The 144,179-nt window shown below is 40.6% G+C and overlaps 4 protein-coding genes across 15 annotated transcripts; 2 read left to right on the top strand and 2 right to left on the bottom strand.

The window, feature by feature from the left end:
* Positions 1-5,472: 5,472 nt before the first annotated feature.
* On the bottom strand, positions 5,473-23,670 carry ARMC1 (armadillo repeat containing 1). Of its 2 annotated transcripts, none has more exons than XM_081874732.1 (7): positions 23,395-23,670; positions 20,517-20,716; positions 18,553-18,644; positions 13,112-13,301; positions 8,735-8,851; positions 8,560-8,634; positions 5,473-7,803 (listed from the first exon to the last, which is right to left on the bottom strand). In XM_081874732.1, exons 2-7 carry the CDS (start codon positions 20,688-20,690, stop codon positions 7,612-7,614), a joined length of 840 nt encoding a protein of 279 aa, XP_081730858.1. In that variant the 5' UTR covers positions 20,691-20,716; positions 23,395-23,670; the 3' UTR covers positions 5,473-7,611. The 2 variants fall into 2 exon arrangements, with proteins under 2 accessions (XP_081730858.1, XP_081730857.1); XM_081874731.1 differs by having other exon boundaries at positions 20,517-20,713; positions 23,395-23,669.
* Positions 23,671-25,909: 2,239 nt separating this feature from the next.
* On the top strand, positions 25,910-47,588 carry MTFR1 (mitochondrial fission regulator 1). Of its 2 annotated transcripts, none has more exons than XM_081874633.1 (8): positions 25,910-26,125; positions 32,650-32,793; positions 34,061-34,159; positions 41,074-41,192; positions 42,078-42,316; positions 43,364-43,616; positions 44,007-44,157; positions 46,088-47,588. In XM_081874633.1, the coding sequence occupies exons 2-8, from the start codon at positions 32,728-32,730 to the stop codon at positions 46,145-46,147; spliced, it is 987 nt and encodes a 328-aa protein (XP_081730759.1). In that variant the 5' UTR covers positions 25,910-26,125; positions 32,650-32,727; the 3' UTR covers positions 46,148-47,588. The 2 variants fall into 2 exon arrangements, with proteins under 2 accessions (XP_081730759.1, XP_081730760.1); XM_081874634.1 differs by lacking the exon at positions 25,910-26,125 and adding an exon at positions 26,191-26,211.
* Positions 47,589-52,441: 4,853 nt separating this feature from the next.
* PDE7A (phosphodiesterase 7A) lies at positions 52,442-102,393 on the bottom strand. Of its 4 annotated transcripts, XM_081874461.1 has the most exons (13): positions 102,110-102,393; positions 91,480-91,540; positions 78,418-78,501; positions 67,383-67,534; positions 65,030-65,093; positions 63,403-63,498; positions 61,176-61,276; positions 60,712-60,843; positions 59,535-59,626; positions 58,979-59,123; positions 56,959-57,055; positions 55,615-55,695; positions 52,442-54,312 (listed from the first exon to the last, which is right to left on the bottom strand). In XM_081874461.1, the coding sequence occupies exons 1-13, from the start codon at positions 102,245-102,247 to the stop codon at positions 54,101-54,103; spliced, it is 1,455 nt and encodes a 484-aa protein (XP_081730587.1). In that variant the 5' UTR covers positions 102,248-102,393; the 3' UTR covers positions 52,442-54,100. The 4 variants fall into 4 exon arrangements, with proteins under 4 accessions (XP_081730587.1, XP_081730588.1, XP_081730589.1 ...); XM_081874462.1 differs by lacking the exon at positions 78,418-78,501; XM_081874463.1 differs by lacking the exons at positions 78,418-78,501; positions 91,480-91,540; positions 102,110-102,393 and adding an exon at positions 72,972-73,005.
* Positions 102,394-120,356: 17,963 nt separating this feature from the next.
* DNAJC5B (DnaJ heat shock protein family (Hsp40) member C5 beta) lies at positions 120,357-136,160 on the top strand. 7 transcript variants are annotated; one of them, XM_081873222.1, is made up of 5 exons: positions 120,357-120,548; positions 122,191-122,321; positions 127,462-127,675; positions 129,840-130,011; positions 133,867-136,160. In XM_081873222.1, the coding sequence occupies exons 1-5, from the start codon at positions 120,372-120,374 to the stop codon at positions 133,959-133,961; spliced, it is 789 nt and encodes a 262-aa protein (XP_081729348.1). In that variant the 5' UTR covers positions 120,357-120,371; the 3' UTR covers positions 133,962-136,160. The 7 variants fall into 7 exon arrangements, with proteins under 7 accessions (XP_081729348.1, XP_081729352.1, XP_081729351.1 ...); XM_081873226.1 differs by lacking the exon at positions 120,357-120,548 and adding an exon at positions 120,620-120,780; XM_081873225.1 differs by lacking the exon at positions 120,357-120,548 and adding an exon at positions 120,824-121,084.
* Positions 136,161-144,179: the final 8,019 nt, after the last annotated feature.

Genomic DNA, 144,179 nt, shown 5'->3' with positions numbered 1-144,179 from the left:
GTATAATGGGGATAGCAATGATGTGAAGATCTGCAGGTGCCTGGAGGGCAGTTGCTCAGCTTTGCACCACCCATTGGGTGATTGGAGATAGGAGGACATCAAGGGGAGGATGGCGGCATGGTAGTGATAATCACAAGGGATGGGTGAATATGTCAATCTCGGTTTCTCATTTTTCCAATCTTAAATTCTATTCTCCACATTTCCACATCAGTTTACATTTTTTTAAAAAACCAAAAAACCCACAATTCATTGTGAAAATTCCATGGCAGTCTGTGGTTCCCCAATTTTTGCTGGGGTAGAAATTCCTATCATCCCTGACAAAGTGTCTTGCCAAATGCAAGGTGGCTCATTTAAAATGAGAATCAGAGGCAATACAAACACAAGTGAGTGAGAAATTAAGTATTTTATTCTAAACAGCAAGCATTATATACATTACCAAACAAGCACTTCAATCTGCCACTTGGAAGCCCTCAAGAAGTGGTGAAGCGACTCCTACAAGTAGCCTCAGTTTGCAGGGCCCTGTGATTGATCAGTCTGTGCATGAGCTTCTAAAAACTGTACCCGATTTATAGATAGCTAACCTGTTAGCCTGCATGGCTTGCCTGACAGCCTACATGCTACTAGCTACATGCAGATTATTCATTAACCACATCTCCCAATGCCTTACTTTCTTCAAACAACGTCTAACATCAAAGAAGTTGAAGGTATTCAGCACTATCACTTTCTTCCAACAGATTAGGACTAGGAAATTAAAGGCTGTTCTTCACCCATCAAAGAGCTTAGAGAGGAAGAAAAGGAAGGAACAGGGGCAGGAAGAGGGCAACCAAGTTAGATCACTAAACTCCTCTAAACACAAATATATTTGGGATAGATTGCCCATACACAAAGCTATCTTGGACTGATGGGAGCTAGATTCGAACATCTGGAGGGCCACCCATTTCCTCGTGCCCTGCATTATAAGGAACAGAGCAAGACAGTAGCAGATCTTCAGAATATTTTTGTTTTAATCATTCATTCCTACTCCTCCACATGCAAGACATAAGCCACAACCATCTACATAAAATGCAGTGTTGTGCCTGGCCTCTCTGATTCATATTCTGCTATACATAAGCGTCTGCTGTTATACATCTGTTGTGGTGCAAGCGATTTTCTGCACTTTTATGATCTGACTCAGTATTTGTACTTCTGTCTCATAACTGTGCTGAAAACATCCCTAGCTGCACCGCTCTGTAATTGGTATCAAAATATTTGGTAGCAGAATCAACAACACCCACAACTTTCCACTTTGCCTTATGCCAGTATGGAACATTAGGGCTTCCTTGTACGTTTTCGGCAGGGTGTGGGAGTGCCGCTGGCTTGATTTATTTTGGAGAACCGTCAGCACTGCATTGTCCCTGTGCAGTTTTGTGAAACTTATATATGTTTGCAGCTTTCCTAGGATCGAGTTTTGTAGATCTGTCGTGGACCACTGATCTCCGGAAAAGCTGGTGGCTATAGACTGAGCCCAACAAGAAGTCCAGCATTAGATCTATCCATGACAAATAAAGACACATCATGAGGCTCCCATTATAAGGGATGAAATATATGTATGCACGCCTGAATAGTTCAGTTGGTTAAAGCATGGTGCTGATAACAGCAAGGTCGCAGGTTCAATCCATGTATGGGACAGCTGCATATTCCTGCATTGCAGGGAATTTGACTAAATCATCCTCAGGGATCTGTAATTCTAAGATTCTATTTCCTTACAGCAACTTCATAAAATGAAAGTCAGGATGTGGAGCTGCGTGATGAGTTTAAAAAGCTAATCTCTGACATATATTCCCCAACTATTATTATTATTATTATTAACCATTATAATATATTTATACCCCACCTTTTCCCCTGATGGGACTCAAGACTTAGCTTCACCTAGAGAATACAACTACATTACTCAGAGGAGGGATGGGGAAGCTGTGGTCTTTAAGAAGTTGTTGAACTCCAACTCTAATCAGTCCCAACCACTGGCCAAGCTAGGTTTTAACTGATGGGAGTTGGAGACCAACATCAGGAGAGCCACAGCTTCCCTGTCCCTTTTTAAACACTGATCTGTATTATGCGGTCATTGCATCTGCTCTGTCCTCTCCAAGTAGTCCCAACAGTTCCACAGAACACTTAGGTAAAGAAGCAAGAAGCCTAAATTATCTCACCTTGAGAGGAGGACCAGAACACCAAATACAGTGTTTAGTTTCCTCACCGGAGATGGTGACTACCCCTTTAAAATGCTCCGTCACCAAGGGAGACATCTTCCAGGCTTTCCTACCTGCTAGTCTATAGGACTCTCATTTCACTCCCCAAAACACACACAAATATATCTAGCAGCTGAGGGAGGAAGAGAGGGGAATGCAAGTGTCTATAGTGCCTCCCTCAATACACCCAAGTATTTAAATATGTAGGCAGTTTCAGGGGAGGTTTACCACACAGAGATATGTCCACGCCTTCTTAATTTGAAAAAAGTGCTGCTGCAAAGCCTCAGAAGAAAATTATGAGGACCACCTAATGTGGGACCTACTGTGGTTTTCTGTGGGTCCCACGGTGTATGAAAGCCTTCACATAATACAACTGCATATGAGAATGCTCTCTTCCCACAGACATTTGTGCTGCATGTGCAGATGTCACTGGCAGGGCTAGCTAGGGTGCAAGTTGGGGCACAGTTAGCCAGCACAGCCCTGCTTTCTTCCAATGCAATGAGATGAACTTCCAAACAAGGCTGACATTGCCACCTTATCAGTTGCTTCTGCAAACCAGGCCTCTTACCGATGCGTTTTTTACCGTCTTATACAAGCATTGATTTCTACAGGAGGTGAAACAGTCAACTCTTGAAACCCCTTTACAATCCCTTCTACAGAACCTGTCTGGTCAGTCACTTGAGTACTTCATGTACCATTCAACTCTGCTTTTTGGGGAACTGCCAGCGCTCATTAAAACATCTTACCAAGTACCAACTCAGAGTCTGGGGAAGAAAATAAGATTTTTGGCTACCTCTCCATTCAGGAGCCCCCTTTCCTAGTGTGCCAGGAAAAAAGCTGTTTGGTTTTTTCTCCTCTCAGTTTTTGATCACTAAGCACCCAACCGGTATAAAATTCTAACCTTTGCAAAATCCTAAGCACAGATCTTGGAAGCCTTGAAAATATAAAGGAAACGGGGAACGAGACCCTAGGTTTATTAGATTCTTTCTAATTATACATACAATTATATCTCAAATGTGTATATGGTACCAATTCCCTTTCCAGATTTTTTTTTCATAAAATGGTCGCATTCTACACCACTGGCCTATAAATAACCCCAGCATTGTACCCAAGCAAGGATAGCATGGTCAGAATATACTTTGATGTGAGAAAACGGTCCCAAATACCTGCACACAATTACCTGCTGTAAACAGAAAATAAAAGATCTTGGAAGTCAGTTGACTGATTCACTTTGATGGGGGTAAAAGAGGCTACCTCATCCCAAAGCAGGGTCCAAAAGTGATTAGACCATTCAGTTCATCACTGAGCAAAATCTGGACATACATCATCTGCAGTTCAAGTTCAATAGCCCATCCCCAACACTCCACAGGCTCTCTAACATCTAAGGATGCAATCCTAACCCGACTTACCTGGGAGTAAACCCCAATGAGTCCAATAAGATTTAACTTCTAAGCAGACATGGTTAGGACTGTGCTGTAATATTGGTACGGAACAAAAGAGGATGCTTTAGTAGCAAAAGCAACTAGAATATATAGACACACACAAGACAATATCTACCTACCAGGTTGCTCTTGCACAACTTTGGTTCATTAAAAAAAAATACATTTGTTTGTTTAAAGGAAAATTGTGCAGGAAAAAATATGATAGATTGCACCCACGATAGCCTTTTTTATGTAGACTTACTGTTGTATGATTTACAAAATGATATAGACAGCCCAATACCAAAACTTTTGAATATTCAAATATTTTGCAGGTTACTTGGATAGGTGGATTGGCATTATGTTTTGAAATTATATATCTTGTCATTCCAATGTGCAGTTTTTCCAACTCTTCCCCCATCTTAGCCATATACACTATTCATGTCAAAAAAGAAAGAACATATGAAAACCACACATTTCCTGTGTTGGCTCTCCACCTCAGCATAAAAAAAATTAAAATTCTATTAGAACTCTAAAAAAAACCCTGAGGAATCTACTACCAGATACTGAGAGAGGGACGGAGAGAAAGAGAGAGAGAGAGAGAGAGAGAGACAGACAGACAGACAGACAGAAGTAGTCCATCAGTTCATAGGCCTATCCTGCTGCTAATCTACATATTGCAAAATGCCAGGATAAATCATCATGCATCCAAAAATCAAAACTAAGTGAAATTCAAAAGCTTGCAGTCCAGTCTCTTTCTCAGATACTGAGTTTCTACAATAATATTTCTATGCTGCCATCTAGTGCAGCATTGGCAGAACATGTATGAAATTTCAAGATGAATTTAAAAGAAAAAGAGTGAACCCCAATATGGAGACTTTTTATTTTAAAATATGATGCCTCCCAGAAAGCAGCTTTGGAAGGAAAACTTCAATTTGTGGGATGACATACAAGAATAGAAGATGAGAGTGCAGACCGTTGCAGTAATCCAGGTGAGAGAGGACTAGTGTGAAGGTTGGCTTTTGCTGAGAGGGGTGGAAAGGTTGCATTTCTGCAATATTGGAAAAACAAGAGTTGGTTACAGGCTAAATATGGGGGAGGGGCAAAGTAAAGAGGGAGCCAAAAATAAAACCAAGACTTTGTGCTTGTCAGTTGATAAGAATACATAAGAATAGGGCTTAAGAGGAATGCTGAGAAATTTCAACTCTGACACACAGAGATTTGGAGCTATTAAAAATAGGACATTGCATCTAATCAGAATACACATTCCCTAGCAAATTAAATGGAGTAATCTGACTTTTGGAAGAATAAAGAAAACCCGATAGCGTTTTGATACCAATCATGACATCATAATAGGGGGCCAAGGGCAAGGGGACAAGGCCTTCAACAATGGAATAGTAAGCAGTAGAGCTGAATCAAGTCTCATATACCATATACTAGAATCCATACCTTGTTTCTGCTAACAAGCAGCGTTCTGTAGCTTGCATCCACGGACATGGCAACCTGAACTCTACTTCCATGGATAATAAGAGTTTCTCGTTATCAATACACAGGCACCCCCAATACAAGGTGCAGTCCTGCTCCCTCAATTGTGACCATGAGCACATTTTGATCCTTATGAATTCTGAAAGCAAAAAGCACCAGCTTTAAAGAAAGGGATGGAGACTCTGTGGCCACCCAGATATTCTCCCTGTAGTCCCAAAAAGTGTCGCTAACGGGGAGGATGACTGGAGCTGTGATCCAGCAATATCTGGATGGCCACAGGTTCCCCATTCCTGCTCTAGAGACAAAAACCCTTAAAAACTCTTATAAAACTAGAGGAATGCCAGTTCATTATATTACACTTTTATTTTACAGTATTTCCAAAGCTCTTTTATAGATGCTTTAACTGGGAGAGCTGCAATACTGACCAAAGGAAAAAAATATATACCTACAGATTGATTACACAAGTTTTAATATCTACTTGTACTGAACCATTAATATCCAAAGGGGTGTGTCAGGTAGTGCAATTGGTGTGCGGCAATGCAAATTGCACAGAGAGAGAGATGTTAAAACAAAAAGTAAACATTGTATCCATGGCTACACAACAGAGGGCTTTGCAAACACGTTTGGTACTGTAACATTCTAGACAGCAATATGCTCCGAAATACATATTTAATACAATACATGCCTTAGAAAGCTTGTATTCTGTGCGTGTAAACTTCAACCAAATAAACTAGGTACGTTAAAAAATAGAAATAATAAAATCTGAAAGTAAGCTCTTTATCTCAAAAGTAGGCTAAATTTATGAGAACTTTGATTTGTCATTGGAACTTTACACTTCCCCCTGCAATTTTGTTTTTACTAATAAGCGTCTTGATGCTACTTAATTACTGCTACTGTGCAAGACACAGAGATAAGACCTCCAAAGGGGCAAAAGCACTGCCTTGATACGTGTACGTCACTGATTTAAGTAAAAAATCGTATGGATCACACCACAAAAAGAAGCACTGCAGAGTCAACTTTAGGGTAGCATTGCAGTGTCACAGCTGTATTCCTGTGGTGCGTACAAGTTGTGTACAAGGTTTTCTAATGCACTGAGAAAAATCCCAGACAATATTTCAGTAACCTAATTGCTATGCTTAATATTTTGCCTACTGAATATTTACTTGCATGATCCTTTCTGGAAGCTAGGCAGAGACAAGATGTGATGGTCCAAGCACCTTAATTGTCTGCGAGATCGCCAAGTGAAGCCAATTCTTCAGGCGCAGGTTTCCTTGTTGTCTAGACTAGGTGAGTGCACTTACAAGGACTTTTTTCCAGGATGCCCACCCCCCTCTGGGCATCAGGCACATGCTGGCTTTTGCCCTGCTCCAGGCTTCACAAACAATTTTTGGATTGCTCCATATTTCATAATGGTTGTCCAAAGGGTATAAAGGTGGAATTGAGAAGCATAAAAGGCAACTGGGATTATACATGAAATTTCCACCAAGCGACAAAAGTCTAGATTGTAGGGCAGTGGCACAATGGCATATTAGGCATTTTATTCCCTCCCACCCACCCACTGGCCACTATGTTACATTTTTAGCTCTCATTAAACCAATTGAAAACAATATCAGAGTAAGGCCAACATCACACTTTCTACCACAGACAAATTCTGCAACCAAGATGTCACTGGAGCAGGTTGCAACTTTTGAAACCAGAGCTTCTTTATCCAACCAAAATTGCAATCAGTGGTTTCTGATCATATTTACAAAGTCATAGGCATCATTACAAGCATTATTATTTTTTACAGATCATTTACTTACACGTTCACATTTCCACCTTCATTTATTTACTAATGTTCAAATTGCGAGGGGTCAAGGGCTGACAGTTTAGAACAAAAACAAAAATCCCAGCACATCAAGGACTGTAAAGTTCAAGTTTGAATCATTCTTGTTGCAATGCACCAAGTGGAATAATGACATACCAGCTCTGAACCTAGTGTGCAGGGGAAGGGAATCAATGGTAAACAATTCGGGTTTCCCCCCCATTAGAATGACCTTCCAGGGGAAATATATAATTTGAAATAAGGCAAAAAGAAAAAGAAAAAAAGGCATTTCAATCTATGCAAAATTAAGGGCTAATAATTTCCTTGTACAGATGTCCTGAGATTTGTACTGAATGGGTTCTGTATGTGTTTATCACTAATATTAACTTAAAGCTCTATACACTCAACGAAGTTTGGTTAATCATGGACCCATATTAAAAAGTGAGGCAATAAAACATAAGAGAACAGAGGTGAGGGCAAGGGCATTAACAAATGCCTCCATCTTTCTCACCGGCCTGAAAGACCAAATGTCCAACAAAATGTAAAAGACAGCATATGTTTTGTGTAGTCTAAAAATTTGTTGTGATAACTTATTGCAAATTGCACTTGGCAGTTCACCACACCAATGGAAAACTGGCCCCCTGTTGGTTCACACAGTCCTGTAAGCCTTGACTCAAAGTCACCAGTAGAAGGATCTGGAGAGAAAGTTTGCAGCTGAGCTCAGCCAGCTGGCTGCACCTTCTGGGTGTGATCCAACCCGGGACACTGCTTTGTCTTGCTCCTTTGAAGGGCTTTCATCTTCTGGCAGATACTCAGGGAGGTCAGTATTCTGTTCCACTTCTACAGGAGTATCTTGGAATGGAACCAGCATCTGTTTAATGGGATTCAGAAAGTCGTTTTACCCAATCTGACCTTGCTGCGAAGCTCAGCATCACTCATTCATGCAACTGCTGTTTTAGACGTAGTTCACAGTTTTAGCAAAACCAGGAACTGTGACATGCAAGATAACTTTATAGGTCTGAAAAAAATAACCCCTCCATTCACTTCCTGATAAGCATGCCCCTCAACCAATGGGAAGAGTTTACCTACACTATAGCAGGCTTTAGACCAAGTTCTTGGAGACGTGTGTAATTAATTAGATTTTTCGAAACTTTTGTGCTTAATATAATCACTGTAATTCAGAAGATTGCAAACGCTCTTAGCAACATGACATTAATGCCTTCATTACATAAGGCTATTTTGCACCTCTTGCTAACTGAAATCAATATTCTACAATGCTAAACCTATGACACACTTTCAACTTCTACCAGATTTTCCATGTACAGTTGGCATGAAAGCTCCACAAAAGCAGAAGCTTTCTCTTGTTTCAGAAAGTGAGGTGCCCTGTATGAACACACTGCTGCTTACATTGCATAGATATAACATGCCTTGTATTCAAAGTAGAAATTAAAGGAGACGACACACACACATCCCAAAAAAACGCCACATCTGCATACAATTTCATGTATGTTCAGCCAGTAGGATTATTGCTGCACCCAAAGAATAGACCAATTGCATTTAATTCCTTTTCTTTAATTGCCAGCGCCACCAACAGGCTTGCTTTCTAAATTACGAAGCTTTCTCTCACCTCTTCTCCACTTTCACTTTTCACAACTTGCTGGGCTTTCATAACTTTGGTTGATGCTATTGCTGTTGCCAGTGCCTATACAACAAGAAAATGGAAAAATAAAAAAGAAGAGCAGGTGAGTAAGTCTTTACTCAGCGTCAGAAGAATGTAAAAGGCAAACCGCTGCAAACCTTACCTCTGCTTTCAAATCTGATCTGATTCGGACTACACATCTTTGAACTGCCATTTGAAATGTGAAGCTGATGACCCCTTTAATCTTCAGCAAGGCCTCTTCGCAAAGGTTTCTCCGAGACTAAAAATTAACGGCACCAGTTATTTGCAAACACCTAATAAATAATTGCATACGTTAAACACAGATCAGTTAAGAAACAAGACACATGAATTGAAGCAGAATGATGCATATATATATATATATATATATATATATATATTTGCTTTCGTAGATTTTCACGGGTACAGGAATGCAGGTTTTGGTGTCCTCGGGTAACAAGAAGTAACAAGAAGCCGAAAGCACCAGCCTGAAGATGACGAGTGAGACCTCGTCGAAACGTCGCCTAGACACCCCAACTTTTACACGGGAAGACACCCGAGGACACCAAAACCTGCATATATATATATATATATATATATATATTAATTAAAAGAGGAGAGGGTATGGCTTTGAATTTAGCCATAAGAGAATTTAAAAACATCATTCCTGCCTACATTTTGACGACAAACCAGAATGGAATCAACTGTGAATAATGAGGGGAAAGTGCTGAAAAGCAAAGCAAGCTTTTCTCCGTATGATCAGCTAAACAGTCCCCTGTGGTTAAGTTCTGACTGACTGCAATGCTCATTGATGAGCAGTTAGTGTTTAAGTTGCTATTTATCAGACACCTTGTATCCATACTGACTGAATGCATCAAAGCAGCTGTTGTATCCTTCAGCTACCTCATCTGTGGCAGCTCATGGACATCACTGCACTGCACAAACTGAACTCTGATTGCAAAGGAAAATGTCCGCTCACAAAACACACAAGTGAACGGTTACGTTTAAAGCAAGTGACAGGGCCTACTGTGCAACAACACGACACTGACCTGTGCTAGTTGCACCTGCTCTACGTTAGCTCAGCGTCCTTCCGTGCATTTACTGAGTGTCTCAAAGACATCAGCATACAAATAAGTGGCCTCTTAGAACTACCACAAGTGCAATATGAAACACAGCCTGGCCTACATAATCATGTATATGAGCTGCTTGCTTGGTGTCTTACGACACGAACACATTCTTCTCAACCAGCACTGCATTCTTAACTCCCTCCTCAAGCCTAGCTCCCAGGTTTATGGCTAAGGCAGCAGGTTGGCTCAGATGTTACAGGAAGCCATGGTTTTTGCCATATTAACAAGCCTACACAAGCCTCAGGCTCACACACTTCCCTCCTCCTCTTATTTTACATAGCCACCAGTTTCCCATTGCATCCAAATTTGGGGATGCAGGTTCCTTTAAGAGCAAGAAAGGATCAAACCATGGTTTCAGAGCCTAGTCTGTTTATAAAACTAAGTTTAGCCAAAGTACAAATCCAAGTCCATACCTTATGGGGAACTCCCAGTCTCCTCGCAAACAACACAAGACGTGGGGAGCACACAAACATGAGACTCATTCATAAGTAGTATCAAACTATGGTCTGACATTGCATGAGAACTGAAAACCACAGTGGAACATAGGAAGATGCCTCAAACCGAGTCATACCATTGGTGCATCTGCTAGCTCAGTATTATCTACACTGAGTGTCAGTGGCTCGCCAGGGTTTCAGGCAAGACGCATTCCCAGCCCTACCTGGACATGCCAGAGGCTGCAGCTGAGATCTTCTACATGGGAAGCAGGTGTTCTACCACTGAACCAGAGAATACACCCATTGAAACAATATGTAAAACTTCAGCATGTACATCAGGCCAACACAGGTGAAATAAGATTAGTCAAATGTGCTCCGATTTTCAAGTTGTGTTTTTTGCTTCCAAGCAGCCCCATACAGAGAGCATCATTACAGTGACCTAGCCGGGGTGTAACAGGGGCATAGATAACCAACACCAAGTCCATCCTCTATACGGAGGCTGGAAGAAAAATGAACTAAAATCCAACAAGTTCATGTTTGGCAAGATTAAGTCAAACTGCTGAATTTTATCAGGGTTTCTGCCTCAAGAGTAACATGCAGATACACCTGACTATCCATTGGAAGTCTGTATTTATGAGAAAGAACAGTCCTACACACACACACACACACACACACACACACACACCAGTATTGTTTAGGGGTTGTTGTGACTGTTATTGATATTATATTAATTTTTACATTTTATAATGATTTATGTGGAAATGGTTCAATTATGGCTGTGCACTTTTTGATGCGTTTAATTTATTGTTTGATTATTTTTGTTATGCTTGTAATTATGCAAATCTTTTCACGTTGCGAGCTGCCTTGACCATGGTTTGAACTATGGAAAAGCAGCATACAAAACAAATTATGGTGGTGATTATGAGATGACAGGGCAAGCAGGAGTGGTGACAAAATGTTCGTGATGCCCACTAAAGTATATTGCTGGGATATACATAGAGCTTTAGACAGTAATTACATAAGATTTCACAAGAGAGACCAATTAGTATCATTTCTGTGAAAAACGAAGTACAGCTGTTCAGTTATTATTGTCCTTTAGGTTTTGCATTTGCTTGCTTGCTTGTTCTTCCGGGTTTTTTTAACTGCCTAAAATCTTAAGAAAAAGAGGCAAAAAGAACATGATTATCCCAGTTGTTGTTGTTGTTGCTGTTGTTATTATTTCTACACTTGAAGATAGCTTACATTTCACGGATGAATGTAGGTGCCCATGTTAGAAGCACCTACCTGAAACTCAGAACTGCTGCAAGTGCTGACTATAGTTTAAGATAGCACTTGGAGGTCAAAATGATTTACAAACAGTGTTTTTCATTGCCCTTTGTAGACTGAAATGGCATGCTGTGCACAAACTAAAAATCAAGTAAAAATCTCCCTAAGAGCAGAGAAGGTTTTGAGGACAGCTTAAAAAAACAAATAAACTTTAATACACATTTGCCCCTTTTTGCTCTTGAAGGAATATGCTGCCAGGCCATCAGCAGTTAAGGAAGCCCTCCAAATTAAGTATGTCTACATTTCTTACTGCATGCTGGCTACTAGAAACAAGCAGCTTTACCTAAACAGAGAGGAGTAAAACTGCAAGGATCTGCATTAGCATTGTTTTAGGAGAGCAATACAGGCAGCTTTGAGATATGCTGACCACAGACCATTTACAGTGGTAACGCGTATTTAAATTGGCAGGCAAAACAGAAACAGGCAGCATTTTTCTGGCTTTTAGAGAAGCTTTAGAGACAGTGATGGGCAAACAAATGAGCTACCAAGTCAGTAAACATAATAAGGACAAGACTACTGGAACTGATTAAACCTGGCTTAAAGAAGCGGGTCGGGCAGAGGAGGGGAGAGAGAAATATAAGGAGAGAGCAAAATGGTGGTGGCAAGAAGAGGAGGAAGGTAACTCTGGGAAAGCAAGGGTATACATATGCTCATTATTCATCCGATTAACAGCCACTGACTTTATTAAAGAAGATGGGATCTATATACAGACCTGGTTCTCTTAAAAGGCTTACTTAGGCCCCCCCACCCCCGAACAAATGTAAGCCAGTGCAGCAGAAGATCAGGTTAGATAATTTAAAAGGCTACAAAACTGTAACAGAGACCTGAGGGCACTTGTGGATAACATGCTCAAACAGCCTTGCATGCTGCTTGGCAGCCATAAAAAGGCAAACATGACCCTGGGGTGTTATCTACAGGGGAATGGAGGATAAATTTATAGAAGTTATTCTGACATTGCATGGAGAATCCACTGAGACCTCATTATTACAACAGTTATCCAATAGCCAAGAGAAATCTCAGGCAATGAGAAAAGATGTTAGGAAGAGCAGGCTAAGAAAATTCAACATTTCCTTAGGCCTGAACAATGGGAAGTTGATAAATTGTTATGAATGTCTCATGATGTGAAGAAGAAAAAACACGGGGGGGGGGGGAATTACCATTCATCTGATGGCTAGGCTGATCAACCTTTTCCAGTATAAAGTATCACTTGTTGGGTAGCGGTAGGGATGACTGCTACTGGGAGACCCTGGAGAGATGCTGCCCGTCAGTGCAAACAGTACTAAACTAGAGGGACCAATGATCTGACTCAGAAGAAGGCAGCTTGTGATGTTCTGATGTCCAAACTTAATGCAGTCAATTATTTAATGTGACCTTTCTACTGTCAGCTTCTTGGGGGTATTTAACGTTTTGCATCAGTAAATTCTGATGCACAGTAAATTCTACTAAGATCAACTCCTACAAGTTACCGACATCTAAGAGATTGGTACAGACTTCATAAATGTTATTATGTTTATGGCATTTAGTACAGAGCAGTCTAAGCTGTAAACTCAAGGAATGCTTACAGAAAACAAGGTGCCCTTCACACACCTTGATACATAAGTGTGCATTGTATGCCCCAAAACACCCTTTTCTTACCGAATCATCAAGGCCATCTATGTGTAACACGACTGTTTTAGCACGTTTATTTGTACTTCCCAGAAAAAACTGAGCTTTCCGGCGCCGTGAATTCATCTCGTTCACATTGTCAACGTCGGACATTGTGGAAGACTGAAGAATATCATAGATTTCAGAAGCCAACAATTTTGTCTCTCCTGGTGTGGTGGTCCTAAGGCAAAGCAAACTGAGGTTTGTATGGATTTTGCTTTACAATCCTTTGTATTTTAGTTTTGTTAAATATATTTCTTAACAGCTTAATACAGTCTCTAAGCAATTTACAAATAACATGATATATATATAACTCAGAAATTAGGGTACAATGCAATGCAATGCAATAAAATAATAAAATCTGAAAGAACAAAAACATGGCACCGTATCTGAAACACCTTTAGAATCATGGTTCCCTTCCCGCTTCAGCCTTCCTCTTACCCAAGGCACATCCTGACTCACCAAATACTACACATCACACTCAAGTGTTGCCTTAAAGGTAAAGGTAAAGGACCCCTGACAGTTAAGTCCAGTTGCAGACGACTCTGGGGTTGCAGCGTTCATCTCGCTTTACAGGCCCAGGGAGCCAGCGTTTGTCTGCAGACAGTTTCTCCAGGTCATGTGGCCAGCATGATTAAGCCATTTCTGGCGCAACAGAACACCAAAACCAGAGGAGTGCACAGAAACACTGTTTACCTTCCCGCCGGAGCAGTACCTATTTATCTACATGCACTTTTTGGGGTGCTTTCAAACTGCTAGGTTGACAGGAGCTGTGTTGCCTTACATCGACACAAATCAATGATACCTACTACTTATTCAGTATCACTTTCCCAACCTACACCCACACCTCATTCATACCCACCAATATGCACAAACGCGCCATCCACTCAGTGATTCCTTTATATATATATATATAATTTTTATTAACCGGCCAATCAAATCAAATTAAATCACATAAATTCCGAATTACAAAGCCGAATTTTAAATTTTGTTGGGGGGACCCATATTTCAAGATCCGAAGGGGGATTCTGATCATCTTCTTGCTACTGCGTTAATGTCCAAATCAGTCCAAATCAATCCAAACAGAGTTCATAATTCTATCCAGTCTTGCTGTTTCCACATCACATCTTGTTCATATATTTTCTCTTTTTTCTTTATGATCTCTTCTGATAGTCTCCTTAAGCCAATAAACACCAATAATAATCCTGTGTGAATTTTTCCGTTCTTCCAATCCTCAAATCGAGATGGTTTCCATATATCATCGCCTTCATAGATAACATTGCTCTTTCCATCACTAATCTCGCAAAACTGTCGCTCTTAAGTCCCACTGAGGAGTTTCACCCACAATATAAAAACAACTCTATTTCTCCTCTCAGACTTAAGTCCTCCGACAGAACTTCCCAATATGGTGACGGCATTTTTAACTGCGTCATTCCAAAGCTCTTATACATTCCACGCTCTTCTTAAAACATGCTTTGGTTCGAAAATTTATCTCCACACAGCCTTAAATCCACAGCTTAAGTCCTTAAACCGACATTTCTGACTCGTGAGGGGAGGGGATTCTTGTTTAATCACATAAGGAAAGAAAGGAAAGGTTTTTTTTTCCCCTCCCCCATCAGTCATTTGCCATACCGAGTCTTGGCGTATCTTCTCATGATTTCTCTTGTTCCTCCGACTCGTCTTATTTTATCAGAGATCTCTTCTGTTAGCAGTCTTTACTCCCCCTTCTTCCTTGAGATATGTGCATTCCTTCATCCAAATTGTTTATTTTGAAGTTCTTGCAGCTAGTGGCGTGGATCAGGGACGGCGTCCAGGAGCACCGGAATCCCACAGGAGGGCTTTGTGCCTAGTGCCCCCATCCCCACAAATTCGGGGGTGGTATAGGGCACAGCAGGCAAGGCAGTCCCCCCCACCATCCTGGGGGGGGGGGGTAGGGAGGCTAATTACTCCCATCATAGCCTCCAAATTACCTCGTGTGGGTCGGAGAGATGTTATTGTCAGCCATCTTCCAATGCGCCCCCTAGTGGCCCCTCCACTCAGTGATTCCAATACTCACACTCAAATCACCAACCACTTTCACCAGTCGAGTCCTTCCACTGCACAAAAGTGTACTGCAAAAACTAGGGAGACAATGAAACCATTCACTGACAGAGCAGTATAAATAACAAGGCAGGCGGCCACTCATCAGTCACACAGATGAACTGCACCCCCTGCACCTGGTACTCCTTCCTCTCACCAAGACTTGCCCACAGACAATTCAAACCACACAGGAGGAATTAAAAGAAAAAGAAAAACTTTGAAGGAAGGCACCCACATCACAATCCCAACACCCTTTGCATCAGCAGTACAGTCCTGGTTTTATAAATTTCCCAAATGCAGCTTCTCAATATGAAGCTAAGCGATGCATTAACTTCCCCTTATGCTGTCTGGTTATCTTTAGCTGAATTAGGAACCATACATACATACCTAATTTTATTTGGATGCCGCCTTTCCACAGTTCAAACCCCCCTCAAGGTGGTTTACAACATTACAAAACCCATAACTACAACGTAACTAAAGTATTTATAAACAATAAATAAAACATTAAATACACAACCAAACTGAACAATTTCCACATAAATCACAACAAAATATAAAGATCCAAAAAAAACCAACAGCCGCCACAGAAACACACACCCCCCAACACAACCCTCCCTCCAAACAACATGAAAACCAGGCAGACATCCATGGTTTCCATACCTTGTCTTCATGACCCTTCTAATGCCCCAATATGAAAAGTTTTCATCTGACTATCAAAACTGTATGCACCGACTTAATTCCCATTGAGGTTTCTTGCCCACACTATGCAGAGAGCCCTAGCTGACTAGGAGTTCTATTGAACTGGGCTTCTTCACCTCAGCACTACTCCCTGCAAAGTTTTCTCTGGAACTCTCCTCTCTCCAATATTCCTCTTGCTCTCCCTCTTCTGCCTATAACATCCATCCAGCATTCTCGTCCTCCTGTCTCAAACCATGGATCTCCTTGTTGTCTTCTCCCCACAGATACTCTGCATTTCACAATAAGAGTGAACAGCAGCCACTTACTTTTGACAGAATGCCATCCAACAACAGCATTAGACCAACAGAAAACCAACTGAACTTATCTGCATTGCCCCAACTAGGGTTTTATTTCTTGCTCAGAGAAGTGGGGTGGTTCTTTATTTGATCAGAAAGCAATGGGTATTGCATTTTAATGTACTGAAAATATGATGAGTAGGGGGGGAAGTATTTAGTAACACAAGCAACTTTTCTGCATCAGCTGACAAAAGAGGGACCAAGGGACCAAGCAACATTGCTCTCCTTTGGGTAACTGCAAAAACCCAAAGGAGTCAAAGGAGTAAGAGGAAAAGGAGAAGGCCACTGCCAGTCTGGCTATTTCCCTTCCATAGGTACTGACCTCAGCTTGGAATACTGTCAGTCTGGCATCTTTCACATACACTAACGTCAAATTAAAATATGCTGCCCCTTTTAAAAATAGCAGCTTGAGCAATCTTTGCTTTTTATTCCAGCAAGCTGTCAAGAACGGACGGCATATCAGACAAGAGCCTGTTTCAGCATTTTCCCTTCATAGCTTTTCGATTTGCACGGAAGACTACAGCATTTCTAACATCTCAGAATTCAGACAATGCCCAGCTATCAAGTTTAATGGATGCTTTAAAATACTGCTTGTTCCATCATCATCACCTATTTCCAATTCTATGCAATGAAGCCCAAAATTATTATTTGAAGGTACTTGGGGGGGGGGGGGGAATAATGGTTTCCACTAAAAAAAAAGAATAGAGTGACATGACTGCTTAAAGCAAAGAGTGAATTTCAGCACATACCCTCCCCTCTGGAAAGTGGAGAAATGGCACCCAAATTTGCAGGTTGTGAATGGGACAATGATATTCAGGGAGTGTTTTGGTACAACTATAGATGAACCCCTAACCAGTTTTGAAGATTTTATGTTTAGCATGATTGCAGAACATAATATTTGTATGAGATCACAAAACAAAAGTTGGTGTTTAAGTTGTTTTGCAAAATGCTTACTGAACTCCGAATTCCTGAAATATTTTCAATTCTGAAAATTTGTAGTATGTATGTATTTCCTTCCGACCAACAATTATAATTCTGACAAAACATATAACAAAACAAGGTGTATCTTCAGATCAAGTAGAATTATTTTGGTCTGTTCTAATTTGACACACTAGATGGCGGTATTACCTTTTATTACGATGTCTTGCAATTCATCCAACACTGCATTCCCAAACTGCACAATACTCTTAGTGTGCATGAATAATTTATCTTTTGGCTAAGTGTATAAAATGTTCACAACCCATTTAAAAGTATACCATATAATCCTGTTTGTAGTGTCAGAGAGGGCATCTTTTTCTTCAAATATCCCTTTATGGGGAAGGTGTCATAACAAAGGGTCCAATTTTAGAAGGCTATTTGTGACCTTCTAACCATGGTTAATTATTTGTGAGAAGTACAAGCAAGTAAAATTGTGTTAAATCAAAACTGAGGCAGTGGCTTGGTTTACAGGATTGTGTGCATCTTATCATACCTGAAAGGGACTCCTGTGCAATTAAATACATAGTTACTGAGCTAATCGTTTTAGGCAAATAATAAATTTGGGGGGGGGAATAGATCGGTTTAGTTCAAGTAGTTCAGTATGAGACTCTGGAAGAGGCATACTATCTTGGAATAGAATGCTTCGAGCCAAGTAATTGGATTTTTGCTTTCATTAACTAGCCACTTAGTATCAAGAACTACTGAACATACCAGTATCCTCACAGTGTTTTCAATGTTACATGCAAAGCCAGGAATTCATGTACAGTGGTACTTCGGGTTAAGTATTTAATTCGTACTTAACCTGAAACTGTTCTTAACCTGAAGCTAATGGGGCCTCCTGCTGCTGCCGTGCCGCCGGAGCCCGATTTCTGTTCTTATCCTGAAGCAAAGTTCTTAACCTGAAGCACTATTTCTGGCTTAGTGGAGTGTGTAACCTGAAGCGTATGTAACCTGAAGCGTATGTAACCCGAGGTACCACTGTATTGGAGATTATGAAAGGAATCTGCTTGAACAAGGAGGCCACCTTTGCAATCTAATTCCCAGGTCCCTTATTCTTAAAACAATTTTAAGACAGAAACGCACTATATACCGCAATAATCTGATAGTTTGTAAGGGGGTACAGACTCCCTCGTAAGGTGGTGGTAGGAAGGAAATACGTACATACTCCAACCTTCATTGGAAGATTTTAAAGCAAAGGTTGGATGTCATGGATGCTCCAGCTGAGATATCTGTACTGCAGGGGGTTAGACCAGATGATTCTTCGGGTCCCTTCCAACTCTAGAGTTCTAGGATTCTATGATAAATTATGTACGTTTACTATAGATAGCACACTATACTTACTTTTGCACGACGGTTTGTAAGCTCAGCATCATACCTAGTTCACTTTTCATCTTTTCTCTGTTGGCACGACATTCCGCCAAATAGCGGAGAGCCTGTAAGAAAGGGCAAGTTAAAGTAATCTAATAGAATAATGCTATTGTTTCTAATTTTTCTTTTATACATCTCTCAAAAATAAACAATATCAATTTTGAAGATATTTTATGTAATGGTTAGAACATAAGCAATTTCAGTTTAATAAGCTGCACCCCAAAATATTTTTGGTGTATTCTTGTCTAGAAAAATCCCAGTAATTATATAAATATGATTTTGACTAAATATTGAATTAAGAGAACTGATTCTTTCAGTTGTGTATCAGCAAATATAGTATCATATAAAACTAAGTTAACATTTCCAGCAAGTTGCGTATAATGGGATAACTCAAAATATGAATGTTAAATGTGCAGCTGTTCAAAGCATTGTATTTGCATTGTTGCTGCTGAAGGAGTGTTTTTGCATTATATATGTATAAAACTAGGGGCTGCACTCCTGCTTGCTCCTCTCATCAACCCACCTACCAGTTTCCCCATCCCAACTATGCAACTACTAAGCTCGTTTTCACCTTCATGTCATTTCTGAAGCCACTTCTCTCTCATTCTGCAGTCCTGCTTTACACCCATTTTCACCTTCACCCCATGTCCTTGCCTCCTCCCCCTCCTTTTGCGCAATTCCCCCTTGCACACCTTCATGGTAACTTCCTGCACCTTCCTCCTCCCACACATTGCACCTACAAAGCACCCTTTTCACCATCCCCTCCTATTCTTTAGACCTTCCATCCCCTTTCGTCTTCAGCTCCATTCCCATGCCTCTTACCCCTCCATTTTTCAATCACCTTTACACTCCCATTTTCACCTTCACTCCTTTTTCCTCCACCCTCCTCCTTTTCTCAACTCTTCCTTGACCCAGATCACTTCCTCCTCCTCTCTCCTATTCTGCAACCCTTTTCCCACATACATCCCATGCTGATCGATATTACTGAATCTTTAAGATGAATAGATTTTAAGAGTAAGCCTGTCAACTTGTTCAGTTGGAGAAGGATAAGTTTAGTTGACAGATGTTGTATGTATATGGGTGCTTGCTTTTGGGAGGTAAATTGTTATAATACAAACAATTTGGGTTTTTCATTGTTCTACTTAGCATCATATTTTCTCTGAGCTCTAAGACTGCATGTGTCACGATTAAGTGACATTCAGAAACAAGAGGACCTTCATCCAGTTGTCATTGTGTTGTGTAATTGGTCTTGTGCCAACGTTAATGTTTGCTTAGTTCCTAACTGCTCTGATACAGCATGTCCATTGCCCTAATACCTGCTGAAGAGTATTTCTGTTATGTTTCATTATTAATTTAGACTGCCAACTTACACTTTATACATTTACCTGGGAGTAAGGCCCATTTATTTCAGTAGGACTAGATTCTGATTTGGAGAGTGGGAAGATGAGAACTATGACTACTTTTACCTTGGGGTGGGGGCGGGACCTGGCATCAAACAGAATTAACACTGCTCCTGAACTCTCATATTTGATATACATTGCTAAATTTTGGTATCATTCAAAGTTGCATCAATAAATTTCTTTATTTCTTTTTAAAGAAATCCTCCACTTCAATGCCATAATTTCTCAGAATGTACCAGAGTGACAAGAGCATAAACTGCATTTCAGTTTTGCTGCATCTGGGATTGTCATTTTTAGGTGATCCTCTCTGGCTAAGAATCTGTGCTATTACAATACATCTTTTCTTCTTCAGTAAAATTTTCTAAAATGTTTTGTTTTAAGATATTTTATGGAAACACACTGGTGTAAAATATGGTTGCAACAGCCAATGAGTGCTTATTTAATATTAAATCCTGAAATTTAGAGTGCCAATCACATAGTCATGCTACAGAATGCATAGGAAAAAAGTTGCACAGTTAGGAAACAGATGATACTTACCAGCAGGGCTGAATGGACAACTGGGGGATTGGGATGATCCAAAAATAAAATAAGGCCTGGTAGACATCCCTGATCCTGGACAATTGCTCTTCTGTTTAGGGGATCAGCTGCAAGGTCCCTCAGCTGATTAACTACAGATAACGCATCAGGCTCTTCACTCATGCTGCTGTTCATTTTTGCTTGTCATACATAAAATTCTGCTGGGAAAGAAATGTTATTAGAAATATTGTGGAGTTAATGGCCACTGTCATTAGCTTGGTGTGGTTCAAATTATATTTCCTTAAGTAACTCTTTAGGAGTCTTTAAAAGACTACATGTAGACACTAGTCAGCACATGCTGCTCAGATCACTATTCAAAATTCAACAAAAAGGCAAACCTAAGACACAGTACGTATTGTTTTAAATTTTAATGCACTCAAAGTTCCCATTTCCTTCCACCAAAATTAGACAGCAAGTCAAAGAATCTAATACATAGCACATCTTATCGCTATTTCAGCTATCAACAAGAATTATTCCTAATCCACAGTTATCACCATCTTATACATGTAAAGCTTGACAATGCTCAACCCTTTGGCCCATCCCACTATGCAAGGACTCCCAGCTTTACCCCAAAAGCAAGTAAATGGGATAGGTGGGTGAAATAATCACTAAAGTATTTGCATTTCACCTTCACATACACACAAAGCACAAAAACATAGTGAAAATTGGCTCCAAGTTTTTAACATTGTGAAGGCTTCAGTCAGAATCCAAAATGCTATTTTAGATATAACAAGGGCTTCCATGCATTGTGAACATAACATTTCATATACAGCTTTCAAAAGTGCCTAAAGGGACTATTATACAGTAAACAGAACAGAATTCTCTTGGGTAAGCAAATGAAGGCATGTGTTTGTTCAGGTCTTGACCAGTGCCCAAAGAGCTTCACGCAGCATATGTATTTATCAGTTGCAATGCTGGATGGAATATGAAGGTATACAATCTCCATAAGGATCTAATTTCCAAAATTGTGCATTGGAATTATCATCTGAATAAAGGAAGCATGGCATGAGTAGTGGAAAGGCAACCTTCTAAACTGCTGCATGCCACCCCTGGCAAAACAAAACACAACGCACCGCCGGAACCTAAATTCAATAACTAGATTATTAGAATAGCAACTTTCAAACTTTGCTCCAGAGAATCCTCATATGCTTATCACAGGTTCCTCAATTGAAAGAGCCATGATGACAGTCAAGGGATTGAATCCAACCAAGTCATACTCAGAGTAAACCCACTGAAACAGACTTGTTAATGATATCCAATGATTTGAATGAGTCTATTTAAGTATGGCTAATGTTGACAACAACCCAAGCTTCCTAGATAGACAGCTTGCCTATTTCTCCCTGCAAAGTATGAGGACATTGTTGAGTATAATCCAGCGTGCACTCACAGCTCACATGCAGCAACAATGAGGACCAATATGGCCGGTGTTCTCTATGAAATGTCTGTTCACCTTAGTAAACATGGTCCAGAATATTCTGAATGCACAAGGTTCTTGTGTGTAGACACCCTCAAGTTCTGCAGCAGACAAAGCAATGCAGAAAGGGCTCCTTGAAGGTGGAATCTGAAAACCACTGAGCTAAAAATATGAGCTAACTCCACCATGAATAAAGTATTGAGAAATTAAACTGGTCTGGAAATCAGGATATTTGTTTCCATGAAGCTAACTTCAAAAGCTGTGCTTAGGATCAACCCTAAATACTGTATGTGGCTTTTACTGAAATTGATGGTCCTTAGGGCCACAGACAAATATTTGTGCTATTTACTGCTTCAGAATTACACAAATCTCACCAAAGAAACTTGATACAGCTTCTGACCACAACCTGAGCCAGCAACTGACAACATTCTCATATTAAGAATTATATGTAATTCATTAAAACAAATATGCCTCATCTATTTCACTGTTGTTGTTTTTTACTTACTTCAGTGCGCAGCACAATCCTATATGCATGTTTATTCATAAATCCCACTCTGCCAGTAGGGCTTGCTCCCTGGTAAGCATGCACAGGTTCATACTCAAACACTGCCAGGTGTACGCATGCCTTCTTAGAAGTCCTACTTGTTTAAATAGGACTAACTTGCAAGCATATACACAGTCTGATAAAAAAAATCAAGACCCAAAGAAATCACTTTTGTTTCTCTTTTGAAAAACAAAAGCAACTCACCATATAGCACTGTGGCTATATTTAAACACCAAGTCTTAGATGCTGCAGCAAGCCTTTTCTAAAATGAAACAACGGTTAACCAAAAGTCAGCCAAAAGTAAATCTAGCTCACTGCGACAGAACTTCGTCCCAGATGTGGACATCCAAGATGCTATGTTGGTCATTTGTACTATTTCTCGTACTGGTTTGTATCGCAAAAATATCAGAAGTTCAGTACACAAGGGATTGCTACCTTACATGCCAGCGCTTAAACCTCCTCCCCATTCCCCAAGGCCAGATAACTGAAATCAGCTTCTGCTGCAATCATATCCCCAATTACCTGGCCCATTGAACCCAATGGAATTTCCATCTGAGTAGACCCACATAGTACCACACTTTAGGCTAGCAGGGACTAAGCCCCACTAAACGAAATTGGGCTTAACTCAGGGTAAACATACATAAGCTGATACTATGGAGAGAAAGGCAGCCATTAGAAACTCCTGATGTTTTGATGATTTAAAGTAAGAGCTTGTGATTGGGGTGGGAAGAGGTCAGGGGACTCTTAGGTTAACCTGCCCGGGGTCACTCTCCTTGGTCTGGCTTCCCCTGCCTTCGGTGACCCAATACCCCTTTACCCTCACCAGGCTCCTTCTCCCCACCGACTCCCCACTCCGAAGGTCCCCCATTCCCCGCCCTCACTTTCATAGGATGCGAAAGGGGAGGCGCTTTCTTGCTCCCGCCCCGCCAGAAGAAGGAACGGTCCAGGTCACGTATCAGCTGCCGCGGAGGCCGCCCTCGTGCGAAAGGAGGCCGGGCGGGGAGAAGGCGCTTTGCACCCCGGGGCGCCCGGCCAGAGGTCAGCAGGATTGGAACCTTCTACCCCCGGAGACAACATTCACCCAGCCAGGCGGGCGCTCACAGGTCTCCGGCACCTCGGCGCTCCGGGGGACCCCATTGGCTGCAGCCGAAAGCACCTCCTGGCCAGTCGCGGCTCGCCTTGTTACGCGCGTCTCTAATTGGTTAAATGCAGCTGGCTGGACTTCCGCGGCATTGTGGGTTGGAGCCGGTGAAGCTTTTTTTTTAAAAAAAAGTGGACCTAAGAAACTACAAGTCCCAGGGAGACCTTTCTCGGCGTCGTGAGCTTTCGCTGTCACGCGAGAGTATGGCGCGAGGGGGGGGCTTGTAGGCGAAAAGGGTAAACAGAGCGATTCTGTGCGCGCTTATGGGAAGCGAGTCCCGCTCCTGTTCAGCGGGATTTATTTGTGGGCGCGTGTGTGTTTCCACGGGGGTTTGCTACCGCAGGTTGAAAAGGAAGTGTTCCAGCGCAGTCCCGTGAATGTATATTCGGAAGTAAGCCCCGCTGCGTTGAATGGCTCTTCCATCTCTAGTTTAGGAATGCAGGCAGCCTTATTAGCCAGTTCTACTCAGGAGTAAGTCGTATTGAATTGAATGGGGCTTACTTCTGGGCATGTGGGGCTTGGATAGCAGCCTTAATTTCCTCTTTCACCAGCATGCCGTGAGTCTGGAAAATATACGAATTTTGGAGTACTTTATGAATAAAAACGTTTTTTTCACTCGTAGAAACCAAAAACCAAAATAAAAAAATGGAGCGTGGGGTGACCCTGTTCGCTACCCTTAGGTCCCTGGAGCAACGGCAGGATAAAACTTCAACAGATAAACAATTACAAATGGGATCTGCTCCACAGGAGTGCTCTTAGGTTAGAGCAGGAAGAATTGAGGAGTGGGAGGAGAAGGCTCTGAAGTTTCCCCCTGCTGTACTATACAGTACATATAGCAATAGAGGGCTCCTAGCTCCTAACGTGGGTCCCTATATGAAATAAGAGGGGCAGCATCCAGTTCTGGAGTGGGAAAGAAAAATGGTATTGTCTTGAAACACCCCTTAAATTATTCCGGGGAGGGGGGGAGAGCAAGTCAATTCCCTCTCTTTCCCTGCTTTCCATCTTCCTTATTTTCAAACTGACAACATAAACAGCATTCCATGCTTAACTGATAGAAATCAGGCAGACTTCCTAAGTCTTGAGTTTTTTTGCCATAAGACTTTAACAAATCAGTCAGGACCAGGGGGTGTTGTGGCAAAGCTGTTGCCACCTGTTGGACTCCATCTAAAGTTGGACCACATCAAAGGAAGACTATGTGGTGTCTTGACTAGGATACATTCTTCTGTAGCAACATGCATTTTATCAATTTCCGTACTTATAAGACGTTTTATCAGTGGTATTTAACTCCCCATAAATTTATTGAGAAATGGGCTTTTTCTTGATGTATTGAAACAGGAAGTATAATGACAACACAGCCATATGTTGTTTTCAGTTTACTGTAAAGTTTTTAGTTGGGAATTTTCGTTACTGTATTGCAAAGTTATTGTTTATTGCAAACACACTGCAATCTTTAAAAATTACAAATAATAGTAATAAAATACATTTTAAAAAGGAGGTAGATACCTGGATAGCTCACTTGGTTACATCATGGTGCTGATAATGCCAAGGTTGCAGGTTTGATCCCCATATGGGACAGTTTCATATTCCTGCATTGCAGTGGGTTGGACTTGATGATCCTCTGGCTTTCTTCCAACTCAATAATTCTACGATCAAACTCAACAACTTTGACCTGTACCCATAAAATACGGGGTAGATCACTGCCAGTTTTTAACTCTGTAAGTAGAGTGCAGTCTTTTGGGAGTTGGCCACCCCTGGTATAAGAATCCAAGCCTAAACATACTTGGGAGGTAAGCCTCAGTACAGTAGTAGGAACTTAGGCTTAGGGCATGTTTAGGCTGCTCACAAGGCAGCTTACAAGACATAAAATACAATACAAATACATAATATAAAATCTAAACAACTACGTAATTAAAACAAATGCTTGACAGCGTATCAAGCCATATTATTGCACAGGGCTACTGCAGTCCTAAAATAATTTTTAATTTGCATATTGCAGCCCTTTTTATAACGACAGTACCGATAAAAGCGAGTTGAGAAATGCTACCTTCGTAGCGGACAGAGACCTAGTCCGGACGAGAAAAGAAACAACAGCTTTACTACGCTCTGCTAAGTAATCATTGGCTGTTGTACCGAGCGCTCCGTATCGGCAGATGGCGCTCTCGCGCGATCCTTCAGTACTGTTCACGCGAAGAGCAAGAATTTCCCAGCATGTCCGCAAACCAAGTCACCCGTCTTCTTTTCCGCTCGATGGTAAACTAACGTCTTGTGACCCGGATAAGGCGGGAGCTGAAGCCTCACCTCCCGCAACGGCAAACGATGATTGGCCAAGAGCTGTAGCCGGTGCAGCTGGCGGATTGGTTGTTGAAGGAGACGGGCGGGGGAGAGATGAGGAGCGTGTGTGGGAATGAACTGCCGGGACTTGGCGGCTGCTGAGGTGACTGAGAAAGGAGTATTACCGGCAGGGCGAGGCGGTGAGTCTGAGCGGCGGCGGCCCTCTCCGTTCGTGCTGCGGTCCCGGGGTCCGCTGCTGCGGTTTTAGCACTTCGCGCGGCCCTTGGTACGGGAGGGCTTTTGAACCGGCTTCGGAGGGGGCTGAGGGAGAAGTTGGCCGTCCGGACTTGAGGATGCCGACACACGCGCCTGAGGGGACCCGCCAATCCCGCCCCGGTGCGGCTGGGGGTGGGAGCGAGGGGCTTGGCGGGGGCCGCTGCCCAGAGCTCCTCGCGCCGAGGGCCGCTTACTCCCAACAGTTCGTTGAGAGCACTGTTGCTTTCCCTCCGCTTTTCCTAAAAGCGGGCCTTGATCCGAGGCACACTCCAACCTGGGAGCATGTAGCACTGTAGCGCTAACAGTAAAAAAAAAGGGGGGGCGAGGGTGCCTCTGAGCATGTGCAGTGCCCTCCCCCCCTCCCCTTGAGTAATCGCAACCCGCCGTCGCGTTGTCGAGGAATAAGGGCACAGAGTAGGCAGAAAAGCCTGATTTCCAGGGTTAGGCCTAAATCTGGCCGCTCCTTGGGTTGCAAAATAGGCACTGCTTTTTTTTTTTTTTTTTTTTTTTTTTTTGAAGGAGTCAAGTGAAAGGTCTAAATGCTCCGCCGTCTGAGTTCTCTCTTTGTCTCCGGTGCGAGGACACTGGTTAGACAGCGGCTAACCTTGAGAAGCTCCGTTCTTTTCTCCTACTGCGTCCTAGTAAACAACACTGTGGGCCATCGTCGCTAGCACTTTGAAACTTGCCTGCCTGTGCCAGCTCAGTGGTGACTTCTGTAAACAAAAAGCAGAGGCGGGGAAGCAAGGCATTTTGATTTTTTTGTCGGTACTGAGATCAAGATTTGTTTTTGCCATATTTGAATACATTGACACACACACACACACACACACACACACACACACACACATCAAAAACTTGTATCTAACATAGCTGGACCTAGTTCATTCTGCTTCTTACATTGATAGTTATATAAAAACAAGTTGTGCAGAGAATAATAGTGTGTAGAAAACATAGTTGCATTTAGGTGGAAGTCATTTAGAAATTGCAAGTTACTGTCTTCTAATGCCGATGGGGAAACCCAGTTACATGGGTGGGGTATAAATAATAATAATAATAATAATAATAATAACAACAACAACAACAACAACAATAATATTGAGACAAGTATTTTTAAGGTGACATAAAAATGAGGACTCTTTGTTCTTCAGGACTGTGTGTTCTGTTAAAGCTAAGACAGCATTTTGGCAAAGGAGCCATAGACCAATGGTGGAACACATGTTTTGCATGCAGAAAGGATCAGGTAGCAAGTTATGAGAATGCCTGAGGCCCCAGAGAGCTGCTGTGAGTCAAGGGAGATAATACGGGGATAGATGGAAGTATTCTGATCTCTGATACAAAGCAGCTTCCAGTATACTGTGCTTATTGTGGCAACCAGTGTTTGTACTGCAAATGAAAATTATCTGCATAATTTTCATTATGCAGATAATTTTCATTAGGCAAATGTTTTAAAAGGAATATAAAAGCCTTGCATTTCTGTTTCATTATCATAGGAATTTGTAGGACTTTAAAATATGAACATTATCGTTTCAGACTATCTAGCTTAAAATGGGGCTTGCCAAAATGTGGCAGTTCAAGAAAACATATCTTTGTACTGCATACAGAATAGTTGCAACTGAGCAACATGTGCAAAACTGGTAATTTTGAGTAGCAAACCCTCACCTGTAGCCAGATCATTAGGTTGATTCATCCTCATTTAGTGACCACAAAGTCAAATGGAAAGTGAATAGGGATTGCTTATGTACTCTGAGATACAATGCATATATTATGTTCTTGGTATCTTATGTATTACTGGGTATACTTAGAAAACACTAAATAATATTCTAAAGCACATCATGGATCTAGGTGCTGCAGGCTTTAAACCTACTTATAAAAAGAAGAAGTGGGGGAAGGAATGAAGAAAGACAGGAGTGTAGATATTTAAATCCAAACTGCACTAGCTGGCTGCTGTATGCAATGAATGTTAACTTTCTGTGTCCCCTGTTGCCAAATCAGCCATTTGCTGGTATATAAATTGATTTTTCCATTAGTTTGGGAGTTTCATTACACTGGCCTAGTTTGCATGTCACAATAAGTCAGAATTCATCTTAAACAGTGTTTTAATTGTGAATGCCTGCCACGTGGGTCCCTATGTCATTCCCCCTGTACAGCACCCACACAGCTCAAATAAGCAATAACATGAATTGCTGTGTAGCTTGATTTTGGACCATGCTCTATTTCAGTGTTTCCCAACCGGTGTTCCGCGGCACACTAGTGTGCCGCGAGACGTTGCCTGGTGTGCTGTGGGAGGGCACACTCATTGAAATTAGAATTAGACTTTTGCCCCCCGCCCGCCTTCAGAAGAGGTCCAGGGCCTCTTCTGAAGGCGGGCGGGGGGCAAAGGTCTTTGCTCCCCCGTGCCTGCCTTCCCGGGAGAGCGGAAAGTCTTTGCTCCCCCCCTTCAAAAGCCGTCCGGGACAGAGGAGAAACGTGCTGCGTTTCTACGCTCTCCCAGGAAGGCAAGCAGGGGGGAGCAAAGACTTTTGCCCCCCGCCAGCCTTCAGAAGAGGTCCTGGACCTCTTCTGAAGGCGGGCGGGGGGCGAAAGTCTTTGCTCCCCCCGCCTGCCTTCAAAAGCCATCCAGGACAGCGGAGAAACACGCTGCTTTTCTCCGCTCTCCCGGGAAGGCAGGCGGGGGGGGAGCAAGGACTTTTGCCCCCCGCCCGCCTTCAGAAGAGGTCCTGGACCTCTTCTGAATGCGGGCGGGGGGCGAAAGTCTTTGCTCCCCTCTGCCTGCCTTCAAAAGCTGTCCGGGGCAGCGGAGAAACACGCTGCGTTTCTCCGCTCTCCCGGGAAGGCAGGCAGGGGGGAGCAAAGACTTTCACCCCCCGCCAGCCTTCAGAAGAGGTCCTGGACCTCTTCTGAAGGCGGGCGGGGGAACAAAAGTCTTTGCTCCCCCCGCCTGCCTTCAAAAGCCGTCCAGGATAGCGGGAAGCGCTTCCCTGCTATCCTGGACTGCTTTTAAAATGCTGGCGGTGGGGAGCAAAGCCTTTCGGCCCCCGCCGGCCTTCCTGGACCTCTTCTGAAGGCCGGAGGGGGGGGAAGGCTTTGCTCCCCACCGCCAGCATTTAAAAGAGGTCCCTGGAGATTTCCCTATAGGCTTTCTTCTTGCGAAGCAAGCCCATAGGGAAATTCATCTTGCGAAGTGCCTCAAAAAACGGAAAACCCTTTTGTCTTGCGGGTTTTCAGTCTTGCGAGGCATTCGTTTTGCGGGGCACTACTGTATATATAGTCAATATAGGCATAGAGTTAATTTTTTAAACATTTTCTAATGGTGGTGTGCCTCGAGATTTTTTTCATGAAACAAGTGTGCCTTTGCCCAAAAAAGGTTGGGAAACACTGCTCTATTTGTTTCAAATAAACCAAATGTGGTAAGCATATAGCTCAGTTGGAAGAGCATGAGACTCTTAATCTCAAGGTCATGGGTTTGATCCCCATATTGGCCAAAGATTCCTGCATTGCAGGGGGTTAGACTAGATTATCCTTGTGGTCCCTTCCAACTCTGATACCAATATTTGTTCCTGTGCCAACTCAAGGTGACTATGAGTTGTATTTCATGAATTTGTATTTATACTCAGAGTAGACCAATTGAAATTAATTACCCCAAGTAGGTCTGTCATTGACTACCATCCTATATGTTTCCTCCTCCTGGACAGACCATTTTAAAGGTCAGGATAAAAAAATTACTTTAAAATATTGCTTTTCTTGACAATGTAACCTGGCTCTGTAAGCTGCTTTTCTTAGATTCAAAGAGCTGAGGAAGCACAGTTAGGATAGGGTTGATGAGTAGAGGCCAAGGAGGGGGTTTGTTGCTCAGTGGTAAAAGAGCACATACTTTGCATGTATGAAGTCCCCATTTTGATCTTTGGCATCTTCAGTTGGAAGAATAATGTAGTGGAAGAAAATCTGTCTAAGACTCTAGAGAGCCAATTCCAGTCAGAAAGGCTCACCTGGAAGACTGTTTCATCTTTTCCTGTACAGATAGGTACAAAAAATTAGCCATGTTAGTCTGTAGCAGCAAAAGCAGAAAATGTCGTATTATGGCATGAATATAAGTCTTGCATCTGATGAGTCTAATCCCTGAAAGTTTATGTCATATTACATTTGCTAGTCTTTAAATGTAAATGTGGGTAGGTGGCATTGGTGGGGGGTTTTTTGGGGGGTAGGATAGGGGTAGGGGGATAATCACAAATAAGTGGCTGTAGAAAGCCATGCAGATACCCATAATAATTTCAGATTGCTTTGTTGAGAAGCCAAGGGGAAGTCAAAGTTTGCAAAGAGGGCTCCTAATAGTTTCCCCTTCTACGGCTTCCAGAATGGAAACATGGAATTACAGTACATATTGTCATGTTTAGGTTTGAGAATGGGGTGATACATTATTTCCCAGATGGGTCAGAGAAGAACTTGCTGCTAGCAGATATTTGTGCTTTCTTAAGAAAGTATGCTTTAGTCTTCTGGAATGATCCATCTAAGTCAAAGAAAATGATTCCAAGTTCAAAGGGATACAAAATAAATGGCAGCCTTGAAGTGCATACCATGTACTGCATGTGAGAAACTGTCAACTGAACAGCTGCACCAGCATCTCAAACAACCCATAAACGGTAAACCTCAAGGCAGTGCAACTGAGGTTGCCTGTGCCAAGTTTCCACATGAAGATATTATTACCTAGGAGTGGTAAACTGTTGACTAAAACAAGCTTGTAATGAAAGCACTGGCAATGAATTAACTACAACAGTTCTTGCTAGAACTGTCCCAAGTGTATTGTAGTCTGCTGACTTGTCATTTTTTTAAAATTCCATTCAGTTTTTCCATTATGTAGCAGACTAAGAAGTTTAACAAGTTTCCAAAATGATCATAATTATGTTCACATTATCAAATTCGTCTTTCTTAGAGGAACTAAACTGAGAGCAGTAGGTATTTATAGGCTTTTTGATGATGTATGCATTTGATTCAAAAATCCTGAAATACACCATTTTCAGGCCAAGGGCATATTGACCCTTAGTCAAGTTGCCATGTATATGTGGGCATGCAAGACCAAAGTGTAAATGGAGACATGGTGAGAACTGCAGCTCTCAAGGCTATTTTCTGAAAAACTTTCTCACCAACTATTTCATGCTATCTTAAATCAAGCTTTATCATTTATTATTTGTTTCTGTTATAAAAAAAATTAAAGGACAAATTTTGTGCATTTGTCACAGGACTGGAAGCAGTATAAGATTTAAAAATTGAAACATTGTGGGGTAAGGCTTAGATGTGCACAAGATATAACCAACGTTCCTTGTGAGAGGTGTTTGAATGAAATATAAGCTTCTTGAAAACATAAGCTCTTAAGAATCTTGTCTTTTAATTATCACTAATACTTTCTTGTCAGTTATGTTCCATAGATACACAGATACACACATTCAGAGTGGAATCCTGGCAGCTACATTCTGAACCACCTGAAGTTTCCAAAGGCAGCCCCACATAGAACATATTGCAGTAGTCTGGTTGGAATATGACCAAAATGTGGATGACTGTGGCAGAGTCATCCTATTCATGTTAGGGGGGCAGTTGGCATACGAGCCAGTGCTGATAAAACAAAAACCAAAAACACTCCTGGTCACTGATACTTACTGGGTTTCCCCAGTCAGTGCCAAATTCATGAGCACGCCCAAACTGCACACTTCTTCTATCAGGGAGAGTACCAGTCCATCCAAAACCAGTTGTAAACTTTCTTCTGCAACTGGGGAACTCCCCACCCACAGCATCATCTTGCTCTGATTCAGTTTTAGCTTGTTTGCTGCATCCATCCCAGAATTGCCACTAGGTACGGTCATACCTCATGTTATGGATGCTTATTGATTGTAATTTGTAAACTCACTTTTAGGCTCTGTCAAAACTGTCAAGTAGGATTTCCGGGAAACCCGGAAGTACTGCAATGGGTTACTTCCAGGTTTCGCCGCTCGCGCATGCGCAGAAGTGCTAAATCTTGCTTCGCACATGCGCAGAAGCACCAAATTGCGCCTGCACAACCCAGCGCTTCAGGATGTGTACGCTGCGGATTGCGGACGTGCCTCCGTCGTGGATTATGTCCACAACCCAAGGTTCCACTGTACTGGTTTAGGATTTCAACAGCCTCCTTGGGAACTGAACATAGAAAGAAAAGGTAGAGCCAAGCGACATCAATATACAGATGACCAAACCTGCTTGCACCCTAGAACTTTATTTTCAATTTATGGAAATCCTACTTGACAGTTTTGACAGAGCCTAAAAGTGAGTTTACAAATTACAATCAATAAATACTGATTGTGTACTTGCAGTGAAAATTGTGGACTTAGCTTTTTTGATATGTTTTCTTCTAGATCATTTCTCATAGTTTGAAAGAGTTGCATACAGATACTCATGGTTTCACACTTGTGTTTTTTCTCCCCAGAGTGACTATGGAACATTTGCATTCCATCAAACTGAGGTGGTTAGCTAACAAGATTGTGGAAACCCTGCATTGTTCCAGATGATTTACTGGATTAAGCACCTACTTAGAGTGATATTTGAGCAAGCAGCATTAACTATGGAATCGGTAAGTGCTACAGTGAAGTACAGACCTGCCTGGCTATTAGGATCAGTGTGAAATACCCTATTGACAGTGCCACCCTTTTGAGGATCATGTGGCAGTAGTGTTTGAGAGCATCTTTTTGTGCCTGTGGCCCCCAGGTTATAGAAATCCCTCTCCTCCAAAGTGCATTTGGCCTTGCCATCATACACTTTTTGTCAGCACATCACAGTATGCTTTTTTGCCCGGGAGTTAAATGAATGTTACATTAGAAGGGGTAGTCAAATCTCTGTACAGTGGTACCTCTAGTTACGAACTTAATTTGTTCCGGAGGTCTGTTCTTAACCTGAAACTGTTCTTAGCTAGAGGCATGCTTTCGCTAATGGGGCTTCTTGCTGCTGGTGCACCACCGGCACACAATTTCAATTCTCATCCTGGGGCAAAGTTCTCAAATTGAGGTAACTCTTCCAGGTTAGCGGAGTTTGTAACCTGAAGCGTTTGTATCCTGAGGTGTTTGTAACTCGAGGTACCACTGTATAAACACTTAAAATTTTTTATTTATTCAGGCTTTGATCACATCCTTCACCCAAGGTTCCAAGGAGGATTACTTAAAATTGGGAGAATAGATTAAAACAATAAAACATCAATTAAAATATAATTTAAAAGAAAGTGGAGCTTGAAGTCACTACTGATCATCAGTAATTTCAAGCCCTGCTTAATTGGTCTTGTATTTCTATTTTTAGCATGGCTTGTCATGCTACGAAAGAGAAATGACTCACCTTAAGTCAAGGAATTGACAAGTGAGTGGGCTTGTTTGTCTGCATCCATTTCAAAACTGTCAAAATGGTGGTGGAGGAACTCAAGGTCTGGCCCACTGGCCAGATTCATTTCCTTATCCTTGCTCTAGTCTTCTGTCCACATGAGAATTCCAGTGTAGATCATCCTTGTTAAAACATAATGCATGAAATCTCATGGTAGCTGTTCTGACAGCCAAACAGATTTCCTTCCCCCCTGCACATCCCCAAACCTGCCCTTTTTTGGGGGGGGGGGGGAGAGAGAATGAAAAAGTTCCATTGCACAAGTATTTGTGTGTTGATGGATGCTGCTGCACAATGTACTTTTCTTGATATAGAGGCATTGCAGTGCACATCTGCATATTTATTCAAAAGTGCATTAACTGGAGCTTACTCCCAGGTGATCTGGATTTGCAGTGAAACTTAAAGAAACAACTTATTTCCATGATAGGCAGATCATGTTAGGCAGTAATAAATTTGTTTTTCTTTTATCCTTCCAGTTGCTTTGGTCTAGTAAGCCTTATGGTCGCGATAGAAGTATTGTAAGGAAAATTGGCACCAACCTCTCGCTGATACAATGTCCAAGAGTTCAGTTTCAGGTAAGATTTTAAATATTTGTTTCACTTTCTAGAGGGAAATTAAATTACCGTATTTTTTGCACCATAACACTCACTTTTTTCTTCCTAAAAAGTAAGGGGAAATGTCTGTGCGTGTTATGGAGGGAATGCCTACGGGTGGCATGCCTACGGATTTTCCTCCTCTAAAAACTACGTGCGTGTTATGGTCGGGTGCGTGTTATAGAGCGAAAAATACGGTAATCTTAGTGGTCAGAGCAAACTAATGGGATCTGGGTCTAGGCTGTTGGTACGTTTTTTCATCTATGAATTTGAAAGCTGTGTCAAATATCTCATAACCAGCATACTTTTCTCTAATAGGAAACCACTACAACTGTCTAACAGTTTTAAACAAAACAGTAACCATAAAAAATTAAGCAGAGATCGATCATTCATTCATTCATTCATTGCATTCATATATACTGCCTTTCTGCCAATGCAGTTTACAATTTGTAAGTATGAAAAGAAACAATATAACATGGCGAGTAGAGCAGGCCATGTAGTTTGTCTATACATGCCTCCCTTGATCTCTTCCTCACAGGACAGATGGTGTCCATCAGCTCAGGGGTGGGCAGGGAGAAGGGACAGTGTTTCTGAAGCAGGCCTTGATGTTTTACATAGGGAGGAGGCTTCTCCAGGGAGGGAGACAGTATAAATATTGTTAAATAAAGAGAAAAAATATTCTTGAAAAAAGCTTGAAAGGACCAATTTTCAGGATGTACTAATGTGTCAGGTGAGGTGTTTGGAGCCGGAGAGAGAGAATGGATCTGTTAAAGCACCTAAAACTTATAGCAAATGTGTTTGTGAGCTTACAATAATCACCTCTTTGTGCTATACGCCACTTAGAAGGTCTGAAGAGACCTCAAAGGATCCGCCTCTTAGGAGCTGGAGACACACTATAGCATTTTGTTGAAGGTTCTATATAATTATTAAAATTTACCTTTGTCATTATGATTTAATAGTTTACATTCTCTATCTTCTGAGCAGCCTGCTAACCCAACAGACAGGTTTTGCACATTGTATAACTTCCTTTAAAACTGTACCTCTGTTAGTTGTTTTTATAATTGTTGAATGTCATGGGGAAACGTCTTAAAATACATCTTATGGAAACATTTATTCAGCAAGATATTGTGAGTTGGAAGCTTAATAATATTGACTCTGGGGAATAGTAGAGATAGCTGTCATTAAACATCTGCCTACAAGTTCAGCGAACTCTTCCAATGAATATTCTGGTGCACTTCCTAGTGTAGATCTATGCTTTGAAAAGTTTGCTTTCATGAAAATAAAGTTAAGCAGTTTTAAAGCTTAGAAGAGGGATTTGTCCCAGTCTTCTTCCTATTGTAGAGAGGTTATGCATGTTGTATTAACTTGCTGTAGAGTAACTTTGTGGAGCAGCAGAGCCTATTACTGCAAATGTTGAGTGAGTGATTGTCTCTAATGCAGCTAGAAATTGGCTCTGAACTTGGGAATTTTTTTATTGAAACAGAGCTCCTTTTGTCTACAGCCCCAGGAGTCACATCTATGACTCTTTTTAAATCTTGGCATGTTGACAGAGTAAATGGTAATTATCTTCTCAGATGTTTCCTTCACTGCATACCCGTATTCCCATTCTATGTTATTGTTATGAAGCTTTGGAAATGGGGTTCAGCAATGGCTTGTTAAGGTGTCACTGTAAGTTGAAAAAAGACTTTCTATATGCTTAGAAGGGAAAGCTCCAGTTGCATTTACTCAACCCACACTTTGCCATGTAAAAGCTGCTTGTGATTCAGCTGTGTTAAGAAAGGTCAGACAAAGGATAAAAAGTATCAAGAAGCTTTTTGTCAGCATCGCCCTTGAGTCAGTGTACCAACTGGACTCATGCACTACAGCCCCGACTCGGCTAGGCGAGCTGGGTAGCACTGCCAGAGACCTCCTTTCCCACAGGAACAGGTCACAGTGCTGTGGACTCACAGCTTGGAGCTGAGAGCACCGGATTCACTGTCACAATAATACAGTCGTTGCGCAGCAGCGTTTTGCAGAGTATAAACCACTCGGAGAGCAGCTCTGTAGAATATCCTCCTTTTATTCTATAACTACAGCTATAATACAAAACTATATACAGAGCTAAATATTCTGAGCATAAATCAATGCTATACTCTGAGTGCCTGCAGCTGCTCTAAGCAGCAATCTTATCTCTAAACACGATCTCTTGCACTCACTCTCTCTCCCCGACACACTGACTGACTCTCTCTCTCACACAGAGACTGACTCACTCACTTGACTAATTAAGTAGAGAGCAGTACATTGCTCCTCCTCTCTGTAGAGTCAGCAGAGACCTCAGGAGATCATCAGGAGATTCTTGGGTATGGGAGGGGTGTTGTTTTCTGTTGTGTTTTCATATATTCTGTTGGAAGCCACTCAAAGTGGCTGGGGCAACCCAGTCAGATGAGTGGGGTACAAAAAAAAATTATATTATTATAACTACTAGAGAGTTGATAGGGACACAACTCCCTTGTTACAAGAGCTTCATTGGCTACCAGTCTGTTTTCAGGCACAGTTCAAAGTGCTGGTTGTGTTATCTAGCCCTATACAACTTTGGTCCAGGCCATCTGAAGGACCATATTCTCCTATACAAACATGTCCAAGCTCAGGTCTTTGGGGAATGTTTTACTTTTAGTCTGGCCACCTTCACAGGCATGCCTCATGGGGATGCAGTAGAGGGCCTTCTTGGTGGCTGCTCTGAGACTTCGGAACTCCCTAAAGAAGCTGCACTAGCTTCCTCCTTGTCCTTTTGCCAGCAAGTGAAGTCTTTTTTCCCCAGGCTTCTGGAAACTGGCTGTTCTTAAGGAAAGGCCTCTTAATAGTGTGCTGTACAGTTTTTTACTATCTGCATTTTAGTAGTTTTTTACATTGTTTTAATTCAGAATACAATTTAATTACTTTTTAACAATAACCATTTATATGTTTTTAGCTATTTGTGTTTTATTGGTATTTGTTTTAATTTTTGTGAGCAGCTGTGAGTCCTAGTTCTGGGGGAAAGGCACAGCATAATTACAATTAAATAGAATAAATAAATAAATAACAGCTTTGTGGCACCTAAAAGACTAACAAATTTCTTATGGCATAAGCTTTCATGGACTACACTCCACTAAATCAGATTAGCTTACAAAAGTATATATTAGAATGTTTTACTTTTTAGGGTGCCCCAAAATTCTTCATTTTTGCTGTAAGATACAGTACTAACATTGCTTCCCAGTTGGAGGATTAATATATACAGGTATACACTTTCATAATTATTTCTTCTCAGTGTTAGCCTGGAGTTGTATAAGTGCATTTTTGAGTTGCGGAAACACAGTTAAATGGGATGGAATTGGATGAAGAGTCCTAATGATACATAGAATAGTAGACACTTTTATTTATAATTAAGTGAAAATCAGATGGAACAAAATGGTGAAACAGGGCTGGGGAAGAAGTGTTGACACTTCATATAAAGGTGGAGAGAAATAGATACATAGAATCTTTGAAGGGCAAACAAATGTAATACATGTAAAACAAATGTAAAACATGTTTCAAATATAAAGAGCATTTTTTTGACTTTTAGAATAATATGTGTTCCTTCAATATAAACAAGTGCAACCTTTTTGGAATCTTAGTTCTGTAATAATACAAGTCATATTGTGATTATATGCCAAATGCCAGATAAGTGTTTGTAGACTGAGGGTGCCACTGCCACCCAGGATTCTGGTTTTGCATATGCTTGTTCTTCTGTGACTTTTCTGACAATAGTTCCACAGATTTTAAATAAAACTGTGTCCTTGTGATGCATGCAGTTCTGAAGTTACTGTTTTAATTAAACGTGATTTACAATAGCATTCATTCTTCAAATTTGAAAGTGGGAGGAAAGAAATCTTTCAGGGAATTTTACATTAGTTGTGAATTCTGTGTTTTTATTGTAGTCGTATGACAGTAGCATTTAATTTTACTGAAATCTTATGGGTTCTAAATTGTTCTTGAAGAGAAAATATATTCAAGTATAGTAATGATTTTAAATTTATGACTACATTGAAGTTAGCTGTTTCAAAATACACTTGTATGATACATTAAAATCGGTATAGTTTCTAGCCTTTTTATAAAAGGTAAAAAGAACAGATGTTTCCTTCCTTTGTTGGTCCACCTGCATTCAACCTCTTTGTTACACACTTACCTGTTTCCAGTTATAATGGGCTTTGAGGTTTAGATGTTACCTCTTAACATGAAAATGGATTGTGTCAACAAGGTTTATTTGGGAAAGAAAGGAATAGGAAGCAAGGAATAATATTTCATCTCTATCTGCAAAATTTTCTCACTGGCCTTCATCCATAAAATTATTCACCAGGAATAAGAGCTTTGGCCCTCTGGTAAGCCAGGATTCCTGATAATGGAGAGGATCCTCACTCACTGAAGTCTGTTATTTGACACTGAGCTTTTGAGCCTGCTTCTATTGCTTGAAAGCTCGGTAGGACATGATACCTTTCCTCTCACTTGCAGAAGTGGGGAGAGGTTGGTTCTTTCTGTGCTGCTGACCATGCAAAAGCAGCACAAGGGATTGGCTTCAGCCTGCTCCAGACGCCCAGCACCACAGAGACAAACACCCCTCTGTAAATCCTTTGGCATGTGTGCCAGGGAGGATCGATGGTGAGCACAAATGATGGCTTTCTCTGGAACTGAGCCAAGAATGTGTGAACCTTACAGATATTTCCAACAAAAGTGGGAAGCGGCTAGAGGAGAGAGTATGCAAACATATTCTTTAGGTACAGTTAATGTGGTTTCCAAGCTGAAAAGGTTATTATATCCATTCCCTAAATTGAACAGCCTTATATTACTCAGTTGTGAGGATTTGATATGTGTCACAGCAGCAGAATCAGTGCCAAGGTTGAACTCTTGCTTTTTTCTAGATTGTTGCTACACTGAAACTTTTCTATAGTGTTCTCTCTTTCCCTCTTTTTTCTTTCTTTCTTGCTTTAGCTATTATATCACAGGATCGTGCACTGAACCTGCAGTAAGTCAGTTTTGTCCTTTCTCATTAAACTTGATTAAGCTATTAGTGCATGCTTGTAATCATAATGAACTGCTATTAAGAACCATAAATCAAATTAACTTTTAGAGCCTTAATTTTCTGCTTGATCTTACATAGGGGGCTTTAACTGCTGCAAGTTTTTGTTCTGCAACTGTGGGAGAGAAACTGTTGAGGCAGTCCTGTGCACACTTACTCAGAAGCAAGACCCGCTATATTCAATGGGACTTATTCTGCTCAAGTGGGCATACGATTGCGGCTTGAATAAGACGTTGTGACTTTAAAGTTGTAGTATAGTTGGACAAAGAAATGTGTGGTGGGTGATTTGGATGCTTGCCACAGACGGGGATATGGGACTCTTGTACTCCCATCAGCCCTAGCCAACACAGCCAGTGGAAAGAGATAATTGGAGTTGTCATCTAACATCTAGAGGTTTCCATGTCAGCTGCCCATAACCTTGAGACTGAAGCACTAAGAAAATGTAAACCTCTAAACCAGCACTTCTCAGGTTATCTGATGTGATATATCAGCTATTCCCTCCCCTAATGTGCTAATAACTAGTAACATATTTGGTCCCTGAAATGCCCCACCCAACCTGGGCTGTGTGGAGTTGCCAGGAGCCAGCAACTGATGACTCACAGAACAGCATTGGTCCATGGACCACCACGTTACAATAATAATAATACAGTAATAAATTTATTATTTATACCCCATCCACCTGTCTGGGTTGCCTCAGCCACTTTGAGTAGCATTGCTCTAAACCACTATGGGAGCTCAAATGTGGTTTACATTAAACTACTGTTAGTGTGAGTCACAGTTGAGTGGCATGTCTTAATTGAGCTTCAAATGTAGAGTTTAAAGCTATACTACAACTTGCTATTTTAGTCACCTTGGAAGTCATGTCAGAATAACCCAGTGATAGCTAAGGGATAGGTGCACTTGATAATCTCTGTCTTTCTTTCTTTCTGTCTGTCTGTCTGTCTGTCTGTCTGTCTGTCTGTCTCAACAACTAGATCCACACAGAATATGTAATAGCAAACCTCTGCTTAGGCCTGTAAATTTGGCTCCAAGTCTTTAAGGCTGGAAAAATATTTCATATATTTGGAGTTGGCCTAGGGGGAAAAATCCACAGTTGCTAGACAGCAGTATCAACCCTTTATGTATTGATCATGGTGCTTTCTTAGCTTTGTTGGCAAATCTGGAAACAGATACTATTTGACATTAGAACTGCACCCACATCCTCTGGCCATATAGTGCATATTCCCAGTGTACATTTTGCACTTTCTATCTTTACTCCTATTTCTCACCAAAGTATTACTAACTGGAAGGGCACATTGAATGCAGACCAGGTTTCTTGCTAGCTCTGCCATGTAGAATATTATTCCCTGGTTTACTTTAATCTTTAATCTGAACCTTCTTTTGCATGAAAACATGAATGGCACTGCTAGATGCTTGGTGAGATTAGAGAATTGTCCATGGACTGTAGTCAGTAACTATTAGCTTAGGTAACTTTCCAAATTGCAACTAGTGACTTATGGTGCAGGTTAAAGAGAAACTTGCCTGGCGTTGTACACATTGGAAAACATAGGTTTATTTGCAATTTGTTGTACTGTATTAGTTCATGTTTTGTATTTCATAGATTAATTGTGCTAATACTAAAATTTCTGTGTTTGGTTCACATGCAGTATTCTTTGTGGGATTTATCCCTGGTGTAAAATCTTTCTCCTTTTCCATCTGTTTCTCTCTGACATAATAGGAGGATGTTTCATCCTTCCACTACCCTCAAGTAAGCAAGACTATGTGTGAAATCATTGTCGACTTAGTGTTATTTGAATTCTAATATGTAATCTTGTCCACTCAAATCTAGCTTCCATCTCAGTCTGCAGAAGGCAGTCATTCTAATCCACTGAGAGATGATGGAGTGGTCTCCCTTGCAGATGTGGGGTGGGTTGCTGAAGAAGAAAGTGAAGTCTTTACACGGCTCAGGTATGTTTTTTGAAGCTGCCCCTCTGTGGTTGATTCTTTAAGTCAACCTGTGTCAAGCGAAGCAGCAGTGTGTTGAACTGAACTAGATATCCTGCTCATTTGAATGCTGTCAAGTGTTGTTTTCATGGGTAGAGAAACAGCAGTCACCTAGGCAGTCACAAGTTTCAGCACCCCTGGCACTTGGAAGATAGGGAATGAACAATGTAAAGGCAGGTGCTTCCAATGTTTAGATTATTGGGTGTAGGCTAGGACTCTGTAATGTGATGTAAACCCAAAGAACTGCCTCTGGGATGCACCAGTTTCATTTTGACAATATGAGAAGCAGAGAGTTGACATATTGGTGAAGTGGGGTTGGGAGGACATTGGTCCCATTTTGCATTACTGAATGATGATCCTACAGTCCATAAAGCAAGAGATGACTGCAGAGAAAGCCACAGTTTTGCCAGTGCTCTCTTCCATTCATTCCTGCAGAAATTGATATGCTGTTATGAGGTGTTTCACATTAAGTGTGACTATAGGTTGATGTGTATTCCTTTGTGGCACATGAAAATATTTTGGCTGCCATTATACATTACTGTAAATTTACAGAAAGATGAGAAAAGGGTAGATTTGGGGAATTCAATTTGAAGTGAGAACTAACTAGTTGTGGCAGTCTTAATAGCCTATGCAGCCATTCCCTGTACAAAGAAGTAGTAAAAAAAACCACACCTCATGCCTATAGAAGGTTTAGGCTACATAAGATGCTGTGCACATGGAGTTCCAATCACACAACAGAACTTCCCCTTCCTCTCCCCCTCTTCTCCTCACCATTGCTCCCTTTAGCTTGTTTGATAATGGGGTTTTTTAAAAAGTAAGTACTACTGTATATTGTTTTGTTGATTACAGATCAGACGTTTGGTCAAAATCCCAAACATATCCTAGAGGTGAAGGCTGCTCAGGAAGAGATCCAAATATTCAAGTACCTTTGCCAAAGCCATTGCAAGAAAAAGAAGACTCCAAGATTGCTGTGGCCACAAATGATGAAGCTCTGCAGAAAATCAGTGTGCTAGAAAATGAACTTGCCAGTTTAAGAGCGCAAATAGCCAAAATCGTAAGCTTACAAGAACAGCAGAATATGACAGCAGGTATTTTTAAAAAAATATATAACAAAGCTAATTTTATAACTTTTCTTTCAAATTGACTTTCATTCCAATGGGTCTGATTATTCTTTGCATTAGAAGTGGTGACTTCCATTGTTGTGGTATCTCACTTCTTAACTCACCTTGACAGGAGAGGGTCACACTTTGCTGTTCCATCCACTGGACTATTCATACTTTCGTAAACAATTGCAGAAACGTAGGCTCAAGGTGATATTGAGCCATTGCTGTGTTATCTGACATTGTTGATTTTAAAGGTGCTGAATGGCAGTAGTTGAAAAAGCTTGTCTGATTACTATTCTGATGTCTAAAAACAACTTTATGAAAGCGTCAGTTAACACATTTTGGGTGCTGAATTATTCTTTAAGCCATATTTCCAACTTATTCATCTCTGATTAGTGACTGCTAAACATGAATTGGAAGACTGCCAGTACTTCTTGGAAGAAGTATAAAGACATTAACTACTTGATTGCCTTGCATTCCCTTTCCTTTGTCTCATTTATCCCCTCTTAATAATCTACTTTTTCATAGCAATCTGAACATGACAGCGGAGGGTATTGGAAGGACGAGAAGAACAACCTTGTTTCCTAGCCGGCAAGGTCTTTAGTGTTGCACATTAAATTTTCTGAAACTGCTGCCAAAATCAACCCAGTATCTGCAGTTGTAAGCTCTAAAGTACTGCTGCACTGTTCAAATATGTTTGATTTGGTCATCATTTTATAAGATGGCTGGTGATGGCTTATTATTTATACATTTGTCATACTTAAAGACTTCTAGCATTCTCTAGTGGCTTAAACAGAATCCACACCCATTGGGTAGAAATTTTAAAACTTGTTCAACACTAGTAAGCCTAACCAGAGAATGGGGTTCCAAGCCCTTTTGGCACCCTCTACTCTTCTTGTATTTCCTTCCTAGATAGATGTCTGTCCCTAATTGAAAAATACTACATTGCTTTGATAGGCTTTGTTTTTGAAATGATAATCATTATTTACTGAAGAATATTGTTGCATAATTAAATGGACTATTTTGTTACAGCTGGAGTAAGTTCTGCAGCATCAGTTCCTGTCCTAGCAGGAGTGCCAGCACCGCCCCCACCGCCCCCACCCCTTCCACCTCCACCACCGCTCCAGCAGAGCACTTCTGCCATTGATCTTATTAAGGAGCGCAAAGGAAGAAGAGTAAACTCCGGACGGACTTTTATAGATGATGATTCGAAGAAGCCTGAAATACCAAACATGCTAGATATTCTCAAAGATATGAACAATGTAAAGCTGCGATCTGTGAAAAGGTGAATCTACTACAGCTCTCTGTTCAGGAAGGTTGGGGGGATGGGGCTTTCAGTGAGGAAACTTAACAATGGATGGTTCCTTAGGTTACATAAGTAGCCATTCATTTGCTTAATCAAGGTAACACATACCCCACTGCAGCCGCCTCTTGCACCATCATGCACTCTTTCGGATTAGGAGGCACATCACATCCCTCTTTAGGTAAAGTTAGCAGTTCAGGGCCAGGAGATGTGCTGTATCAGATAAGAGGCTGGAAGATGTGTTGTAGCACTTGTAGCTGGTAGTACCAACCCTTCCGGGTTGGGGGGGGGGTGGAGAGAGAGAGGGGAAACCAGTCTCTGCAGGCATTTGAAGTGTCTACAACTCAACAGTTTTGCTCTATTCTTTTGAAGACCAGAGGAGAGCACCAAACAAAAAGCAGCCGACCCAACAGATCCTGCCGCACTAATAGCTGAAGCTCTTAAAAAGAAATTTGCTTATCGATATCGAAGTGACAGCCCAAGTGAAACTGAGAAACAGGCTCCTGAATCTGACACAAGGCTGGTAAGCACTGCATCCAATTTATGATTCACTGGACTCTAGTGACTAGGATTTTAATCCTCCCTCCCAGTTCTCCCTTGACCTTTAAAACTGTAGTTGTAGCCAACTGCATATATCTTAAGGATCATGCACTGGAAGTTGACCCGGCTTGCCACTGGAATGTGTAGAAGTATCTCTGCCCCCTATACACGCTATTTCTGAGGAGAGCTTTTCTGACTTGGACTCTGACATGCTCCAGCCAGCTGATGGAGGGGCTGGCCTGTGTGGCTGTGAAACCCTTCTCACATGTGGAGTGTAGAATTATAAAATGGGTCTATCTACAGAAAATGCAGCGGGGAGCATGAAGATGCAGGCTGCTAGTCTGTCTTATTTTGTACCAAACAGACTGGTGAAGTTAGCATGATGTCATTTGTCTGTCCCTCCATTAGCCTACTTGTTCACTTGCATGTAATTCCTTGCTACATATGGACTAGGAAAGGTGTTAAATACTATAGGGCAACCTTATTGTTAAGCCCATAAAAGTTACTAGCCTGCCCAAAAAGCCTAATTCTGCTTTTTTTTCCTCCTAAAAGGAGCCCCTCTTTTACCACTTTGCTACAAATTTCTATAATTTTTACTATTTATTAAATTTGTATATTGCCCTATACCCATAGGTCTCAGGGTAGTTCACAAGATCAGGCTAGCAGTGCAGCAAGCTGGCAAAGGGGAAACAAAGCACTCTCCTTTGCCAGTCTGCCTTGCTACCACAGTAGCTGCAGAGAAGGGGTCTCACTGTCTCTTAAAACCTGCTCATCCTTGAGCAAAATTCACATACCCACGTGCAGATTCTTGATCCCCAATGGTAACCAGAAAAGTAGTTAAATACAAGCCTTCTATAGAGCAGCTGCAATATAGTGCTAGATTACTGAGGGCAAGGTGAGCAGGGAGCCTATTTTCTAGTCTCAGAACAACACTTGAAATGGGGAGAGGGGATTTCCCAGCTACGAAGGCCCCCCAATATGTTCTATTGTAACAGTCAGCTATCACCAATAACTGGGCTAACTTACACAGTTTGTCCCATTGGTAGTTGGTCTTTAGGCAGAATGGCATCAGAGGGTATGTTGCAACTATTGTTCATTATTTCAGTTGGTGGGCAAGAACAAGTATGTAATGAAATAACTGGTCACTGTACTAGAGGTACATAGAATTTAAGGGGGTTTGGAAGGCAAGACAGACATGATGGTGAAGCCTAATTCTAACTAGAGAGCTTCTTGCCAAACAAAGGTTTCCTTGTACTTCAAGAATGCTGAACGCAGGGTTAACTCCATTAGGTGCCCTGGTCCTAACAGAAATGTTTTAGATGCTGCAGGTGCCTCTAACAGAAGATGAGGCCCTTTTTGCCAAATCACTCTTCCCCTAGCACCTGCAGGAGATTGGCCCCAGAGAGTAGAGGGGCCTTGTGGAGCAGCAGGGAAGGTGTAGGAAGAAAGAGGATTTGTCAAAAACTTAAGCTCAAAAACATCAAGCTCTTCTGTCAGAAAATGCGTCTGCTGCATCAAATGCCCTTATACAAGTGCAAGACCACTAACTGAATTCCACACTTTTATTTATTTGATGAGATTTATATACCACTGAATCAACAAAAACCTCTAAACAGTTTATGTAAAGCATGAACTAAAAATCGAATGTTAAACATTTATATAAATAAAATCAGCAGTTTTAAAACAAATGTAAATATTTATAAACCCTATTTGGTTTTTAAGCTCCATTATTTCACTTCTGGGTTTGCTTCTTAAATTTCTCAGTTTTAAAATTGATCAGGAAAAACCACAAGTAGAAGAAATGTGTAAGAATGACTTCTGAGTACATGCTAGCAGTAGCCTGTAGCCTTGGTGTATGGACTTACTCCCAGTATGTGCAAATCCTTGTGCTTACTCTCATTCTCTTTTTATAGTTTGGGCCACACATGCTGAAGCCTACAGGAAAAATGAAGAATCTAATTGAAAACTCTTAAGCAGGGGGGGAAATTACCTCACTACAAAAGGACTTTTTACAACTACTTCTGCTTTTTTGAGAAACAAGTGTTTTGTTTTTTTAAAAAAAATCAGGGGGCTGAGTAATAGGTTTAAGAATATAAATATTGCATTGTGGTAACACAGCTTTTTAGTACAGAAATGTCAATGTGGTATTAGAGTATTAATAGACAATATAAGAATGACTGACACTCTTAAACACCATGTGTACAATAATTAACTTTTAAGTTATTATAGTTCCAGTGCAATAACTGGTATAATGTAAGGGTAATTTTTAATGACTTATTTTTAGTTCGTTACACATTTAATTTTGAACTATGTTCTGCATTTAGAAATCTCATGCTGTGTTTTCAGCTTCTTTAAATGAAGCACTCAGACTTTACTAAAGCTACTCTACCTCTCAAACACTAACCTTGAAGGAGGCATGGCTTTAAAAACCTTATTTATTCTCCAGCAATACAAACTTCAAAATTTAGTAATTAGCTTTCAATAAAAGCAACTCATTTTTGCTTCAAAACACATGTTACATTGCAGCATATTTATAGGGAATAAATTAGCCAAAGTTTGGACTATATTTTTGTACAGGACTAAACATTACAACTGCAATAGAAGTAATGCTGCATATTCTGTATTAGGAAACGAGAGCAGAATACAGTATTATAATTTACCAATGGAAGGATAAGCAGGGCTTCTTCACCTCAGACCTTAAACTGCCAGGTTACAGAGCCTGGGTTATAGTTTTCTTAGTTCTCTTATGATCATTCTTGTCAACATCTGCAGTATTTGTCCCAGCAACTTGTCTGGTAGCAAGTCCAGTCAGTTCAGTAGGAGTTTGCACTTTTACAGGGAACAAGCAACTGAAGCTGTAGAGCATGACCCATCCTGGCTAGGTTTTTTGGGTGGGGGAACCAACAAACTGAAAAGTTGCATTTGGAAAAGGGTACGGTGTCGTTCTGTTTTTGTGCTGCATAAAATTTCATTTCTAGAAATAGAAGGCAATTGTTTTGTGAATGCTTGTTACGTAGATTACAATAGCAAGATCCAACACTGCAACAGCAGATACAGTGAGACTTCTCCTCCTCCCCCTGTAGCCCATCAATGTGCTCCAACCCTCAACAGCATGTTTGAGGGGAGTGAAGTGGAAGAACTGTTTTCATGTGCAAGTCCACTGACACCCCATGTCGTCAAACAACTATCACTGTTTTTCTATGAAGAGCTAATTTAATCTAGGTGGTATAGTGTCCCTGAAATGTTTGGAAACTTTCATTTTTAAGTTTTTCAATTTAGAACTTTGTTTTACAGATTATTTTTTATCTGATCTGTAGAATGCTGCAAGATGCCTTAACGCCAACTGTTGTTTTTCTACGCTCATGTGCATTTAGCCCTGTACCACCAATGTGAAAAGTTAAAATCAGAAAGATACTTACCAGCTCTTGATTTCATTTTTTTGTACATCACATAGCTCAGTCGGTAAAGCATGAGACTCTTACTCTCAAAGTCGTGGGTTCAGGTTCCATGTTAGGCAAAAGATTCCTCCATTGCAGGGGATTGAGTTACATGGCCATTGTGGTCCCTTCCAACTACAGTTCTAGGATCCTATGACTAATGTATGCAGGCATTAGTTCAGTGTTGAGGCAGCTGCTACAAGTACACTGGGAATAGTATCTGGAAAGATCTGATCCATTAAGGGCGTACATAGCAGAGAAAGTCCCACTGGACTGGAAGGAATGTCAGAGTAATTAACTCTATTGAGGCACAAATTCATAATAGAATTAGATAACAAGTACTATAAAGCTCTTTTCAGGTAGTTCTGGAAAAATCCCTAGACTTGAATTGCCCAGCAACAATTATATAGTGCTGCTACTGAGTTTTCAAACAACTTCACGTGCATTATCGAATTATAATCCTTACTATAAACCTGTAAGGCAAGTATTATTCCCTAGATGGGAATGTCGAGACAGAAGGACTTGCTTAAGCCCAGGAAGAGTGAGATTCAAATCAGGAGTGTTAATAGGAGACAATTCCCATCATCCCTTGTGGCACACGCTGGTGAGAGTTGATCATCTTCAGGAGGGTCACAGGTTCCACATTGTGTTTGTAGAGGTAATAAGAGTACAGTGGTACCTCCGGTTAAGTACTTAATTCATTCCGGAGGTCCGTTCTTAACCTGAAACTGTTCTTAACCTGAAACACCACTTTAGCTAATGGGGCCTCCTGCTGCTGCTGCGCCGCCTGCTGTATACCATTTACTGGTGGGTGGGAGGAAAGAATGTTGCATGGCACAGGTGCTAACCAGCAGTTGCCATGTACCCCACCACATCCAACCATGCTTCACAAAGCACTGCAAACCACAACAGATGTGCTAACTATATGGAAGCCTGCATTAAAATATTACTGAAAAATGAGAGGAACCCACATCTAAAATGCTTTGACATGTATAAACACTTTGGGTAGTACAGTAGTACCTCGGGTTAAGAACTTCATTCTGGAGGTCTGTTCTTAACCTGAAACTGTTCTTAACCTGAGGTACCACTTTAGCTAATGGGGCCTCCCACTGCCCCTCTGTTCTCATCCTGAAGCAAAGTTCTTAACCTGAAGCACTATTTCTGGGTTAGTGGAGTCTGTAACCTGAAGCGTATGTAACCTGAGGTACCACTGTACATGTAACTGTGACACTTGGTGATAGGTGGCTGTTCAGTAAGTTTGAAACATTTTTTAAAACTGTTAAATCCAGATTTTTATTGTATACATATTTTTAGGATACATTTTCTTACGTCAGTCAAGGAAGGCTGTAATCCTTCCTAATGTATTTAGGAATAAAATCAGACATAGGCTGGAATCTTGTATATAAGAAAATGTATCCTAAAAATATTTAAATGCCAAAAAAAATGGGTGCAGAACCAGAATGTACAGCTTTGAATTCCTCAAAATAGCATGCATTGTGCTAATTGGTTATTAGTTACAGAAGTTTGAAGTCACACCACCATGTTTCTCTATGGCACTTGGACCAAACCTAGTCCCTGATAATCCGTTTCTATACGTGACTTCATGCTGACAAATGATACATTTGCTTAAAACAATGTAAAGCATAGCTTACAATTGGTTGAACATTTTCAGTTGCTATATTTTAGTTATAAGCTATTGACTTATTTCTATTCTAAAAGTTTATCAATTAATAAATACATAAAATATACACATCTATATCCAAGAATGCCAAGTAGCAGTAATTTGTGTTCATGTTGGGTACTCTTTCATATATTTGACAACTTGAAATATTCCTTCTAGTGGTGCCTACAGACTGTATATAAATTTATTTTTAAAAATCCATACTGGACTTTATTCTCTTTGTTTCCGTTCTTATTTCTCCCTCACTTTATTTTCAGATAAACAATGTATTCCAGTATTTTTTCAAAGTAGACAGTACAACCCAGTTAAATGCTCTCCAAAATTTAGCACACCAGCTAACAAAATAAAGCGTAGATATAAACGTTTTATAAGCATTGATGAGTCCTCTAAGGTGTACTGATTTGTTCTTCAAATTACTCAAATGTATCATACAAGGCTAGTCTTTCATTAATGCAGTTACCTTAGCAATTGTTTTTATCAAAAGGGATACAACAGAATGGCAACACTAGGGATAGGGCAGGATGTATAATAATTAGATGCAACTCCTAAGATCTGGAGAACTTTTGGCCCTCCAGATGTTGCTGAGCTACAAGTCCCATCAGCCCCAGTAAGCACATCCAATGGACAGGAATGATGGAAATTGCAGTTCAGCAACTTCTGGAAGGTCAAAAGTTCTCCACACTTGTCGTAACTGCATGTGAAGTGACTGCAGGGAGTCTAAGCAGAAAGTCATTCAGTATACCAACCTTTGCTGCCTCTTAAAATATGTGCCCAATGGAACAGGAATTTGTGGGAAAGCTTGAATTGTTGATGGTAAATAGCCGACTGCTTTTTATGTTGGTTTGGTTATGATTTCTATCTAAATTAGCTGAGCACTTAAAGCATTTGTCTAAAGCAGCGATGGCCAAACTTGGCCCTCCAGCTGTTTTGGGACTACAATTCCCATCATTGCTAGCTAACAGGACCAGTGGTCAGGGATGATGAGAATTGTAGTCCCAAAACAGCTGGAGGGCCAAGTTTGGCCATTACTGGTCTAAAGTAATCCTCTCAGTTTCCCAAACATATTCCCAATGCTAAGATACAGTATAAGGAGAGGGTAAAATTGAGAATGTTACCTGTAGCAGAATAAACTTGGATTATGCACATATGACGCAGGTAACTATCAAGCCACCTAGAGTTTAGAACCTGTCACTAAGGAGATGTCTTTACATACTACCAAGTGGCAGAAATAGTAAAAATATAAGTCAAGCATGAACCTGCTATTGCATGTGCCACATAATATGCACATCTTATGGTGAGATGCATTAGGAGTTTATACATCTGCCTCTCACAACATACAAAAAAAGTGCTGGTTTCCTTGCAAGGACAGCTTTGCATGTCTGTCTCACATTACCACAGGTAAGTAGCCCTAAATTGATTTAAAGGGACAGCAGGCTACATAGGCATGTTGCCTCCAGTACATAGCAATTACAGAAATCCACACATATCAGGAAAAAAATGACTGGAAATATAAATCCATATTTAAAAGCTACTGATACTTTGTCTCAGAACTCTACTCTTGCATCATTGCAAATTGCAATAAGCTTTCCCCACTGTTGAAGATTTCTCCAGAATTGCCTGAAAGATTAAAATGATTATACAGATGGATATTGAGAACATTTAGAGAGGCAGAAACTACTTCTCAACGGTTAATTCAAAATAAATGTGGACTTGAATTGTGGCTCATTCAGAGATGATATGCAACAGTTCAGCAACTGGAAGATTCAGCCAAATGCTGCTTTTCATTTACTACAGTTCAGACCATAAGGATTTGGATCAGTTCTTCTGCAGGGGTAGTCAGGTTCAAAACACAGAACAAGGGCATTTTTTAAAGTTCTACCTCCTAATCGCAAGACAATCTCTCCACTGAAATGCAGTTTCTCTCAGGAGTCCCTGGCCCAATGCCACAAAGACTGCCAGAGGCTGAAGACTGCTTTTAATTTAAAAAAAAGTATCTATCTAGTCCTCTTAGAAAGTTATGGAGCAAAATTTGCAAGTACCTTAAAAGAGATTTCAGGAAAATGCACCAGTGGCTGCTCCCCCCATCAGTGTTTCTGGCCAATGAGTGAAGTTACAGCTAGATTTGTCTGACATCTGTTACTATAAGTTATGTAAGTTATCCCCATCCCCTCAAAAGGCAAATATGAAAACTTTGCAAAGGGGCTTAAGCTTATCTTCTGCTGTGCAGGAGCTAAAGATCAGGCCGCTATTAAGAATTTACCACATAGTTAACCCGTTTAAGGTCTATTTTGATGTTAGTCTCTACATTTAATGGGGCTTACTCTCAGGTAAGTTGGCACAGGACGGCAGCCTTGGCATTGGGGAAAACCAGGGTTCTTGTGCCTTTAACATCTGCATGGCAGGCAGAAAGTAAACGTATGGAAATAGCATGGGGAAAGCTTCACTATGACAGTAAGGTAAAGGTAAATGACCCCTGGATGGTTAAGTCCAGTCAAAAGCGACTGGGGTGCGGCACTCACTCTTGCTTCAGGCCAAGAGAGCCGGCATTTGTCCACAGACAACTTTCTAGGTAATGTGGTCAGCATGACAAAACCACTTCTGGCACAACAGAACACCATGATGGAAGCCAGAGCATATGGAAACGCCGTTTACCTTTCTGCTGCAGCAGTACCTATTTATCTACTTGCACTGGTATGCTTTTGAACTGCTAGGTTCAAAACTGCTAGGCACTCTAATTTTGTGGTATGCCCCACCACCCAGCAGCCATTTTGTGATTGGTGTTGTCAGTACTCAAAATTCAAAATGTTCGCACTTGTCTAAAAAGGTTGGTGGCTCCTGGTCTATCTGAATCCAAGAAATTGGATTGTAACTAAACTGAAGAGAAATGGGAAGTGCAATTGACAGTGCAATCCTATATATTTTTACTCAAAAGCCAGCCCCTTTGGGTTCAATGTGCCTTACTTTCAGGTAAGCAGGTATAGGATTGCAACCCAAAAGACTTGTTTCCTTCCTATGCCTTCTCAATTTAATGATCAAAGTAACTTTGAAACACTGTAATGACCTGTTTAAACAAGTCTCAAAAGAGCTACAAAGGGAGAATATGTGATTAAGGTGGTTTCAGCTACTTTTCTAAGGCTGGAGTCAGGAGGTAATGTGAAAAGATTTTTATTATTAATCAAAAGTTAACAGCAACAGGCACATTAAAATGAGTATGGCAAAGCCTTTTACAAATGGCTTTACACTGAAGCTCTCTCCCAAAAATGGCTGTTGCAAACTGTAAACAGAATGGAATAAACAGTCTTTACAGTAACAAGGGAAATACAAATGAACAAAAAGAAAGCACCAATTCCTCAAAATAGATTACAGTTGTGCTTACAGTACTTAAAACAATGTAAAAAACAAATTACAAAAAAGGAATGCTTGAAGATTAAAAATTAGTCCTTAAAATTTGTCCTTAAAAACATTTTCTCCTTTTCACATCAAAAAACCCCATAATGGGGAGCATTTCAGTAGAGGGAGGAATAAGTAAACAATGCACTTTTTCAATCAACAACAAAATTTGGTCACTTAGCTTTGTGCATAGTTTAAGGCAGCTGTAGCAACCTGTTCCTTTCCCCCCTGTGGCTGCTCATGAAAATGTCACATTCTAAAAAGAATAAATAAAAAAAATTGCCTTTCAAATCCTTCCTATTGTTCCCTTCCTCCCCAACCCACCCCCATCCCCAAGTATTCACACACACACTTACTTACTTTCTCTCTCTCTCTCTCTCTCTCTCTCTCTCTCTCTCACACACACACACACACACACAAACATACACACACACACACACACACACTGCAGCGAAAGGGGCATTTGTACCCTTGTTCTGAAGGACACAGTTCCCATCCCACTTTATTTCAGATTGGCAAATACCCTGAGCTGTTTCTGGTGTTCATAATCATTCCACCTGTTTTCCCTTGCATGTGCAGTTCAAGTGTACAATAGTGAAAACAACATGCAAATGTTTCCACGGCAGAATCTTAACACAATGAAGACTCTTCTTCTCCTCCTCTATACCATCCCACACCCCCTCCCAAAATCCAGAAGTATTTCTGCCCGCTGTAATTGCATTCCCATTCTGCACTGGAGTAAAAGCTTGGCTGTGCTTTATGTAAAAAAATGCTCTTTCCAATGCACAGCCAAAATTATGACACATGGGATACTTTCTTTTTTACTAGCAGGAAAATGAGCTGCAGTTTCAGATTTGATCTCTTTGTTTTCCTTTTTTAAAAAATTAGTGGTTCCTTCACAGCCATGCAGAAAGATTAATTTAGAACCTATAGTTTCCAAGTACATTTGTAAACATCAGTTCTTGCCAGAGGCATCCAAGTAGGGGCACTTCACTCTTCCACATTTTGGACAAGGACTGAATGAGTCTTGTTAAATTCCAAGAGAAGGAATATCCACCATGTCATGTGGCAACTTTGAAGGCCTGATTTCAAATTTTCTCTAAAAACAAATAAAAACAAAGCGATGTGGCACGTAACAATATTTTCTCGTACTTTCCCCTCGGTCAAGCTTCAACCACACCTCTGGTTTGCATATTCAAGGATCCATGCAGAAGCCAAACAAGGCATATGCATATTGCTCTATGTTCAGGTCTTGTAACTGAAAACTGGGTTCAAATGATTTATCAAAGGAAAAACTTGGAAATAAATAATGCTGGCATTGTTTACACTGAAACCTTGGCAGTCAGACAAAATTTATCCTCAAATCCTGTTCCATAGATACCAGGCAAGAGGCAGTTTTTGTTAAGCAGATCCTGGGGTCAGGATAGTCGGTGTTCCTGAGGTATAACATCAGAGTCCATTTCCTCAAATGCAGGATCAGTATCGTCACCGCTGCTGGATTGTTCTCTCTGCACACCCTTCCAGCTAGCTTTATTCAATCCCAAATGACCAAGCATCGTTTGAGATAGTCTGGTGTTTGAGAAACGAGCCCACTCTGTGAATAATGGTTCCACCAAATAGGTCATAAAACCTAATGAGAAAAAACACCTTGGAATTAGAACCCCAGAAACAAGAGACTGTGTGTTTTCCATGTAACATTTCCATATTAAGAGTTATTTGAATGAGTTTACTGTGTTTTATCTTCCTGTACTTATTACATTTGCCCAGAGTGCTTTTCGAAAGGCAATTTATAAACTAAATAAAATATATACATTTTAGTACAAATGCAAAATAAAGCAGCACACAAGCTCGCTCTCTCAAGCCCTAAGGAATACAACATATTTTTGTGTGTAGTTGAGGCTGCTACTGAGTCACACCAAAACTGCTGGGTTCAAAAGATCTCATATGGGTCAGATCAGTAACCATAAACATTTGCTACTTCAAACTGATCAGGTAAAGGAAAGCCCTCTGATTTCACCATGCTGCTATGACAGGAAACATGTGGTAGTGCAGTCATGAATCAAGTAAGGGACTTTATGGGTAAATACTGGTCAAGGAATTTAAATGCTGCTTCTTTTTGTTACTAGCTTTCAATTGCTCGAGACCAAACATGCTGGAGACTTGTGTGCGGAAAGGAGTTGTGCATGCAAGTCTCCATGGTTTGCTGTGATGTCCAAATAAGACATGCTGACCATAGTTTGCCTACAACCCAGAATTAAAAAACACACTTCAAACCAAATTTCCAACTCTGGAAACACAGCATTAAGCAAATGGAACATTTCCTCCCACCACTCCACCCCCACCACTGTGCAGTTCCTGAATCTGTTCTGTGGATTCCCCCAAACCCTCTTGAGCAGATCTGGGAGGGCAGAGGGGGCACCACTTGCAGTAGCACAATTCTTTCACTGAATACTGCCAATGTTGTTTAAATTTCCATCATTTAAAAATAGTAAAAATAATAAATTTGTATACCGTCCTTCATCCATGAATCTCAGGGTGATTCATAAGTAGCCCAGTAGAAAACAAGCACCCTCTTTAAAATAAATAATTTGCCACAAAATTGAATCTGACCTAAAGTCACAATTAAAGTCTCTTCACAAGCAGCTGTCAGAATTTATCAAAAATTTATCATGGAAATGAAAATTTCAACAACAACAAAACATAGGGTAGCATTCACTAAACTTAACAGTAGTTAACTGAAATTAATAGACCTAACTTGGACATGTTCATCATTTCAGTGGGTCTACACTGAGTAAAACTAAGCTGAATACCACACAAAATGTTCTCTTAAAAACTGTCAAAGACTTTTAAAACTAAACATCACACAGTTTATCTTCCCTATATTATATATTAATGGAAACTATAGTAACTTATCACATAGATCTGTAGTTACCAATCTGGATGTTGGCAATGGTTTCTGTCTGTCGATCACACAGCGGACTCACGCCCAAGCAGTATTTTTTCTCAACATCTCCTACAAACAGAATACTAATTTAATAAGCCGTTTTCTACAATTCAACAAAACTGAAAGTGTTAAGGTTTTTCATTTAACTATTATTAATGTTATTATTATTATAACAGATACCAGACAGATCTAAGAAATGTAACTTCAGTTGTTCAATATAGCTGCTGTACAGTGGTGCCTCGCAAGACGAAATTAATCCGTTCCGAGATTCTCTTCGTCTAGCGGTTTTTTCGTCTTGCGAAGCAAGCCCATTGACGGTTTAGCGGATTAGCGCTATTAGCGGTCTAGCGGCTTTTAGCGATCAGCTGAGAAGCGGCTTATCAGCGGATCAGCTGTTAAGCGGCTTAACGGCTTAGGAAAAGGGCGAAAAAAGCGGAAAAAACCGCGGGAACTCGCAAGACATTTTCGTCGTGCGAAGCAACCCCATAGGGAAATTCGTTTTGCGAAGCGCCTCCAAAACGGTAAAACCCTTTCGTCTAGCGGGTTTTCCGTCTTGCGAGGCGTTCGTCTTGCGGGGCACCACTGTATTTAAAACCACAGCTTTATCATTTGAACACTAGCTTCATAACTGTTTACAAATATAAATGATCTAGCATATATGATCTAGCATTTTGTTGTAATGCTCATGAAATGAAGTACTAACAATAATTCTTTCTAAACGTTAATTCTATAATGCAACAAGCTGTCACTCTGCTTTGGAACACGTTTTTAAAAGAAAAGCCTGACTAGCTTTTCAGATATCTTTTAATTGCATAACTTTCTAAAGAACTGCCCAAGTTAGTTAATGCAATACCAGTGAAGATCTGCACAGTTAAAAGACTTTATATACAATTTCAAAAAGTGCAAGATTCCAGAAACCTAACTGCAATTCCGTCTCAATTGCACTGACAACTTAAATCCATGTACACAAAACGGTGTGTCCAACCTTTTAACTTGCATAGCACAGTCCTAAATAATTTTTAATCATCAAGCAATTCAACGGAGATAAATTCAGCTTTTTTTTCTCAATACATGTGGCTTTGGACTGAAGCAGCAGGTGAAAATAAAGCCTTTATTACTGTGAAATAGCTTCTCATCCAGTTAAGGTAAGCAGAAATGTCAAGTGTTCTACAAAGCTGCAATCTATACAGTAAAAATGGTCTGAGGAAACCATTCAAGGTGCATTCATTGCAAATAATAAAATTTTCTATTTTCTGTAAGAGCCATGCTTCACTACAATTCTTTTATCGTTTTGTTTCACAATCCATAGTGAAATCACTTTTCGCTACTTGCCTTGATGAAAGAATTCTTCTGTTACTTTTTCACTCCACTGCTTGCTTAATTCCCAAGTCCGGCAGGGGTTGCAAATATCAGCACATTTCAAAGCCATCTAGTAAATAAGACAAACCATCAACATATTATGCAAGATATTGTGGCCTGCTAACAACTACACACTTAGGTTTTGCAACTTCAGATGATGCAAAGTGTCACATGGCACAATGGGTCAGAGCATCTGGCTGTTAAAAAGAAGGTTGGTGGTTTAGACCACACAGGGATGGCTGGGAGCAGGATTCCTGCATTGCGGGAGGCTGACTAGATGACCCTGTCAGTCCCTTCCAACTCCTTGATTCTGTGACTTCTAAGTCAGCTTCTTTTAAAATCCTTAACAATATGTAATGGACAAGTGATACCGAGCAAAGGGGGCTACAATGCAGCACACATGTGGATCACTATCACTAAATCCAACGTAACTTAGCTGAACAAGCGGTGTGTTTTGGGAAGGAAATATGTTTAAACATATATGAGTTAACCTCTCCCAGAAACATCAATGCAATCTTGGAAAATTATGAAAACATTCATCTTCCATAGCACCAATAAAGAAGTCTGATAGCAAGCATTATCAATTTAATATGGCTATGTCTGGTTATCTTGAAAGATCATTCATCAATACACTGCACTTCATCCTTCACCATTTACAAATGCCTGCCTGTAAATTATAGCAACGTTGCTTTTATTTCTTTTAAAAATTTGTATCCCACCCTTCCTCCAAAAGGAGCCCAGGGCAACAGAGCACACTGTTTTGGCTACAGAATGTTAAACTACGGAATTCGCTCCCACAAGAAGCAGTGATGGCCATTTACATGGATGGCTTTAAAAATGGATTAGACAAATTTATGGAGGATACGCCTATCAGTGACTACCAACCATGATGACTCCACTAGTGGAGACAGTATGCCTCCAAATACCAGTGCTGGGAATCACAAAGGGGGAAACACTATTGCACTCAGGTCCAGCATGTAGTTTCCCATAGGCATCAGGTTGGTCATGGTGAGAGCAGAACAGATTAGATGGGACTGTGGCCTGATCCAGCAGAGCTCTTCTTACATTCTTATGCTATTGCTTTCTTGTTTGGAAAAGTTTCAGAAGCAAGACTGGATTAAGGTGGTTGAGGGTCTGTTGAAATGCCCAGAATAGGGCCCCCTTTTCATCCTTGTTTCTGACCACTTCTTGGTTTGGGCCACTTACCAACTCCCAGCCTAGCCTAACTACAAGGCTGCTATGAATACATATAAGGAAGTATAAAATGGCTGCAAATGGGGATTTAATGTTTGGAGGCAACAAAATTGTGGTTCCTTTAATCAGAACAATGCATTTCTGTACTATAAATGGCAATGTTTTTCAGCTTTCTCTCAGTCAAATTAGCATACCTCCAAAGCTTCAACGAATCTTAATCCGGCCTGATTATGGCATGCTTTAGACGCACAAGTCCCACTTGTGTTCAATGGTGCTTACTTCCATGTTAATGAGCACAGGGGACTGATTCCTAAGGAGTTATTTTAGGCCTGTAGCCACTGGGGCTGGAGGCTGTGGAAAGCAATTTAATTGTTTTACTTGTACAGGTAAAATAGTAAGAAAAGCAGGTAGCTAGCATTTTTCCTAAGTGCTCAGTTAAAAAAAGCTACTCTCACTTCCCAACATTCTGCAAAAACAGCAAGATCACTTAGATAATTAACAGGATTTTAAAGTGTTAAAGAATTGTTTTTTAAAAAAAATAATTTCAATTGTTTTAAGATTGTAGTGAACAGAGTAAGATAAACATTTGCTACTGAGTTGCAACCATTTTGCTGGCAAATGGAATATCCAAGTTTTCTGTACTAGAAAACTATTTTTGTTAGAACTATGCCATCAGAGAACACAGAAGGCCATCTTCAAGCCTATGTGCATCAACCAAAAATTATTTCGTACACTAGACGGCAAAGCAGTTGTTACTGAACAGTTGTACTACTTTTCTATTTAGGGACCAAACAATTACCTGAAGAATGAGATGACGATGATTTTCCTCTGTTAAGCATAAATCTTCCTTGTCCAAATGACTGCGAAATAGGGATAGATATTCATTTTGCCGACTGATATCAGTGGCAAGTATCAGTGCTCCTATCTGGCTTTCCATCAGCTGCCTTAAATTGGAGATACACAGAAAGAAGAATGAAATAAGTGACCAACATTTAAACAGTCTTTGTTAACTTTACACAAAATTCAGGCCAACCCTGATTAAATTACTATAAAATACAGTTTTGTTAACAAACTAAGACCCAGTGCAACAGTTCAATAATTTAACAAAGTCTTCATATCACTCAAAATTATTGTGATAAACATGAAAAGTGTACACTTTACAAGTGTAGCAAGTTAGGCATCAAGATTTGTTTTGTTTTGATTGGGGTGGATGGGATAAAATTGCCTTCATCATATGAAGCTGCAGTAAATTATATTATTTGGAAATGTGTTTTTACTTCCATTTCACATCCATTTAAAATGTTCTGCAATATATTTTCCATAGATGCATGTGATACTGCAAATCTGACACATACCTGTTTTCTAGTGACATATGTGCAAATAATCCAGATTCTCTCAACAATCCCACTGCAGATCTCCAGTGGTGATTTTCCAATACTGAGGTATTCTGAAAAAAAGGGGAAGAGGAAGATAGAGAATTATGGTTATCAAATATTCATTGAATTCTGAATTGTATTTTCATGAATGAACAATCCTTTATGCCAATACTTCACTAGGGGATAGACAGGGGGAGTACAGCCTCTCCTGGTTGTCTCTGTGGCTTTCAGTGTCATCCATGATCACATCCTTCAGAATTCTCTCTCCAATTTGGGACTAGGCAATATTGTGGCTCAAAATGGCTCCAGTCCTACCGTAGGGGAAAGTTCCAGCATGTGGTGCAGGGGCCTATGGGTGGCATAAAGTTTAATTTCATCTCCCATGCATTTTCAACATCTATATGAAATCACTGGGAGGTTACCCAGAGCTTTGGGATACGGCATCATCAGTATGCAGAAGACGCTACCCAGCTCTCTCGTCTACACCTTTGGATTCCAGAATGTGGCTGCTGGAAGAAGCTTTCCATTCAGACCATCGTTACATAGCTCTTCTATGGGCTTCACTGGTTACCAGTTTGCTCCCAGGCACCAGCTTTGATGTTAACAACCTTAAATCACACAAGGTCTGCCCCAACCAACTTCAGCTTCAGATCGTTGTGCAATAGGCACCCCAAGCTGGACAATTTAGCTTGTACACCTTTTCTGGTTGGCCATGCCCAGCTGTCAATCATATGGCATCAGGTAATTGACACGTAAAGCACAATCCCAACTATTCCTTGGCAGCAGAGCTTGCATTTGGTGCTATTTAATTATTATGCTAAACGCAACCCCGGCTGGACTGATTCCTTGTGGGAATTGCAGCTCCTAAGCGGGGAAGTTTTCTGCTGAAAGCAGCATGGCTTGCATTCAGCGCTGAACTGAAACAACACCAAATACAGGACACAATGTTTTCTGGCAGATTTAGGCCTTTCCACCAGTCAAAGATTGCTCCCAGAGGTGTGGCCACTTTTGGAGCCAATCCATTCCCCAAAGCTGCTATAAATAATTAAATCACTCCTTTAAAAATTTCTCCCACCAAGAATTTGTGACTACCAGCAAGTAAGCATTTTTGCACTTGGTTATGTTTTTCCGAACAGAAATATTTTTCCTCACTTACCTTGTATAAAGTTGCTAAATAATGGTTTGTTTTAATAAGGAAAGGCTGATTAACACCTGGGTGATCCAAATCATGAGTGGCAGCTGCAATTAAGCCAAGAAGAGTATCCCATGGAGTCAGGGACTGGGAAAGCTGTAATATATAAAGCATGACCACATGAATATTCACTACTGACACTTCAAGCAAACTTGGGTTGAATCTGTTCTTTTAAAAAATGCACAGAATTTCATCTTTCAATGCATCAAATTCTTCTTTCATTTATTTATACTTTTATCTAGAATATAGGATTCAGAGTTCTCTGTAGGAAGACCAATAATAAAGCAGTAAGGGAGGTGTACATTTTTATTACACAAAACTAGTATTTACTTATTTGTTTTTTAAAAAGGCCGGTCCTATGCCACATGAAATCTGCTTTTGAAACTGTATAACTTCTTTGCTGAAAACTGTTAAGGAGATATTTTTACCTTAGGTTCTTTTAAAAAACAGTGCATGGCCTGAGTCACATCAGCAGCATGAACTGCATTGTGGTATGGGTTGTGACTGTGGTAATCTTCTTGAACCATTACTACAAATGAGAAGAAATCTTGCATTAATTTACCTTTCATATCATTGTGCACTTTTATTTTATAAGTTACTGTTGAAAAACCAAACAGCTTTGGTCACACATTCAGCCCCAGCAGTCTGAGCCCATGATCCTCCTTCCACCATGCAGATTATCTTCAGTGCAAATCAGGCTGTATGCACTAGAATATCTGTCCATAAAGTCCCAGTGCACATTATTTCCCCCACATCAAAAAATGGTGGAGGAGTAATCATGTAAACCAGGCATTTGCCCTTATCAGGTGCTCACATAGAGGATCAAACTCACACTTTACATAACATATAAATTTTAGAAGAAACTTACACCACTCAACCATATTACTATTGCAGCCTTCCAGACACAACTAAAAGTATAAACGAAGGCATATACAGTTGTGCCTCCAACTCAACAGACCAGTATATTATTAAAGCAGAACCACCTTCATTTGTGTGTGTGTGTGTGTGTTTTGACTACTAAACAACAGTATCCAATTATAAACAGTTCTGCCAGTACTTTAGCTATGCAGTAGAACTTCCCTGCTCTTCCCATTTTCCACATGACCAGTAAATCTGCTCCAGAGGGTTGTGCGACCCCCACAGAACAGATTTAGAGAGTATGCAGGGAGGGGGAGGGAAAGTTCTATTGCACAGCTAAAAGCCCTTGCTTTAGAAGAATTGTTCAGCTGGATACTAACCCAAAGGGCTTACACATGTCAAAACTATCCATGAGGATATAAGCTGTAGGACTGGGCTTCAATAATAGTTCTCTTCATAGAGGATTTCAAACAAATCCAGTCTCCCCCCCCCCCCCGATAATAATAATAATAATAATAATAATAATAATAATAAGGCATGCTTATAAAGAATGTGGTTTTATATTAATTTTTAAAAATAAGAATTAGGTTACTAGGACAGGAAGCAGACCAGCGTATTAGTTTTTTAAACTTTAAGAAATTTAGGGGGAAATAAAGATTTCCTTACTCACAGGGTTTTAGCTATATAAAGAATGTCATATAATTGCATGCATCAAACAAATAATTGACAAACAGTGCCTGGTCTTTGATGGCATTACCATTGCTAAGCCTTGACAATTTATTTCAAAAGCTAACATATCTGGGACAAAATAAAGCCTGTTCTTTAGGAGTAACTGCTTCTCCACTGCCCTCACAAGAATAAGCAGGTTTGTCTCCTTACTACACTATTTAGAGAAATGTGAATTACAGAACATGCTAATCTCCATTTTTCATTTTATAAAGCAAAATACATACACCCATGTGTACTTGCATTATATATTAACTTAGCATTTAGTAGATGCACAATGGCAATTGCTGCCTCAGAAATGCAGGTTCAAAATACAGTAATTTGAATTTGCTGTAATCAAGGCAAGTTTTATTGTTTATTCTGAACTATCAAAAGTTATCTAATTTTTTGCTCTCCCTCTCTCTCATCCTTTAGGTTTCCATTCACTGATTTTCCAAAATAAAGTACAGAATGGAATAAAGCTGTTCTATAATAGGAAAATCCTATTATACAAAATGCATTTTTATGCAGATCTAAATGTAACATTGAAACAAAAACCTTTATTGACTAGTGTTTTACATTGTTTACTAAACAACACAGCTTTAACACAATTGTTGCAAAAGAGTCACCTTTCTTTCTCCAAGGAAGCATTTTAGATGTGGGTTCCTCTCATTTTTCAGTAATATTTTAATGCAGGCTTCCATACAGTTAAGCACATCTGTTGTGGTTTGCAGTGCTTTTTGAAGCATGGTTGGATGTGGTGGGGCACATGGCAACTGCTGGCTAGCACCTGTGTCATGCAATATTCTTTCCTCCCACCCACCAGTAAACGGTATACAGCAGGTTTTTAAAAAGTCTTTAGAAGATGAGTGTCCACTTTTAACAGAAACACTTTAAAACCTGCAAAATAAATTGGCAACTAGCATGACAGTAACAGCAATACCCATCATTTCATGAGTCTATCACCCTTTTCTCTCTTCTCCCCAGTTCCTTAAGGCTCTCCATGCTGGACAGCATAATTTAAAGTAGCAAATGGGCTGTTGTACCCTATTTTTGCAAAACTGACTTAAGTGAACCTCTGAAAATTTTTACCTAAAAATCGGCGGAGCTTCATTGTATCTAGTTGGAAGTGCTCTACAAGTCCATGAAGATTAAACAGGTGGAAGGTTAAGGTGACTAAACTGTTTCCTAAAAAAAACCAAAAAACACAAAATCATCTTTAATGGGAAGCATCAAAAATGTAGACAGGCTAAATGTTTTAAGGCACTCTATTACATGGGCCTGAAGCAAGTCATTCATACAGCACATGCTTCCAGACCAACTACAAGAAATCTTACTTACTAGTTTTTGCAAGTAACTGACAGCTAATAATTCTATTATCTCTATTATCCACATTACTAGCAAACCTCTGTGGTATACTACCATCACAGGCCAAGTTACCATAATTATTCCTCCTGATCTACAGAACAACCATGGTTTCATTCAACATAATGATTAAGAATTTCAAGCACATTTTTTTTCTATTTTTTACTTATGCAGAATAGTAATTAAAGCTTTAAGATTTAGTGTTTTTACTTCAGTGTAAAACATGTGATCCATCAGCAATGAATTGGGACTGAGAAAAATCTCTCTCGGTAATGCAAAGTGAACCCATCAGTTTAATAGCATTTGTCAAAACAAAATAAAAAAATTCCTTCCAGTAGCACCTTAAAGAATTTTTTTTATTTTGTTTTGACCATGGCAGACCAACACGGCTACCTATCTGTAATAGCATTTGTCAGTTCTTCAGAATTTTATAAAAACACAGATCTCATATAAATGAAATTTCTGTATTGGATAATCTACTCAAATGAATATGAAAATTGTGAAATGTAACACATTTTTAGTTTAAAGGAGGGAGAGGTTCCTTCAAAGAAAGATTTTGCCAAGGGCTTTAATATAGCATCCCAATGCTATCTGTGCCTCTGGATGCTCAAATAAGAGCGGGGGGGGGGTGGAATCTTAAAGCTTCTTAAAGTCTGTAAAAATAAATAAATGGGGGGTTTAAAGGGGGTATGCATACTCATAAAGGTCGAGAACCACTTTAAAAATTCAGACTTCATCGAATGTACCATCTCCTTGAAAAAACGTAACTTTATCTCATTTCACAGAAACAGCGTAAGTGTCTAGCAAGTGCTTCTCAGGAAAAGTGGTCAAATTTAACAATCAACTACATTCTGTAAAGCTAATCAATGAGAATTCAGTGGGTTTTAATACACATGGTAATATTTTTTACATTAAGAGGAAGAAAATTTAAAATATGGTAACCATACCCTACGTAAATATTGCCCATTTCAAATATATAGTGTAAAACAGATATTTAAAACTGAATATACTGGCTGTTTCAAGTTGTTTAAGTCACAGGATTTCTTTCTCAGAGAGAAGTTATTCCCAACACTACAAATTTAAGTCCATACAGGATACGTGGTAATCAAGGTATAAAGGGCTGAATGTAAGGAATTAGCATATTTTTGTTGAAAATAACAAGGTCAAATGGGCTATCCATACCTGAATAATGCAGTATCAGTAGTGAGTCTGGGATGTGCACTTAATGTTTGCATGAAACAGCCACTCATTCACAACTTTAAAAAGGAACTTTCTTCAATGCAAAGTAGGAGAAAGGGACTGGCTTAGTGGACAACTGACTTAAAGAGTAATATAAAAACCCCACTAATCTTACCATTTGTTAACCTGTCAAAAAGGAAAATGTCAAAATTCCAGTTTCCAACTTTTTCTAGCATACACTGAAAGTAAAACAAAAAGAAAGTTTCTCAAATAAGTTAAAAGCACTTATCTGAATACATTGCATATATGATTCACCTTCCTTTCACCCCACAAATCAAGACAGGATACTGAAAATGAACTAGCAAAGATGTAAAAGGTGATCAGTAGCATATTTGTAACCACACCACTTATTTCTGTTTCACAAACCCCATAAACTGTCATTCTGCAACTGATGGGTCATAAGTTGCAGCTAGCTGGCTTCTTACAGCCACAATGTTCTCTCATCTGGAAGTTACAATACTATCTTTTATGGAAAAAGCATTGATAAACACTCTTTCCTTAAGATACACTGATCACCCAAACATAGCCAAATCTCAGTTTAATAAACAGGGATATGCAAAAGCTTCATGCACTCCAATGTAGCCCTTTTGCTTCCACTTCACTCCTCCCTTCATTGGGGGACGGGACAAGCTAGAATATGAACCCATGGTTTAAAATTGGCTTCCAGATAGCTCTCAACAGGAAGTATGGTTAACTGTGGCTTCCTGGTTTGTTCAATTCACACAAAGGGAGAAGCAAAGGGGGCTGTGTGTGAGTACATGAAGCTCATGCACATATTGGCTTACTAAAAAGATTTCATCATGAGCTCTGAAAATGTTCAGTTTACACACTCCTCCTTCAATCTTCTCATCCACATGAACAAATAAGCTATCACAGAGAATAGTTATATTGTGCCAGATGTGGCAAATCCACTGTACAGAGTAACAATACCCTAGGACTGATTTAAGCAGCCCCTTGTGGAAACAAGTGCCAAACTTGTGCAGAAGTCATTATACATATTTGTAAGGTAGAGGTAAAAAGGTAAAGGACCCCTGGATGGTTAAGTCCAGTCAAAGGCGACTATGGGGTGTGGCGCTCATCTTGCTTTCAGGCAGAGGGAGCTGGCATTTGTCCACAGACAGATTTCCAGGTCATGTGGCCAGCATGACTAAACCGCTTCTGGCGCAACGGAACACCTTGACGGAAACCAGAGCGCACGGAAAAGCCATTTACCTTCCCGCCGCAGTGGTACCTATTTATCTACTTGCACTGGCTGCAACAGAGCATTACCTCGTTGTGCGGATTTGAACCGCCAACCTTCTGATTGGCAAGCCCAAGAGGCTCAGTCGTTTAGACCACAGCACCACCCGCATCCCAATATACATATACATATAAGGTAAAGGTACCCCTGCCCGTACGGGCCAGTCGTGTCCGACTCTGGGGTTGCGTGCTCATCTCGCTTAAGAGGCCGGGAGCCAGCGCTGTCCGGAGACACTTCCGGGTCACCTGGCCAGCGTGACGAAGCTGCAGCTGGCGAGCCAGCACCAGTGCAGCGCACGGAAACGACGTTACCTTCCCGCTATAATGCGGTACCTATTTATCTACTTGCACTTGGGGGTGCTTTCGAACTGCTAGGTGGGCAGGAGCTGGGACCAAACGACGGGAGCTCACCCCACCGCAGGGATTCGAACCGCCGACCATGCTATCGGCAAGTCCTAGGCACTGAGGTTTTACCCACAGCGCCACCCACATATAAATATTTATGCACAGAATGAGTACAGCATCATATTGTACCTGCCGCTCCTGAAGCACATTCACAAACTATACCAGGGCAGGAAGAAAAAGTGGAACAAGTGGCTTTGGACCATAATTTAAGACTTTTTCTAGAGCATTGGCAGACATGACTTCTCCCTTACAAACAATGCTAAAGAGGAAAACTTCAGTTTAATGTATGTATGATTATCTAGAAATATTTGTTCTTACTCAAGAGGTGTTCAGTTTCTAAAACCACTAAAGAAGTGAAAAAGAAGGGGGAATATCTGAAGGAAATAATGTTAGTTCTAGAGAACAAAAAGAGGCAGACTGAATAAGGTATTGCCAATTACAACACAACTAAATGCAAACATATAATGAAGTTTCAGCATTTGACTTAGTTATCCAATTAGGTTTTATACTTCATTGCCTTTTAAGACATTTTGGCCAAGTCTAGTACAGTATGTACTATAATTTCTAAAATAATACACACTCCGCTTGCCATCACAGTGAATGAATTTTCTGAGCTATTCAAACTATTTCCTGTTACCAACTGTAGTAATCTTACTATTGATTATTCTCATACCCTCATTTTTATTTTTGCTTTATTTACTTCTATGGAGGATAAATATAAGTCCAAAAGTATTTAGTACATGCAATACATGGTCACTTACAGATCTTAACACACATCAATATTTTTTTCATGGCAAAGTTATATGGTAGTTTCAAAAACAAACCTTAGCTTGTCCATTATAATCATCATCTAAAATGTTTGAAGAATTTGGAAGAGTGATACCACGGAAGAAACGGGAAGATCTCAAGTACCGCTGGAAACTCAGTAACCTTCGTATATTTCTTGCAGACACAGAAACATCAATTTCAGAATTTGCTGAGGGGGGAAATAAAGAGCCTTAAATGCATGATGAATCTATAAAACATTAAAAAATAGATCTATAAGAACAGCATTCAGTTCAAGCATTGTGTTCTGCACCGTGATCACACAGATTAACCTAACCCTAACCTCAGCATATTTGTAAATAGAAGCATGGTAACATAAAACAGTACTGCACATTTAGGGTTACAGCTATCAAAGTCAACCACTAACAGAAGGGAGGAGACCTTTTTTTGCCATTTCCCTTTCACTATAGCACCCCCACCCCACCAGTACTTCTCCCTGCTATTCTGGAGGATTCACAGCACAGTTCCAGAAAGTGCAAGCACCTGCAAAAAGGTGTAGGAAGGGAATGGTGAAAAGCATGGTCCCCCTTCTGTTACAGGATGCTGGGAACCTGTTTCCATAAAAGGAGCTTCATTGAGGGGATCTTAGGATCCAACTCTTGAATTCCAAACACACCAAAGCTATTGGAAAACCTGTTAGGCTTGTAATGGCTATCCTTGTACCACAATTATCATATAATTGCAACTAAACTGTTAACGTGGATTTACAAAACCCAATCCCCTGTTAAATCAGTTTCAAGATTAAATTAGCAAATCACTACTGTGGTATATTTGATGTATTATAGTTTTGGTGTATTATAGTGAATAAATTCTTGAGATCTGCATCAGACATAACACTACCAAAAAGTAAAATACACTGGGAAGGTTTGGTTCTGAAATGAATTTTAGGATTATGCACAGGTTAAATTTGAAACAGTTAAGCATCACTAAACATTAATAGCAAACTGAGATGGAGAGGATGGGAGTGGGGAACTAACACATAAAGAGGTGGGTAGGAAAGGGAGTTAACAATCCCATACCTGCTCCCAGTCTCTAGATGCCGTTTCATTTGCACCAAGCAGAAAGCACTTATTTCCAAAGTGTACTTTTCATTTTACTATTTGTTCCTGCTATGGTCTCTTACAAGCACTATAGCCACTCCCCAACAAAGAGCATTCCTAATATTCATGGAGTTATGAGACAATTTGGTCAGGAAAACAACTGTTCTGCTTCATCTTTTACTAGTACACTCTGTCCCCCTCTCTGTCATGAGAGTCACTGCAAGTCACCTCCTTCCTGGGCCTCTCCAGAGTGTATGAGAAATCCCAGCCCATCCTACAGGAGATCACATTGTGGCTTACCCAAACACCAGAATCTTCTCTTCTAGGATCTGGATTACCTGAACAGCATGGGAAGAAGCCACCCTCCAAAAAGCTAGCATGAAAAGGGAACTAAGGTATTTCTTGCTTTCTCTGAACTAAAATCTTATACTGTAGTTACAGCTAGGTAGCCGGGTTGGTCTGCTGTAGTCGAAACAAAATAAAAAAATTCCTTCCAGTAGGACCTTAGAGACCAACTAAGTTTGTTATTGGTATGAGCTTTTGTGTGCATGCACACTTCTTCAGATACCTTTGGTGCGTGCACATGAAAGCTCATACCAGTAACAAACTTAGTTGGTCTCTTTTTTTTTTATAAAAATTTTATTAATTTTACAGAATAGAAAAGAACAAAAAATAAAATACAAAAGTTTCATAAATCATATTTCTTTTACAGAATCTTTTGGACTTCCCCACATCTTCCCGAATCTGCATTATTTATAATACCAATTTCAGCATTTTGTTATCTTGTTTCATCACTTATTGTATCTTTCATTTTGTCATATTACCCTTTTCAATATATTTATAACCCAATGTTCATAATACAAAATCTTCAGCTATTTATTGTCTTATTTCATTACTTATTGTATCTTTCAATTCATTATTGTATCTTTCAATTTCATGTTACCAAAATCCAAGTTATTGTAACCATAATCTTATATATTGTGATTAAAACGTAATGCAATAAAGATTTTTCTTAATTTCACCTCTCTTTTCTTGTGCCTTAATTTCAATTTCATCTAATTACCATTGCTGGGGCTAATATTTCCTAAAAAGTGCATTTTCTTAACATTCATACAGCTTATAATATTTTTGTAAATAGTCCTTAAATTTTTTCCAGTCCTCTTCCATTTTTTCTTCTCCCAAGTCTCGGATTCTGCCAGTCATTTCCGCCAGTTCCATATAGTCCATCAACTGCGTCTGCCATTCCTCCAGTGTGGGTAAATCTTGTGTCTTCCAACACTTTGCGATGAGAATTCTTGCTGCTGTTGTAGCATACATAAAAAAAGTTCTATCTTTCTTTAACACATTCTGGTCTACAATGCCCAGAAGGAAGGCCTCCGGTTTCTTAGGCAAGGTATATCTAAATACCTTTTTTAACTCATTATAGATCATTTCCCAAAAGGCCTTCACTTTCGGACATGTCCACCAGAGATGAAAGAATGTCCCTTCCGCCTCTTTACACTTCCAGCATTTATTATCAGACAGGTGATATATCTTAGCAAGCTTGACTGGGGTCATGTACCACCGGTATATCATTTTCATAATATTTTCTTTCAGGGCACTACATGCCGTGAATTTCAATCCGGTGATCCATAACCTTTCCCAGTCCTCAAACATAATGTTATGTCCAATATCCTGTGCCCACTTTATCATGGCGGATTTGACTGTCTCATCCTGTGTATTCCATTTGAGCAGCAGTCTAAATGCAGTTACAATTTTGAAGTCTTTATCCTCTTCAATTCCCCAAAATTTGGAGAATAAAAGTGTCAAAAATCCCTCCAAGTTGCCTTCCTCCAATTCTGGGACAGCTCTCAACCTGAGGTTATTCTCCTTGTTTCTCAATTCCACCATCGACAGGTAGGCCTGTTGTTCCCCTACCTGTCTTTGCAGAGGCTTGATTTCGCCTTTAATCTCATCAACTTTTTTACTTGCTTGCTCCGCTTTTTGATAGGCTTCCACAGCTAATTTATGATTTTCAGCTGTAGCTCCTTGTAGATTCTCAATTGCCTGTGTGTTCTGAGAGACCTTTTCAGAAAGTACGCCAATAGTAGTTGTTGCTTGGTCTATTTTTAGTGATTGACTGTCCACCTTTTGATTTAAAATTGCTAGTTGTTCTAGAATTTGTTTCAAAACTGTGTCAGATCCTCCTGTTGCCATGTCCTCTTCAGCAGGCTGTTCGGCCTCCACCTCCTGTGCTATCAGGACGGTTGGAACAGATGATCTGCGATGATGAGCTAAAGTTGTTTGGACAAGTTGCACAGGCTTCCTTTCTTTTTCTTTTTCTTTTTCTCTTTCTTTAGCTTTGGCTGCTCTTGTTTTCCCTGTGCCACTCATTCCACACCTGCCTCTTGTTCAAGGTCAAGTTATCCTTTATTCCATGAGAAAGCAAGTCCGGAGTACACACAATTAAACCACAGAAATTCCAAACAAAAAATGTTTCCCAGGCCTCTATAGCTCCACAGTCCTCTAGGGGGAGTATCTTAAAATTTCAGGGAAGGAAAAGGTTTTTCCGCCATTTAAAGTTTCTGTAATCTCTTTTTTAATTTGTAATTCCAAGACAAAAAGGAAGATTCGCAGAGTCCTTTACTTTCTAAGCTAAAGCCACTAGGAGCCAGACTGGTAATTGCAACAGTATTTCAAACGTTTAAAGTTTCAATATATGTAGCAGCTTAAAATCTTGTTACTGTAGTCCGCAGTTTGACAGCTCAGTTACATACTGACAGCCCGACGACTTGCGTTCTTAAAACAAAGTCCCAAATTTAAATCCCATAGGCAAAAAATAAAGTCTCTCTTGATCTTTTAAATAAGAAGACTGCAAATTCTGTAAATGCACGATAGTTCCACTTTACAAAGTTCCCATTAAGCGCCTCAGCGCTCCTCTGTACTTTTGCTTTTGATCTTGTAAGCAGTATCGGGAGACGGACTTCCTTTTACTCGTCACCCGTTTTCAAACCCGGAGAAAGGATATTTAAAGTCCAAATTGTAGTTCACTTTACTCACGGGTATGTTGCTTGCCGAATTGATGTTCACAGGAAGAAAGGTCGACGCTCATCAGCAGCAGCTGCGCGGCTTCGCCTCCCGCAGAAAGAGCGATGAACTCACAGCGCCGCTCCCCCTTTCGTGCTCCGGAGCCCCTTACGGGGTCCCTTCCGCACTTCTGGGGAAGTTCCTGGCGCCCGCCGAGTCCCACGGCCACGGGCTCCCTCTGCCCGTGGTTTTTTCAAGCGGGTCGTCGCTATGCCGCAGCGAACGACCCTTTTCTGCGGAGCCCCTCTTCAGAGGATGAAGAGGACCGCCGTCGCTGTTTCGCGCCGCCTCCGGAAGTCTTAGTTGGTCTCTAAGGTGCTACTGGAAGGATTTTTATTTTGTTTCGAATACGGCAGACCAACACGGCTACCTACCTGTAACTACAGTATAAGGAATTATCTTATACTGTATAATTCTCCAATATGAAACAAATACAGACTTCAGAATAAAAACAGAATTTCTTAAATTCACTAACTCAAAGGTGTCATACAAAAGGCAGAATGAGGATATCTCAGGGTGATTTGCGGTAGATCATCGTTTTTTGTTTACTCCCAATTGTTTAACAATTTCAACAAAACAACTTTCCCATCTAAATCATGATGCTGAAATAAAGCTAAAAGAAAGCCTTTTGTGTGGAAGGACCATGAGCTCAGTTCAGTTTTGTACTGGAATGAATTCCTAGGCTTTGAATGGACTCAGAGGCACAATGTTATTTAATTCAACTATATATCTTTTGTACTTGGCTTGGGGTTTTAGTAAAAAAGAAACCAAAGAAGAGCCAACACAGCTGGAGTTTCTCCACCTCTGCAATGGTCTGCACTACAGGTTTACTTACTAGAAGGCTCGCCTGGCAGCTTCATCTTTAGGGGCAGACGAAAACATTTCTGTATATCTAGGCATTTAGTTCATTAACATTCTATGGCCTTTTAAATGTGTTTGTGGGAAGGGTTTGTTTACATTTTTGTTCTTGCTTTTATTATGTATTTTGTGTTCTCATTTGGTGGTTTTATGTTGTAAACTGCCCTGTGGGTTTTATTGTGTTTTCAGTTTGTGAACTATTAATAATGGTTCTAGTTTGTTAAATTTAAGGTTCTTTCGTCTGCTTCCTTCAGTGGAATAAAAACGTTAATTATGTGGTGAACATCAAATCCTCTAAGACAGCTACACTTCATAGTGTGAAAAGCAAATTCTGAAATCCATTTTGTTTTTATCCTTCCCAAAATAAAAGAAGAATTTACAGTATAACCCTACCCACCCTACCAAGTTTACACATCAAACATTAATTTTAGCTAATCAAAAATAGTACACAGCAGTTTGGAAACCTTACACATGCTCCTTGTAACATACTAAAAAGTGAATTTCAGCACTCTTCATTGCTAATAAGACACATTGTTCTCACAAGAACACAACCTTTCATCTTCCCCAGGCGCTCTTTTTACAAGGCAATGTCTTGACATTTCCACAGGATTTTAAATCTTTCACCTCTACTTAAAGATCCCATGATCCTGACCACAGATAAAAACCAGTCAGTCTGTTTTTTTTATCGGAACCTAAGGTTTGAAAAGTTCTCTTCCATTCATTCTAGAACAAGTTTTTAAAAGACCTACACGAATGAAATAATGAGTCTGTGTCTGTCCATAATAACACCAAAGCAGCACTGATTATTTGGGGGTGTATCCAAGTGAAAAAGTACTACGCAAGAAGCATGCAAACTGGAGAAAACAGGGAAAGAACACATTATTGTTTTAAAAATAAACACCATCAGCCCAAATGAAATAAGTCACTCAAATAGGAGGAAGAAGAGGAAAGTGGAGAAATATGGGAAAGCATATAAAAAGGTAAATACAGCAAGCCCACAACTTATGCAGGGTATATGTTCTGCAGATCGCATCTAAAGTCAAAGTTGTACATAATCAAAACACATTGGGTTTAATGGAGGGCGGGACTGCCAAAGTCTTTTTTCCTGGACAACTGCCCCTTTTTTTCATTGCCAAGCAAGCTGAATGTGTACAAGTTTAACGTGCATAAGTTGTAAGCATACTGTATATCTCAAGATAACCATTTTTGAATTTTAATATACAATAGGTTGAGTTTAAAATTATAAATTCCACATACTCATATCTCTATGCTCCAACTCAACTAATGTTTCAATGATCAAAAGCACCCTTTACAAACTTAGTCTGCTTACACACTATTACACACCAACATGATGCTGCTGTTGTTTACACCAATTCATAAGCTGTAAAATTGATCTCAGGGTCTGAATTCACAACCTGATTGGGTGAAAAATGAAGCTTTGTGCTCCTTCCATTCACATTCATGAGGAATTTAAAAAAATAGTTTCAACTTTTTCTGTTTTGATAGAAATGAATGAAATTTGCAGACCTATTATCCATCTTGAGCGGATAGCCCCAGCTGAATTTCTAAGAGGTTCATGGATTTTCTCTGCTGGGCACCTTTAAAATGTGATACCGCCCCCTCCCCCCCCCAAAAGGAATAGTATTTTTATTTAGAGGGATAACTGAAAGAAATAAGCAGGCATCATTGCCAGTTCTGAGGGAATGAATTCACTGCACTGGATAGCTGCAGTAGTTTTCCTGCAACAAAACCTTAACAATTTGAGGTTGGGTAAAACTGATTCACTTAATTTCCCCCCATTGCTTTGTGAGGAACTGCATTAAAATATAACATACATGGAAAGAGGTATCCCAGTGTAAGAACCCAGCCTAATTATCAACAAATAGGTCTAGGGGTTTTTGTACTAGTTGCCTTTAAAGTTGATTTCTAGGAGGGGAGATCTGCTTTCTCCCCTATGTGAAACATTATAGAAGCCCAAGGAAAGTAATTGCAAAAATTCAAAAAGAAGAGAGCAGAGGCTAGGAAGTTCTGGTTAATGAAAAATGCAGCTTCAGGCTTCTGTTCTGCTCAGCTGGCACCCAAAGTTATAGGGTAGTATCAAACTAAGTAGATCTGCTAGTGCAAGGACTTTGGCCTGCACAAAGGAACTTCCCCTTCCTCTCCTCTCCCTGCATGCCCCCTTAAATGCATGCATTCCCCCCCCCCCCCAATCCTTCTGAGCAGATTTTTGGAGGAGGAGGGGAGAGGGTAGAAGATGAAAGGGAAGGGAAGTTATGTCACACGCGGAAATCCTTGCACTAGACGTATCAGTTGGATTCTGCCCATAGAAAGTGCAATGTTAATTGGACAGGAGTGGATGTGTGGACACAGAGAAATGGATGCTGATTGTGTTCCAAGCAAGCACCCCCAGAACAACAATTACAGACAGGAGATAGAAGAACAAAGTGATAAATTACTTTAACATTCCTTCCCCAAAGCATTGTGATTGAAGCACCCTGGTAAAATCATTCTCTTTGATCAGAATCAAGACCCATCAGCCACAAAGGAGTTCTTCCTCCCTCCCACCCAAGTATGCACGCCTTTCCTTTAATGGCAAGCTTCAGAAGAAATGTTTCCATCTTTGCAGACACACTGTCTGCAGCTACCACATCTCTGAAGCACTTTGGAACGCCCTGCTTTGGTCTAGGACACTTCAGAGATATCCTGCTTGATTTAGACAAGCCCCAAGTATGTCTTAAGCAGCCCCATTCTTCATTTGTCCAAATGTTTTGCACACCCCTAGCACAAATACCCTAATCTGCGATTGGCATTTAAAAGAAGGAGCATACATCAATGATAAAGCATATGCTTGGCACATAGAAAGTCAGAGTTTTAATTCTCAACACCTCCATGTGGGCCTCTCTGAAATCCTGGAGAGCTGCTTCCAAATACAACAATACTGACCTAAACGGGCCAACAGTATGATTCAACATAAGGCAGCCTCCTAAGATTTACCGTAGCTAACAAAACCTGCACCCTAATAATAATGCACTGGAATAGAGATAAACAACAGCAACTGCCAAGCACTCTTCCTTTACATACTTTGGCTGCTCACTTCAATTCACCTGTCTTGCTTTGTGTAGGGGAGTGAGCAGTGTGGGAATGTAAGAGGAGAACCCTGAGAAACCCTCTATTGCTGTTTATACTGAGGAAGAAATTAGAAAGCCCTCTGCTTGTGTCTCAGTTTTTAGAGATAAATTCTCCATCTGTTCAGTTCAAAATTAAGAATTAGCAGACAACCAGGGAACAAGAATATTACCTCTATGGAACAGAACACGTTTTTAATTGAATATGCAGTTCATCGTAAGATTCAAACTTTGCTCATCACTTGTTACAGAAGGAAACTGGTCTTTCATATGTTAATTCTGTTTGGAAAAGGCAAGCCTTTAAAAAAAATATGAGGGCATGGGACTTTTAAAAAGTACTTTATTGGAATTTAAGAGACTTCTGTGACTATAAACACAAGTTGAATGCTACTAACTTCATTTTCTGGAAAACAGTGTCTGGTCCTGTCTCCACAACTGTGACAAAAGTCCAGCATGAGGTTCCTAAAGAAACAGGAAACCGGAGCAAGAAGATTCCAGACAATCAGCTGTCCAATCTCTTCTTGAAGATCTTCAGCAAGGCAAAACCCACTATGCCTCTAGTTAATTGGTTCCATTGTCAATAAGTTTATCCTAATATTCAACCAAAATCTTAACTCCTGTAAATTAAGGCCATTACATCTACTCCTGCCCACTGAAGCAGCACCAAGTATTTGCCCTTTACTATGCAACAGCCCTTCAGACAAGTGTTATCATGTCAACTGACGAACTGTTTCAATATTGCTCTTCCACTTTATTTATTTCAAATACTGACAGCCCACCATGCACCACGTGATCTCCAGAAAGAGGTAGAGAATGACAAACACGTATAAAACCATCAAACAATGTACACCAGCTGAAAGTTACAGCTACACATTAAAGGCATCTTTATCAAAGGCTGAGGTGGACAACCATGTTTTAAACTGGCACCACCAGGAAGAAGGCCCTCTCTTACATCACTGCATAATATATAATACCTGGTGGTGTGGATGCTAAGAAGGGCCTTCATGGCAGACCTTAACATCCAGGACAGGACTATATAGGGAGAGGCACTCTTCCAAGTAGTTAGACCCCAAGTTATTCACAGTTTGGCATCCCAGCTTCTCACATACCCTCCATCAGATAATTGGAATGCAAAGACAGTAATGACCTGACTGTTTCAAGCTTTTCTGGACTCCAACTCAAAAGTTTAAATTTTCTCCTTGCACATTGCTGAGTTTCATTTGCAATTTATACTTTTGTGTTACTTTTTATTTAGCTTTTATAAAATGTTACTAATTGTTATATCAACAGAAACAACTTAGAGGTTATTATTATATTAAGTGGCATAAACATTTTATAAATAAAGCTTTACACACAGAATGTGTGGGAGATCAGGTGGATGTTTTTGCAAATTTATATAAGCCTTTAATAGTATCCCTTGGAAGAAAAACAACTCAGGCATAATGCTGCTTCTTTATACAATGTCCAGCTGAAGCCAAGCCAAGTCTTCTCAGAAACATCAACATTAGGAAGCAGCTTTCAGACCAAACTAAACATTTTAAAATATTTATGGAAAATGGATGCATCTTCATTTTGAAGATAAGAAAATTAATCAAATAATTTCTCAAATGAGAAATATATATGTGCAAAGTTAGTGTTTGGTGTAGGATTGCCCAAGAGGGAAACTATGGGGATAACTGCATCTGAAAAAAATGCTTTAAATGTCTTACCAAGCCCTATCAAGTACCGTTCTATTGTTGTGCTACTACTTATGGATAGTGAATGATTTCTCTTTCTGAATGAACTTGTCAATGTTATTCTCAAACCTTCATGCCAAAGGACAAATATCTCCACTTCCATCTAAAGATAATGGTTGCTTAAACAGACAAAGATAATTCATTCTTTGTCATGATATCTTTCAGTTCTTAACTTTAGGGAGAGGGGAGAGAGAAGAATATCACAAAAGGAGGTTATTTTGCAATTCTAAGTGGTGTACATAAAACAATCAACAAAAAATGGGAAAATAAAATAAAAATTTAACACCTGACGTTTTAGGTGAAGACTCCATGCACTGCAGTTAGGTTCAGCTCTGTTTTTTGAGTATTTATTGAAACAGGCTTCATGTTGCAGAAAAAATAGCTAAGCTAAACTTCAGGAAACCTGAATTACTGGGAGCAAGATTCTGCTAGAAACCAAAAGCTGTACTGCTGATAAGTTTTACCACTGGAATTTTCAATTAAACAAGAAAGCTCTACCAAATGAATTACAACAGCATAGGCAATGGATTGAATACAGACTTGCCCCTCCATAGAGGGCTCATTCTATTCACAAAAGCAAGTCTGATCCAAGAGAGGTGAAGGGGAGACAATTAACAATTTCACCTTCCCCCATGTCATCTCCCATGTTGTTTTGAAGGATTCCCCCTTACCAGAGCAGATTTCCAGAGGAAATTTTCAGGGGAGGCAGCAGGGGGAATTAGAAAAAGTCAATATCTTCCAACAGTGTTCAGTTAGCTGAGTAATTGCATCTCTGGAATCCAACCTACTTTTAATATTCAGCATGCATAGCTACATAAGAATTTTCTTCTATCAGTCATACAGAGAGAAGCTATTGGTGCACAGGTATTGTTGGTGTATTGGTTACATACTTGGGAATAAGAATATGAAACAGACCAGCTTCATATCAAGCTGACTGCATAGCACCCTGGAGAATATGGACCTTTTATTCATTAATTTAAAAGAAACAGTTTATTTTCACCTCTGTAGCACATGGATGGATATATATATATATATATATATATATATATATATATATATATATAAAATCCTGCATATACTGTATTATTTGCAGGGAAATGAAAAGTTATGTAAATTTCCATTTTAAATCAGCCATCAATTATTTGAAGCCCCACAGCCAAACACAAATGGAACCCTTTATTACTGTTCTGCTATTATTTAAATACTTACAGTGAAAAATACGGAAATCAATGTATGGATGAGAACCTCTTCTCTCTGTTTCAAATCCTGCCCGACTTCTTACTCGTACATCTCCTAGAAATAGGGTCAAAAGTGAAATACACCGTGTCGAAGAGCTACAGAGAAAATTGCAACCAAGCACAGTTGCAAGGTGTAGACGTTTCTGTATGTAGTGTAACAGTCATACAGTGAACTTACTAAATGCCCTGATCAATGCCTTTTATTTTAAAAATGATAGTTAAAAACAAAGTCTTTAAAATCTTTCAAACATGCAATTGCATGCTCTCCATAAAATTTTCCTACCTCATCAAATCTAGTACATAGATGAAGTTGCATCTGCTATGCTTCATCACCATAATGAGGTGAAAATAACTAAATGAGAACATAGAATTTTATTTTGCTTCTTGCTACAACTGAACAGCTCACGGTATTATCCAGCTTGGAAATAGCAGCAAACCATGTTATGTGATCTAGCCTTTGACCAACACACTCACTCCTACCCCAACTTCCTCATTTGTTTTAAATTTTAATTTGGCTTGCACAAATCATAGTTTGATCAGTTCAGCCATAATGGCAAATTATTATTTGCTTTGACAAGGGAAGTTGGGGAGGGTCTATGTGAGCTTAGCGCTGTTAACATAAAAAAGCCTCAAATTACAATCTTTGAGTCAAATGTGCCCCAATAAAACTATATTAAGCATGACACCATTTGCAAGCTAAAGTATGCCTTCATTGAGAACTTTATTTTCAGTATAAAATAAAACCTGCTGATAAATTACCAGGGTCAACAATACCCCACAACTCAAAGTACATAAAGCTACAAGAACAGTTTGTAGGATCTAACTGACCCCACAGTTTTTTTAACATAAAACATATTGCGCTATTAACATACATATTATAACAGTTACACAAGTATAACTGTGCAATAATCATGAGTTGTGAATTACCTGCAACAACAAATCTTACAGACCTTGCAACCATAGCACACATTACTCAAGCAGCACATTTCACAACTGCGTGAGTAGAACAGACAAAATGGTTACATGAAGCACATTGTTGCTGCAATTTTCTGTTGCTGCATTAACAACAGAGGCAATAGCTTCCTCTTTTATGCTGTCCTGGTGGAAGGCCCTACCAATTCTGAAGCTTCCTCGCTTGACATCTCAGACAATATGACTATGTTTCTGTATTCATCTCAGAGTACAGTATAACCAACTCCAAACTCACTCCATTGTGGCTGTTAGCTTCTAAACAGTACTGGCATTTAAACAGGTAATGTCTACTACATTTGAAAAAATACATTAGTGGCCCCCATTTCATTAAGTGTTTTAATGTGGTATAGAGACTCATCACTTCACAAGTATCCATACCACTTTTACTTTCATTATAATGAAAGAAATGATCTCAAGCATTTTTGTTATAATGATGATCTCAGGCTTGAACTTGTGGCCTAAGATTGCTGCAACATTCTGCATTAAAGCAAGGGTGAATAATCTCCTCTGCACAGAGGGTAAAATTCAGAACTGGCCAACATTCACAACAAAATAGGCCAACAGGCTATTTTGACTGGTGGGCAGGATTCTGGGATAAGCATCTGTAGTTATGTTTGTCTGCATTCACTACAGAAATCTGTTTGCACAGCAGGTCTTCTGGTTTCTCTTATCCCCATATTTCAGAACCCCACAAGCCCTCAAAATCTGCTCCAACAGGTTTCCTAAATTACTGGGGCAGATGAGAGGGACTATAGGGGAAGGAGAAGTAGTAGTCTCATGGTGTGAGCAGGCATAACACTGGATCCCATCCATGAAAAGAAATTAATAAACTGAGCAGCATTTTGCAGGGACACTTCAATCCCTGGGATTTTATGTGCATGTAGTTTTAAGTTCTGTCAGTCACCACAATACAGTGGTACCTCTGGTTACGAACTTAATTCGTTCCAGAGGTCCGTTCTTCATCTGAAGCCATTCTTAACCTAAGGTACCACTTTAGCTAATGGGGCCTCTTGCTGCTGCTGCTGCTGCCGCCGCCGCCACCGCCGCCGCGCAATTTCTGTTCTCATCCTGGGGCAAAGTTCTTAACCCGGGGTACTATTTCTGGGTTAGCGGAGTCTGTAACCCGAAGTGTTTGTAACGTGAGGTGTTTGTAACCCAAGGTACCACTGTAGTGGTAAAACTGACCCCACATACTTTTATAATAAAAAAATCTGTATTTCACTTGATTCAAGGTATGGGGGCACTGAAACACCACATGGAAATCAAAATGTCATAATGGCCAAGGAATATCTGGAACTGGACTTGTGAGTCATTTACATAAACCTTTTATGAACTTTTAGCACTGTGCATTTGACCCCATCTATTGATTGAGGTTTAAGGCTTGCTCATGTTATGCCAAACTCTATCTATGCATTAAATGGCACTGGTAAAATCTAAACAAATTATTTACTTATTTATTAAATTGATATCCCACCCTTCCTCCCAAAGGAGACCAGGGCAGCAAAGGTGTGATGAAACAAGTGATATTTAAAACAATTCCAATACAGCTGGAGACTGGGAAAGATCTCAACCTAAAATGCTTTAAGAAAGGAAGGACAAAAGAAAACAAACAGCAGCTGTCAAAGAGGAGAGATTTTAAATGGTAGGTGCCACAATATTAAAGGCCCAATTGTTACGCTGTGTAGAACAGACATCCTGATGAGATGGTACCTGTTCGAGGCCCTCACCTGCAGAGTGCAGTGACTGATTAGGCATATATAGGATAATATTATTTTTCCAGGTATTCTGGACCTAAGCTGTACAGTAGTACCTTGGGATGTGAACGGGATCCATTCAGGAACCCCGTTTGTATCCTGAATAGAACGTAAGACGCGACAGCACATCTGCACGGCGTGCGGCGTCATTTTGATCGTCTGCGCATGCACGAGCGATGAAACCCGGAAGTAATGCGCTCCGTGACTTCCGGGTCACCGCAGAGCGCAACCCAAAAATACTTATCCTGAAGCATATTTATCCCAAGGTATGACTGTATAGGGCTTTACACACCAAAACTAAAACCTTGAATGTAGCCCTGCAGCTACTTGGTAGCCAATGCAATTCTTTCAACTGTGGGGTGTGTTGGCTACATCCTTTCCCAGTAACCATACAGTATTTTGCATCAGCTGCAGCTAGAGGTCTTATCAGTCAAAGCTAAAAGGCAGCACTCCTTGCCACTGAGGTCACCTGGACCTCTGCAATGAAGATGGATCCAGGAGCACCCCCAGACTACTACGCTGCTCTTTCAGGGAACCTATGACCTCATCTACAACAGGCAATTGACCAATTATCTGGACTTGGGAGCCACTCACAGTGCCTTTGTCTCACCAGGATTCAGAGTTAGTTTATTGGCCCTCATCCATCCCACCACTGAATCCAGGCACCAGTCTAGGGCTTGCCTAGCATCTCCTGGATCAGATGCTACAGAGAAGTAAAGCTGGATATCATCAACATACCTCAATCCTCATTTCCTACTGACCACTCCCAATGGCTTCATATGGATGTTAAACAGCATTGGGGACAGGATTATACCCTGCAGCAGCCCACATCACAACTACCAGGGATCCAAAAGACCATGGGAGGCAACGCAATGCCTCCAATACCAATCCCACTGTTGGCTCAGAAGGATGCTATGATCAATGGTATCAAAAGCAACTGAGAGACCTAGGAAGAATAACAGGGTCACATTCCCGTCCTTTCCCCAATAAACATTTATCAGGATGACCAAGAAAATTTTACCTTTGTACAGTTGGCTAGGTTCTACACAAACACACATGCTCATTTAAGAGCTCATTATTAAGTTCATTATTAAGAGTTCAAGAACACATTCCAGTTAAGCAAAAACACTCAAGGAGAGAGTGGGGGGGGGGAGCTGGTGAGGGGTGTGGCATGGGAAGAGTGCCAAGGACCAATAGAGAGATTTGGAAGTCTGCATTTGGCCCCCATGCATGTGTTTCCCCACCTCTGTTCTATTGGTACAAAATTTAATGTTGGTAAATATACCGTATTTCAATTATAAGCACTGATTCAATTTTGTGTGTTTTACCGTAGCCACAATATACACTCATCTGTCAGATTTATTACCATTTACTGCAACATTAAAGAGCACGCCATTATGCTCAGCAAGGAAATTGGCAAATATACAGTGAGAAATCAAACTTTGGCTACTGAATGTGTTTAAACTGAGTTTTATTAAACTCTCCTAGAAATAGAATTAAAGCTAGATTTCAGATTACAATACAGACAAGATACAATCTGTATTGAGAACAAAAAGAAATGTATCATTGATAATAAACTATTACTATAAATGGCTACAACACTGAATTGTGGATTCCACATTACATTTGCATCTGATGGCTTGTGCATGTACATGGGCTTTCAGGAGCCACCAACTACTTCAGCCCACTGTGCTACCCCCTTGCCTTCCCCTACAATTCACATTCAGTGCTGCATGTGGAAGTGAAAATTGTTCCTTCTTACAAGCATAGACTATTTTGGATAAATCTTTTTCCAACTCAATAAAATGTTTTTGTTACTTATATTGTTATCTTAAAAGTTTTGCTCTGCTTTACACAGAAGACATGTCCAAAGACAAAAAACAACCTCAAATGCAGCATTTTATATAACACTACATCAAATTTAAGTACCCAGAGTTTTGCAAGCACCAGTTATAAAAACATATCCCCAGGAGAATGTTGTCACAATTTCACAGTAATAGATATATAGCAAAGTAACAAGAGTAGCCCTAACCTCTGTCACCAGCCAGCAGACCATGGACTGTATGTCCTGTCTTCCAGGGTGAGGCCAGCCCTGCCCACCCTTAAAGCAAGGTGAGACAACTGCCTCGGGTGGCAGGATCTACAAGGGGCAGCAGATCTGGCCGCCAACAAATACACTGCCTGCTGCTGCTGCTGCTGCTGCTGCTGCTGCTGCTGCTGCTGCTGCAACACACTCCTTGGAGGCCAGATCTGCTGCGTCCTTGGCAGGCTCCCCACCCCATGCCCCCTATACAGTGGACTCTTGGCAAATAGGAGGTGATTCTGGTCTCTTCTCACACTTGGGAGGAAATGACAGGCACTGCCCTCTGGGTTCTCCTGGGATCCGCACCTGCCCAGTGTGATTCAGAGAAGGAGCCCTGTCCTCCACGACAGACTTTGATTCCCGCTTCAACTGTCAAGTAATGTTGATTTGATTCCCTGCCTTGCTCCCAATGTACATCTTTATTCCCTGCTTGTTCCTGGTGTAGATCTTCATTCACACAAAATGTCTTGGGCAGCCCTATTCCAAGGAGATCATCATGGAAAGTGAGAGTAACCAACTTGGTCCCTTCTACTAACTAGTGAAATAACAGCTGTTCCAATGCTCTCCCCCCCCCCCCGTCCTTTTTCCTTCTATCTTGTGCCTCTTGAGATTGTGAGCTAGTAGACAGGAGTCTTATACTTTTATTATCTTAACATACAAAGTGCTTAAAATGTTAATGTTAATATTAATAATTTTAACCATGGCATCTAAGCCTGTTACCAAAATTTTGGAAATTCAAATGAGAGTGGAACCAGGGAAGGCACTGATCAAGCATTTTAGTATCAGATATAAGGAAAGAATGCCAGAGTGTTTGTGCACTAACTGTTCACCACAGTGTTGCATCTAAGTTGACCCCAAACAGATAATGAACTCAATTACAAATAAGATGTTCCTACAAAAACTTACTTGAGAATTTTTAAAAGGTCTGAATTTCAGAGTCATTGTTTTAAATATTTTGCTTTTTCCACTGATTATTTGCTTATTCCACTGCTTGGTTTCAAAAGTCAGAATGTTCTTTTTTCTCCCTATGTTTGAGCTCTTCAAAAAGCAGTGCTTCACGAAGAATATGCTTTCTCAAGTTCAAGGACCACTTCCATTTACGTACTTAGCTAAAGCTGATCAGTGTACTACTACTGCCTAGTAAGACTCACTGTCCCAGGACAAATCACTCACTCTGCTAGCATCGCCCTCAGCAATTGGTAATTAGAGCAAATTATGTGGTGGATGTTTAAGTAGTATCACTTAATCAGGTTGTCCCCCTCATTAGCAGTAAAATATACTACACCACCTATGTTTATTGTCTAGACATAGCCAGGTCATCTAATTTTCCTTTTATTGTTTTAAAACAACCTACATGTCTTTTACCTCAGTTTTTGGGAGGTTTTCATTCCAGTGCACTTTCTATATGACAAATACCTCCTTCTAATAAGATATTCTGGGCAGGTCCTGCTGAGAGTTCCCCTCACTGAAGTTAAGGATATCTATGAGTAGGAAGTGGGGGCCTTTAAAAGTCACTGCCCCAAGATACGAAGTATACCAGGAAAAAAACTGTTATGCCCATCTCTCCTGGCTTAATAAAAAGTTTTGCATATATTTGCCTATATTTCTGAATTGGCAACAGTAGTGCTGCTGTTGGCATCTGTGTTTCTTACTGTTACTCTTTAAGTTTAGAAGTGTTATCCTTCTTTTTTAATTGTTAGCTCTCTAAAGTTTGAGAGTTAGTGTACTTGAGGACTGGAAGGGAATTTGCCTCCTGTAAAAGACAGTAGCAGATGCCACCACCCAAGTGAAGAAGTATTGGCCTATGACAAACTAATCCAGCTGCTTCAACAGTCAGTTCCAGGACAGATGATTGAGCTGCAAAGTAGCACTTGTTGTAACACCAGCGAGCTAGGAGGATTTGCATATACCTTTGCCCTGCTCTAGTAACTATTGTACCATTACCTATTTAAATAGTGAGAATTCCAGGTTCCCAATAGTAGAGAATGCAGCTTCCATTCAGAATACTTTCAATTCCCATGACAGTTTTTTGTTTTGTTTTTTAAGTTTGAACTGCAGGGAAGACAAAGACAAAGGGAATTTAAAAAAACTTAAATGGTAAATCCTGGAAAAAACCAAAGAACAGCAAACTAGACCAACACAATTATTCCTCTAACTTGTTTTCTTTTCCGGAGTGGAGGAGGGAAAATCCCCAAGATAGAGGACCTTAGAATGAGAGGACAGAATTACAGTGGTGCCTCGCAAGACGAAAAGAATCCGTTCCGCGATTCTCTTCGTCTAGCAGTTTTTTCGTCTTGCGAAGCAAGCCCATTGACAGCTTAGCGGATTAGCGCTATTAGCGGTCTAGCGGCTTTTAGCGATCAGCTGTTAAGCGGCTTATCAGCGGATCAGCTGTTAAGCGGCTTAGCAGCTTAGGAAAAGGGGGAGGGGAAAAAACCGTGGGAACTCGCAAGATTTTTTCGTCTTGCGAAGCAACCCCATAAAGAAATTCGTTTAGCGAAGCGCCTCCAAAACGGAAAACCCTTTCATCTAGCGGGTTTTCCATCTTGCGGGGCACCACTGTAAATATCTATCCAGGATATAATTTTGCACAAGTTGTATCTAAGTAGCTCAGATAATTTGGGGGGGGTTGGATTATAGCCAACTAAATCATATTCAGAGTAGATCCACTGAAACCTGCTGAGTTAAGTAACCTAAATCCATTTGATTCAATGAATAGACTGAGTATGACTAGGACTTGTATCACCCTATATATCTAGCACAGAAGGAATAGAGAAAATGTTTTTTAAAAACCAAGAAATAACTGAAATACCAAGCAGTAGAGAGAGAATGGGCACTTTCCTTGGTAACAGATGCAACCTCAAGTAAGGAAAGGATAACTCAGGATGTCTATTACAGTATACAGTTTTCCTCTTGGAATATCAAGTGAATAAATTGGGAGAGAGTGGGTACTTCTTTTAAATAATTTTTATTACATTTTAAAAGGTTTTACAAGATTCTGCAAAAAACCATGCTATCAAACAGAAGAGAGGATTTTTAATAAGCTAACTAACAATCTCAGCAAAACTGTTAGTAGACCACTTAAAGTAGCATGTGCCCATTTGTTTACTTATACCAGGGATTATGTCCTGTGAAAAATAATTAAACTGCAACTGAGTAGGTATCAACTGTTAGATATAAAGTAAGGTATGTATTTCTTTTAATAGCATTCACAAATTACATTTATTCCACAACAGATTATTGACTAAATAAAATTTAGACATAAGGGCTTACTTAGGACTTCTTCAGACAATACTCACTCCTCAACTTGCACATGTAGTGATAAATAAAATTTAATCATAATGGCCATACTATAGATCCAAAAAACAGAAGGACAGCAGCATCAAAACTGAAAGAGAATGGAAGCAAACTGGACTCCAAAGAAGGATCTATACAGATTATCCAATCATGCAATAAATGTGTGAGAGACTGAACACCAACAAATGCAGAATAAAATCAGTATTTAACAATGCCATTCTATGATATGTTAGATATCTTTTTTAAAAAATGAGTCAGCATTCAAAGTGGATAGACTGAAGATCATTAACTTGCACTTATCTTTTATAATTGATCAATATAACAATATATTATCATAGAATTTCAGAGTTGGAAGGGACCCAGAGGGTCAGCTAGTCCAACCCCCTGCAATGCAGGAATCTCAGCTACATCATACATGACACATGACCATCAAACCTCCAAGTAAGGAGAGTCCACCACCTCTCATGGGAGTTTCTTCCACTGTTGAATAGCACCCCATTTGTCCCTTTTTTTCCCCAGGATAACAAGGAACTATTAGTGATCACTCTTTGGTTTCAGTCTATCAACCAGCTACAAATCCACCTAACTGTTACCTTGTCCAATCCACATTTTACCAGCTTCTCCACAAGAATATCATGAAGGGCTTTGTCAAATGCCTAACTGAAATCAAGATACACTATGTCCACAGCAGTCCCCTGATCCACCCAGTTTGTAATGCTATCAAAACAAGAAATGGCATGACTTGTTTTTGAGAAACCCATGCTGGATCTTGGTGATCACAACATCCTTTTCTAAGTGCTCACAGACCAATTATTTCATTATGTGTTCTATGAACTTTCCTGGTATCAATGTCAAGCTCACCACTGGTTAGTAGTTACCTTGGTCTCCCCACCCCACCCGCCGCCACCCAAAGAGACAATGCACATGTTTTTGTAAACTAAGAAATTGTTAATAAAAATTATATTTAAAAAGATGGGGACAACATTTGCCTACCTCCAATTTGCAGGGACCTCACCTGTTGTCCAAGAATTATCCAAGATTATACACAGTTATGCAGTTATGCATTTATAGCAGTTATGACTTGCATAATGTTCTTTCCTCATTCTACCTGCTTTGAACGCCAATGTTTTTACAAGAGTTATCTAGGTATTTCATAGAATAGCATTTGCATGTGTTAGTTTAGTCTGCATTTTTAAAAATCTACAGTTGCCCCCAAGTTATTTATCAAAATTTCATCGGCATTTTGGACCAATAGATTCTCTATTACAGCGGTGCCCCGCAAGACGAACGCCTTGCAAGACGGAAAACCCGCTAGACGAAAGGGTTTTCCGTTTTGGAGGCGCTTCGCAAAATGAATTTCCCTATGGGCTTGCTTCGCAAGACGAAAGCCCATAGGGAAATCTCCGGGACAGCGGGGAAGCGCAGCGCGTCTTCCCCACTGTCCTCGGACCTCCTCCGAAGGCTGGCGGTGGGGCGGAGAGACCTCCTCCCGCCGCCAGCCTTCGGATGGCTGCTCCGAAGGCTGGCGGTGGGGCGGAGAGACCTGCTCCCCGCGCCAGCCTTCAGATGGCTGTCCTGAAGACTTGCGGTGGGAGGAGGGTTTTCCTTCCCACCGCCAACTTTCAGAATTCTGTTCTGAATGTTGGCGTGGGGAGGAAAAACCCTCCTCCCACCGCAAGCCCCGGGAACAGAGAAGCGCTGCGCGCCTTCCCCTCTGTTCCCGTAACTGTCCTGAAGGCTTGTGGTGGAGAGAAAAGCCCTTCTCCACACCGCCAGCCTGGCAAGCGGTCTCCATAGGAACACATTAATTGATTTTCAATGCATTCCTATGGGAAACCGTGGTTCGCAAGAAGAAAAACTCGCAAGAAGAAAAAACTTGCGGAACGAATTAATTTCGTCTTGCAAGGCACCACTGTATACACTGGTTTCAGATTAACTTCTCTGTTTCTCTGAACTAGAGACTCCATAGTCCAACTGATACAGGCTCTCCCAGTTAACACAGAAGTGGAAGAGTCAGGCAAGCCCTATGACCCATTTCTGATTTCACTGTTAGTATAACTTTGAGAAAGAATTCTGACTGAACAAATCCTTAGTTAAACTGGAGTATATAAACTATCTCTATTTATTTAGTTGCAATTTGTTACCCACCCTTTATCATAAGCTCCAGGGCAGGGTACAAACAATTCCACAATACAGTTTAAAACTTTCTATGTTATCTCCTGACACATATAAATTAAATAGGCTGCTGTGCAAATATACCTCCACAGTCACTAAAGATAAGTAGAACAAGGAAAGTTGCTTTTGCTACACAATTAACAATCCCCTCATGGGCTATGTAGTCTGGATGGAAAGGAAAAGTTTTTAAAATGACTTTCAAACATCAGTACCATCACAAAATAGAACACCTAAGTCAATTATAATAGGAGTAGGCAACTGGTGACCTGCAAGCTCATTCCCTTGAAGCTATATAAGCCCAGCCCAGCCCCAAATCCCAAGGCCCCTGTGGTGCTTGCCTCCTAGGATGGGTCCTAAGGAAAGGGTTAAAATAGGTGTGATGTGATTGGCCAGTGAGAATGCAAGGGGGGAATAAAAGTTAGAGTGGGAGGTTTTGAAAGTCAGTTGGTTGAGGTTTGGGAATTGAAGAAGGAAGAGGGAGGAATAGGCAATGGGTTGGTCAAGTTGTATTGTGAGAGAGTGAGAGGAATTGTTAGGTGGAGTCAGATAGATAGTTGGGAATAATCAGTTTGAAGTTGTTAGGAACTAAGATTAAGAAACTGTCCAGAAAAACTAACTGAGCTTGTTCCTGCATTTAAAAATAAACTTGATTATTTCTTTATGTTAACAACTGACTGGACTCCGTGTGTCCCCATGAGATAAGGGGTGGTGGCAGCGGAAAAAGTAATTGCACTGGCGGCACAGGGTCAACAGACCGTCAAACGTCTGGGGGCCCTGTGTGTGATCGCCACAGCCCCCTTTTATTAAGCACTCAAAAACTTACTCCTATGGGGCTATTTAAACAGCCTCTTTGCCACTGTGAGCAGCAACAGAGGTGTTGGCAGAGCTCTTCTGCATATGAGTTTAAACCTCTATTTGACTATATCTAAACTCAGACACAAAACAGAAGTTCTGGGAGAGAACTCTTAACAGGGACATCCAACCAATTCATACTCAGAAAAGACTTGCTTTCAGTGGATCTACTCTAACTTAAGGACCACCCTTCAGCTCACACAGAAGGAAGTTGGTGGGCTAAAGATCCCTTTGCTTACATCGCAATACACAAGGGGGTTATCAGCAAGCTAAACCAATGTTGCTGCCCCTTCAAACTTTTGTGTAATTCATAGTGTAGCCCCAATAAAATATCATTTAATGATATATAATTCTGTTAATAAAATAACTGGATTTGATGTTAGTCTCTGCCTAAGAAAATCCATAATTTTCCCTTGTATCATATAATCTATAATGACTATGGAATGGTTTAATCCCCCCTTTATAATATGATTTATCTCCATAAACTTTAACTTCAAAATTAAAAGATAGTAAATGACTATTAGTGCTAATGATCTGATACTCATTGATATTACATGTATATATTTAATTAATAGTACATAAGGCTACTTGAATTTTATCCAAATAGCTCAAAAGAACTCTGTGAAAGAGTATATAATAATCCAAGTAGACGCTAACTGGTTTACATTGAATGGTAAGGAAAAGCTGACTCCACAAATGTAAACACCAGGAGATCCATGGAAGTATAGGCACCAAACAATTACATTCCTTTTAAAAGGAGAATGAGCAGAAACACCAATGGCTGCAGTGCAGCTGAAAACTAGCTATGTCTGATGAAGGTATCCCATATGGAGTCCTGGAAAGAGCAGCTAATTTTCCAAGGCTGGACTGTAAACCGCAAGGAGTGACAAAGATAAATGCATGGACACAAATGGACATATTATTCTACTTGTGAGAATGATTAAAATGAGAAATGCTCAGAAAAGCTACAAGAATATACAGGCAACAAATGTGCAACTTACTGACGGCCATCAATTTCTACTACAGTTAGGAAATTTAACAGTTCAGCAATAGCAACTTCATGATCCAATGCTCTCAAAGCTAAAATCCTATTAACAAGCCCCTGCATAAATAAGCCAACGACCTAAGCAAAAATTGTTGCTTTCTTTGTTTTGTTTTTTTAAGAGGCACAGAACACTGATTACATATTATGCTGGAATTTTCTCCAACGTTTACTTAATATTTATAGCAAGCAATTTAAATGTTTTTAATTTAAACTCCTCCCACTCATCCATTTCCCATCAGTCACCATTGTGCTATTTCAAGATTGCTATCACATAACAATATTCAGTTTACAGTTTAAGCTGAAACTTTCCTACACAAATACTTGCTTGGATGAGTCATTCAAGTTCAACTTTAAGAAAACAAATTCTTAATCTCATATGTGCCAAGTTTCTGCTACTCTCTTTGTGCATTTGAAATAAGAAACACGACTACAAGAACTAACCTTTAAAGCAAGCAAAGGTTGTTACTACTCAAATATATCAGCCTTAATACATAAAATGTGCAATATGAATAATGTTGAAATATAATATTTTCTCTAATATTTGCACCCACCCCAACGCCTTCATCGCTTCTCTGTTAAATCTGCATTGCTGGGGAGCCTGTGATCTCCTATTTTGTGATAACCTTTACCTTATGCACTTGTTCAGTGCCCGAATGTGTGAAATTTGTGCTAAACAATATTGAAATACTTAGAGCCAAACAGCAAGCAACAGCAACACAGGTTGTGAAAAGCTGAAGAGGGAGGAATAAAAACCAGAAAGGTTTTAAAATGCAGTAGTGTACACCATCTAATTAACAGCAGACAGCCACACGTATATACATATATCTGGGTGTTGAAATAAACAACCACACTTACCTAGCATGCGAATGTACAATGCAGTTTGATCAGAACTGTCATAGGATATTGCCCCACGTCTCTGGAAACAAAAAAACAGAAAAATAATTATTTCTGAAATTAGGCTTTGGATGGTTTACCTCCATTAATCATGTTTAAAGGAGTGCATCAGCAGACTGCACAATCCCACCTCCACTCCCCCACACACCTTAACCATGGTTAGAGGCTTATTTGCTCCAATCTGCCTTTCTTTAAGAATGTTTTTAGACTGCTGGTTCTTGAGACTTAGTGCTTACTTATGCTTCTGGATTCTTATGTTTTTAACCACTGATATGTTTCTAGAATGTAACCACATAGTTGTTATGCTCTAAAAGATGTGAGATAGTGATAGTGAGATATTTATATCTTATTCACTATTTGCTTTATCAGAGCAACTGATGAAGATGGAAGACCAAATATTTTGCTATAAGAATTTAAAATTGGTTAGAGTCACTTTAATAAATATATGGTTTCAGTGATTAGCAGCACGCTACCAGGATCCCAAACAAATCTATCTGAAGTGCTGTTTGATGCTTTCATTACTATCTGTATAACTACAGTTGTACCTTGGTTCTCGAACGACTTGCAACTTGAACGTTTTGACACCCGAACGCTGCAAACCCAGAATTGAGTGTTCCAGTTTGCGAACATTATTTGGAACCTGAACATCTGACGTACCTTACACAGCTTCCAACTGAGTGCAGTAAGCTCCTGCAGCCAATCAGAAGCTGCGCCTTGGTTTTCAAACGTTTTCGGAAGTTGAACAGATTTCCAGAATGGATTCCGTTCAATTACTAAGGTATGACTGTACTGGTATTAAAATAAATTGAGGTTTAGCCTGCTTTGGACAGAGTCCACTCTCTTTGATCAAGTTTGATCAAGTTTGCAGTATGGCAGTAGTTCCAGATTGGTAATCCACGGACCCCAGGAGGTCCGTGGCACCATTCACCTGAAGAAAACTATCAAAATTTTCAAAAGCAGGGGGTCCATGGCTTGGCTTTTTAAAAACAGGAGGTCTGCAGTACTTAGCTAATTGGGAACCACTGTAGAACAGTGGTACCTCGGGTTACAAACTTAATTCGTTCTGGAGGTCTGTTCTTAACCTGAGGAATGCTTTCGCTAATGGGGCCTCCTGCTGCCGTCGCGCCACTGCCACACAATTTCTGTTCTCATCCTGGGGCAAGGTTCTCAACCCAAGGTACTACTTCTGGGTTAGCTGAATTTGTAACCTGAGGTGTCTGTAACCTGAGGTACCACTGTATAGGGTTACTTTTGACTGGCACTGTTTGCAGAGGTTCCAGTGGCAGTGCTAATTAGGAGTGCTTTTTACCAGAGCTAGTCAGTTATCCACGCTAGATACTTGAAGCATACTTCTCCCGACATACCTCCCATCTATAAGACACTAACATGGTTACCCATACACTTGTTAGTCAATTACAGTTAATGTCAGCACTGATGTAGCTGTTAACCAAGGCTACAGCAAGAGGGAGAGGTCAGTGTTCTATTGTGCAAGTTCACACAGTGCTGAAACCCAATCTTTACAACCTCTGTCCTTCTGAACTGCTTTTGAACTATTTTGTATGGGAAAGTAGAATATAAGTAATAATAATCCCTTAACTATGGTTAATGGTTGAAGATATACAGTGGTACCTCGGGATGTGAACGGGATACTTTCCGGCGCCCCGTTCACATCCCGAACGGAACGCAAGACGTGACGGCGCGTCTGCGCGTTTCGCCGCTTCCGCACATGCACGTGACGTCATTATGAGCGTCTGCGCATCCGCCGAAACCCGGAAGTAACACGCTCCATTACTTCCGGGTTGCCGCGGAGCGCAACTCAAACGCTCAACTCGAAGCACATTCAGCTCGAGGTATGACTGTAATGCAAAGCATAGCCAAGAGTCAGGAATGGCAACTAGACAATTAGGCAACTTTGAGACCCAGGTTATATGAAAAGAAGAGTATAATGATAATAATAAGAGGCCCACAGATTACTCAACTCTAGCTTAGAAAATACAGACATAATTATTTGCAATACTGGGCATTTTTTTTTAACACCGGAATTTGATTACAAGCAACTTATATCTAGTCTTTAATTCGTTTAAACTAAATTGCTTCAAACAGAGTGCTATCTGCACTAGTGCAAAATGAAAGCACAAATGTTCCAGCTTCCACTGTTTTTATTAAACAGCCTCGGCCCAGTATACCTGAAGGAGTGTCTCCACCCCCATCATTCAGCCCAGACACTGAGGTCCAGCACCGAGGGCCTTCTGGCAGTTCCCTCACTGCGAGAAGTGAGATTACAGGGAACCAGGCAGAGGGCCTTCTCAGTAGTGGCGCCTGTCCTGTGGAACACCCTCCCATCAGATGTCAAGGGATGTCAAGGAAATAAACAACTATCCGACTTTTAGAAACATCTGAAGGCAGCCCTGTTTAGGGAAGTTTTTAATGTTTGAAGTTTTATTCTGTTGTTGTTGTTGTTGTTGTTGTTGTTGTTGTTGTTGTTATACATATTTTAGCACAATATCCCACTACTTCAGAAAACAAGAAGAATCTTACTACTCAAGTGGTACATGCATTCACAATGGGAAGAGTCACCAAATTTTCCTGTCTGCACCCCACCCACACAACAAGATCCTGCAGATCGAAGAACTTCAAGAGCAGAGGTGGGGGGAGGAGATTAGCAACACAAACACAAAATCTCTCTGATCCATGCTCAGCAGGATCTTTGGATGCAAGCTGTTATTTATGGTGTAATTTTTTATATTATTATTAAAAGAATTTTAGGTTAGATTAGAATATCATATTTTAATTCTATTCTAATGCCATATAATTTTAAAGGCTACATGCTGTTTTTATACATTAACAGGAATTATCCACTAAGTTTCCTTTTAAACGAATGTAAGAGATGCCTGTAAAAGCCAACTAAAAAATCTGCTTTAAAAATTCATGTTTTGAAAGGCAGCACAAATTCCAATCCTATCAAAGTACAGTACTGGTTCATTAAGAAGTTATCTCTAATGAGACAAATAATGCTCTGTAATTGTTATAATATTTCCCAGAAGTCTAGTGTTCTAATGAACACACTATGTCACTACCTCAAAAAATTACATATCGTCTAAAATGAAAATGGCTTTCACAGGCAATATCTACAAGAGGTACAACTGCCTACTGAGGTGTGCATCTACAGAACTTTGTGAGGGACTCTTAAGGAGATAATTGATACAGGATAATTAATGGCAAAGGAGGGGGTGTTGGTTCTATTAAGAATATCAGAGGATATTGATGGAAAGCTTACAGGCATGTGATTGGTTGGGATCAACAAGAGACATGTGATCTTCCTATTGATTGCTGCAAGTTTTACTCTTGCTGCAGGGTACGGGGGGAGATAGAGAAAGTAACCTCTCTTTATGAGTGTATCAAACATAGAAAAAAGTTCCTCCATCTTTGCTTGGATGGAGGCAACTGTCAGTGGAGAAATAACTTTCCCAATCCTCATTCGCGTTCCCACTGTTACAACACTTTACTCTGACCAACTGGAAAATGTTTCTTAAGAATCCTGCTAATCTAATCTCCTACCACTAAGATAATAAAAATATCGGAATCAGTATCGTATCAGGAAGCAGGCTGTGGGTGTAGTATGTAACCTGATTTGGACAACAACAGTATTGTAACACGTCTGAAAAAATTATGGGTTCCTAGTTATTCAAGCAACTAAATGTTTATGCTAAGAACTGAAATACTTTCTCAGAAGAAATGTGTAAAAATATAAATAACCATTTATAGGTTATCAAGGAAGCCAATAAGGACTACTTCAAGTTAATATTTTTGTACCCATTGTTTATCAATGCTGTTATATGGCCAGAATACAAACTGGGCTGATCACCTAAATGTGGAGTCAAACTGTTTTTTTCAAACCATCAACAATATTTTTGAAGCACTCTAAACATTAAATAATAATATAATTTTCAATAATACAGTATTACCCATTTCTGGAGGCCCAGGTAGCCTCCATGGCTAGAAGTGCCTTTTACAAGTTATTACAGTACAACAATTTCAAAGATCCCTGAACTAAGAGAGCCTGACCACAGCAGTTCAGGCACTGGGGACTCAAGACTGCATTAATATAATGCACTCTCTGTAGATCTCTGTCAAGTCTCTTGCACTTGACATGGAAACTCTAGTTAGTGCAGAACACTGCTGCAATAGTGCTGACACAGTAAGTATGACCATGTCAGCATATAGCACCTCTACGCAGGGATCTGGTTTGCCAGAAGCGGCTTAGTCATGCTGGCCACATGACCCAGAAGCTGTACACTGGCTCCCTCGGCCAATAAAGCAACATGAGCACCGCAACCCCAGAGTCAGGAACTAATGGTCAGGGGTCCCTTTACCTTTATCCAGACACATAATTGTTGACACATTTTAATCTTTTTCACTGCTGACAATAAAAAAAAAATATAATTTTAATATTTCTTGTAAACTGCTTAGAGATTTTACTATGATCAAGCAGTATATAAATTTTGTAAAATAAATAAACCAAAATGTTTACAGTGTGCTTACACTACCTTCCATACTGGCAGCAGCTATGTTCAGAAAATAGCAGGTTCCTGACTTCCTGATAGAAGTGTTGATGATTTTGGAAACTAATCAGCAATAACTACCAAAGGACTGTGTGTATAAGTTAAGTATTGTGCACAGGGCAGCAGTAAAATTGTGCAACCCAGGAAGAACAGACTATTCTAGTCAATTAGTTGCAATTCACTAGCAGCTCAGTATCAGAATTCCGTTTATTATTTGCAAAGACTGTATCAAAAATTTAGTGACATTTGGAGTGCCTCATTACAGTGGTACCTCCGGTTGCAGACGGGATCTGTTCCAGAGGTCCGGTGGGATCCCGAGGTTTCCACTGCACATGCGCGTGTGGCAAAACCGACCAAATACTTCCAGGTTTGCCGCTTTCGCATCCTGAAATTTACGTAACCAGAGGGTTACCTAACCAGAGGTACTACTGTACGTGTATAGAGCAAAGTATTTTGGGAGCAGTTTTCAAAAGTGTTGTGGAAACAGGTTGCATGTTTGAAGCAAATGGGAGGAGCTACAGCTGAGACCAACCTTTCTTCAGCTTTCATTCTTTGAAGATCAAAAATGTAGAGCCACACAAACTTCTCTCCCTTCCATCTTCCTTGTTTCCACACAAATTCCATCCTACATTCCCTACATTAACCATGATGTAAGGTTACATTTACCCTAATGTTAACCATAATTAGCTCTAGCTCAATTGTGGGGAACCTCTGGCACATGGGTGTAATTAGGCCTGCCGGGCTCTTTTGGGCAAACCACATCCACCTTTCCCGGGGCCAGGATGGAAGATGAAATGTTCATGGGAGAACAAACAGTGTGCAAGTCTATGAGGTAGCTACTAACATTTTCAGAAAAATACGACTACTGCACAAGACAAACATCATTTGATACAGCCTAATCTCATCAACTTCACTCTAAATTCTAATCAAGAATTTAGAAAAACTAATCACTTATCAGCTTCCACATACAAGATTCATTCCCTCTCTAAATACCCCAAGCTTGATTAAGAACATGCAATTTAAAAGCTTGCACTCTTTCTAAAACTAGGTGGTCTAATGTTTCACTAACACAAAATCAGACTATGAAGCCAGATCAAACGAAGAGGCTGAAGGTTATGTCTGCTTATTTTCTCTACTATCTGACTTTAGAATGCTCCTCAACATTAAGAATATACAAAATATTTCAACACTAATCCACTGCTAACTTAAACACACTAATTAACCCACTGTCTCCTTATTGTTGTCTTTAACAAAACACCACCGCCAAACCTGCCACAATTTATCATTCAAGAAAAAGCCTGCCAAAATTATTGGTTAGACTCAAATACAGTGGTTCAGTATGAAACTGTAGTACAATTCATCTTGAAAATTTAGTAAGCATGTTTATCTACTGAAGCCTCAACTTCAGACTCTCTAGTTATCACTGCAAAAATAAATTATTAAAGCAGCATAGTGGTGCTGATCGGTCACAAAACTTCTCACACACAGACCAAGATTACCCACAGGCATAATGTTAACAGCCCAAACTTAAATGGCTGCAAATGTTCCCTGCATCAGAACTTCAAAATGGCCAGGGTGGAAAAATACTGTTGTATAAAATTTAGGGGAGAAAAAATCAACAACCCCAAACCTACAAAGCTTCAGTGCAGAAGGAAGTTTAAGCTTCTATAACATTTGACAGCTACTTTTATCCATTACCAAGGAACATGTGAAAGCACAGGTTACTTCTGAAAACAGAAGGAAAGGAACCCAAAGATGTCATTATCCCTATAAAACAGAAACAGTCAAGACGTGCAGATTAGCTGACAATAGAACACAACAGTACAGTCAAGGAACCGAGATATTATCAAAGTTATTTCAACTGATCCAATCTCATTGCCTGCTTGAGTTCAAAGAAATCCATCTACCCTGTGTTTGCATATTGCCTATCAAAGGAACTGTGACTTTAAAAACAGAGTGATTGTGGGGAAAGCTCTGCCTTTTTTGTTTGCTAATATTACCATACTTTGCCGTGCATAAGACTAGGGTTTTTTTACTTTAAAATAGTGTTAAAGGGGGGTAGTCTTATACACAGGGGCAATCTCCCCCTATTTTCTTAATTTCAAGTCCCCAAAAATAGGGGGTGTCTTATATACCGGGGGGTGTTATACACGGAAAAATACGGTATTTCACTTTTGTTTTGATACAGCAGTGAGGGGGCTGAAAGTGCTCTTGAAGAAGATTCTAACCACACTAGCACAATGTGTCTAAAAATATGCTCTCTTTTAAAGATAAGACCTTGCCCTGCTACACCATCCAAGAACAGCATATGTACAATAAACACAATACTAGAACTATTTATGAACCCTCCTGAATATTGCACGTTGTTTAAACCTGATTGGTTACTAGAACTGATTTGTCAATTGTAAAACAAGTTACAAAAGGTTCATCAGAATCTATTGGTACGTTCTTCTGTTTTGGGTAGCATAAATGGAAAAAGATTCTGAATGCAATACTTTTATCTCTATTTCAGGCTCTCAAACTGGCTGTTTATGGAGAACACTTCTTGTGATGCAAATGACAAACTCTACAGTCTTTAAAGTTTAAGGTCTAAACTGAGAAGGGGACTTCATAACAATAAAAATTATGTGGCAAAGAGGTTTGCCTGACTTGTAAAATAAAAGATCTCACCCTCCTCCTTCAGTGAAGTTATTCAGGGGAATTCTAAATCAGCATTTCAGGTTAAGGTTTTCACTGGTAATAACAAGGCATTCAATTCACACTACAATAGTTAAAACTGTTAAACAAAAGACATTTGAAGGACTTTTGCTTTTATGTAATAGATACCTGGACCGAGGCAGAAATAACGTTTAGTACACAGAAAATTGACTAACGTGTAACAAAGTTAGCTGATGTCAGCCAACTTACTTGTGTTAAATACTATACTCCAAAGCTAAACAGACATACACACACACACACATATATATATATATATATATATATATATATATATATATATATAGCTAATAGGGATAGCAGCTTCAGCTAAAAACATCAGAGTCAAGCAATACTATGATCCTCAGGCCTAAACTTCAAAGTAAGTTTCACTAACCTTCAGAAAAAATGTGTATACAGGCATACCTCATTTTATTGTGCTCAGATGTTGCTCTGTGCTAAGATGTGGGTGAAGCTGCAGGCAGCCTAGCCACTCTCAGGGGAAGAAAACACACACGCACGCACGCACACACACATACACCCCGCTGCCCCTCTTCTGGCCACTGGCAGGAGCAAAACTAGGCTTTATTTTGCCTGGGTCAAAGACCCAGTTTGTCACACACACCCCACATGCATTTGCATACACACACACACACACACACACAGGCTGGAAGCTTAAATGGTGCCCCCTCCAGAGGCAAAAAAACTGGCTAGCCCCTCCCCCCCTACAGCTCTGCCACAGGAGCAGAGCTGGCTAGGGCTGGAACCAAGTTTTCCCTTCCCACCCCTGCAGCCAGGAGGGCCTGGCTTAACAGACTACAGTATAGCTTAAAATAACTTTTATACACAGAGAGAAACACAAAATAATAGTGAGCCACTTTATTGCAATGTTTGCTTTATTGTGGTGGTCTGGAACTGAACCTGCAATATCTCTGAGATATGCCTGTACATGCAAACATGTTCAAAGCATAAAAGCATGTAGGGCTAATGTACTAGTGCCAACACACACACACACACACACACACACCCCACAATCCAGACAAGGAGATCCATGAGCATATCACTTCCTGTGGCAGGAACTGCAGGTATTTTATTTAATTTTTCCTGAATTCTTACGCGAACCCTTTTTAGGAGTAAAACACAGCATATGAATTATTTTAGACTAGAGCTAGAACAGGACATTTTCATGTTGTCATTGAAGCACTAACACCACACTACTTGCAGATGTTGCAACCGAGGCTAATACCTCTGAATGTCTACCTGCATCCTGTTGTGGGGGGGATTAGCAAAGAAAAATGGCAGACAGGAAAAGAAGTAACCACCTTCTTCCCACACAGTTTCACCGTTCAACCTTAAAGCTAATTTTCTTTACAAAGACCCCAGTTAACAGTTAAGTGTTAATGCATAACATGTAGTTCCCAATAAGAGAATCTTCACCAAACAAAATCTGTACTTCTTCTGAATAACTAGATGATGCATACTTTTCATTCTACTCTTAAGGCAATGTTCATAAAAGTACAGTGGTACCTCGGGTTACATACGCTTCAGGTTACATACGCTTCAGGTTACAGACTCGCTAACCCAGAAATAGTATCTCGGGTTAAGAACTTTGCTTCAGGATGAGACAGAAATCGTGCAGCGGCGGCACAGCGGCAGCAGGAGGTCCCATTAGCTAAAGTGGTGCTTCAGGTTAAGAACAGTTTCAGGTTAAGAACAGACCTCTGGAACGAATTAAGTTCTTAACCCAAGGTACCACTGTATTCCTATATGATAGCACTTAAAACATTGGGCCAACTATGTATGTTCTCTCTATTAAATTGAATATTCCCTAACAAACATATTCTATAACAAACTCTGAGGTGCTATTATTATGCACCAGAGGAAGAAGCAAAACATTAGATGATTTCCTCTTCTCTTAATAAGAGATTTAAACACATATGTCAAAGACACAACAAAATTCCATGACCTTTTAAATGTGTTTGTTTTTGTTATTATGCATTTTGTGGTATACAATCAATCAATCAGTCAATCGATTGATTGATTGATTTCCGCCAGTAGATACCCAACAGTTCAATCTTATACATATCACCTCAGCATGAGTTCAATGGGGCCTATTTCCAAGGTAGTGGGTATAAAACTGAAGCCTAAATAAGTTTAGAAAATACTCAGTTTAGACTTCAATCGGGTACCCACCTCTTTGAAGTAAGCCCCACTGTACTGTTTATAACCACAGACCTTTGTAGCGGTTGTACAATATTCTATTGCAGTATATAGTTTTACAAATAAAGAAATAAAACTCAATTACTTCTGAGTAAACTTACATGGGATTATGCTATTTGAGAATACTCACAAATTAGACAATAAAACAAGTACATTATATCTTATTCTGGGCAGATGCTTTAAAGTTCAGAGATTTGTTATCATTTGCAGGGAAATCTCAGCAGACTGCATCAGGGCAACAACAGATTGGCAAATGAGTTCTGAAAACATTTGAAGAGAAGAGAGCCAAAAATGGCAACAAGATCTATTTTTTCACACTCCACCGCCTACCTATATTTATTATGGATAAATTTGTTACTGTTATAATCACAATGGGATACATCAATGTGAACTGCACAGACAACATGGGGGTTTTTTTAGAAACCACTGCAAATCTAGGACAGTTCTATCTAAAAGCTTTCAGTGGTTGATAAAGGAAGAACATTACTGTAAATACATTAGTCCATATGGTGTTAGGGAAGGAATCCAATATTTCACAAAACATTTAAGAGACTGGGTGCAATCCAGTCAAATGTAAACAACTAATTCTCCCTCTAAAACCTTGACTGAATCACACCCTGTGTAAGTTTTATAACTACTCCGACATGAAGGGTAAAAAAAAGTCTTTAAAAGATGTCACTACAGCTGTCTTGCAAAATAAAAATGCAAGTGTATTGGCAATAGCCAGCTGGTAGCTCCCCCTCCAGATTCTCAGCAGTATTATTTAGCCCAGGAACATTTAGTAGAAGACAACCATAAAAGCAGAAGCTACCCTAGCTTTCCTTGAAGAAACGTGTCGACAAAAGCAGGACAATATAAATGTACAGTGAAGCACCTCAAAGGCACCGCTATGTACTCTGGAGTGCATTTCTACCCAGCATTACAAATGACAAAACTTGACCGACAGAGAGCAAAGAGCGTACTCCGCAGAGGCAAGCGCCTCTTCGGCACATTTGCTTCTGATCTCGTGTGTTCTGCAAACTCCCCAATTCCACGGACTCCTCCACCAACCCCAGCACCCCATTTCTGCAGGGGGAGGAGAAGCGCGAGGGGGGAGCGTTTCGAGGCCGCCTCACCTGAGAGAGCTGCCTGGGGTTGGGGCAGCCGAAGAGCGCGGAGCTGGAGCTGAAGCTGATGGCTCCTCTGCGGCTGAGGACATGCTGCGGGACCGGCCTGTCCAGAGGCAGCACCGGCAGCTGGTAACATACTTCCATTGAAACGGAGGCGCCGCCGCCGCTTCGTCTTCTGGAGCGCCCACAAAAGCCAGGCCAGGCTCCCGGAGCGAAGCGAGGCCAGGCCCGCCGCCCTCACCTGCCCCACGCGCCGGGAACGGGTCGGTCAAAGGAGAAGCGGCGCTGAGGGGGCTTTCCCCGCGCCCCGGCCCACCCCGCTCCGCGCCCGCCGACGCAGCCCTAGGGAAGCAAGTGCCGAGGAGGAATGAGAAGGACGAGGAGAAGCAGCAGCCACGGCGGCGGCGGCGGCAAGTCCCGTCTCGAGTCCCCCGGTCAGCTCCGCAGCCGGGACGGCCGCGTGCCGCCGCTCATGGGTGCCGGCGAGCGGGCCCGGGTGGCTGCGGCGACGGCGGCGGGCTGATTTGGGTGAGACACAACTCGGCTGCGGCAGCGCCGCTATTGTCCGGCACGAGGCGCGGCCCCGCGCGAGGGGAGGGGCCAGGTAGTGGCGGTTGGTGATGCCGCAGCTGTGGTGGAGGCGACGGAAGCGTCAGCGGGCGGGGGGGGGGAGAGAGAGCAGCTGCGCGTGCAGGAGCGAGAGGCCGCCTTTGCCTCTCCCGCGCCCGCAGTCAGGCGCAAGCCCCAAGCGAAGGCGAGCGCACGCGCCCAGGGAAGCACCAGCCAGGGCGGGCGGCCGGGCGGACAGGCTGTGTGTCGGCGCGCCTATGCGCAGCGGGGACGCCGACGGAGCTTGTGCGTCGTGACGTCATTCCCCCTGCCTGGCTTTACCACCCCCCCCCCCGTTGCTTTTGCTAAGGGAGAGTAAAGGGAGGGCGGGTGCTTTCTTCACAATCGTTTCTGTTTCCCTGCTCAGTATATAGGATCTTCTTTTTCTTTCCCTAGAGGCCCCTTATATCTCTTCAGCTTCGATCTTCTTCGTTCTCCAGCACCTCGCAAGGAGAAAATCTCTACTGATGTTCTGGCTGAATGCAGACTTGATGGCCGCAACATCCAACCGACTTTTCCTCCCCCTCCTCGCCCCTGTTTTAATTATCTTACCTACAGAATCTCACATAAATTGAGTTACATTTTGAAGGGATTCATGTGGCACTCGGCTCTTTTGTTTGCTGCTGCTACTGGTGCAGCAGCAGCAGCACTCAAAACCACACCTCTCAGGCTCAGCCCGCCCTAGGCAACCTCTGCCTCGCTTTGCAATGTGGCTCCAGCTCCACTTGCCTTCTCTCCTCCCCTCAATCCATCCTACGACTGCCTTGTCAATTTCTAGCCTGTTCTCTGCGAGATGGCAGGAGATGAAGGACTCAAGGTGACATGATAAGAGTCATTGTTGACAATTGCTCACTTTCATTGCACTCTCGCCTTTGTTTGCATGTTTTTGTAGTGCTTCAATTACCTACAAAACCTGTTCGCCCAAAAAGGATTAGCATGAGAAAAGAATTGTGTTGTAAGCTATGGAAAACAATGGCTCTTATCATACTGCTTCACCTATCAAAAATGATAGGTTGCAGGGTATGTGTGAAGAAAGCACATGAAACCACAGCCTTGCTGAAGCTAAGCAGGGCTGGGTTTAGTCTGGGACTGTCTTGAGAACCACATGAATGCCACTATGGGTTCCATGAAAGAAGAAAATCTGGATATAAAAATAAGTAAATAATTAGTCTTGTATACAGCTTTGTATAGTACAATGTAAGTCTTCTGGGAAGAAACTCCAGCACTCCTGGCATGCTGTTGGCCCTTAATCACTGGTACACTTCAGACATCCCTAATACCCAAGAACTCACTCATTTCCCCCAGTTCTAGTTACATGTAGGTAGCGGTGTTGGTCTGCTGTAGTCAAAACAAAACAAAAAAAATCCTTCCAGTAGCACCTTAGAGACCAACTAAGTTTGCTATTGGTATGAGCTTTCGTGTGCGTGCACACTTCTTCAGATACCCCAGTTACCTTCTTAGACTCCAACATCGCATATATGACACTTCCAAGAGAGGGTTTCACTAAAGAGTACACCAGGTATCTAAACAAGTAAGTTTATTCTAAAGCTTGCTGATTTGAGCACCATTTATACCTAGGACTATGTTTGCCCCAAATCATAATATTGGCCTTGAGAGTATTTTATAGATAGACTTGATTACAGGATGTGCTGAATACCACAAATAGATTTTGAGGCCCAATAGGGAAAGAGGAGCACTAAATCATCAGCATACATCAAGACTGAGATCTTTCTGTTCCTAATTACCAGAGAAGGGGTTTTTTTCATTTCCTAATTATGGCAGCAAATCATTAATATAAAAGTTTAAAAGAGTGGGAGCCAGAACCCAACTTATTGGAGATATGCAATTTTGCCATCGCTTGAAAACTATCAAAAAAGCAACGTTCTTCCTAAAGGGGAATTGTGATTCATATAAGAAGGTACTCCCATCCAGTAGTTGAGGAACCATAATTATTCTCCAAATGATGTAGTGTAGTCATGGGTTTTTTATTTATATAGAGGAATTACTGAATCCAAGGGTGCCACCAATTAATTTCCAGGCTTTTAATCAGACAGAGACATAATGCTAAATCACTGGCACATTATAAATGCCTAGAATGCATGTTCCTTCATAAAGCATCTTAACAATGAGCAAGAACAAGATTGTATGTCTGGACATGCTATCAGGTTCTGTATAATGGATTTTATTTTTACTTTTTTAAGGTACAGCACTTTCCACACAAACATCCAGTAGTGTGGGACATTTTCCAAAATTGTTTACTCCTGCTCTGCAGGGATATACATGTCAATAGTATGACCAGGAGGCCAGTCACATGGGCCTTTCACACTGAATTGGAAGCTTCCCTGCTGGCAATTCTGGATGACAATACTGCAGAGAAGACCCTCAAAAACAACCCTGACCCCATAGACTGCATCATGCTGAAATAGCTCCCATATTATTATGCGTGTGTTTAAAGGGCAACTGAACTGATGTAATAACATCCCTCCAAACAAACCCCACGTGCCAGACTATAACATTATATATGTAAAGGGAGGGGGAGAATTCCCAGAAGAAACATAAACAATTGAAAGCACCAAAAGCACCAAACCCATTGAACTCTAGCCACTTCCTGCTCCTGCTGCCAAAGCAAATACACAGGTGGAGTATAATGCAAGATCCAAGATTGCACAATGGAAGGTGTGGAAGTATGAGAAGGAGAGAGAAAACAGAGTTCCTGATCATTTTTCTTTGAAATTTGAGAGCACCGTGATAAAGGAAAACATTTCCTCAGCTTACTGCGCCTCTTTCTCCACCCTCTTTTGTTTCCTCTTCTCAGCTTGTCTCTGCTTGTCACCTTACACTTGCTATGACATATAGAACTCTAGCCCTGTAGCAAAAATGGATGGGTAAACTGATAGGCCACAGTATTGATATTATCAGGTAATAATTGTGATTTATGATATGAATTCTCCAGGCTGGGAGGCACCTGTTACCAGAGCCTCATGGGGTTAGGAAGGTATCAAGGAGATGATTACCAGAGAATGAGCAACATTTTTCACCATTTGTGAATTTTTTCACATTGGTGTAGAACAAAGTAATATTATCTGGTAAGGGATTAAAAGCAAAGGAAATGGAGGAATAAAAATAAAGCCATCTATATGTACCTGGTCAACAGTATGGTTAATGATTATGCAAATTTGACATTTGACCCTTTGCTATATCTCTCTGACTGATATCTCTACATCATCTCAAAATCATGGCCATATGGGTGATACTGAAAGCCATGGGATTTGTTGGGTTCAGCAAAGAACAATGTAGAAAGAGAAAGCAGATGGGAATGCAAATATAGGCAAAGACACGTAAACTATGGTTTGTTGAGGATGCTGAGAGCCCACAGGTAAACCTACAATACATAAAGTGTAAAGCAGGCTCGTTCCGTGATGTCCATACCAGTTTGTGGCAACTTACATTCTTCTATCCATTACTTCACACGCAGCTGTACAGACAGCCTGTGTGACCACATTGCCAACATCTACACTACATTATGATACAAGCCTAGAAAAATCAAAAGCTGAATACATTTCAAAGTTCTTATTTTCAAACAATAATATTTGTTTTAATTAACTACAATGCTTGTAGTGTTTATTGGATGAGTTTCATTTGCACATGAGTGCAGAACCCATGCAACTCATGTACAACTGTGGGGAGGTAATGACATCTCACTATGTGCAAGTCTAATATTTAAAATAACATGCTAATTGTGAGTGGCTATTACAGTTTTGGTTCAAAACATTTTAGAATGTGGTTCACATTTCACAATGGAGGTAGCATCATTTATATGAAATGAAATCTTGTTCTTTACTAAAATTAATTAGCAACCTTTTAAAAGTGCAATTAGAACTCTTATTTTCAGCCAATTAATTTTACAGAAACTGCAAGCAGAGTGCAAATAAGAGGTGTTTCCCACGATACAGGAATTTACTGTTTGACTAATAGTGCAAACCCATACTCAGAGGTTTGCCAACTGAGGAGCATTTGTAGTTTGGTATTGAGCTCAGAGTCAAAAGAGAATAAGCCAGACAAGTCTGAGGTGACTGTACCACCAACTGGAGAATCAGGTCAGGCTCTTGGCACTGGTATTTCTGAGTCAACAGAGCCCCAAGACTGATGGTTTGGAGCCCACAGAACCTGAGGCTAGCATTCTGGAGCCTGCACAGCCTAATCCAGGACCCTCGCACATGCCACCCCCAAGTTTGACTTAGAGGAATCAAATATTTCCCATTCTACCACACCTGCCTAGCAGCACAGGAAATGTGTCAGGCAAGAGGCCACAGAAAGGCTCAGGCAAGCTTGCCTGTGGGCCAGAAGGTTATAATAATAATAATAATAATAATAATAATAATAAAATAATAATAATAATATAAATAATAAATAAATTTTTATACCCTGCCCATCTGGCTGGGTTTCCCCAGCCACTCTGGACCGCTCTCAACAGAATATGGGTGTTATAGATTGATGTTATAAGACCCACAGCCTTCAAACCAAGAAAGAGAAGCTTGGGAAAGGTAGACTGGGTGAAGTGACTCAAGGCCTCAAGTTCATTTCCAGCCCTACCTTCAGCCTTTGTTGGAGCAAGTTGCCCAGTTGGAACTTTCTGGGCTGTCTTGTCCATTGGAATACCTGGTACAGATGAGCCATATCAATTAGGATGAGAGGAAGGCTCCCAATGCCATTGAAGTGCAAATCTTCCACCTCTACCAACCACACACCTATAGAAATGCCTCCACATGCTGCAGGATGGCTGTGCTAGCTGAGGTAACCCACCGTTGGATCACTAAAATAGGATAGAGTCATGGGTGGGTTATGGTCAACACACTGGAGGACTGCAAACTATCCCAGAGCCCAAACGCCTTCATTTCATTAGTGTGCCAGCAAACTCACCAGGAATCTATACCAAGTTAGAAAAATATATAATAAGACTCAATTCCCACCACCTCCCAAGGTACGTACTGCTTAGATGCCATGTGCACTCTAGAGAGGTAACTCTGCCTGCCTTTACCAGCAGAAGTCTGAATGTGGACTCAGCTACATTGGCAAAGAAAAGGCGCTTTATATGTGTTGCATATGCATTATGACAATGTGACACCAGATGGCGCTATGGAGTTCCATTTTTCCTAACCCGATTTCTCATACAAAGTTTGCAATGCATTTAACTGAAACACCTCTTTGATGTGTCTAGATCCAGCCTGAATGATTGCTCTGTTAAATCTGTACAGTGGTACCTCGGGTTAAGTACTTAATTCGTTCCGGAGGTCCGTTCTTAACCTGAAACTGTTCTTAACCTGAAGCACCACTTTAGCTAATGGGGCCTCCCACTGCTGCTGCGCCACCGGAGCACGATTTCTGTTCTCATCCTGAAGCAAAGTTCTTAACCCGAGGTAATATTTCTGCGTTAGCGGAGTCTGTAACCTGAAGCGTATGTAACCTGAGGTATCACTGTATCATATTTTCAATGTCCTTTTCTTCTAAATACGTATCTTAGGAATTGTCTTCTCTTTAAGATTGGTCAGAAAATTTGTTTCACCTAATGTTTGACTAGCAGCCATGTTTAGAAAACACATAAAATCTGAGTGGTCGAAATGTATGGCTCAAATTCCAACCCCGCAGCTTTTATATGAAAACAATGTTGTCACTGCAAACAAGGTGTCTACTTTCAATTTGCTTTGAAACAGTGTTTTAAAGACAGCTTAAATGTGGGTTATATAGTAATGCCTGTCAAGAAAAGTTGCTTACCAAGCTTTTAACTCTTACTCAAAAGCTGACAGATAACATTTTTTTAAAGCGCCCTCTTTGTTATAGCCTTAAAACCTCCTTATTTTCTACATGAGCAGTTTTCACTGCTGTTCATTTTTCTTGATCTGCACGCTAATAAACCATTTGAATTGTAACCCTCTTAGAAATACTGTAATAGATATGTTAAAGCCTGAATCAGATCATTTGTAAGTTGGAAGGGAAGAGATACAGTTAATTGGGGCAGCAGTATGCTTCCATTTACTGTTGGTATTTAGCATTTATTTGTCACCAGAGGAGTGCTAGGCACTGGAGATGAGGTAAAGAGGCCAGTTCAGGTTTACGGCCAGATTTCAGTCTGCATGGGCTAGGTCAGCAATGAGGAACCTGTGACCCTCCAGATGTTGATGGACTACAACACAATTCTCCGGGAAGAGGGATTGATTATTAAGCTGATTATGGCTTTGTAAGGGCAATAGTGGTCTCCTAACTCTCAGCACCCTCAACAAACCATAGTTCCCAATATTCTTTGGGGAAAGCTTTGATTGTTTTCAGTGAAAATATACTGTTTATAGTGCAGATGGGGCATTAACTCCTTTGGGAGAGTATTCCCAAACTAGAAAATTGCTAAAATTGCTCTCCTCCATGTTCTACAGATATACCTGACCAACAGATGGAAGTCTCAGCTGAAGATCTTAATACATGCACAGGTTGGTATGGGAGAAGGAGGTCCATCAGATGTTTAGATTCTCAACCATCTCAACCGTTGTTGTTTTTAAGGCAAACAACAACACCTTGAACTGGGCTCAGAAATTAATATAATATGCTGTAAATATAATTCCTTCTGAATAAGGGTAATATAGCCGCACTTAGATAAACCAGTTGGAACTCTCGGAACACAGTTCTTCACTAGCTGGAACTTTCAAACCATCTTCAAAGGTAGCTCCACACATACGGTAACTCATTATAGTAATCAGATGGTTGCTGCTCAAGCTTTGAGCATTACTGGATATTGTTGTTGTTGTTGTTGTTAAATTTAGTACACCACCATTTATCTGTAAATTTGATTTTCTCAATCCATTCTAGTTGGGCTTAAGTTCCGGCTTTGGATCTGAGATTATTATGATGTTCCTGGCTCCGCATTTAGCTGAGAGATGAGACTACTGGGAACTATGAACGCTCCTCTTCCATGACTTTCAACTCTGAAACTTCCTTCCAATAAACCTCATTGTACTTCAACCCCTCAGGTTTTCAGGGGCAGGTGTTAAAATATTCATTTTTCAACAGGCTTTTAGACAAATACTGAGATTTTAGGAAGGCCCTGGTTGCATATGAATGGGTGTTATTACAGCTCCTCCATTTTAGGGTCATTTTTACCTATTGCATTATATGTATTTTTATTGGCCATCTCTTTGCAGACCAATCCAGCCATGTAAACGGTTTCTCACAAGCACAGACATCAATCTGGTGGGGATGCATACATAGTAAAGTTAAACCCCTGAGAATTTTTTCTAGCTATAGTATTTCTAGGTGTTTCTTCTTCTGATAGCAGATGACTAATGAGTTCTTTATCATGCAGATTTGAGTTATTACCTTGAAATATATTAAATAAAGCTAGTTATGGTGTCATTTCTATTTGCTGCTTAGTAATTTTGCTAATCTTACATAAAACTGACAACCACAATTTTGTCACACTCCCACCACATATGAATATATGTACCTCACCAGCCTCATCTTGGTGAAGTTTCTGGGTGTTTTTGTGCTAATTTTCTTGGTATTAAATACCATCTATGAATGAGCTCCCTTTTACTGGCATAAATCAATTTTAAGGGCAATTTAGACCACCATGTGGAACACTGAAGTGAATCTGCTCTTTGAGTGCTTTCCATAGGCATCCCATTGGCCACTATGAGAATAGGATGCTGGACTGAACAAGCCTTTTGTCTGATCCAGCAAGACTTAACTTCAAACAAACAAGGCTGCTTATATTTATGTTCTGGCTGCTCTGCAATATGGCACTACCTCCTTAAGGTTCCCTTTCCACAATAATAATAATTAAAATTAAAAAACAATATTTCTGGCTACAAGCCTGTTTTGGAGAAGGGGGTTACTTCAATAGTAAAACTATACCTATAAACACAGGCATTCCAGGAATAGGAGCCAACTTCTAGGGGCTGAGGGGTCTTTGCTCCCCTCCCTCACGAGTTGATGGGCATTGCCATTCAAATGGGGGGGGTGCACTACGTCATATTATTGATTATGTTGGGCTGCCCCCCCCCCCCGGTTTTATTCAAGTTGGCACCGCTGATCCCAGCACTTCACTGCTGAAGTTACAGATAGGTAGCCGTGTTGGTCTGCCATAGTCAAAACAAAACAAATTCCTTCCAGTAGCACCTTAAAGACCAACTAAGTCAGTTCTTGGTATGAGCTTTCGTGTGCATGCACACTTCTTCAGATACACTGAAACAGAAGTTTCCAGACCCTTCTATATAGTGAGAAGGTGGGGAGGGGTATTACTCAGAAGGGTGGTGGGAATGGGTGATTGGCAGATAGCTGTGATGAGCCTGTTGACGACTCTTAACGACTGCAATAGGTCTTACAGGAAAAAGCAAGGGGTGAAAAGGTGAAAAATGGCTTTGTCATGTATAATGAGATAAGAATCCAAGGTCTTTGTTCAGACCAGGTTTCTCCATGGTTTTAAGTTTGGTGATAAGTTGTAATTCAGCAGCTTCTCTTTCCAGTCTATTTCTGAAATTCCTTTGTAGTAAAACAGCTACTTTGAGATCTTGTATAGAATGTCCTGGGAGATTGAAGTGTTCTCCTACTGGTTTCTCTGTCTTGTGATTCCTGATGTCCGATTTAATAAACGGACATAAATCGGACATCAGGAATCACAAGACAGAGAAATGCACACGAAAGCTCATACCAAGAACTGACTTAGTTGGTCTTTAAGGTGCTACTGGAAGGAATTTGTTTTGTTTTCACTGCTGAAATATCACTGCTGAAGTTTTTCAGTATGTGTCTTTGAATCATTGTCTTTGTTTCTAGTGATAAAATAAGAAATTCAAGACCACATAATGTGCCAAACCATGGATTAAATATTAGACATCTGTATCTTTATGATTCTGTAACTGCATTGTATTTATCTGTCATGGATAAGCTATTTTCCTTGGAAACAGGCCAATGCCTAGATTAGCTTTATTGGTTAATGGAGTCATAACAAGAAATACCTTGCAATAAAAGATAACTTGAATGCTGAGGAGACACCTGCTTCATTAGAATTTCCTCAGTGAGTTTTTCTGTGGATCTAGGATCTCTTCATACTTTTTAACACTGCTGGTTAGACTAAGGGCCCCTCCAGACAAACGTTAATGTTTACATTAACATATTCTTGACACAATCACGGTGTACTGGTGGTAGATTTGTTATGCTTCCTTTCATTTTGTTATGCTTCCCCAGTGTTACCACATGACAGTACTTAAAAGAAGAGGTTGCTTTGCTTGATGGTGCACCATATTTCTTTACAATACCAGGTCACTCTTGGCCATCTCTTTCTCTTCTGTGTTTTTATACCACAAATGTTCTAGTTTATTTTTGCCCCACTCTTTGGCCCCTCCAGAAAACAATACTGTGGTACCTCAAGTTACAAACACCTCAGGTTACAAACGCTTCAGGTTACAAACTCCGCTAACCTGGAAGAGTTACCTTGAGTTGAGAACTTTGCCTCAGGATGAGAATGGAAATCATGTGCTGGTGGCATAGCAGCAGCAAGAGGCCCCATTATCGAAAGCACGCCTCTAATTAAAAACAGTTTCAGGTTCAGAACAGACCTCCGGAACAAATTAAGTTCGTAACTAGAGATACTACTAGTGGTACCTCAGGTTACAGATGCTTCAGGTTACAGACTCCGCTAACCCAGAAATAGTACCTCGGGTTAAGAACTTTGCTTCAGGATGAGAACAGAAGTCGCGCGGCGGCAGGCAGAGGCAGCGGGAGGCCCCATTAGCTAAAGTGGTACCTCAGGTTAAGAACAGTTTCAGGTTAAGAACAGACCTCCAGAATGAATTAAGTTCTTAACCCGAGGTACCACTCTACTTCTTTATTTAACAGCTAAAGAGAATTGTTCAGGAACCCAGGATTAGACAGCTGAGTGAAATGATATGTTTCCAAACCCACAAATGCAAATATTTGCTATCACTACGGAAAACAACAAATGGTATCCAAAAGCTTATGCAAAAACTCAGGAAAAACAGACACAGTATGAACACTGTATCACAGACAACAAAGTATAATTAATTCTCACTATTCTTCATAGAAACACCAGCTTTTCCCAAAGGAAAAATGCTTCACATATAAGTAAAGAAGCTGGGTCTTCTCAGTCACTGGGTTTGCCATCCTACACACACTTACCTGAGAGTCTTCTTTGGTGATCACTCGTAGCCGAGTAAGATTGTTTTCCATGAAGACGGCCTTAACAGTGAGTCCGTAAGTGACTGTGAAAGGCAATTCTGGATCCACAGGTCCTTCCACAGTGGGGACATAGGTTTCCGGGCAGGAGTTGATCAAGGTGAGGGTTTGCCAAGTGTGCTTTCCTCTTAGCACATTTCTCCCTTTCATGCTGAGTTTGAGTGTCTTCAAAGTCCATGACACCTTTGGTAAAGGTTGTTCTCCAATTGGAGCACTTGCAGGCCAGTTTTTCCTAGTTGTCGGTGTTTATACTACTTTTTAAATATTTGCCTTGAGAGAGTCTTTAAAACTCTTTTGTTGACCACCAGCATTACGCTTTCCATTTTTAAGTTTGGAATAGAGTAGTTGCTTTGGAAGACGATAATCAGGCATCTGCACAACATGACCAGTCCAACGAAGTTGATGTTGAAGAGTCATTGCTTTGACAGTGCTAATCTTTGCTTCTTCCAGTACATTGGCGTTAGTTTGCCTGTCTTCCCAAGTGATATGTAAAAATTTTCGGAGATGCTGGAGATGGCGTTTAAAGCAACTACCTGAGAGTATATTTCATTGAACTAAATGGGACTTCTACATAAACCTGCATAGGAATTGTGCTGTAAATAAACTATAATATTCTTATATATATATATATATATTTAAGACACTAAGTTTTAAGACACTTGGGCATCATGCAGAGCTAACGTCTGGTCTCCATCTGGCATTCAGTCAGCATTATGAGAGATCTATGATTGCATCTACCAAGCATTTAAAAAATAACCCCAGTTGTATGTATTTTGGATTACTTTCAAAGAGGGTTAGACAAATTCATGGATAATGCTATCGGTGACTACAAACCATGATGGCTATGTTGCACCTCTGTTGTCAGAAGCAGTATGCTTATGAATACAGTGGTACCTCGGATTACAGACGCTTCAGGTTACAGACTCCGCTAACCCAGAAATAGTACCTCGGGGTAAGAACTTTGCTTCAGGATGAGAACAGAAATCATGCAGTGGCGGCACAGCAGCAGTGGGAGGCCCCATTAGCTTAAGTGGTACCTCAGGTTAAGAACTGTTTCAGGTTAAGAACGGACCTCCAGAACGAATTAAGTTCTTAACCCGAGGTACCACTGTATATGGTTTCTTGCTTCCAGTCAACATCTAGTTGGCTGCTGGCTGCTGGATCTGGATGAGATGGGCCATTGGCCTGATCCAGCAGGCTCTTATATTGTTTGTGTGCTTTAAAAGGAGCAGCAAGTATTCAAGGCAAATTTAAAACAGCAGTTCTAAATGCATTTACAGTACAGTTAACAAAGATAATAAAACAATAAAATTGGCAGTAAAAATAACTCTTTAAACAGTCAAAAAACAAAATCAGTAAAAACCTAAAAACAAATTAAAATGTACATGAACATTCTGCATGTCTTGGTAGACTTGTCTAACCAAAAATGTTTTTAGCAGGTGCCAAAGAGGGTACAGTGGAAGCACCCATCTGATATCAATAGGCAGGGACTTACAGAGTGTAGGCACTGCGACACTAGAATACTGATTTTTTTACAAATGCAGAAGGGGCATCAGAGCTTTTTTTTAAAAAAATGTTTAGGGGTACTCTCATTTTGACTCAAGAAAATCACCATTTTATAGTTCAAATCGGGGGAAATAAATACAGTAAATGGACAAAAGTACAAAGATTCACAAAATGTTTAGAGGTATGCATACCCCTGCACCCCCCCCCCCGAAAAAAGCTCTGAGGGGCATTATGTGGCATCTGTAACAGTGCCAGTTCTGTGGGTGGATATAGGGCATGGTGATCTGCTAGGTAAAGTGGTCCAAAGTTGCTATGGATTTTATATACCAATAGCAACACTTTGAACCTGGCCCAGTAGTCAATTGGCAACCAGTGCAGATCTATGAGAACAGATGTTATATGCTGACAAGGTCTCACTCCTGTCAGCAATCATACTGCAATATTCCGCACTAACTGCAAGCAGATAAGAGGGAAGCCCCACATAAAGCACACTGCAGTAATCCAGTTCTGAAGTAACCCAGGATAGGCAATTGACCAATTTATCAAATGTGGATAAGCCCCTTTTTGTTTTGTTTTAAAAAAAAGTCCTGCCCAGGAACTGTGCAAAAGCACACAGGTAATTGTAAATTCTCAGCACACACTTCTGTAGTTTTCTGGTTTTGTGCAAATATGAGGGATCAACAGAAAAATATATATTCCTCAATTCAGGAGTACACCGGTATTAGTTACAGGCACAGCTGGGAAAGAAATAAAAGTAGTAGGCATGGAACGGGGGGGGGGGTGTTTAACAGAAAGGAACAATTGATCCACCCATGCAAAGCCACCGAAACAAATCATGTGTGACCCTAAGTGGAGTGGTTTGGAGCCTGATTTTCTCAAACTTCTTATATTGTTCCTGTATTAGGTAAACCTACAGGGGTGAAGCACTGAGATTGGTATTGACAGCAATGTCATGTGAACTATGCAAATTAAATAAGAACACAAATAGCTGCAACAATACAGGAAACTCCAGTATGGATAAATCCATATTTAAAACAAAGCAAAGGCAATAGAAAATAGACTCTGATTTGTCTAGAAATAAAATGAATGTCCCATTTAAAACACACCCCATCCAAAAAGAATCCTGAGAACTTTAGTCTGCTCCCACAGAGCTTCAATTCCCAGCACTATTAAGAAACTACAGTTCCCTAGATTATCGGGGGGGGGCTTTAAATATGCTTTTAATGTATGGTGTTTGCACAGATTGTAGTGTATCAAAACCCATGTCTTGTCCCCCTCCATATTGGATCCTACATCTTTCTAAATAATAAGGAGCTAACATTTGTGGTATGTTAACACTCATGATTCTCTTCTTTTTGACACACACTGAACATTACATTGCAAAGATATATTAACCATCAGACATAAATAATTTGCTACTGTACGACACCAGAGGGAGCTGTAGGCTTACAGAATGTACTTGACAGGTGGTCAATAAGCAAACCTTACAACATCATGTTTCATAAGGCAGCACAGAACTGTAACAACATGGGGCATCTTTGCTGGTTTATCCTCTCCAACTAGATTTAGGTCTGAAAAGACCAAAGAAAGGTAGATATAGGGTGAGTAAGCACCATTTGTGACATTGCACAACATTCCATTACTGATCATGGAGCATATCTGTTAAGGCAGAGGTCAGCAAACTTTTTCAGCAGGGGGCCGGTCCACTGTCCCTCAGACCTTGTGTGGGGCTGGACTATATGTTTTTTTTTTTTGGGGGGGGGATGAACGAATTCCTATGTCCCACAAATAACCCAGAGATGCATTTTAAATAAAAGTACACATTCTACTTATGTAAAAACACCAGACAGGCCCCACAAATAACCCAGAGATGCATTTTAAATAAAAGGACACATTCTACTCATGTAAAAACACACTGATTCCCAGACTGTCCGCAGGCTGGATTTAGAAGGCGATTGGGCCAGATCTGGCCCCCGGGTCTTATTTTGCCTATCCATGACATAGAGTGTAACATGGTGGTCCACCCTTTCCCATTAATTACCTTCAATGCAGTAATCTCTGGAACAACAGAATAAATTCTAAGGGAATTTTACAGTACATGCAGATCATGAATGCACATAGACAAACAGAACTGTAATGTCAAAGCCAACATGGAAGCTGAAGGGAGGTAAAAAAGGAGTTGAGGGACATACTGTAAGGCTGGAGCTTTCTTTTTTGCTTTCATTTCTGTGAAAGCAAATATCCAAATTAAATTCCCTATACTGGTTAAATTGTTAGAAGCTATTCTTCCACCCCACCCCTTTCCCTAGAAGGCACCCAAACTGTAAGGTTCAGAGGTGGTTTCTCGTTTCAAAATGACCCACTTTGTCTTGAGCTGAACAGAAACATCTCACATTGCTAAATAGCTTTGCAAATGTGGCAATGCATATTCTAGGAAGGGACAGGGGACCGCCATATGTTGTTGGACTCCAGCTCTCATAATCCCTGACCAATTTGCCATGCTGTCTGATGCCGATGGGAGCTGGAGTCGAACAACATCTAGAGGACTACAGGTTCCTCGTCCCCAAGGAGAGAACTAACAATGGCCAGCGGTTGAAGTGCTACTGCTGAAATCTACTTGGCAATTGTATCATCTAGCCCTAGATATAGGGTGTGATTATCTAGTAGAGAGGTAAAGGCATTGTGTGCGTATCAACAGAAGTGTTTCCTTTATATTACAAATTCACAGGTTCCAGGAATGAGTTTTTTGGGGAAACCATTACTCAGATTATTCTCCAGTAATGATTCACATTCTATTTCATTGCAGCAGACGTGAAACACATCTCCCTGTTCTTTGTGGAACAGAAACTACTGTTAATTTAGCTCAGTATCTCCCTGGTCTTCTGGGAAGAAATTCCAAGTTTCCAATTCCTTTTCTCAAGTTTCTTAGTCATCTTTAAAAAAAGAGGACTCTAGTGCCTCTGGAAGCTGTGGACATGCTACCAGATACAAGTTTACTTTTAAATAAGCTCAGCAAGTGTATTAGTGGCAGACAAAACAGAGTGAAGGATGAAACCTAATCAAACTGGGATGTGCTGCACTTTTTGGCGTCATTGGCTATCATGCTATAGCAACCTTTATACTCATTAATGTTTTATTCATTATTTCATGGGCCTTCAGAAGGGATAGCCAATGGGCTCCTAGAGTAACAAAAAGTAACCAGACCCCACTGACCTGTTTAACCCCATATGTGAAGTAAGGAAGGGAGAAGAAGAGACCCTTTCTAGAGAAAAGTGGTTCAGCTAGAGAAGTATTTCCCCCTTTGCTCTTGTCTTGCTTTTCTTTCCTTCTTTTTATTTGTATGAATAAGAATGTTTGTATAAAGGCATTGACTTGCTCAGGTAATGTAGCAAGTTCTGATGAAGCATCCATACGTATACTGGACTCTATTTTAGAAACAGGTATGTTTTTTGTACTTCTAGCCCTTAATTAAAAATGTAATAAATTTGGACTAAAGTGACAGTGATGTGTGTAGCTGGTCATGTAGATGTTACCTTTGTGTTTCTTAAATTATTTGTGCAGAGTATACTCAACAAAAATGATCAGAATAGGATGCTTATGTTTTTAATCTGTGCGAGTAGGGCCTAACATTATTTAGATTTGATCCTTTTCTGTATTAAAATGTAGAATAATGGATGTGACCATTTACTGTGCTGGGCATTTCTCTTGCAATTGTTTTAAAGCTGAGTTCCAATGCACATTTACTTGGAGATAAACATCATTGAACTTAGTGTGACTTGCTTTTGAGAAAATGTGCAAAGGATCAGACTACGTGAGTATATAACACTGGATCTAGTCAACCTAAAGCCAAGAACCTTTAACTATATGTTTAGTTCCTGCTGAAATTTGAACTTGAGATTTCAATGTTTATTTTGGCTGGATTGTGACCTCAAATTCTTGCTTTTACTCCTCTGAATAATTTGCATTAGTGTAGATAGCTAAACAATCTTTCTGTAAGTAGGTTAATGGGTTAACCAATCCTGCACATAGGTTGCTTAAACCAAAATAAAATTGTGTAAGGTTGGTGCTGTGAAGCTCAATCCCATATAAATTTGATCATACATAAGTTCCACTGTATTCAATAAACCTTTAACCACATTAGTGTGCAGCATTACAGCTTGAACCTATGCATGCTTACTCAAATATAAATATCACTGAGTTTAATGATGCTTCCACTAAAGCAAGCAATTCATTGCACACTTATCTGGGAATAAGCCTAAATAGCTAAAATACAATTTACGTCTGATGCAGAATTGTACTGTAGATGGTGCAGCCTTCAGGAGAACATACAGCAAATCTGCAAAATGGGTGACCTACCAGGAAAGTGGAGCCCAGCAACCTTTAATTATTGTGTACCTGGTGCTTGACAAAAAGTGTGTATAGGATTGTAGCTTTAGTGCCATGCAACACAATCCTCTGCCTGTTTATACTCAGAAGCAAATCCTATTGTATCCCTTGTAGTTGTGTTTAGGATTGCAGCTGTAATTACCTGTCTCTCACGCTTATAGTAGCATGTCATTTCCTACTAGCTTCAGAAATTTGAATTCTACTTTAAAGATAGTAAAATTAGCATTATGTAAGAGCATAAACTGTAGAATTGCATTTTAAATACAAATATGGGGAGTTTCATGCAGACGGCATTGTGAAGTTCACAAAAGCTGTTCTGTGTCACTTTTTATTGGTCTCGTCTTATTGCAGATGCTGTTCTCATCTGTTTTGTTGGGTGCAACACTAGTCCCCTTGAAACTATCATGTTAAACAAGTTGCAGACATATAATTCTTACTTAATAACATGCAATGCACCCAGCAACTTAATTATTAAGAGACCTGAAATGACCCCCTCAGGCCCTACAGGAAAATGCTACTGACATTATTTTAATTTAATAGGCATGATCTCTTGTGAAAGTTATTTCCTTTGGGTAAGTAATATATAAATAAGCCACAAGTGTTATCCATTAATATGTTTATTTCAATAATGCGGAAAGATGTGATGAATTATAAAACAACATTTTATTTCCTAGTAGAAATGAAATTGTTGTTCTTAAAATTATTAGTTTACTGTGATCCTTATGTAAAATTTGTTGGTTTGTGGGGAAAGCGGATAGCATATGACCATGGTTTATTATCTGTATGCAATAAGGAAATGTCATCATTACAATCTGAATCTCTAGCAAAACAGGGCCAAGTAAATAATGTATGAATTGGTACAGGATACTATTTCTAGATGAGCAGTTAAGAAGAAGAAAAAGGCTAAGCACCAGTTTTATTTGAAATGGAGTACAGTGCTTAGCACAGGTTGATTTCCATTTGGAAAAGAAAGTAGAATATGCTACCGGTAATTTATTGTGCTAGTCCAAACAGAATCAAATGAAACTAATGAGTCAATCCCAGGCTCTGTAGCAGTTTTTCTTAGGATTGCATCCTAGGATTCCAAACCAGTGTGATGCTACAATGAATGGCCTTGCACTGGCGCCATAAGCAGGTTGCAGTATCCACCACTGCTGTGCTAGCTTTTGCCCTCAACACCCAGTGTGGTACAACTATACTGCATAAGAGCCTTTATGCTACACTGGTAGGCGTTGAGATGCAAGAAAAGGGTATGGTCCGCTTTTACTCTGTGAGCAGGCTGGTACAACTGCATCTGAATTGATGGTCAGTACCACCTCCAGCTTTTGGCAGCCTTCGGCCAAAATGTCCTCACTAGGCTTCTCCTGCTTCTCACCATAGATGCTTCTTGCTTGCTCATCCCCTCTGGGTCAGAGTGAGAGACAAGCAAAGAAACAGGCCACAATGTTGAAGAAGAGAGGCAGGTCTAGGGGTCTCTTGTTAGTGGGCTTCCTGCTGGATTTTAGCCTTCAACAACAAGACAAACCCGCCCATGAAACAGGTTGAAGCAGCCACCTCAGGTGACAGAAGCCCCCAAGGAAGTGCCCCTGTAGGTGCCCCCATCTCCTCCACTGCTGGTAGAGAAGTTGTGTGGACATCTGTGCCGATTTCCAACAAGATCTCACCAAAAATCGGTGCCAATGTGGGCGCCACTTCTCTACCAGTGGAGGTGGGTGGTATGGAGGCAGTGCTGGCAGGTTGAGTCTTGACACTGGCCCTGTCAGGTAGCAGCAAGTCTTCTAATGAGGCTTCCCTTTCAGACAGGGAAAATCACATACATCTGCCTCCCTTACAGAATGCTAATTTAGCAGTAGCAGAGTGAGGCCCTGTTCCCACCGCTGTGCATAGCTGGTTCAGTATGGGTTGACCCTGAGGTACATTTTAACAGTTTGGAGGTTCAGGTGAGAGAAGGACCTGCTCTCTCGTGCCCATATCCCCCAAACAGGGCCAGCCTAGAACCATTTTGCCACTTGAGGCAACATAGAAAATGGCGCCCCCACTGCCTTGAGGTGACTGGAGGCAGCCTGGGGAAGCCACAGTGGGCGGCAGGGTCAGCGAAGGAGGAAGAGGCAGGGAAGGAGGAGGCAGTGGTAGGCAACAAGCACAGGAGGCAGCAAGCAGTGTGCTCCTCAGCAGAAGGGGGGAGTTTAATCTGGCACCCCTCCCAGCTTCTAGCATTTGTGCAACGTGAAATTAAATACACAGGTATCATTCTTCAAATTTCTGGTGACAAACAAACCTGCTCCCTCCTTACAGTGCATTGCTTTGCCCTCCCAGAAAACAATTCTGTGGATGCCCGTGCACATGATAAAGCTTTATACCACATGGTTGCTTGCTAATCAGTATTAATGCAAACATGGTGAGTACGTTTTCTGTCACAAGTTCCCTCACGTGACCAGTGTGGTAAAGGTTTGGTCATGCTACTAACTGATAAGTTTGTTGCTTGTTATTAATAGTAATCTGTGGAACGTGTTATTGAGTGGGGAAGGTATTCCCCCCACCCAAGCTACAGAGTTTCATGGCTAGAGTGGCCTTTTAAGAAATGGCTTCTCTTCCCTTTTTTCCACCATGGTTTTCTGATCTTCAGAGTTCACGTTCAAGTTTTGTTTGTGCATTTTGAAACATTCAAATATCTGAAGCTTTTATGAGGTATTTAAAAATATTAGATGAAATTTTAGTGTGCTTGTTGGTGTGTCTCTTAGTGAGAAACAACAGACGTTTCTTTGAAGTACTTTCCTGTGTGCCTTGTGCGATAAGGTGGCTTGGGCCGAGCATGTGTATAAATTGTCAATCTTTACTTTAAAGTGTAATGTGATAATTACATAGATCACAATCACAATGTAGGTAACTAAAGCAATAAAACAAAATAAAAATGTTGACTTTACATCTCAAAATCATTAGGGGACTTTGCTGGCTTGTATTCAACAGTTAATAAAAACACTAGACATGAGAACAGAATAACAATCCACTTCCCTAAACAAGGAACCAGGAAGTAGCGTTAAAACACTGAAGTAATGCATGGAGCGATAGGCAGAACTAGCATCTTCATTGCACAGCAACAGAAATAGTCACAAACTGGGTGTGGAGGAGCAGCAACCACATAATAGTTCAGTACCAGGCAAAATTCTCTGTATTAAAGCAGAGTACACATTTAGAAAATGGGCAGCTCCCCACATGGCAAATTGGTTGGCTATATTCATTCACTGTGGAGTGTGAAAAAGCATATGCAGGGTATTGGTGCATTTTTAATTTTCATATTTTTCTTGAGATGAGAAACACTATCCCTGTGGGCATTCTTTCTTGCACATTAGATTTCTTGGAAATGCTTTAATAAGATGGCTGAACAAAGGCAGCGTGCTTTATCTACATCGGGACAAGCACTCTACGAACTTCTGGGTCTTGAGAAGGGGGCATCTCATGAAGAAATCAAGAAATGTTACAGGTATTTATAAAACTTTTAGCATAATCTAATAGTCATTTCACCACCTTCCCCTCTCAACACACACATATTCACATACATTATTATCAACCATCTTTAATATCACAATTAATTTCCATAAATAGCTTCCTTTTGAACCCTTTCATGGACACCAAGTTTTCAAACTATTCTGTCTATAGTTTTGTGGAATCTTGGGATGTTCAGCTTTGAAGCCCGCACATGCTTAAATTAGTTTTTTTTCTATCTCTGATGCAACTTCTACACTGTAAAAACAGCTGAGCATTTTCCAGCCCCCACCCACAACAGATATTCACTGTGACCTCTACAGCCCTTTCACACACCCACAAATCTTGCATACAATGTGAACAATTAACTTACCACTGTTAAGAGAAGGGTGATTATTGATAACATTTTCTAGGTTGCTTAATGGCACCACTGCAATAAAACATATAAATGAAATAAAGGCACAGCATCAACACAAGTGCTTAATATTAATAGTTTCCTAACACATATATAAGCCAAGCTTAATTGCAGCTTCAGGATTTGTTGCTTCCACTCACAACAAGGGAGAAGTGAAGCAAAAGCAATTGGGCAGTGTACGTATAAACCATGTTGGGTCAGCAAGATTATAGTGGCATGTGAACATGGCTCCTTATGTGTGTAGCAGGGGTAGCTAATGTGCCCTTCAGTTATTGTTGGTCAAGGCAGATGGGAGTTGTAGTCAAAAACATCTGGAGGGCACTGTGTTGTTGTTGTTGTTATTATTATTATTATTATTATTAATTTATTTATACCTCGCCTATCTGGCTGGGTTTCCCTAGCCACTCTGGGCAGCTCCCAATTGAACACCAATAACAATAATAAAAAAGCAACAACTTCAAACATAAAAACTTCCCTTAACAGGGCTGCCTTCAGATGTCTTCTAAAAGTCAGATAGTTGTTTATTTCTTTGATACCTGAAGGGAGGGTGTTCCACAGGTTTGGCACCACTACTGCTTGGTTCCCTGTAGCTTCACTTCTCGCAGTGAGGCAACCGCCAGAAGGCCATCAGAGCTGGACTTCAGTGTCCGGGCCAGATGATGGGGGTGGAGACACTCTCCTTCAGGTATATTGGGCCGAGGCCGTTTAGGGCTTTAAAGGTCAGCACCAACACTTTGAATTGTGCTCAGAAACGTACTGGGAGCCGATATAGGTCTTTCAGGACTGGTGTTATATTGTCTCAGTGGCCACTCCCAGTCACCAATCTAGCTGCCGTATTCTGGATTAGTTGCAGTTTCCAGGTCATCTTCAAAGGTAGCCCCACGTAGAGCGCATTGCAGTAGTCCAAGCAGGAGATAACCAGAGCATGTACCACTCTGGTGAGACAGTCTGCGGGCAAGTAGGGTCTCAGCCAGCGTACCAGATGGAGCTGGTAGACCTCTGCCCTGGACACAGAACCTGCATGTTGGCTACTCCTGGTGTACAGCATTGCAACCCTTCCAACCTTTGATACTTACGTAAGACATAGCCTGTCACTATGGCTGACCTTTTTAAATAAAACAGCAGGAGGTGTGTTTTCTTTCTGCTTCTTCTGTGAATTGCTGCACTCTCTTGTTCCTTGAGCAGATTTGTAAAAACTTTGTTCTCCAAAAGTAAAATATCCTGATGGCTTTCCTTGCTGGTCTCTACAGTTACATATATAGGTAACCATACGGGTAACCATATTTGTGGACTCCTACTTTTTAGTCTTGATGTTGTTTTCACATTGGAGGGGCACAAAGTTTCTCTAATCCCTAAAGGAGAGAGTTGTCATGGAAGAATGCAAAGTGAATTGAATTTTATTTTGTGTTGTACATGAATAGTGATGATTTACATAGCAATCTATGGTAAAACTGACAGTGGTGTTTTATCCATCTTTATTAGCAATTACAGGTAAAAACAAAGACTGCCTCTGAATAAAGTGGAAATATCAAAGGGATTCACACTTAATGGAATAGTTGTAAATACTTGCAAGACAAAATGATGAGTCAGACACTTGGATTTCATTTAATTGATCCTTTAACTTATGCTAATTTGATTCATGAATCTAAAAACCTGCTGTTGAACTAACCAGTTGGCAATGCAGTATAATAATTCTATAATACCTGACTTCAAATTTCCTATTGTTATTAGTTAGCTTGGTTCTTGCCAGAACAAAGCCACCTATGTTATTTAAATGTCAAAACCGTGGTGCTCTTCCAAAGGAAGAGTTAGCATTATTTTTCAGTGACAAACTTTGTTTAATAGGTTACTGTAGATTGCTGGGGCACATTGATATATCTGCAAGATCACCTTCTCCTATATATACTTCTCCAAACATGTGAAGTGGGTGACAGCTAGGAAAGGGCGTTCTAGGTGTTGGTGCCCTGATTATGGGACAGTCTCTTCAGAGAGGTTCACTTGGCACCATATTTATGGTCTTTTCTGCGTCACTTATTTCACAGCAGAGATGATGATGTCATCTTTTTGTGGACTATTTGCCAGTCTTCTACATGCCAAATAAATAAGCTTTTCTCAAAGAGAACCCTAATAAATAAAGAAGAAAGAGGTTAAAGTAGCGCACGCTGCCACTTTCATTGTGAAAATTTTTGAAATCCTTTTATTATGATCAAAATGTTGCAAAACAGTGAGGAAACTTTTGAGTTCCCAAAACATTTTCATCAGACTGGATGTTAAGAAAAGTGGAAGCAAGGAATAAGAAAACAAACTGGCTTGGGGCTGAAGTCATATGATATGTATTGGTCAAAAAATATTTTTTGTTGTATAGTCTAAGAAAGGGCATGGCTAAGGAGGCTTTCATGAAGAGTACCTGCACCGCAGAATATGCCACTACACCCACTACTGCAGAGGGAAAAAAATTATTCATCAAAGCCTTTTAAAGCCATTTATCTTTTTAAAAATATAACCTCATTTTGATTTATGTTTGATTCTATATCTGTGCTATTAACTGTTTAGTACCTTTTCTGTCAGAAAGAACACATTTTCATTTTGCTTTTTATTGCATTTTTATTGTTGTGTGCAGAAAAAGTGACAAAGTAATATCTGAATTCAGCTCTCACATTTTAATTCTAAATACTGTAGGTGTACTTGGAAGTACAGTAAATCCTAATGGGTTGCAGCCAATGAAGCTATTGTACCCACAGAACGGTTTCCACTCCTTCAGTGGAACTTCCCCTTCCTTCTCCTCCCCATGGGTGTAGCCAGGATTTTTGTTAGGGGGGCAGTCTTTTGTTGGAGCGGGGGAGAACCTCAGATTTGTACTTATTTGTATTGATTGGGGGGGGGCACCTGCCCCCCCGGCAATGCCCATGGGCCCCCCTCTCCCAAATATGTTGTACGAGTTCTTTCAACCCTTCAGAAAGCCGGAGGGGAAAGAGGAAGAAGAAATTCCGTTGCATGAACAGAAGTTGCTCCACTTGTGCAAAATGACTTTGCTGAATTCAACAGCTGAATTCTGACAAATGTACATTCAGTTAACTGGTGTTTAGGACTGTAGACTAAACACCACTGATATTAATGGTTATCCATATTCATAACCATAATCACAGAATAACTCCAGGGAGGAAAAGTATAGTGTACACACCCTGGGAAAAGGTGTCTTGCAAATCTGGAAGCTCACTCTGTCCCACATCATATTTATGGTCCTCGGACTCTTCACCAGGGCTAACAGATTAAAACAAGGGGCACTATCTGGAATAAAGGCCATATGTTTTATGGAATCATATGTAGCTCAGTGGAGTGGAGTCCTTAGGTCAGACCACTTCTCCAAAACTAGGATACTGAGTTGGTTCTTAGAGAGGTACAAACAATCACCACACAATTGCTCAACTCCCTTCTAGTCAACACATCCTCACTGAATGGCTGAATAATTTGTCCATATTTAAGGCTAGTTGTAATTTTTTGTGGAACCTTGACCCCAGAGTATCCATGGGCCCCTTTAATCGTGAAACCATTCCTCTCTTCCCCTGCTTGCTGACATAAGAAGTGGAGCCTGAGATAGCTTGTGTTCCACAACCACCAGGAACTTGATTTCTGCTATGGGGGGGGGGGAGAGATCAGGCCAGTGTCTCAGGTCAGTTCTGGACCCTCTGCAGGGCTGAGGGTGCCTGAACATACAAGTCCCGCTCATATTTTCTTCCCTCCAAGGGCTTTCTTGGCAGGTATGTTCTGAGAGGATAAAGTTCCTGAAAGGGTGTATGTGGCTGATCTGTCTGGTTTCCTGGCAGGTCTTTGTTTTCATGCTTAAAAACAAACTACATTCTGGATTTTGGGTGAGTTGGGGTGTGGGTGTCTCACAAGAACAAGGATCTGAGAAGTCAATCACTTCTATCGCCACCAGAGGGCACCTTCTAATTACTTGTTTACAAGAAGTCAAAAGGTAGATTAGCCTTCCAAAATCTTTTTTTCTTTTTTTTCTTCTCCCCCTAATGTCTCAACAAATGAAACGGATTTGTAAAAATGTTACATGGGAAAAATACGAGGCATTACACTTACTTCTGTAAAACAAGAAAATCCTTAATAAAATATAAAATTAAAAATGTCAACAGTACAACAAATCTTATATAAGAAGCCTTTTTTGTTTGTTCATAATGGGCTCCAATGATCTCTATATCCTGATGCCACATGCAGGATCTTTCTATCCCATTGAATTCTGGCATGAGTTGTCAGAAATGTCCAAATGCCTTTGGAACAGTCAAATGCATGCATGCATTCCAACATAACAAATACATGCATTTTGCAGATATTCACTATGTCTTCTGGTCAATTCTTCACTCATATTACTGAAATCTCTTTCCTAACATGTGCCACTTATCCTCTAAGGATTCTTAGACTTCATTAGGCTAGCAATCTACCATTATCTGTTCATATGTGAATAACAGTTTTGACATAGTTGAGCTGCTTGGATCCGTGCCTAAAAAGTGTGGGTCAAGTGGCAAAGCACTCAGACCCATGCTTTCTAGCATCGGAGAAGCAGAAGTGTGGACAAGCCCTTAATCTAGAGTATGTAACCTGCATGTCCTGCTCAGGAAAGAAATTTGCTTCCAAGTTTCTAATGTAATCTTTTTATCTTCATCTTTTCTTGCTGTTCATCAAAGTTTTCTTTATCATTTCTTGCCTATTTAAGGAAGTTGGCCCTGAAATATCATCCTGACAAGAACCCCGATAACCCACAGGCTGCAGAGAAGTTTAAAGAAATCAATAATGCTCATGCTATACTAACTGACGGCTCCAAAAGAAACATATATGACCAATATGGATCGTTAGGGCTTTACATCGCTGAACAATTTGGTGAAGAAAACGTCAATACATACTTCATGCTTTCGAGCTGGTGGGCAAAGGTTAGTACTTGAATGCAAAGGTGGTTCATCTTAGCTCAGAGTATTGACTCAGAGACTCAGAACATTTGGTTTTGTTTGGTCTATTCTTCCTATTGCAGCTTTCACAGAACCTGACAAGTTTTGCAGAGTTCTAGTAGGTAAGTCAATCTAAAACAGGTTTCAGTATCGGGCTTTGTTGAAATGGCTGGTGCATCTCAACTGTTTCAACAAGTATTATAAAAAGTATAATGAAGTACGCTTTCAGGAAAGTGCTTATTAAAGGATGTTTCCTTGTCCCTTTCATTTACTAATTAAATATGCTACAAGCCACTTTTATCGCTTCAAGACATTAATTATATCTGAAGCTGGAGCTCCAGGTTAATTTTGACTTTCTTTTCAGTAATGACTAAATGAAAATGACTCATAGCTCAAAGTGAAAAGTCCTCTTGGTGTGACAACCAGCTAATAAGTTTTTGCAGTACAAACTTAGCCCTATTCTGGGCTATATATGGCATAGATTATGTGGAAGCAATAGTAATACATAACACCATGTACGATTATGGCACACCTTGGGTGCCTTGTGAAGGGCCTGGAAATAGGAAGTTGAAGATGTGGGGAGGAAGAGGAACATAATGGTACAAACTGAACTAAGGGAAATGAATCTTGCGTCTTGAATGACATCAAAGGCCTTACTCATTTGGTTTGTTATGTAATTGTAAGAATTTGTCATTTGTGGGTGTACATATCACAAACATTAGCATTTGAATTAGGGCATGACCAAACACATTAGGCCTAAGGCATTAAAAAATGTGCCAGATCTCACACCTAATGTGTTATTCTTGCAGCTATTTCTAGTTACAAAGTCTTTGGGCCAGAAGAAATTGTTAATTTAAATAGAACATAAGACACATGAGACTTGCCATTTTGCAGAAGAATGAGTTTTCAAATGAATATTATGTCATACATTTATTTTTACTTCCATGAGCTATCCTCACACTTTGGTTTTACCAGATTACTCTCATGAGGGGATTCCACCTTATGGGTCTCCCAATCTTTTATAGCCACATGATTGTTAGCTATTTGCATATAGAACTTTCCCCACCATTGAGAAGTGGTCATAGGGAGAGTTGCTGAATTTCTGCCTACTATTCAGCTATTAAAAATATAAAGTCTTTAAAAGGCTAAATATAATCAGTTCCGGAACTGTCACAGCTGACACTTCTTTCTATTAGCACAAAGGGATTCACTTCTCTTGGTTCGGTTCTGGGTATTTGTTGTTTAATATGGGTAGTATTCAGCTAAGGAGAGTAGACCCATTGAAATTAATGGACAGAACTTAGCCATGTTCATTAATTTCAGTGGGTCTTCTCTGAGTAAATACCTTCATGGGCCAGATTCAGCTACCCTGGTCTGCTAGCACAACATGGCTCCGCGCCCCCCGGCTCCAATCCATTCTGGAGTATTGGGAGAATCTGCAGAACAGCACATGGGAGGAGAGGAGAGATTGTTCCATCAAGCAAGCAGAAATGCTTGCACTGATAGAACAATCTCCTTAACACTATGTTGAATTCCACCTTGTATCTTTGTTCATAAATGTGTTTTTTATAAATAAAAAACTTGTACATAAATAATAAAGCAATAATAAACCATTGTGGTTGTTTTCTCCATAGCTCCATGAGATCCTGCCACAAGGGGCTAAAATTTCATCTAGTCTAGCATTTTGTTTTCCACAGTAAAGACAGGTGTTTAGCCAAAAAGAAGCATAAAAAGAAGCTTTCAAGTAACATAAGTTTCCAAGCAAGTCATCAGTTTACATGCCTAGGTTAGAGTCCAGTGTATCTTGTCTTGTTTTATCCTCGTGTGGGATATATGCGTTTGTCTTAGTCAAGTGGCCAAAATCAATTCAATTGGCCAAAATCCTTTTTTTAATGACCTACCAACTCTATATTCAAATATGTCACAAATTACTCACATAAATATGGGTGGAGGGCATGGTCAAGGGCTTCATCAGCCTAGGGCCTAGTCATTAGTACCGTCTGTGGACTTATTTACATGGCTACTCTAGACCAAACACTGGGCATTTGCACAAGACAGGTGAACAACCATGTGAAACACAGTTGTGGGCATTAGGTTCCCATTCCTATATCTGAACACATTTCCCTTCCTCTTTTCCGCTTCCTCTAAGGGCCTGTTTGCAATCTGTGGCCTGTTGACCGGATGTTACTTTTGCTGTTGCTTGTGCTGCTGTTTCAACTGCTGCTGTGGAAAGTGCAAGCCTAAGGCACCAGAAGAAGATCAAGAATTCTGCTTGTCTCCAGAGGATCTAGAAGAGCAAATTAAGACAGACATGGAAAGAGGTGCTTATTATTATGGGGATGTAGATATACTATTTAACAACAAAAACAACAAAAACACTGTTATTTTCTCAAATACATACCCTGGGGTTTCACTCCAGCTGTTTAGCTTTGGTGGTGTTAATTTGAGAAAGGATACTAACTTGAATTCCTCTCAACCTGTTAATTGAATTCCTCTCAACCTGCTGTACAGGTTACTTTAAGTGTCCAGTGGTGTGTGGCTGCTTGTTAATGTCACTGTTAATCTCTGTGGGTGTTTGTTCCTCTTTTCAAACTAAACATCTTTAGGATGTTAATTTCTTCAGGCATAGGTTGCAGCACTGCCTTTGTGACTTTTTCCGCTGCAACCTGGTATAACCTTTTTTCTTAAGAGAGTTACTGTGCCTTGGTTGATAAGAAGCAAAAGGTCAGCAGGTGCAGCTCCCCTACTCATGCTCAAAAAGCTGTATCTGTGGAATTTATTTTCCTCATGCACTTACAAAACACATGATGTTTCTGACAGTCAAAAAGCTGAATACAGACTCTGATTTTCTCAATGTTTGGAAGCAAGGAGCTTTGCTGTAATGTATTGCTGTGGGGAGGCTGCTGAATTAGAGGGGAAACATTCACCCACCCCAGTTTGAGATGACATTTAACACTGTGCTCATTTTCAGTGCTTTTGTCCTACCAACAAGAGTGCTATAAAATGAATGCCATAGAACCTGTTAGTTAGTTAATATTTTTTTGTAAGGATTGCTTTTGCTAGCTAAGAGGCAAATTGGATATTATAATGGGGAAATGTGTGGGGGGGGTGAGTTCTCAAATCATTATTTCCCTTTTAATACTAATATGCATGCTGAGGAAAGGTCATGTGTGAGGGAAACTCCACAGGTAGGACCTATAGGATTGTCTTGAATGTTGTACACACATAGTTCTGCTGAAGGAACAGGACTTCTGTTTCATCTCTTCCCCCTATGTGGCCTCAAAACTGTGCTGGAGGGTCCCCCAACCCCCTGGAGCTGATTTTGGGGTTACGCTGGAGGTGCTGAAGTGAACAGGAGAGGAAGAAACTGTTGTGCCAGTGGAGCTGAAATGTTGGATATTGACCATATGCTTCCCCCGCAGGTGTCTCTTGTGCAGTTTTAAAAACTGTTCTCGCCCCCCCGCCTCCGGCCAGGCTCTAAAAACAGACATGAACCTGGCTAGGGCAGAGGAGGCCATTTGCATGAGAGCTTGCAGAAAATGTTATAAAACACTGCTGCCTGTCCCCTGCCGTACATGCCTCCTGGGTTCCCCGTTATTTCAACAAACATGTTAGGACTACATTTTCACTAAGTCAGCATCTTGTTTCTGTTTTCACCATTATTCCATTGTGACTCAGCAGTCACGTTGCTGAGGGGAGTGAGAGCTCTTCTAGATAGCTATCCTAAAGCTGTCTCTTTTGAACTGAAAACATGCAAAACAACTTAAAATCTAGCACCTGCCTGGTATATTACATATTACAGGAAGAACAGGCTGAAAGAACCAGGCATAGTAAAAAAGAAAGAATGGGGCTGTGTGACAAAGATTCCCAAGGAGACTCTGAGCCTTTCATTTCTTCTGATAATATTGAAATGTATTTGCTGCAGCTTCACAACTATATGGGGGGCTGCCCTTTCTGCATTTCAAGCAGCAAATACATTTAAAAGCACAGAGACTTTTTCAAGAAAAAAGGAAGTGGAAACATTAACAGAAGGATGAATTAAATGACCATCAGAACTTTCACAGCATTGATTCTGAGATAATAAATATGGAGAGGAGGGGAAAGACCCAAACACAAACATATTCAGATCTCAGGCTATTTACATAAACATGATGGAAATTACAGTGTTTCTTATTCCAGGAAATCAGATTTGTCCACTCTTGTCTACATCTGAACATGTAATAGCAAATGATTCTGCAGTAAGGAAGGAGGTGTCATTTCAACTGAAACGGGAGTTGAAAGAAAATGAATTTTAACCAATACAGGCTGATGATGGCAGAAACAATGTACTTGATTGAAAATGGTGAACCCTTTGCAGGATGCTAAGAGATCTATCTCTTTACCATGGGATTTATTCCTGGGTGTGAGGACTGGCCATTGCCAATTTGCATCTATGTTTTATTCATTTATGCAGAATTTCAATTGCCTAACACTGAAGCTGAGATAAAACAAATGTAGACCAGGTGGCAATTTTAATTTATGAGAAATTCAAACTTGAATGTCCTCAGAATTTAAGTTCAAATCTGTCTGAAATCTCAAGGATGAATTCCCTTAGGATAGGTATGTTCTCTGCCATGAGATTCAGAAGACAGCTGTGACATATGTGTGATCAAACCTTGCCCATCCTGGCAAGACAGGGGGACTGGCCAAATGGGCAGAGAAGCTGATTAATGCTTCCTTGAGAATGGGAACTGTACACTCTAGTTTGAAAACTGCAGTCCTTCATCTTCAGCTGAATAAGCCTCCTCGAGATATTACTGTATTGTACAATTACCAGCCAATATTCAATTTTCCAGTTTGGAGAAAATGCGCTTGAATGTGCGTTGTGGTGACACAACTCCAAGATTTCCTGCATAAAAATGATTGTCTTGAACCATTTCAGTCTAGCTTCTGTCCTGGTTTTGACAGTGGTATTCAATCTATGCCATGAAGTAGGGCCCTTCCAAACTGGTGTTTTATTGCAAGCGTATTCTGTAATATGTTTCTGGCACATTAGAGCATTAGCAGTGGGTTTATTCTGCTTCAGTTTGTTCTACAATGCTGCCCCAATGCTACGGCATTATTGCTGTCCAGAGGGGCCATAGCTCAAGAAAAGCAGGACAAAAACAAACCAGAACATTTGTAATATTAAAAATGACAGGATTTCAGCAGGAAATTATGGGACATGCACTGACTGAAAATGAAGCAGTGTGCCACAACTTTTGCAGGTGCAAACAGCCTTGAAAATGAGATCGTGACTGCCCCAATAACATCATGAGCAGAAAGCATCATGGATGTACAATTAAAAGGATGTCTGCAGGGCCCCCTAGAGATGATGACTGTATCCCTGATGGTACTAGTGGACCTCTAAGTAACTTTTGGTACTATCAACCATGGTATCCTCCTGGCTCATCTTACTTGGTACAAGATTTTATAGTATGGTTGGTCCTTCATGGAGAGTAGTGCTAGTGGACACCTGTCTGGCCTTTCATCTATGGTGTCCCTCAAGGTTTCATTTTGTCCTCTATGCTAATTATCATTTACATTCAAATTCAGGGAGGGGTCATGCCTGTCACTGATATGCAGATGGAGTATAGTACCATCTCCTTACTGTCTTGGTTGGGGAAAGCTGTGGAGGTTCTGAATTGTTGCTTGAAAGCAGTGATGCAGATTGCTTGTGGGCAAATAAATGGAAACTGAATTTGGACAATTGTTCTTGGAGTGCCTCCAGACATAGGGCTCCTCATGCTACTAAATAATTGCTGTAAGTTACATGCTGGCTAGCTGTCTGTGGGACCATCTGGGAGAAGGGGGAGTACATGGAAACATCTACAAGGATTAGGGCTTAACTGAGAGCTGGGAAGGCGTTGATCTTCCGGCTCCTAAATAAGTTTCCAGGCTCAGTGGCTTCATTCATCTAAACTCCAGCCTTTCTGAAATGGACTTCATTGTTGTCCCCTCACTTAATGTAAGAATTTAAGCAACTGCTTACTTCTCTCCCAATGGGACTTTAAGACGACTAACCTTGGTTGACTTGTGCCTATATATGATAGCTGTCATAGGTGGGCAAGTAGCCATTCCTGGCTGAAGGTCAGTTTTCCATACCTTGGACAACAGATCAGAGAGACTGTTAATGCTTGATTTCTCCTTTGTTTTAGATGGGGAAACTCCAATTCTGCTTCAGCCGACAAATGCAACTGAGAAAACCCAGCTTATTGGAGACAGTCGTCGCAGCTACCACACCGATTCATAAACTAGAAGCCATTGGAGTCTGATGGTCACCAAAGAAGTTAGGGATTGTAAAGTACTGTTACAACATTTTCATATATGGCACTAGGACTGCTGCACTCCTGTGCACACTTAGGTGGAAACAAATCCCACTGAAGTCAGTTGAGACCAGCTTCTGAGAGAATATGCATAGGATAACACAGTAAGAGCTTATCTGAGCAAATCAGGTGTGTTTCTGTACATGTATGCAAGGAATATAAAGTGGGAAAGAGCCATTTTTTAAAAAATGAATATGCGTGCTAGAGATATCAGAGATATAGAAAGCTGTTCTAGTGTCATGTGTGAAAATGTCCCTAGTCTTCTGCATAATTGCACTTGATTTGTGCTTTAGACAGAGGTGAGTTGGACATAGTTTCTTCTTTAATCCTAGGAGTGTTAGAACTTACGGCTGGTCCACACTTCCATTTGCCCTGCTGCTTCCCCTGGGAAAACAAACAAACAAACAAAAGTGTGGACGAGCACTTGGTAGACCTGTCAGATTCTTTCTGTAGTAAAGGACTTCAACCATATGAGCCTTAGTGTACTCCCCCCCAACCCTAAAATCTTTTCAGAGCCATTGTACATTTCCCCCATCCTTTTAGTTACTGGAAAGAGGAACCATTGTTCCATTTGGTGAATATATGTATGTGTAAAGTGAGATGTAAGGCTTAAATGATCTTCTCATCCATGGAGGATCATTGTATGATTCTATCAGCTTCTTAGAAGAAGGACTAGGCGCCAATTCAAGTAATACATAAAGCTGCTTTCAGGTCTCCTGGGGTTCAGTTCTAAGCAACAATTGACTTTATTTAGTGTCCAGTTAGAGACTCCCAGTAGACACCGGCAACTGTAAATAGTTCAAAGATTGTCGTATTTCTCTTCACCAGATGAAAAGCCTGCTCTATATCCATGTTCTGGGCATGCATGGTCCATTGATGGATCAGCAGGCTACCTGTGAACACAAGCCATCTTTACTGCAAAATAAATTGCAACTAGCAATCCATAGTTTTCAACCCTGTATTCACACTTGATGCATGCATGGCAAATGGGAAGTAACAGAATTTTCACACACACGCTGTGCTCACAAAAACATCCATACAGCTCAATCTGAAGTGTGTTTACTTAGAAGTTGAATGGTAGTTACTCCCAGATAAGTGCTCATAAGTACACAGCCCGATCCTCCTATTGTGCATAATCTATCAATTTCCATTTATCTTATGTATGTGAGCAGTCCCTGTCGTTGATGGTTTTGTTTTACCCTAGGACCTAATTAATTAATTAATTGTGTCATGTTCCTTAAAGACCGAAAATCTCTATCTAGCCATTAGAATGTCATAACCTTCAGATAGCGAAAAGGACAAAAAAACAAAACAAAACCCAAGTTGCCCAGAGATAGTGAGAAACCTGTTAAAGAGGCCATTCCTGTAGCATCCTACTCCTTAGGGAATGGGACTGAACCAGCCCTGCTTCTATAACCTACAGGTAAGAATGCAAACAAGCACTGAGCTGAGATTTATTTTGCAATAGAAGAATATGTAGTTCAGTATACATACAGATGTGTCAGTTGCGCTGGACTGTGCACGCATGGAAGAAGAGCATAGAAGCAAGTGTTTCAGTTGATGAATGCAGACACAATCATGGCTACAACCTTGTGCACACTTACCTGAGAATTTACTTGTAGATTTGGTGAGACTGGCATCCAAGTAAAATGTGCACAGGATTAGCCTGGAAACTTGTTATTCATTTGAAGAATGGAAGGAATCCAGAGCAGGAAAAAAGCCAGAATACTACCTTGAGAACAAATATTGTGATATGCGTGGAACGAATCAGTTGTTACAGTTGCAGTCTTATCGTTTGTAAGAGGTCAAGAATAGGATGCATTTTCGATATTCTAAACTCAGTATTTGATATGTTAGTTATTTGGCAACATCATTTATCATTCATCACATAGCTTGGCTTGTTTGTTAATCATCTGTGTTGATGTGTTCACTATTTCAGAAGCACATCAAGTGACTGGTAACAAATGAACCTTGCATAACTGGAAATATAAAACAAGTTGTCTCCATTACATCACTCTATACTTCTGAATTTGTTGCTGTACTCATTTCAGAATGTACTGTGTACACTGATGTTGACTTTTGCTGTCCAATATATAACATGAACAATAAAGATTGCAAGAGTTACACATGCACCAACTGTTCTTTCCCCCGCTGTAAAACATTTTAAATATACTTATAAACGTGAGTCTCTTCCTCTACCTGTTTCAGAACATTATCTTGTTTATGTTAATGACTCTATTTCTCCTTGAGTTTCAAAGCATTTTTGAGTTCTTCATGCTTTCGACTGTTCAGTTCTCTGCTGCCTTTTGCATCCCTTCTCTCACAATCTATGATGTCTACTGCTGCCTCTTGTTATGCCCTTTCTCATTTAGACTCATATGGCCTCATTTGATTTCATATTCTTTGTTTTGCTGCTTCTCAGCCTTGGTTGTCTTCTTCCTTATATTATTTTTGTTCCTATGTTGGAGCCAGTCAAGACCTCTGGTGCAAATCTTATTTTAAATTTAAGTCAATTTTAAATTTGCAGGCAAGGATGCATGAGGGGGTGTCCTCTCCCCAACTCTATAGAACCAAGCATATATTAGGTGCTTTACATAAGATACCGATTTGAAAAGAGGAATAACTGCCTAAAATATCCAAACTGCCAATTTTTAGAAGGTAGTTGCCAGAGCAACTTGTAAAATGAGGTAACCATGTGCAGCAATGAATTGCTCAAAATAGCTCCCAGTTTACAAACAGACTCAACCCTGTGCAAATTATGGCTGGTGAGTGGACAGTGGACTAGTGTTGTTGATTAAGGGGCAGCTAAAAATCACTCACCTATAACAATTAACTTCTGTATTATTGGGAAAAGCAATGGACAACTTCAGAGCTTAGCTGAGCCCCAGGGGTTTCACATCTGGCTCAAACTGTATTCTCTCCTAAGGAACTTTTGTTTACGGTGCACCTTAGCTGCTTTCTCCCAAGGGCCAAACTAGACAAGTAGTTCCCTTTACATAGCTGGTTTTTAAAATAAATGGCTAGTGTGCGTGAAGATCAGACCAGATGGGAACCCTTTGCCCTGACACAGCCCTAGTTGGAATTGGACACACACACCACACCTGCTATTCACAATGGGAGGAACACTACCCAAGGGTGTCCACACCATGCCTAGACTAGTCCTAAGGCAACCTTTTTCAACCCAGAAACTTCTAGACAATTCTGAACTACACTTCCCATCAGCCCCAGCCAACATTGTCAAGGATGATGAGAGCTGTAGTCCAAAATCTGTGGAGGACACCAGGTTAGGAAAGGCTGACCCATGGCCTGAAACTCAGAAGAACTTTTTAACTCTGCCATCACCAGTCCAAGCATTTGGGGCAAACCTCTCCTCCATTTCCTTTCCACCCACATACATGGTCACATGAAGTTCATGAAAAGACTCATGAACATAGCTGTCAACTTTTCCCTTTTTTGCGAGGAATCCTATTTGGAATAAGGGAATTTCCCTTTAAAAAAGGAAAACGTTGACAGCTGTGCTCATGAATCATATGAAATGAAAAATGTCCTTTAAAAATCATTTTTAAGGAAGCAGCAAAACACCACATTTTTTCCCCAGTGCCTGTATAAGCATGGAACGAAAAAACCCGATCCAACTTTATTTGGCGAAATAAAAACCTTTCTTCCCCCCAAGCCCACTTGTGCTTGTTTTATAACTCTGGCCTAAAGGTAAACCAGTTTGACCAGAAATTTGAGCCTTAGCAATGGGGCGCCTGGCGCAATAAAATAAAATAAAATTCCACAAGCCACCTACTTGAGCTCTTAATTGATTTAAATAAATCGTTTTGGAGTTATGTTTTCATTTATACCAGGTGGTTAACTGGGAGAGGGTGCGTGCGTGCTGGGACGAACCATAGGTGGAAATTTTTGCTGCCACCTGTAAGCTCAGCGCTGAGGAAATCTGCTCACTGCACAGGCTCAGAGGCACCATTGCTCACTACTCCGGGGCCTAGCTCTGCTTCGCCTAAACGTCGTTGGCAAGCGAGATCAATTTAAGATCCAACGCACTGAAACAACACGGCGACCATTTCTGCCGCTAACGCTATTTTCTTTCCCCAAAACTTACCCGTAAATCCGGTTCCGTGAATGACCTCTTCCGAAATGGAGGAGCCATTGCATTTTGTTCTAAAACAGTTAATCGGTGCGAGGAGGGGAAAAAAACGCGCCTCCTTCGAGCCGGAATCGAACCAGCGACCTAAGGATTTCAGTAGCCGAGCACTCCTACAGTCCTCCGCTCTACCAGCTGAGCTATCGAAGGGACTTGGCGAGCAGCTTGTCGGAGAAGCTAAAGAAGGCATGCTAAAGTGGCTCGCTGTAAGCCGAAGTTAGGACTGCATGTAGGAAGCGCAAGGTGGCGCTGGAAGTCGCAGGCGTGCACGAGTTGCAAAGGCTGGCGTTGCTCGCGGGCTTTGAATGCGTTCCCTGGCATCGTGCACTTGAAACTCCTGAGTGCTACCTACTGGGGTGGAGAGGGGTGCATCCTTGTGCGGATAGGGAAAGAGGAAATAGCCTATTATTACCCTGGGTGCGCACAGGGAGTTAACAAACTAGGGGTGAAACGTGTGAAACTAGGGGTGAATGTGCTGAGAACCAGATTGTAAATGCAAAATAGAGGATTTATCATGTTTAAGTTTATATGCTTGGCGTTGTTTACAAAGCCCCTCTTGCAAGCTGGGCCAGTGGCGCAATGGATAACGCGTCTGACTACGGATCAGAAGATTGTAGGTTCGACTCCTGCCTGGCTCGGTGGTGGTTCACTTTTGCGGCAACACTGAATGTATTTTAAGATGTTATAAAATACAGTATACTATGGAAGGGAAAAGCCAGAGTTTGGTAGGCTGACTTGCCCAAACCTGTTCTCCATCCCCTGCACAATCTTCTCCTCTAGATAAACGTGGATCTGAAGCGAGAATACCACAAGATGGTAACTCAGTACATGATGCTCTTTAAGAAGCCAAAGAAGATGTAAATAATGAATTATAATAAAATGTCCGCTAATACAATTTCGAAATTACTATAAGGGCAACATGGTTGCAAAAAGTGCATATTAACAAACAGCTTCAACCCTGACTTCATTCATACAGGAAAAGCCAGGGGATTCCAGAAATGTAAGGTGTACGGGAACAATGGGTATATTTTAGTACACATAGCACATCAAAATGTAGGCAATTGTTTATAACAGAACCTGAACAGTATATTCTGTTTACGGACTAACAGAGCAATCTAATGAGAAGTATGGCCCGTTGAATTCAGTGCATTTTATTCCCAGATAAACGTGTTTAAGACTGGAGCCTAAAACGTGATATTCAGTCTTCCACTGCCTAAATTCGCACATACATGTAAAAGAGCATATCACATCTATGATAAAGATCCGGGATTTCTGAAGCAACCCCGATTAAACTCAATAAATCTGCAACCTAAGAGTATTTAACAAGGTTTAAACATTTCAATGTTGAATTTAGAAAACAACATTAAAATGGACCACTACGAGCCAGGCAGGAGTCGAACCTACAATCTTCTGATCCGTAGTCAGACGCGTTATCCATTGCGCCACTGGCCCCTTACTTGGGTGGGCTGTTTGCAAAAACATAAACCAGAATTTAGAGAATGTTAGCTGGATAAGAGCGTTTTGGAAACCATGAACAAGCAAGGGTGTTATTCTTTATTTTGCAATGCATATGCACTTACTCATTCTGACAGGTACAACAACTTCAGGAGCAGGCGATATGCCACACAAAACAAAATGTGATCATTATGGTGGTGCGGACAGCGCTCTGTTTAGCTAAAGCTCGTTTAGGACAAGCAAATAAGAAAATTGGATATGAGGATGAGACTGTACTCCTTGCATTTCTCTGCAGGGAGAACGAGAGATCAGTGCACGAGGAGGAATTCGCAAAGCACAGCTCCTCTACAATTACTCTGTGCAGCTGTTTGCAAAATGCCACGTTACATTTTGTTATTACCATTGTTCAAAAATGCACTCGTCTCCAGCCTGCATTTGGCTGGATTATCAGGTTGTCTTGGAAAGCTCGGGACTGGGATAGCTTCCGTGCATGTGTGTGGAGCTCGTGATGCATTCTGCGCATGCTCGAATGCAAAGTGCCTTCTTGCTACTGGCGGTTGTGTATCTCTCGGGAAAGGGGTGTGTATGTCCCTTCGATAGCTCAGCTGGTAGAGCGGAGGACTGTAGAGGAACTGCTTCTGAAGGAATCCTTAGGTCGCTGGTTCGATTCCGGCTCGAAGGAGATGTGTTTTTTGTGATTGACCTGGCCATCCGCCCTTTATAATTCAAGAGTGTGGTGTGTTATCAGAAGACGTGGTCCATCCACCTCCCCCGCAAAAGGATGGAGAAATAATGTGTCTGATTGTTATATGTAATATCTTACACTTGGCAATGGTCATTCTGAAGCATAAAATACCATATTTTCATATTGCAGATTAAATGTGCTGCTATTGTTCCTTTGGAAATAACATCATTATTCTGCTTTTTTTTAAAAAGATGGATTGGAGACTACTGTACTGCCAGGCTAATAAAATAGAATTGTTGATGTATAGTTGCTTTGCTTCTGAATATAGAACCAGCCCTTTAAGCAGCTGTTTTTACCACACCATCGATTTTTCATGGGTGACACTCTGGAATCTTTTTGTGGTACCCGCTTAGGCTTTCCAAGCAAATGATTCTTCTCGCCTTTCCAGCTCCTTCTTATCCACATCCCAAGCATGTTTTATTAATTTCATTAATTGGTTAGTTTGTTAGGAGCATGTTTACTAGGGATGACGCCAAATAAACCTTATTTCTGAGTAAACATGCGTATCATTGTACAAGTAATCCATTAAAACCGTATATGGTTTGGTTATTAATACCAATCAGTCTCGATGGAGAGCACAGGGGGCAAAACCTTGCAAGGCAGAAGTGGAGTGACCTAGTGGAATGGGGCCCCAGATGAGGCAGAAAGACCCTGGACAGGGGACAGGTTGAGGTTTCCCAGGGAAATAAAAGTTTGCTTTTTGAAGCATTGTCTTTGTGATTTGTTTGTGTGGGTTTGAGGTCCTGTTACTGTTCCCAGGGCTGGAGTAAGACCTTAAGAAGCCCTAAGCGCTTAAAAGATTTTGGTGACCCCAAATATAGCTAATTCAAAATAGAAACAATAATACACCTTAAAATAAATTTATATTTTTTGAAATGAAACAAAACCTACAGTAAGATGGAAAATAATGTTTATTTTCTATACTTCCACTTTATTTCTAATTGGAAAAAAAAATCCCTCCTTTTTCTAAATGCAAAGTCTTTGATCAGATCATCAAAACTAATCTTAGGTGACACATCTGCTTCTATATCTAGTAGAGATAAAGCATCCAGCCTGCTTTGTTGCATGGTTGTTCAGTTGGGATTTTTATTATACTTCATCTGAGAAAAGGAGTGCTCAGCTGAGCAATTTGTGACCATTAATGTTCAAAATCTGGCAATGGAAAATTTCTGTCGTGCCCCCTCCTTCCCATGATGCCCTAAGCTTATTTTGCTTAATGGTTGGCCTGGCGCTGGCTGTTCCTCTCTCAGATGGATGACCTACTCGGTGTGTGAGAAAGAAATCTATGATTAATGGATGGTGGATAAAAGGAAAATTCCACCCCCTGCAGAATTTAGCCACCCAAATTGGCATGCAATAAATCTAGTACAGTGGCATCTCTGGTTGCGGACATGATCTGTTCCGGGGTGCCGTTTGCACCCTAAAAATCCATAACCAGAGTGGCGATTCTGCACATGTGCAAAGCGCATTAGAGCGCTTCTGCGCATGTGTGAACCGTGCAGAACATGTGTGTGCGTGGCAAAACCTGGAAGTAAACACTTCCGGGTTTGCCGCGTTCTTAACCCGAAAAAACACAACATGAAGCGTTCGCAAGAAGAGGTATGACTGTATCTTGTCATCAACAGCACATTTCTATGCACATCTACACAGGAGAAGGCCCCACTGTGTTCAGTGTGACTTTCATAGAATCATAGAACTGTAGGGTTGGAAGGGACACCAAGGGCCATCTAGTCCAATCCCTTATAATGCAGGAATCTCAACTAAAGCATCCAAGACAGATGGCCATGCAACCTCTACTTAAAAACCTCCAAGGAAGGAGAGCCCACAACCTCCTAAAGTAGACCGTTCCACTGCCAAAAAGCTCTTACTGTCAGAAAGATTTTCCTGATGTTGAGTCGGAATCTCCTTTCTTGTCCCAGTATATATAGGATTGTAGTCTACATCCACTTTGTCTCTTGTGTATGCAGATAGTAATATATTACACCCAGTGCTTTTTTTTCCTAAAAAAATGTTTAGGGGTACTCTCATTCTGACTCAAGAAAATCACCATTTTATAGTTCGAATGGGGGAAATAAATGCAGTAAATGGATAAAAGTACAAAGATTCACAAAATGTTTAGGGGTATGCGTACCCCCAGAAAAAAAGCACTGATTACATCTGCATATAGGTTGACCTCACCCACAAAGGCATACACTTCCATTGTCCCCCAATGGCAGACGGATGCCAGCAATAACAGACATCTGTATGTACTGCAACGAGATTTCCTTTTCAGCATGCTTTATATAGGCTGAGCATTATAAACATGAGATTCTTGCAAAATGTACTTTACCAGCAGAGTTATCTGAAGAGTTTTGATTAGTTCCATTTTATCTGTCAATAACAACCTACTAGCAGCATGCGCAGTATGAAGGCAGGCACTACAGTTTGCTACAGTAAGTGTGATGGATATTTGGCTTAAACTTGTAGACATGATATGTACCGCTTGTACAGTTGTGTGATGAAGTATTGGCAAATAGCAGCACAGATGGCTTTGCCCTAAGATTAGGCCCCACATGCCAGACGTGATCTGGGAAATTGTCATTTTAAAAATAACTTCAGAGCGAATGCCAAGATTTGAGAGATCCATGTGTCTAATAAACAGATAGAAACGCAGCATGGCCCAGTGCTGGAACTTAGTTATTGGGATTATCCTATGGCCATGGAACCCAGCAAGAATTATCACCTCGGCTCAGCCAATAAAAATGGCATGCACCTTCACTATTTTCCTGAGTCCTTTAAACGGGGGGATGGGTTTAGGTTGTAAAGAAGAATTAAGTACTTTAAAAAAACCTCTTCCAAAATAGCCACAGTCAGAGCTTGTCTACACAGAATATTACAAATTACGTCTCCCCACCCCCATCCCAAGTAATGGGTGAGGTGGCACAGTAGTACTGAAGAGTCTTCTTCCCCTCCAGTGGCCTCAAAGGCAAGAATAACAAGCAGTTCGTATTTTATAGTCCTTTTTATTCAGTCATCTGGTTGTCTCCACAGAAAGAGAGACGTTGGCTACTCTGAGCTCCACCTCTTCTGTCCCCAACAACATCCTGAGTGCCAACGGGAAGTCACAGGAGTCCCACCCCTCTGCCATTTTTATTCTAGAATGCAGAGGGACCGACGGGCCCATGGAGATAGAGGATTCCCTGTACTCTCCAGGGAGGTCTCTGCCAGCTGCACCCTCATCTCCCCTGCCTCCTCCATTATCTTGTAACTAGGCAATTCTTCCTCGAATGGTATAGCATCTCTCTCTCTCCTGAAACTGCTGTAGACAAGGGCCCCCTGAAGCTTCCCCCTCCTCCTCCTCTTCAGAGGGAATCTGATCAAACTGAGTGCACACTTCCCAGTCTTCCTGTTCCGACCATTCCCTGCCACTTGAAAGAGTCTCAAACCAGGGGTGACTTTGGTCTTTCAAATTTCAGTGGCACCTCATGTGAGGACCGAATTCTGTGCCTGCCCCCTGCCTCTTGCCTTTTGTTCTACTCAGCTCACTACATCAAAGTTGTGATTCCCCTGCGGCAACACCCAGTGGGGTGGAACAGGATGCCCTGCCCTAAATCTGCCTCTGCTCACATGTACAGGTAAGGGCATGGTTGCTTTAGAATGACATGTGCATATATAATGTGCAAAATATCAAGCAAATTAAACTGTCAGCGAGGTGTTGAAACGAACCATGTGGTGGAAGTGTCAGATGGCCTATGATTTCAGGAGGCAAAGAGCACATACCGAAATGTAAGTTTTGGAAATGTAAGGCTTGATAGGAAT

Source organism: Podarcis erhardii (genome assembly GCF_964252035.2).
Source record: "Podarcis erhardii genome assembly, chromosome: 8".
In the NCBI taxonomy this organism is placed as follows: domain Eukaryota; kingdom Metazoa; phylum Chordata; class Lepidosauria; order Squamata; family Lacertidae; genus Podarcis; species Podarcis erhardii.
This window is presented reverse-complemented; position numbering and strand designations above follow the sequence as displayed.

Excerpts from the sequence above, each read along its gene's own strand:
- MTFR1 (XM_081874633.1), top strand. The coding sequence starts at position 32,728 with ATGATTTACTGGATTAAGCACCTACTTAGAGTGATATTTGAGCAAGCA. Across the intron at positions 32,794-34,060 it reads CAGCATTAACTATGGAATCG|TTGCTTTGGTCTAGTAAGCC; the intron begins GTAAGTGCTACA and ends TTATCCTTCCAG. Across the intron at positions 34,160-41,073 it reads GTCCAAGAGTTCAGTTTCAG|CTTCCATCTCAGTCTGCAGA; the intron begins GTAAGATTTTAA and ends ACTCAAATCTAG.
- DNAJC5B (XM_081873222.1), top strand. The coding sequence starts at position 120,372 with ATGAAACAGGTTGAAGCAGCCACCTCAGGTGACAGAAGCCCCCAAGGA. Across the intron at positions 120,549-122,190 it reads CCACTTCTCTACCAGTGGAG|ATTTCTTGGAAATGCTTTAA; the intron begins GTGGGTGGTATG and ends CTTGCACATTAG. Across the intron at positions 127,676-129,839 it reads TTTCGAGCTGGTGGGCAAAG|GGCCTGTTTGCAATCTGTGG; the intron begins GTTAGTACTTGA and ends GCTTCCTCTAAG.
- PDE7A (XM_081874461.1), bottom strand. The coding sequence starts at position 102,247 with ATGGAAGTATGTTACCAGCTGCCGGTGCTGCCTCTGGACAGGCCGGTC. Across the intron at positions 91,541-102,109 it reads ACCCCAGGCAGCTCTCTCAG|AGACGTGGGGCAATATCCTA; the intron begins GTGAGGCGGCCT and ends TTTTGTTTCCAG. Across the intron at positions 57,056-58,978 it reads ATCGTCATCTCATTCTTCAG|ATGGCTTTGAAATGTGCTGA; the intron begins GTAATTGTTTGG and ends CTTATTTACTAG.
- ARMC1 (XM_081874732.1), bottom strand. The coding sequence starts at position 20,690 with ATGAACAGCAGCATGAGTGAAGAGCCTGATGCGTTATCTGTAGTTAAT. Across the intron at positions 18,645-20,516 it reads TTGTCCATTCAGCCCTGCTG|GCTCTCCGCTATTTGGCGGA; the intron begins GTAAGTATCATC and ends CCTTTCTTACAG. Across the intron at positions 8,635-8,734 it reads GATCAGATTTGAAAGCAGAG|GCACTGGCAACAGCAATAGC; the intron begins GTAAGGTTTGCA and ends CTTGTTGTATAG.